Below are 143,866 nucleotides of genomic sequence, written 5' to 3'. Positions count from 1 at the left end.
GATATTTGGAGAAAGGCCTTCTCAATGTCCGCAACCAGAGCAACGCGCCGTATGCGGAACCTCAGCAGCAACGACAGAATGTCGGAGTTCCGATTGGGTCCAGAGTGGAGCACATCATTCAATGACAGAAATCCTGGCGAACTTGAGGAGGCATCGAACACAATACGGACCTTTGTAGTCTCTCTCTCAGGCCGTATCACGGCATGATGCGGCAAATAGTAAACTGGTCCGTTCACAGCATTCTCCGGGTTGGCACGTTCTGCATGATTACTGTCAAAATATTGACGGATGACTTGCTCATACTGGTTTATGGCTTCCTGGTCTCTTAACAGAGTACGAGTGGCACTTCGTAACCGTAGCTCAGCAGTTGTTTGATTAGTTCCAATTTGGGGAATAAGGTCACCGGCATCCTAATACAGAGTCATTGTCGGGTGACTGTCCGTTGTCTGCCGTTATTCCAAGGTGCTCTAAATTCCAGAAGGACTGTAGCACCGTAGACATATCGTTAGAAGGGTTGAAGACCATGACGTGTAAGATGTCGGTGTGGTCTCCGGCTTGCACTCCGGACGGTCCGTGTAGCGTCCAGCCAAAAACCGTTTCCTAAGCAACAAGATTGCCATGGAGTCGATGCTGCCTACCACTGACAACAGATGCGAAGAAGTCTGCGCCGAGTAGGGCACCTATGACTGTCGTAGAGTTGCAGACTGCGGGCACATCAGCTACGCTCATGCCAGCCTTACTAAGTTCTTCAACGGTCTTGGGATCAACCTCGGGGAGATTGCTCATGCATGTTTTTGGGATTTCTAAGGCTTTAATGGTCACCTCTTGTGAACAGTACTGTGAACGAAGGTTAACTCTAACCCTTTGATGTGCAGCAGCTTTGCAAGAGTTCCCCACGGTGTTGATGACAAGATGCTCCTTGCCGACAACCTGTAACTGCATCTTCCTGAACAGACCCTTTTTGATGAAGCTTCTTTGACTTCCTCCATCGCTCAAAACCCGAACTTGCTCCTTTGTACCTTTCGGGGAGTGGATGAAAGCATACGCCGTTTGCAGCAAGATGCATTCTTGAGAAGAGGTTCCCCTATGCCAGGCACCACTGGCATTTACAGTTTCCTGTGATGTCTTCGTACGTTCTTGCCTACATAGGACAGTCAGATGACGGGCACTGCATCGCAAGCACTTAAGACTGCTGGTGGTTTGACAGAACCTGGCAGTGTGGTTCAACTTCGCGCAACGAAAACATCTATGGCTGTCTCGTAGCCTTTCCTGAAGTTCAGTCACATCCGCTTCAAGTCGACACTTGCGTACGTCGTGATCATTCCCGCAGAAGAAGCAAGGCTCCGTCTTCTTCTCTATCTTCCTACCCGAACTCGGAGGTGGCTTCTGGGACCCGGCACCCAAGGCCGCAGCGGAGGTAACAGGACTAAGTGATTTTCTGCTCTGATTCCTGTACCTCGGTTCCGAAGGTTTCGGAGGAACTCTTGTTCCTTCTACCGTTACAGTCTCCCTACACTCCGTTTCGAACGTGATGAAATTGAGCAGTCTTTCCAAGACCTTCGCATGGTGGTCAGCGATTCTGAGGTGACGTCGGTTTCCTTCTGTTGACGCAGCTGCCTTTTGACGTGACCCCACGTGGCGTGACCCCATCGGGTGCGCACGAGCGCAGTAAAACCCAAACCAAAACCATAACAACGATATTGTGGCACTACTCCCATGTCTACGGGTATTACGCATGCTTTTCATTCAAAATACGGGTTCAAAATACGTAATGGGATACTGTGGGACCGTCAACCTTGAGTGCGATATTGTGGGACCACTCCCATGTGTGAGGGTATTACCGATGCTTTTCATAAAATGTGTGGGCTTCTCCTCCGTAATGGGATACTGCGGGACTGTTGATCTAGATTACGAAATACTGGGACTATATGCATGTATAGCGATGTTCCCCTCGCTTTCCATTAAAAACGCGGTTCCTTGCACTGTAATAGGATACTGGGGGTCCGTCAATCTGGATTACGATATTGTGGCACTATTTTCCTGTCCATAGTTATTACCCATGCTTTTTACTCAAAATGCGTAATTCTGCAGTATAGCCGGATACTGTCGGACTTTCTATCTGGTTTAGGATATTGTGGGACTATTCCCATGTGTGCGGGTATTACCCAAGCTTTTCATTAAATATGCTGGGTTTTTCCTGTATTGGGATACAGTGATCCACATAGACAGTCCCACAGTATCCCTTACTGTGCAGAAACCCGTGTTTTGAATGAAAAGCATGGGTAAGACCAGTTGACGTGGAAATACTCCCACACTATCATAATCCAGATTGACAGCCCCGCAATATCCGATTAGAGCGAAAAACCCGCGTTTTTAATGAAAAGCACGGGAATGCCCGTAGACATGCTTATAGTCCCAGGATATCGTAATCAAGATCGACGGTCCCACAGTACCCCATTACAGTGCATAAACCCGCGTATTTAATGAAAAGCATAGGAATAGTCCCACAATATCGTAGTCCAGATACACGGTCCCACAGTTTCCCATTATGTTACAGAAACCCGTGTTTTTAATGAAAAGCATGGGTAATACCCATTGAATGGGAATAGAACCACACTACTGTAATCCAGATTGACAGACCCGCAGTATCCCATCAGAGCGCAAAACCCCGCGTTTTTAATGAAAAGCACAGGGAATACCCGTAGACATGCTTATAGTCCCAGCATATAGTAATCAAGATCGACAGTCCCACAGTACACCGTTACAGTGCAGAAACCCGCATTTTGAATGAAAGGCATGGTTAATACCCGTAGGCATGAAAATAGACCCACAATAACGTAGACCAGATACGCAGCCCCACAGTATCCCATTAGAGTACAGAAACCCGCGTTTTTAATGAGAAGCATGGGTAATACCCATTGACATGGGAATAGTACCACAATATCGTAAATGCGATTGGCAGTCCCACAGTATCTCATTACTGTGCAGAAACCCGCATGTTTGATGAAAAGCATGCGGAATACCCGTAGACGCCCTTATAGACCCAAGATATCGTAGTCAAGATCGACAGTACCACAGTATTCCATGAGAGTGCAGAAACCCGCATTTTGAATGAAAGGCATGGGTAATACCCGCACACATGGAAATAGTCCCACAATACTATAATCCAGATTGGCAGTCCCGGAGTACCCATTACAGCGCAGAGACCCGCGTTTGTAATGAAAATCATGGGTAAAACTCCTGGACATGGGAATAGTCCCACAATACCATAATCCAGATTGACAGTCCCACAGTATCCCATTATGGTGCAGAAATTCACATTAATAATGAAAAACATGTGCAGCACCCGTAGACATGGGAATTGTCCCAAAATACAAAAAAAAGTCACGTAGCTCACACATAGTCACGTGGATTAAATTGCATGAGAAATGGATTAAATTATATGAAATGGGGATTAAAATTAATGAAAGCAGGATTAATTCAGATGGCAAAAGGATTAAATGTCATGGTATAAGGATTGTCCATGAAATATTTCGAAAGGCCCCAGTCTTGTTCTTGAAAAGTTCTTCTAGCTCGTGGCAAACAAATTAAAACCTAACTTATCCTAATCGTGTTTCATGGTCTTCTACCCTAAGCAGAAAAGCAGCACAGATCACAATCTGGAGATCACTTTCTCTGGCAGTAAACTTAATAAGGTAGATTCTGTTAAATTTTTGGGTGCGTACACTCTTAAAAATGAACTTCACCGCATAGCACGCTCTTAGTCAACCATAATCTCGAATGATATCGTTATCTGCCCAGATTTGATGGAAACGGGAGGCGTACGCCTTTTTTGTGACACTCCCCAAGCAGCACAATGTACTGAAAGTCGGGTGCAATAGGGGTGGGCGGGTAGGTGGAAGGCCTTGAACAGGCTCGTGAAACTAAAGAACATTGATAAGACACATACCATCCACCCCTATTGCACTCGACTTTCAGTACATTGTGCTGCTTGGGTCTGCGGGTCATAATTGTCACAGAAAAGGCGTACGCCGCCTTCCGTTTTCAACAAATCAGGTCAGATAACGATATCATTCGTGATGATGGCTGGCTAGGAGCGTGCTATGCGGTGAAGTTCATTTAAGCTCATTTTTAAGAGTGTACTTAGACTCCTCCCTGACCTGAGGTGCTAGACTCGTCAACGCTGAACTAAGTTCAATAGATGATGTCGCGCGGGGAGGAGGTTTGAACTTTGCCAAGTTCAAGAAAATGTTTCCCTTTCTCGGCAACCGAACTTGGGTCTATGCAGACTTGTGCATAACGCGTTACGTGTAATCAATTACTTTTTGAGTAGCTTTTCGAGTAATCAGTTACTTTTCTGAGTAATCGATTACTCAGTAATTGATTGCTTTTCTGGCAGAGATTAACTTATCTTTGAGATGTTCTACCCCAAGTCAAGCCCCTCGTGTGGTCAGCCTTTGTTAGGCCGTTCTACTAAGCGGAGGTCATTGTAATAACGTTCTGGACTTTCAGGGTCTCTCTCTCTAATCTCTTCCTACACCAGTGTGCTAGGCACCTTTGAAGCCCGGTATACCGGCTGTACCTCATGCGTACCGCGTGCTTCGGGCTCATGAGTACGAACGCCTTCTCACAATCGCAATGTGCTGCAAAAATATTTCGCGTGATTCCGAATACCAGTCAATAAATTCCCTTATGCATAAGTGCCGTAATGACTCTGCACTGTCATTCTATCAAAACTGTGCAACAACTGGAACCCGTGATCGTGAGGGATCGCATGTTTGGAAAGAATGCGTTCCCCCCCCCCCCTTCCAACCGCTGGTAAATCAGTTTGTCTTCAAACGTCAGCAAGCGAAGACGAGCCTGCTCAGTCTTTGAAGAAACTCGATCGTCACTTTCATGATTGGTGTCGTTTGAGGTGCGTATTAGATATCTATAAAGTAATTATTCGTTGGCACGACATATTTTCGTTCATCTTCGTTCCGATTGCTAGTTCTCCTGATCACCGGCAGGCTGGACACAACGACTAAGGGATGGAGACAACGAACACTGCGCTACATGCACATGCAAAATGCGGTACGTGCGTTGCATGTACCGCATGTGGGGGCGTGTGTACCTGTCAAATTTAAGAGGTACATTTTCTTAACCGTTACATATGCGTTACCTGGTTTAGAGTGATAGCCGCCTGAGGACAACACCCCTAAAGAGACATCGTTATATTGCAGTCCGAAACGTTAACAAAACTTCAGTTGCTATTCGGTACAGAAACAGACCTATCGTGAAGGATTTGTACGGCAATGATAACGAATGTCTGAGCCCTTCCACGAAGTCAGACGTACGCGTACAAAGTACATTGCAAGAAAAGGAAGATAATATGCATACACAGGGAGATCACGAACGACTGTTTCTGCACACCCATATCCCTTCGTTATTATTTGCAATAAAATATATAACCCCCTCTCTGCACGGCAGAAAGGCAGGGATGAGCTCCAAACAAGTTATTTTCTTTCTTTCTGTTTTTTTTCACCATCCTGTTGGCTCCGTCTCGTTTATGTAATTCAGTCGTGATGGCCGTCACGTCTTGGTATGCGGACTCAGCCCTATAATGTTACACCGTTATCTCGAAATGGATCAAGCACAGTGGCTTCATAGGCGTATCGGAGCGTATCACCAGTAACCTTGAATAGAAAGTGGACCGCTATCAGAAGCACTTTCGGAGGATAGAATGACACAGTTTGCCCTGATTATCTAGAGGTCTCCCGAAAGGCATGATGCCAGGCGTTTGCCTGTGCTTCTTGGATGCCTCTTTGAAGAAAAAAGTGAACAAGAAAGACACCAAATGCTCACATTTGACGTTTGTGATTTTCTGTGCCGCCGTCGACAAGGTGACACGCAAACACAGTCGATGCAATAGACTTTTTTAGTAAAAGTAAATGTTTATTGAGAAAGTAAACAAAGGCCTGAAAGCCAGACAAAAAAAAAAAAAAAACATTGCACAGATACCAAGTACTCGGGCACAAAGACCACACATTGGCAGAATAAGATATAGCAGACAGGCACATACATGCCTCCTGCTTAAAAATCAAGCAACTCTCGGCAAGCGTCACTATACAACAACAAACCTCTACCCGAGAAACGTCATCATGACGTTGGTAGACAAACCGAAACCAAAACAGATCGGAAGGGGAGAGCTGGGTTCCACGAATGGGCAATTGTTCGCTGCCTCCTACTGAAAGAAAAGTAGGACCGCGAAGGTCGCGTGCTTTTCAGAGACCATCGTAATCCCCTCAAGACCGTGGCTTACGGGCGCGACCTCGTTCTCCACTAGCATTGAACGTAGTTCAACTCTACCAAACTCGTGGTGCTGTCGAACATTATGACGTCATTTGTTTACAAACAGGTAGAGGTGTATTAAGTGAGTCTGCCTACTCATGAACAGCACAGCAAAACAGCAAAAAAAGCAGTGAAAAGAGCATAAAGAAAAACACGAAAAAAGTTCCAGAGTCGCAAGCCATGAATACGGGGGAATATGTTTATTGAAAAAAGAAAGAAAGAAAGAAAGGGAAGAAAGGTGGACTCACACTGCGCAGACGCACTAACTGTTGCACAGTTTGGCGAGCGATATCCTATGTGTATTGTTGACTCTATGAGATGAGCCACAGAAGATTGTGTACTCATCTTCCTAAACTTTCCCTAACCATTTATCCCCCTTGTTACCCCACTTGTTATTCGTATCTTGCCTATTTCTATCCTTGAGTCAACTGAGACAAGTTCTAAAACAATGCCACATTGCTATCGCACTGAAGTGCAGCATACCATCGTATACTCTCAAGGAGTGCCAACACCACTGTGCTTCACATTTAAACCACCCCGCATATCTTACCAATAGACCTCTACCTGTTTGTAAACAAATTACGTCATAATGTTCGACAGCGCCACGAGTTTGGTAGAGCTGAACTACGTTCAATGCTAGTGGCGAACAAGGTCGCGCCCGAAAGCCACGGTCTTGAGGGGATTACGATGGTCTCTGAAAAGGACGCGACCTTCGGTCCTAGTTTTCTTTCAATAGGAGGCAGCGAACAATTGCCCATTCGTGGAACCCAGCTTTCCCCTTCCGATCTGTTTTGGTTTCTGTGTGTCCACCAACGTCATGATGACGTTTCTCGGGTAGAGGTTTATTCCCTCCCCTGGAACGCTTTCAAATGCTCGGGAAACATAATTTCATTCATACTTACCAGCTCCGGTGGCGCAGCGGTAACGCGTGCGCTTGGAGACTGGGAGGTCCGCGGTTCGAATCCGCGGGCCGGCTGTGCCGTCTGGGGTTTTTCCTGGGTTCCCTCAGATGTGTAATAGGCGTATGCCGGCACAGTTCCCCCGAAGTCGGCCCATGGACGCAGCTATCCTCCCCCCGAGCGGATTCCGCTCGGTCTTCCACTTCACCCTTTCCTCTCCTCCTCTCCACCACCTTTCCCTTCCCGAGAAACATGCCGCCTAATCAGGCAGGCAGACCTCTCGGGTTCCTCCCAACGACACTCCTCCTCCTCCTCCTCCATTCATACTTACTCACTGAAGTGAAACTTGATGATCCCGTCCACCACCCTGAAGCCTTTGCACTGCCACTGTTTGAAGAAATTTTGCGACCCCAAACGTAACCTTTCCCTCCCAAGCCACATGCGGATATAATAGCTCACAATATTTCTAAATTTCGCCTTGCTCCAACAATCACTTCCATGAACAACCCTACACCTATTAAGCCACACTTGATAGACAATTTCTTTTTAACTACTTGCCCGATATGGATCACCACAGCTTATTCAAAAGTTAGACTACTTAATCCAAAATATTTTTTTAAGCATAACCACAGGTATGCAGGCACTTTGCACTTAAAAATTGCATGTTTTACTGTTTCTGTGCGACTACAAAGTGCGCAATTCCGTCTACTGGGCTTACCCCATAAATAGAATCTGTCTTTCACAGGTAGTACTCCATGCCCTATTCTCCACAACAGCGATTTCCTTTTACTATCCAACCAGAAGCTATTCAGTCTTCTCCATCCCTCTCATGTTATCTGGGAAGAGGAGTTCTCAACTAATTCTTTCCTCAAGTCTCTGTAGATTTCCACGACCTTGCAATCGCCATAGTCCAAGTGTGACGCGACAGACCATTTAGCTCGTGACTGTAAGGCCCTTAGATGCCGGTGGTTTGGCTCCTTCTATGAAGGAGAATGTGGGAAGTGTAAGGCAGGAAAGGAGAGGAAACGGAACACACCTTTGTGTAACCCCGTGGTACAGACATTCAACACGGGTCCCTCTCACCGTCAAAAAGTTGGGAAGTTCCCCTCTAAGCTCCATGAGAACGAAACGCGTACCCGTCTAGCAGTCCTCGTGGTCACCACCGTGTCTTAATTACAACACCGTAGTTCCCCAGTTCCTTCTCTAAGTCTGTGTCAGGATAATCAATCGGGTACCTGAACACCGTGACACTCATCATCGCTGCTCCTAAATAAAACGCATCAACTCCCCTCCCCCCCCCCCCCCCAATCACAACCGATCCCTCCTCCTTAAGCAAACCCACTCCTTCCAAATCATTCATTACAACCTCATAATAACCATACCCTTGATTCTGCGCACCACGAACTTTACCAGGCGCGACACGTTTACAAGCATCCGGCACATCGTTTCCGAAATAACCCTGCGGTGCTCGCACTTTAACACCAAGATATGCGATCATCTTGGTTATCGTACATTTTAGCTTAGCCGGTGTCTCAACCGCTCAAAAAACGTTGCTCCGTCCTCAAGACCCCGCCAACACGGGGACCGTTTGTGGGTCGAATACGAATGGTCCGCGGTGGGATTCCGACCCTCCGCGGACCGGAGAAGACGCACATTTTGATGACGTAGGCTGTGACGTTTACACCATCCGCGGACTTATCCCGGGGATGCGTCCCTCGTGTGAACCCGCCCTTAGTATGCGTCCTGAGCCGACTTGAGAGACCTGGGCCGACACTCGTCTGGAAAGTCTTCGGAAAACCCAGGGAAAATTTCAGACAGCACAACCGCTGGTAGGGTTCGAACCCACTACCTCCCAGCCTTCAGCACGACATTGGCTACCACCAGCGAGCGGGACGCCTCAACCAGCTCGGCCATGCCGCTGGTGACCATCCAATGAATCGTGCAACGCAAATAAACAGGTAGGCAACTAACAAAAGTTCAACCTGCCTTTCATATGGATAAAATTAGTCTCGGAAAAAGTAGAAAATGAGTGCGTCGCAGTTACTAAAAAGTCATGAAGTTAGATATAGTTTCTCTGAGCAAAGAGCGTCTAGTCAGGTTACAGTTACAGTAACTTAGTTACTTCACAGTGACTTTCCGAATTGTGCAGCAAACAACTTTTATTCCAAATTCAGCGCTAGGTGGACATGCACAACAACACATGGTGCACAACCACTGATCTCTATGTATAAAGGCTGGATCGCGCATGGGAGAGGGGCTCGTGGGGGAGAGGCGTGCATTCGGGCCGCCATGTTGGGAGGCCCTAAAAGGCAGTGTGCGCCCATAGAAAACAATGGGAGGCAACGGAGATTGTGAGTATTTATTGCGCTGCAGGCGTTGATCGTTGTTTGTCATCACACAATTTTGTAAGGTGCCAGTATACTGATGTATCCTAACAGTGTTTCACAGGTGTCCTGTCGTTCGATTCTTAATTACGTTATGTTTTGCATTCCGAAAGTAGACCGTCACGGCAGTGCAGCGCTGGGGATTGTACTACAGTACGTTTCCCAGCCAATATTTCAATAAGAAACGATGTGAGGTTAACAACAACCATGTATGTAATATCCCGTGCTGCGTTCTGGACAAAAATTGTTCCATAAAGAACGGTCCGGGATGATATATACTCGCATGGCAGAAAGAGATCGTACTGTAGAATCACAGCCGTTGTCTTAGTCGTGTATGGGTTTAGTATGATTTATATCAAGCATCGCCGCAGAAACAGTCTTTTAGTAAACGACAGCGATGTTTTGCCTCGCAAATATGGACACACCGAAGCAGCCCTAAATACTTCACGCAATTAGATCACGCTCGTTAGGACAGTTAATCAGGTAGTGATGTAAGCTTAATCAATTAAGTTACTTAGAAAGTGGTCACACCTCCTTGAGACACAGGACTTATCTCTTTTTGAAGTTCAGCCCTTCTATGTTTGTTTGCTTCTTCCTTTATTTGTTCTGATTATTTGCAGGCGCGGTTGTGCCAAACTGAATGTCCTTCTCCAGCACTCACATGCTTTTGTTGAATACAACTGCAGCGTGAGAAAAGCTGCTTGGGGACGGGGTCCTGCTATCCAGTGCTGACTTTGTCATGCTTGTTATGTGGAGCATGTTCCAAACAATGCAGCTCCACGTATGGTCTTCAAATTGCAACAGGACTATTTGGAGGTTGAAACAGTTGTGATTTTGTCATTTTGGCCCTCGTGTACCCAGTCTGTGAAACGCAAACAAAAAAGTCTAACACCATATGCTTTTGTAATGAAGATCACTGATGATGAGTAAAGAGAATATACGAGTTCAAGTTTATTCAATATTTTATATCATTCATTATATTATTCAACATTTTATGTCAAGTTTATACAACATCAAGTTTATTCAAGTTCAAGATTTATTTCTTGCACTTATGCGTTTCAGGATACAATGAACGTGCAGGGAGGTCGCAAAAGGCTACATTTATTGTTTTGTGACCTTGCTACAATGGCAATATATATTTTAGGAAAGACAATGGTCAGGTACGCTCTCTAAATTTGTAGCACTCAATTTTAGGTTGGAATGAGCAATGAATAGCAACTTCCCCACTGATATTTTCTCATATATGCTAAATTTTAAATTTAATGTGATCGAATATGTGATAATATAATAATAATATATAAGAATATAATATGTGATAAATGAATGTGATCAACAGTAGATGTAAACAACATGAGTAGCCAGAGAAGTGCATTCTCAATAAATAATTGTCTTCTTATAGCGTATATGTGCATGCCTATTAACTGAAACAATTATCACAGTTCCCTGACAAGTTTTAATTTCTGAGAGTGTACTGTAGAAGCTGCTTAGATCTACAACAGTTCATACAAGGTATTATATACTGTGAATGCCTTTAAAAATCCCATGTGACACATATCCCTTTACTTTCTGGAGATGCTGTGGTAGTCAAAGTTTGCGGGCATTACGCAGGTTCTGCACCCATTTCTTGAGTATGTTGAGGCAGCTGTGAAGTAACCTGCATTGATGATGATTATTCCAACTTTTATGGTGCATCGACAACAAAGGAAATAATACATCAGAACATCGGTTTGGGTGCAACCAGTTAAAAATGAATATGTTGTTTAATAAATGCATTGGACAAATGTTAAAACATCAGTTTAAAACATGGTTTACAATCCCTGTATCTTCTAATAATTAAAAAGATTCAAAACTATTCTAAAAAGAATATGGGGAACTCTTCAAAAAAGAATTATAATCTCTAGTTACAAATGGGTTAAGGATGGGTTAAATTGCTGGGTTAAGGAGCCTAAAGTGTAAGGTGTGTTTCTGATGTGAACATGTAAGAAAATATGCAAAACTGAGAGAGGCTAACCACAGTGCGTGCACTGAGGTTGTTCCTTCCTGTAAAGTAGAAACCAGTGGATGAGGAACGTGATACTTACCTGTACACCCAGCCGTATCACACTGCACAGATTATTCACTGGGCAGCCCTCACGACGAAACCTGTATTGAGAGACCACTTTTGCCTTAAAACTGCTACAAATAGCACGACACGCTACAAATTATTACTATCGTAACAAGCTGACGATACAGCTCAGACACAAAGGCGTTATTCAAGTCGCGCCACACCACACTCTTAAACCCGTACCTTTTATTGTAACTTTTAGAAACATGTAACTTCTATATAGACGTAGATTTCGAGATTTCTTATAGGTTACACCACTGTAACGTATATTTAGAGGTTAAAAGCGACCAAGGTCATGTCTTTACAACACGAATAGAAGTTACATCTCAGAAAAAACAAAAACAGCTTGTTGTAACTTATAAATGTACCCTCTACTCCGACACTGTAACTTCTAAGCGAAATCTCCAACGATAATTTCTTTGTTAGTTTCTTATCGTTTGTTTTCCTTCTGTTTTTCAGCATAATGCCGCGTTTCAACCTCCCATTCGAGACGACAGTTGCGAATCTACGCTGTTATTTTTTATCTGTTTCAGCGTCATCTGTACGTCGACTACATGTTGTCAATGCTGTATGAACACAGATTATAAGTTTGCAGTCTGAAATACTGATAGTATGTTTCTTTCTAAAGGGTGGAAAACCATTGTCAATGCCGCAACGATCAAGATTTCCGATTTCGCTGCATAGCCGAGCCTGGTCTGGGTCTATCCACACTGAGAGCGGTTTCCTTGAAACGCTTAACGCTCGTCGTCCGTCCGTTAACAAGTGTAATCTGTTTTAATCAGTGGTTTTCCTCGCGTTTATCATAGTGCCGTCAGGAACAACGGAAAAGCTAGATGTCGCTAGCAAACAAGGATATTTTCGGTGTTCTCAGGGAAAGTGTAGTGAGTGCGAAGATTGCAAAGAATATATAACCGAAAACGAACGTCACCACCGCAGCCCTAATTCACACACTTCATACACTGGGTAAGTGTACATTTTGTGCTAGGTACGTGCGTTATTTTGATAGCAAGAGCTCTTAGCGCATGTTTGTTGTGATTATGGCAAGCGTTTTGCGGTTCTGCATATGAACGCCACTTACGCTTGCTACTTTTCTGCTCTTACTTGGTCGCCAAGTCAATACACCGGCGTGCATTTTGCGAGCTGCGGATATATGCATCGAGATATATAATTCGCAGCTTCCTACTTGTTGTATTCTTACGATATTCTAAGACTCAATCGCGGAGTGAACGCCTTCCCGCATTTATGCTGCTTTGTACCTTGTGCTTTGTACGGATTTGAATGGTTCCGTAAATGTTACTCTCATTGCCCAAACTTTTGTTCCCAGGATCCCACATGCAGGTTCACATACCGTCACCAGCGCAATGCAGTACCTCAAAAACTCGTCCCAGAGCGCCTCCAACGCTGATAACGCAGTAATGTAGTGTCTCCTGCGTTACTGTACACTCATATTCCTCAAGGTTGTGTGCGTTTTATGTAATACTGTATTGCCATTTGCGCTCGCCTCTGCAACACGAATGTGGAATAAATTTTTTTCTGCTGCAATTCTCCATTTCGTTGGGTCTGTTCAGCTTAGCAAACATAGGTCAGTTGTTTTGACTCGCTGGCTTCCTCGCTCTTTTATGCATTGCTTCTCACTTAGAAGATTATTTTTTCCACATACATGGTAAAGCGACCATGGTTTCTCCTCACAACAGAATCGCACTCGACAGACTTCTGTTTTTGTAATATACATATGTTCAAGATCTCCTTTTCTGCTGGTTCATTTTGGTACGTTGGTGTGTTCTGTAAATGTCTGCCCATATCCCACGCACAAGGTGTTTGTTTTTATTCGCATCACACCAGCGCTCATTTGACAGGTGGGTTATGTTAATTTTCGCAAATTAACCCATCCGTACAAACATTTCCGACATTTCCTGACGCATGTGTTTGTAACTACGGATCGATTAATTAGTAAAAATTCACATAACCCACCTGCCAAATGAGCGCTACTCTGTTGCGAATAAAAATGAACAGCCTGTATAAAAAGCCGCACGTTGGCGTAACCTTTACGGGTAGGTGCTGGATTGAAGGCCGTAACCTCTAATTAGTGGGTTTCCTTGTACCTTTTATAAAAGGTACTGCTCAGAGGGTACCTGGTAGCTTCTGAAATCTGAAATAGAGGGTAAAATATTGCGATTTTTTACCCTTTACTAAAGGGTACCGAGTTAAGAGTGCACCGTTACGTAGGATTCTTTGTCACAAATCAAACCAAGGCACAAAACAATACCAATACATGAAAAAATGTGACAATCGTGGTCTTATGACGTAATACCGAACTTGTGCGCGAAGGTAATTCAAAGAAATGAATGTGGCACTTGCTTCCGCAGAGAACACCGTGTACCATGCTAGCAATGCATGCAAAAAAGCGCTCGAGTGTTCGCACATATATTGATGACAACACTACCTGTGTAGTGTAACATGTTCTTTCAAGCATATTATGCACTCAAACTGTATCTGCCGCCGGGTGAAATGCAAGTGTGCTCGATTGAACGTCGGAAGAGCGATCAAGCAACCTGCATCCAGTGCTCGTTTTGGGCAAAGAAAACACTTCATAATGGTCAAATAAGTGTACAGAATGGACGCCTATTTATTCCTTGATGAAGACTGACTCACCTGTATAAGTTTAGGCCCTGTAACCTTGCCAGTACGGTTGGTACGACCGTAATTGCAAGAAGTTGCCATGATCGCTGCGGCGGCTGTTGTGGGCACCGTAAGATGGCGGCCGGTTTCTTCACGCTCGCGCTCCCTATCCGCGATCCAGCCTTTTACAATCGAGATCAGTGTGCACAACGTATGCGTCATTTTGCCCCCAATATTGTAAAGTTGTCCATACACACGCTGAATGACAGCTTAATTGCTCCAGAGTAACAGACTTAAGCGGTCGGAAAAAAACAAAACAAAGGAAAACGAGTTTTCCTGATGCCCATAAAAGTAGAATTCTCAACCCATCTCGGTAGAGATGCACTGCAACCACATTTCTACCCAAACCAGTTTTACCTTTTTGGGCATAAACTGCAGAGTAGAAACAAACCGATGAGTAGAACCTGTATTTCTACCAGCCAGTTTTTGCTTAGACCAAACGTAAGAGAGAGGAGCACGGGAAAGAGGCGCTTCCGCTTATACCCGCGGAGGAGAAGGCGCGTGTGAATTGGCCCACAATTGTAGAAGTACTGTCGTTCTACCAGCTTGAGTAGGAAATTTTACTTTTCTTAGAGTGCACATTCAAGTTCCAGCCGTCTATGCATAACATCTTTGTTTTCCAGGGCCCTAGCGATAAATAAATAAGCTGTGCTGCGGCTGCTTTGGCTGGTTGAGAAAACAGTTACCACTTTTATATCCTTCAACAGTAACAGAACAAAATTCACACACATTTGCTGCTCTATAGGAAGCGCCTCATCTTGTTTTCGAATCTTTTTTCGTACTCACAATCCGATTTTACGGCTTTGCTACTCTGTTCCTTTCAGTTGTCAGCGCAATTAAGATGTTTCTCAATGCGTTACTTATCATGTGATGAATGAAAAAGAGGGAGACCTGAAGGCACACATGCTTTCGCAGCACACATTTTACCTTTTTCATGTGGCTTTATTCCAACGAAACAGACACATTAAAGCTTTTGTCAGTTGTCTTCTTCGTCCACATGGGCCTGCAGGTTGGCGCCCTTTCCACTGATGGACAAGTTGCACTAGCGCGGCAATTCCATCTGTTTCAGTTTATACTCATGAACAAGAAATGAACTGGCTAAACATGCCATTCATAACATAATTGCTTTCCTGCCCTTTGTCACCATCGAAGATATAAACGACACTGTACTTCACGAGTGCATTTGCAAACTTTGCAAGTACCAATGAGTTTAGTTCTATCAAGTACTAATTTTATGGCGTTGTTTCTTTCACTACGCGCCTATGGTTCTTATACACCCCTGAATGTATCGAGACGGCACCCACTTAGTGCGTGCTCATTTTATTCGTAACAATGATAAGCAGCACCTTGGAAATTTGTTCCGGTGACGTTATATCCAAACAAATTTGGATTGATTGATTGATTATCAAATTGATTTTTCATCGCTGGGACTGCGGTGCTTCTCGTGCTTTTCATGCTGGGACTGCGCTATATACTCATTAGCTTAGTTGCACATAAATCATTTGGGGCATATATATTGGGAGAAATTAGGGGGGATTTCAGTTGGAAACATATTTGCGTATGTTTTCGCACTCGGACTCCAGCAGGCGATGCTTCTGCTGCAGTCCGTTGAGCTTGATCTCCACGGAGCTACGATTAGCCTTTGTGTACTCAGGCCAGGACTGACCATCGACTTGCGGAAGGGACCTGCAACGAGGACGACACATCGGGTAATACTCTTCCTCACAGGAACAACAACTTTAATTTGATGATAATGATGATTGGGATGTTTCATCCCCAGAGGCGATACTCTTCCCTCATCTCTCCTCACAGATACTGTCGTGCATTGTACTCCTGGCCGTATACACGGCATCAAAAATTCAGTACACGGCTTAGACTCCAGTACATGGCATGAAGCACACAAGGTCTGATCGCTGTTCAACGTGACGTAAGCAGTAGGAGTCCTGCCAATCACATCTGTGCTTTTACCGATCATAACTATGGTGACGAGCCTCCATCAATCGCACAGGGAGTCACTCGTAGCCACAGGCCATCTGTGCGAGGATTCGCTGAAGCATATACAGTGCGACTTAGTGAGGCTTAGTGAAGGAGGGGACGGATGTAATGTGTTGGCCTTACGTCATTTAGAGGGCGCTGACACAAGACGAGAAGCAAGGCTACATTCGGGGACGACACAGACACAGAGCCTCTACACGCCTAATGAATCCTGGCTTTCATTGGCTTTCCCGTGAATTACAATGCGTATATCATGTCAGTGTGAGGCTGCCATGTCAATTTCTATGGCGTGCTTAAAGGAGAAAGAGGTGACATTTACCATGGCTCAAAACTCTGTTTCTTCCATTACGTAGCCATCAAGAGCCAGCATGCATAATATTTTAGCTGCGCTGTGAATTTCGCAGTGCGCCATCAATATTTTACAAAACTTCTAGGAGAACGCTACCATCGATCCGGCATGATCTCCTCGCGTGACGTCAGCAAACCTTCGAGCAGCTGTAAGCTCTCATTGGACAGTGAAAATTCGTCTCATACTATTACGGCGTTCCAGCAGCGGTGGCCTACGACAACAGACACGTGACGTCAACTTCCCTCGGTCACTTACACACTCGTTGAAGGAGTGGAGAGTTCCCAAACGGAGTGAAGATCACTAGACCCTCCCTGTGGAAAAGCTACTTCATTTGAATGAGTTTTGCATTATTATTATTATTATTCCTCGTGAATACCACGTGTGTTCTAGAAGGAACGTCTTATAAACGTGTAAACATACCCAGTCTTTGCAAAGTTGCTGAAAAGTTCTATCGTCCTGCGACTGAGGTTCCGTTCATCGGACGTTGAACTCCCGCCAAGTAGGGGTTTGCCGAAGACGAAAGCCAGGTCATCGTATCCCACGGGTCCAAAGCTATCTCGTGCCCAGGGTCCAAAAGATGGTTTGTGAGCCCATACGTACATGTATGCAGTGCTTCCGTGAGACGCCAGATGTTCAGCCAAGTACTGCAGCCAGTAAGTGAACGTGAACTGGGTAGATCCCTTTGTAGCAGTTTCAACAGGAAACCCCTTACTATGGAGCCTAGGAATAGCTAAACTCATGGAAAATAGATCGGTCCCAAGGGGCGGATCTAGGATGATCTGGATGTCCTGATTTCTATCGTCACCGAGTGCATGGTAACGGTAACCAAGCCAGAAAATATATATTACCGAAATGGGAGGTGGTAACGATAACGGAAACGGGTACCACGGTTATCCATAGCGGGAAACAGAGAAAAGATAATGACCTTCTGGTATATAATACGGGTGATGGCCGTTCCTGTTTTGCGATAACATGACATTTGTTTATTATTATTGTTTTTAACACACACCCATTTAATGTAACACGTGCCGTGGGTACCGCACAAGAGCATGGGAAGCGCAATATGGGATTTTCACTATGCATCTGTCGCCTACCCATCCAATCAGTTCGCATAACTCGTGACGCAAGCATATCCAGAGAGACCTATACACAACAGACGCCATGACATATTGCACGGCAACGCGAGTCTACGATTGTTCCGCTTCACCGTGGCTACGGCAGTATTCTTTACTACTGTAGCGGGCCGTGGACAACGACGAAGATGGCCACGCGCCTGGGGCACCTGCCTCAGGCGCGTGGCCATCGCCTCTACACTACAGAGACCGTCCACCTTATGGATGCGACATTGGAAGGATGTCTGGCCATGCTCACACTGTGCAGAGTGAAGGCGCGTCTTCACCGTTCTTTTTTTTTTTTTTTTTCTGGGAGATGTGCTGATCTCCCCGAAGCGAAGTTACTTGTACGGTGTTTACGTGTGACACCGAAGCAGGACTAGCGCAAAACGTGGAGCTGGCAGTGCTGAGAGGGCTGCCTCTCGCAGCTTATAACGGCCATTTCAATACTGGATGCAGTAATCGAAACGAAATCGAAAGGATGGTGGGTAGTTTCATTTATAATCGAATGATGCCCGCCAGTCACATTTTTTATTTCCCTCGAAAAAAATATCCCGAATGTTATCCCACCCACAAAGCGATGCAAAAGGTGCCTGACCGCAGGTCTCTGCGATATTTTCTTCTCCGTCCATGGCGCTTCGAAGCAACCGGCACGATTTCGAGGCTTAAATTTTTTCCAACTTTGTGACCTTGGTATCTCTTGATCGAGATGTGTCATTTGAACGATTTTTTTTGCACGTTCCACCGTGGATTATTAAATTTATGTGGTCAAGAGAAAAGTATACGAAAAAAAAAATCCCGAAAACGCAACAGAGAGCCTTTTTACTGCACGTTTGGAAGGCCGTGGCCGAGGCCCTGGATCTCCGACTGTGATGTTCTTCGCATGAGCAGAAAGATCATTCTTTGCTCTTTCGTTTGACGTTAAATATATTGCTTAATCTTCAGTCATTATCCCGTAACAATGCCGTGAACACGGAAGGGTAGGGGAAAATTCTCATTTTCGCGGCAGTTTTTGTCCAAAAAGGACATCTTGAAATTTTCCGATTCGCTGAGGAAACAAAGAACGCAACTGCTGCAATGTTTGTCGTAATGACAAAGTTGGCTCGTCAGACTCGCTAACTTCGCAGGGAAGGTTTCCGTTACCTGGACAGGGCAGTTGAAGAGAACGTCAGCGTAGATGACCTTCGCGACTTCGTTTCCTTGATCTTCTCTGTTCCACTCTGAGTCATTGGCGTAGAGACGGCGAAGGGAATCGAAGTCACGCACTCCCACAGATTTCATTTCTTCGTTCACGAAGAGGGTGAGCAGAGGATCGGAGACCATGTCCATTACAGTTTTCATCTCTTGCTGGTGTAGTTCCACTTGGTATCTGCCTTCGTCCAATACGTTTCCCAACAGGACCTGTACAGGAAGACAGAGGTAAGTTTTTTTTTTTTGATTGGGTGTTAGCGCCGCGAAACTGCGGCTATGAGCGACGTACAGATGTGGACAGACGGAGAGAGGATAGCAGGAAGGAGTGGGGGACAGTGGGGTTAGTATGCGTCCCGGCCAGACTTCAGGGGGAACTGTGCCGACATTCGTCTTCGGAAAACCCAGGGAAAACCTCAGACAGCACAGCCGGCGGTAGGATTCGAACCCACTACCTCCCAGTCTTCAGCACGACCTTGGTTACCACCAACGAGCGGACGCCTTAGCCCACTCGGCCATGCCGCTGGTACAGTGGTAAGTGATAGTGGATGTTGTCAACACTGTCACCTGCAGTCTGCCTTATCTTTTAGTATGACAGTTCGTAAGATGACACAGGGCTCTGTCTCCCTTGACGTTTAGGCGATGGTTTGAACACAGACATCCAGGTCAGGAAAGACAGGCGCTCGCGAATGTTTGCATTCTCGTGGACATAACGTGTACTATCTGCGTCACAGTACAAGTACGGATGGTGAGCAGAGTGAGCGTATATTCCTTGTCCTCTCTTCTAAATCATTCTCCACTTCTCCACCATCCAGTAGAATCTATTGCGTTCCTCGATTAGTCATTGCCATTGGCGTCACGGAGCATTGAACTATTGTGGGAGTGAAGGAAAGTGTTTTACCCTTTTGGCTCATATGCGAAATGGTTCACAATTTCAGGCGTACTTTATAAGAGAGCACACCTTCTGTATTAAATTTGTTGGGATCTGTCTAACAGCCGAAACACCTAAATGTGTAATCGATATTATGTCACGCAGTACTCGAAGTAAATGTACTGACCTGCTTTCCTCTTAGGGGATGGTTCCGGATCAAGCTACTAAGGTTCTCCGGCAGGTATGGAAACATGAATGATGGCCCGAAGTCCATGTTCTGGTAGATGCTAGGGGACTTGTACATGGCTTCTTTTAAAGTCCGAAGACAGGGCCACCCACCTCGTGCACAACCGAGCAATTCCATTACTTCTGAAGGGTATGCATTTCTCTGCGAGAAAGATTGGCATACGACGTTCAGTCGACGTATGATGAGCTACAAGAACAGGATATGCTGAGTTTTGCGCAGCATTACTGTAATTGGTATGATCGTATGCTGTCGATTCGTTGTGTTATTCGTTAACTTCCATCGGGGGCATCGCATCCAAGTGCAAATCGTGCCCTGCGAATAAAGAGTGCGCAACTTCCACAGGTGATCCTGGAGCTTCAGGGGAGTGAGGAGGAGAATCCAGTACACCGAAGTCCTCCCTACTACCTTCCATATTCCCCTTATATAGAGGCATATCACTGCTAAAACATACGAACGACCTTCAAGTGGAAAACGTTCCTGCATTCATCATAGTTACCTTCGTCGGGCGGTACAGAGAACCGCTTTGCAAAATTAGTCTGGAGAGAGTCTTCACCCAGGTATCCACGGGTGACACCATGTGATAGCCAATAGCCACTGCACCGGCCTCATAGCCATGCAGGACAATAGATGAAGTGTTTCCACCAAAGAACACAATGTTCTGACGCACCCAGTCAAGAGCCAGGAGCTGGTCGTGCAAGGCCACGTTCCCTGGAGCGTCGTCTGAGCCATCTCCTGCAAATACCGCATCATGAAATCTGACGAAGTTCTTACAACAAAGAGGAAAGTATGAAAGTGTACAAATACTATACTGTTGGCTAGCTAGCCACGAGGTACTGATCAGACATTACACGTGCGACATCAGCAACAACGAAGAGCTCAAATGGGTGCACTGCAATCGTCCGCGCTGCAGTAGGGTCGTATACGCAGTACTCGTTGTTGCATTGCCACCACGAAAACCAAACTCTTGGTGTCCCGTGGGTGCCTTCTCTCACAATCGACCTCGTGAACAATACAGCCTTAAGAGGATATGCCATCATAAAGTACCTACTGAAGCGCAAGATCCCACGACAGAACTATCAGGATGTAGGGGAGACAGGGGAGGGTTGTCACAGTTTTTAATTCTGATTTTGCTGTGACGAAAGCAGAGTTGTACGTAACTCGTTACCCAGTAGCCAGTTACTTTTTTTGGTAACGAACGACCTAATTACTTTTCTCAAATTCTCAAAATCGGTAACTTGATACCCACGTTACTCATTCCTTTCCTTCGTTTATCGGCTTCAACATGGACGACATCATCAATTACTATGTGGAAATTCCAGAAATTCTGTACGCTTCTGACATGAGTTGACCTGATCTGGATTTTCAGCTCCTGGGACCCTCTGGTCGACAGGCATTCTTTTGTTGAGTCCTAAGTGACCAGCATGACGAATGCCGCAACGCTTTCCTGTCGTGTCATTGACCATGAAAGCATTCTTGGAAAAAGACCCTAGATTTCTTTTTTTTTTGTGTGTGTGTGTGTGTGTTATCTCCCAGCGATGCCATAACAATGCATTGTTGTTGTAAAGTGTGTTCACCTGATCTGGACGACGAGATCCCGGGTTTATTATATGCAGCTCGTGCGTGTCAATAGCCTACACTCTTAAAAATGAACTTCACCGCATAGCACATTCCTAGCCAACCATCATCTGGAATGATATCGTTATCTGCCCTGATTTATTAAAAACGGGAGGCGTAAGCCTTTGTGTGACACTTATGATGTTCATAATTGTCACAAAAAAAAGGCGTACGCCTCCCGTTTTCAACAAATCAGGGCATATAACGATATCATTCCGGATGATGGTTGGCTAGGAAGGTGCTATGCGGTTAAGTTCATTTTTAAGAGTGTAGCCTCCACACTCGTGGGCTCCAATGAGGAACTCTCGTTGGATTATAAGATGGCACGGATGATAATCATGCCAGTGTGGCCTGGGCTGGATGAGATGTTCAGGGTGAAGGTTGCAAATGGTGACGGGAATGTAGTAGTTTAGTGTCTTCTTTGCCTTCCCAAACCAAAACGACTCAGTACATCCCACACTCTTAGAAATGAACTTCACCGCATAGCACCTCCTAGCCAACCGTCATCTCGAATGATATCGTTATGTGCCCAGATCTGCTGAAAACCGCGGCGTACGCCTTTTTTGTGACAATTATGAACAGCATAACTGTCATAAAAAAGGCGTACGCCTCCTGTTTTCAATCAGCGCAAATCAGGGCAGATAACGATATCGTTTGAGATTATGGTTGGCTAGGAGCGTGCTATGCGGTGAAGTTCATTTTTAACAGTGCACACGCCGCATTCGAATTTGAAGAAGCTTGCTCAGGTAAGCATTTTCACTATTCTTGTTAGCTGTAGCAGTTACCGTATCGAGGATTATAATTTTTTTTTGCTTTTCACTAATCAATCGAATACCTCGTGGAGCCAATGCCATGTAGTGAGCAGGTAGCTCGAGAACTTTGGCTGATTTGATGGTTTACAACGAAGGAGGATATGTTTACTTAAAAAAAGGAAAGGAAAGGTTAGCTACGCACTCTTAAAAATGAACTTCACCGCATAGCACGCTCCTAGCCGACCATCATCTCAAATGATATCGTTATCTGACCTAATTTTGTTGAAAACGGGAGGCGTACGCCTTTTCTGTGACAATTATGACCACCATAAGTGTCACAAAAAAGGCGTGCGCCTCCATTCCTCGTTTCCATGAAATCAGGGCAGATGACGATATTATTCGAGATGGTTGGCTAAGAGCGTGCTATGCGGTGAAGTTTAAGTGTGTGCAAAGAGCCAGCTTATAGTATACAATGGCTTATAGACGACCGGCACCCCTACGTCATTGATTAGGTTTCGCCGCCGCGCAAAGCATGCTGGTGGACACATATCAGCCCTATCAGCTTTTTCGGCCTATCAGACGACGCGTTCTTCGTGCTTCTTGCCCACCACAGCAAAATATAACCTCGAACCGGTCTTCTCGTGACGTCGCATGTTTCTAAACAGAGGGTCGTCTATAGACGGAGTAGCGTTTATCAGTTCAATACAAATCGCGCTGATGTCGTGTAGCCTCTTAACAGTGGTGCAAAAATAAGGTAATAAAAGCAGCTGTTGACCTTGAATTTACAGAAAAAAGCATAATCTAATCAGACGCATCTTATTTCCAATTCATGCATCAAACAAAGGTGGCTGTATTTCAGGCAGCCATGCTTTTCCACAGCAATTTTTCATTCTTGCCACAGCAGGCACCTGGCAGCGCTCTTTTCATCATGTTCGTGTACCAACCTGCCCAGATTTCTTCACTGTTCAAAATCCGTAAAAAAATTTTCGAAAGCTGAATAAACATTACGAACACGTGCCTCCTTTTGAGCTTTAGTGTGCATCGTGCAAAATTTGAAAACTTCAAGGGCGGAAAATTTTACTTACTCGTCACTGAAGCAAGTCCATGACAATGAAAGTTCCTTCAATCAGTGGATTCTCATGCCGCTAACAAACAGCGGGAAAATGGCTCAGCCGCATGCTTCGTTTTCTTTATGTAGCGAGTGTGACAACTGACCCGTGTGACAACTCTCACGGTCTCCCCTACCTTGTGATAGGAAAGGTATCGTCAGTGAGTGCCCACACGATCGACCGCCTGAATAGGAAGCCCTCATGGATGAGTTGCCTCGCGAACGAACCCGTGAAGATCAGCGTCTCATGTGAGAGTCCCAAGCCACTTCAAAAGAAGAAAGCCTTTATGAGAGTTTTCACTGTCGATCTCATGAGGTGTTACCTTCCATGAACGGGAATTCTTTCACCCCACAGCCACCAGAACGAGCTGAGGCGAAGACTAACCCTGAGGCCCCACACGAGTTCATCCAGCCTATGACTCTTGAACAACTGTCTTACCAAGAAATCCGAGAGCGTGCAGCCGATAATTGGGCACAACCACTATGACATCGCCGAGGGCACACAAGGGTGACGCATTGTAGTCCTGATTGGAGCCCCACTTAAATGCGTAACCGTAAAAGAAGACCAAAACAGTCTTTCCCCCTTGGCTCCTTCCAGGCAAAGATGGAGTCCAGAGATTCAAATGAAGGCAATCTTCTGACGTTTCCTTGGGTGTTCGACCTTCCTGCAAACAGCAGGTATACTTCTGAGCACTGTTGTGTTTTACTTATAGAAAAGATCTAGATGATCGTCTGCAGCTATCACTTGTGCAGGTATTGATCAGACATTGCACGTGCAACATCAGCAACAACGAAGAGCTCAAATGGGTGCACTGCAATCGTCCGCGCTGCAGTAGGGTCGTATACGCAGTACTCGTTGTTGCATTGCCACCACGAAAACCAAACTCGTGAGAAAGTACGCAGGCGTACGCCTTTTTGTGACAATTATGAACAGCATAAGTGTCACAGAAAAGGCGTACGCCTCCCGTTTTCAACAAATCAGGGCAGATAACGATATCATTCGAGATCATGGTTGGCTAGGATCGTGCTTTGCGGTGAAGTTCATTTTTAAGAGTGTACACTCTAAGAAAAAAGGGTGTGAAAAGGTGGTAACCTCTACAGTTACCGCCTAGGTCAACATAGCGTCTGATAAAGGGTGCAACAGGGTGGCAAAAGCAATTATCATATACCCAAATTGCTACAAAAAGGCGTACGCCCCCCTTGCTCACCGAATCAGAAGCGGTAACCCTATCATTCGTTGCAGAGAGTGAGGTAGCAGGTAGAACTTTGCAATCTTTTATGCACAACATATGCGACAACTATTACCACCTAAAGGGTGTGACTGCTCCACCCTTTTTTCTGAGAGTGTAGACACGAGCGATGCGCTAAGCAATGCAGCTTCACATGGCATGTCCTATATCTGTTGTCGGTATAACACTGTGAATGTCTCTACAGGTCTTCTGGTAAGACTTGAGATGTACCACGACATCAATTCTGTACCTCAAGCCAAGGCGTCATTGACGCTTGAGTACAAGGCAACTTCTGGTGAGTGGCGTCGGTGGTTGGAACGTCATCTAGGTACTCCACTGCATACGGCCGTTTGAATCGGAGCGACCCTGTTGTGTTCTTGCCAAAGCGAATGCCCAGAAACGTGAATACTGGCAGTCCGTCAAACTCCTCCCTGAATCCGCGGTAGGTGCCCCACTTGGCCTTCACGGTGTGCGCCTCTTTGCCCGTGTCACGCAATAGGTAATATAGGAAAAAAAGTAAGGTCACGATTATCACGAGGGCGATGAGGACGTAATATCTGTAGAAAGAGAAAAGAAACAATGAATGTATTGATGCCGTAAACATCTTTTGGTTCGCCATGAAGTCAGATGCTGTACATGCCCGAGATAGCTGAGTGACCCATCAAAACCAATACATGACATTCTCGGGTAAACATAAACAAGCCCCACGCCACAACCGGAACCAGTCGCCATGCAAGATGACATCTTTCGCTTTCCTGATTTGTTGAAAATGGGAGACTTACGCCTTTTTGTGACAATTTGAATTGTCACAAAAAGGCGTATACGACTCCCCTCTCTCTCTCTCTCACTCCTCAAATCAGAAGCGATAACTGTATCAGTCGGCACAGTGGTTGGCGCAGAGCATGTTTGCTGTGAAACCGGATGTCGTTCTGGCACCACACCTGAAGCCGTGAAAACGGCATGTATACAGAACGTTCTCGGGTAAACATAAACAAGCCCCCGCCACAACTTGCGGTGCCACGAACATTCCGGTCCACTCTCGACTAAGGACGCTCGGAACCAGCCGCCTTGCAGAATTCTGTCTTTCGCTTACCCGATTTGTCGGAAATGGTAGGCGTACGCCTTTTTTGTGACAATTGGAATTGCCACAAAAAAAGGCGTATACGAACCTCTCTCCTGAAGTAAGAAGCGATAACCGTATCTTTCGGCACAGTGGTTGGCGCAGAGCGTGTTTGCTGTGAAACCGGATGTCATTTTGGCACCAAACAGGGAGCGGTGAAAACGGCATGTATAGGTAAAACTACACTTTTAAAAATGAACTTCAGCTATTCAGTGACTCTAAACTCATAGAAATGACCTTCACCGCATAGCACGCTCCTAGCCAACCATCATCTCGAATGATATCGTTATCTGCCCTGATTTGTTGAAAACGGGAGGCGCACGCCATTTTTATGACACTTATGCCGTACATAATTGGTACAGAAAAGGAATACGCTTTCTGTTTTCAACAAATGATAGTTGGCAAGGAGCGTGCTTTGCAGTGAAGGTCATTTCTAAGAGTTTAGAGTCACTGAATAGCTTCGCTCAGAGTACTGCGTTCCGTTTACCCGGCGCTATGCCGACAGGTGTCTGGCAACATTGAGAGCGCCGCTCTCCCATTGGACAAAATCTGCAACTCTGCGGAATTTTGTTGACACGCCAGTGGAACAAAAAAACTGAACTTCACCGCGTAGCACGCTCCTAGACAAGCGACAGCCCTAGTGACATCATTCCCGCGCCTGATTTGTTGAAAACAGGGGGCGTACTCCTCTTTTGTACCAATTATGTTCGGCATAAGCGGTCCAAAAAATGCGTACGGCTCCCGTTTTCAACAAATCAGGGGAGAGACCGATGTCATTCGGGATTCTGGTTGGCTAAGAGCGTACTATGCGGTGAAGTTCATTCTTTCGCACAGGCAAAACGACCCTATGCTGCGGCAAAGTTACTTCACATCGCGAATTGCGGCGCGTTGACTATAACAGCACGTGCGATTTCGTTTAGAGGGCTTTGACCCATTGTCGTCAAGGAAGACGCAAAAGCGTGGTCGAATAAAGAAGAAAGAACGAACGTCTACAGACGGAATCTGTCATTAACATAGCAGACAATATTAACGTAGAGGCTATGGAAGTGAGCTTCATTTTTAAAATGGCGTTTCGCTGTAAGATAATGTGCGTCAACTTTGTTCTCTACAAGATTAACTCTCACGTGGTAAGGGTTGACCAATCCCTGGGAGCCCTGGACCCGAAACCCAAGTTGCTCTTTTTCGCCGTTCGTTGGCAGCACCGTCCATGTTCCGGCAATCTTCAAAATATTTATACGTAGAAAATATGCCGAATTGAGAAGTTATGCTTTCTGTGTTTTATCAAACAATGATGTTGTGCACGACAGTGGGCAAAAATATGGGGGTTATTTTTCACTTTTCGGTCCCTTTAATGCCCCTTATCCTAGCGTGTCTTTGTTTGCGTCCAGGACACAGTTGAAGTCGCCACCCAAAATCACGTGGTGGGGGGCGAGCAGAAACACATCCAGTTCTTTGAAGAAACTGTTGGCATCTCCTTGACGAGCTGGAGCGTACACATTGGTTATGCGCACTTTATCCGAACTAATGACAAACTCAACAGAAATAACGCGGCATTCCGTGTCACTTGTAAAAGTGCACCTCGACACCAACTGATGCCGAAGAACAACGAGTGCAACCCCTTGTGATCTTGGAGTCGCAAGAGAGAAGAAAACTTTCACATTGTGGCAGAGTCTCGAATTCCACAACGTCACTCCACTTTGTGAAGTTCGTTTCTTGAACAAGCACAATGTCACATCCTCGAGCACGGGCTAGCTGTAGGACGGTGTGCTGTTTGGTGTCGCTTTTGAACCCTTGTACATTTAACGTTAGTATTCTTACTGACATAAAAAGGAAAAGAAACCACTGGTTGCCACCGGTGGCATTCACTGACTCCGCTTGGTCTGGGATCCGGGAAGTCCCACAGAACTACCCATCGTATAGAAGATATGCGAGCACCCTCAGCAGTCTTCATTGGGAAGCATTGTATACTACAGCTAGAATCATTGGCAAAGTTAGCAAATTGTACACACAACCCGCACCTAGAGTAAAAGGTTCTTCTGAAACGGTGAGTACCACACGTTTAGAAACTTACAATGAATATGTAATTAGTTCAAGGCGACTAATATACAACAGCACTATTCATCCCTACCGTATTGTGTTTTTTAGTCGAACTGCACTGTCGTTTCCTGCGTCGGCGCCAATAAAACCGATAATTTTTGTGCGTGACGTGAAGTGTGTTACTGGAATAATTTCAAAAATAGCAAAATATGGACCGTACAAATAAGAAATATTTGTTTCCAGAATATCTCGCGGTACCACAAGTTTAATTTTATTAATACTATTCTGTTTTTTTTGTGTGTGTTTTTTTCTCATATATCGCGTTTTGGGAATATTAAAATACAGCCATGTTCAACCCACGATTACCAATGGAGTGCCAATGAAGGTGCATTGGTTGAGAGCTGGCTACATTGGCACTTAGGTTTGATGGCAAACAAATGTAACGCCAATGAGGTGCCATCGTTCATTGAGCAATTCTAGAACGTAGTTATATGGTCGAAATGGCTTCACACTTTAATAAGATTGACATTCTGGTTATTTTCTGACATGATGCACTTTGTTTGTCAGTTTTGTACACTTGCGGTTGAGCCAAGATAACATCAACAGAGCCAATAAACAGCCATTTATCGGCTCTTCATTGGCTTGATTGGGCCTACTTAGGCCCAATGAAACCGGGACAGTGCGAATATCGAACTAATGTTGTGTGCTGCTTGGGAGCTATGAGACGAAATTTTCACACAGCATCCAAAGACATTAGGGAACTAGTATCCCAGCCATATGTCCACCCAATCTCAGAATATGCCAGCCCACTGTGGGACCCTTTTGAAATAGGCTTGACACAAAAAATACAAAGCCAAGCTGCGCGCTTTGTTTTGAAGAACTATTAATCGAACACACAATCTGCTGACTTGAAAGCCGTCCTGTGATGGGGGCCACTTGAAAGATGCAGGAAGGAGGCTCGCCTGAAACTTCTTCGAGATATCCATCTTAAACAATCAAGGATCCCTCGCAATGATTTTTTACTGCCGCCCAACTTTATGTCTCAGCGTTTGAATCACCCTCTAAAGATTAAGGCCTATTCGCGTTTTGCGCGACCTGTAGGTGGCGCATCTAACCTCCAACATGGCGGACGTAACCAGGTTGTGGCTTAGTTTCGATTTTGAGATTTCTGAACTGCAATGTTGATTCTCGATGCGTTGAAGGCGAACGTGTATTAAACGCTGCACATATACTTGTGGCAGGCGTAACCGAGTTGTCCAAAGAGAAGGCTATAGTTGTAGCGTACTATTCGCGAAGTTCCGGCGTGTTTGATCAACACACTTCGTGAAGGTGAATTTCACGTTTACCGGTTGTGAGGCCGAAATAGCGAGCAGCGAGTGTTCTCCGCTGCAGGAATGTCAGAGACATGTAAGCACACGATATCTGTGCTGATGCTGTCTTACAGATAAGATCTGCTAAGTGTGTAGCGTGTGTACGAATGTAGTTTACAATTTACAGGGTAATTGTTGCCACACCCGTGTGTCACTGGTGCGCATGTTTTTGGGAAACCTTAATGAAACGTCGCATTCTTTCTGAATTCTTTCCCCAAGTGATTTGACGCGCTGATTCAAATCCACAGTTACAAAACTGACTTCGTATAAGTTTTCGCGCTATACCCTGCGCTTTCCTGCACATAATGGCTACTCAAGTTTGAGAAAAATTGTTCTGTTTTGTTTAGACAAGGTTTTGCTTCCCTTGCTGACGTGAGTTGCACAGAAGTGTGCTTCAGAAAAAGAAAAATAAGAACGCTCATCAGATATGCAGGCAGTACCGCTCCAGGAGCTCTGCCATACACAAACAACCATTGCTGATGTAACAGGTTTGCTGATTTCGAGTCGCTCAATCCATCTCTTCCGAGGATGAGTCAAAGTAGGCGGTATTCCATGTGTGGAAAGAAAACGCGGAAACCAAACTGCTGTCCCCTTGGCGCGCAGAGTCGCATTGCCGCACAGAACAGAAGTAGTTTGGTTTTATTTGCTGTTCGTTCTCTGCACTGTTCCCTTCATACATGATTTCAAAAGCAAAATACAGGTGCAGGTCAGCGACCCATGCGAAAAGCAGCAACTTCTCCGCAATAGAACGCGGGGTCGGCCGTGTGTACCTGGATCGGCTAGTCCCGAGTTTCACCGCTGTGCGGCGTCGATTTGGCGAAAACCGCGAATACCGGGTATTCACCTAAATCCCCGGGCTAAATAATTCGCGAACGGGTGCACCAATCGACGAACTTTCTTTTTTACAAGCATCTGTCCGATACCAACTGCAAGCTGCACACCATGTGAATGAGTGGGAGGCGTTCAGTATTTTAAAAGAAAATTCAAATGAGTTTCGTAAAAAAAAAAAAAATTCCAAAGGAGGGCGCTGTCGGCATTAAAATGGGTGCTACCCCTTTTGAAACCTTCAATGGGCACCTTTTAGAGAAAAATCTGCCACCGAAGCGTGTCATTTGTTGCAGTAATCATTTGGTTTCGGTTTACATATCTTGTAGCGGCTGGTCGCTGTGAAGCGAAAAAGGACGTAATGCATGCATGCAGGATATTATTAATTGGTGGATAAGGGAGTGGAAGAGCGTTCTTTTGCGCTTGAGCGCGACCAGCCGCGACAAAAATATGTAAACCGAAACCAATTAATTACTGCAACAAATGACCCGCTTCGGTGGCAGATGTTTCTCGAAAAGGTGTCCACTGAAGGGGTAGTACCCATTTTAACGCCGACAGCGCCCTGCTTTAGAAGTTTTTTTTTTTTTTTTACGAAACTCATTTGAATTTTTATTTAAATAATGAGCGCCTATCTACTCATTCACACGGTGCGCTGCTTGCAGTTGGTATCGGACAGATGTTTGTAAAAAAGAAAGTTCGTCGATTGGTGCACCCGCTCGCGAATTAGTTAGCCCGGGGTTAACTGAGACACACTATATATCCCGAACGTCTTTGTTTTGAGAATTCTTTTCTTTTTCTGTTTTGTTGTAAGAACACACGAATGGATGGTCTCCCACGTGACCTCGCTCTTTCCTGCTCTAATAGTTCTTCTGCCAATAGTTTGTTACATTATTTGAATGTACAGTGACATCGTACCTGTACTGATTTGTATCGTTCAATATTTATTTTGTGTGTCACACTTATGTACCCTCTCCTATACATAATGCCACTTGCATGTGGTGCAGTAGAGCAATAACAATAACTAAGTAAATAAATATTCTATTGAAACCTGCTTGTTCATACATCTCTGGCAAAGTTACTGAAGACTGCACTGGGGAATTTCCTCGAACTCCTCAGCTCACACTCTAGTTTCCATTTTACAATATTTGGGTCTGCTTGGTCTGCTTGCAGGAACGTCGAGGAAATTTGTCAGTGCCATCCACAGTAGCTTTACCAAGGCTCTATGAACGAGCAGCTTCGAAGACAGTAGATGTACCTGAAGCACTGCTGAAGCTACGGATGACACCAGTGCGGAATTTCATTGCCGTTCTTGCCAGCGGACGCAGCGGCATCATCCACCCGATGCACTAACGAAGCAGCCGAGTACACCACTGAGGAATTTCCGCAGTGTATTTGCAAGCGGGCCCAGTAACGTGCGCCCGAAGCGCTACCGGAGCTAGTGAGGACACCACTGCAAGCAGGCCCAGATGCAACAGAACGGGAGCGGGATCAATGAGGGGCATCGTATAGAAGTCACCTCAACCAGAGTAGGCCCCTAGCAGCCTTTTTGCTTCAATTGAAAAATCCATCAGAGCCACTCTTAATGGAACCATTAGGCTAATAGATCCTAATTTCGAGCATTTGCAATAGGAGTAAGGATTTAGCGGTCTGATGGGATCATTAGGGCCCATCAACGGTCTAACGACTTCATGTGACCTACACAATACCAAACGCACGTTTTTTGTTTGTAGAAAGTAGTATTTTTCTGCCTTTTTGCCAACCTCTTATCACTACACGTTTTTGTTCCTCTTGCTTCTGTTCTTTTTTGTTTTTGTTTCGCGGGCCTTTCACATTCATATTGAACAATGTGCGCGTCGTTTTGCAAACCAAACAGAGAAAGATGTACAAGCTCTCCAGAACCGAAATCCAAATAGCTCAATTAGAAAGGTAGTGTTCATTTCCTCCCTAAGGCAATAGCGCAGATACTATACTTGTCTTCCTAGCGCAGGCGAATACGGGAGTCGTGTTTGCTACCTCATTTAAATAGAAGATTGAGGTGTCTAAATGCATTTCATTTACTCACGCAAGCAATGCTGAAGTGAAGAATTGCTTGGGGTGTTAAGTCAAGACCAACACAACGTATGTGCTTCTTCTGCTTTTGGTTTATGACATTCTGTAGGTTCATCCAAAATTGAACTTCTGCAGTGCAATCGCGCGTTCCTTTCTCTCTCGTCTAATTTGTTGTTGTTGTTGTTCCAATGGAAACACTAAAGGACAAGACTAGGACAGAACAGAATGCGGCTTCCGCTTAGTCTTTTGTATCCCTGTCCTTCAGTGTTCCTAGCATTGAAGGTCTTAGCGATTTTAAGCTATTCCAAAACTCTGATGTCCCATTAAGGGCACCTGATCAACTATGACGCGTCATCTGTTGGACCGCCCCGCTGACGGATCATTGAGTTCTTCGGTGGGGCCACTACGCCCACCTGATGGACTGCTAGATACCCTTTGTCGGATCGCCAGGGGCCCTGTCTTACGGTCAGGCCTTCTTGTGGGGTCATCAAGCCTACCTGACCGACTGTGGGGCAGCATTTGTCGGATTGCTAAAGTCCTGTCGGACCACTAGGAGTTGCTAATGGGCCGTCAAGCCGGCTTGATGGTCCATCAGAATATTCTGAAGTCCACTAGAATTCCCGATGGGTTCTTGTCGGATTTTTCGATGGGGTTTCCAGGTCACTACTTGCAACCAAACATGTTCCTCTGTGCGTGAGCATTCTTCAAACACAAACGTTCTGCATTCTTGTGGTCTGAATCTCTTACGTCGCATGTCCTGTGGAGTAATCTCTGGGTTGTTGTGTTGTTGGAGAGAGCCTGGACACAGATGCCGGGAGTTCGCACGAAGATAGGTTGCGTGATCGGGAGGTATCCTGGAACGCTGGCCGGTCGACAGACACATATTCCAGCTTCTCTATAATGGAGCCGGAGCTCTCCCATTGGGACAGTCGGTGACCCAAGTACGTGTCCAGAGCAGGGCTGCAGGCGCCGCTCTGCGCAGCAGTCGACCTTTGCCCGTCCTATTGCAAAAAAGAAAGAATGTTTGGTAAGAAGGAATGTTTCGTGGACATCTGCGATGTGCTAATAAGCCCTTAATGGAAGTCGACGACAGAACGAGACGTTTTTATAAATGGTAATGGGTTTGACACTGATACAAGACAGCGGGTTCTGGCTCCTGCTACAATAACATACTACCTGGAAAATTTTCTTGTCAATAAGTGCCTCCCTCAAATGCCTATTTTTCAACATACGCTTTTCTCACAAAACCGCTTAGAACGGCACTTAACCACACTACGCATTCCACTCAAACCATTGCACCGGATGATACCATACCTCTTGATTTGTAGAAAGCACGGGGCGCACGCCTTTTTATGACCATTATCATAACTGCAGTGAAGTTTGCTTATCAACTAAAAGAATCAATTCCAGCGACGGCACCTGATCATTCTGGTTCTATTTTTTCACGAAGTAGACCGACAAGCAGAAAAATGCCTCCTGTTCGAAATAACGGCGGCCTCCGATCTGTGTCTTCTACCCCGCCAAACTGATCAATTACGATGCCACATCTTGGGCCGTTTGCATAAAATAAAATGGAGATGAGAACGATCTCACGGTGAGTTCGTACTCAAATGAGTAAAGTCTCTGATTTGAGGTAGACACGATTGCATAACGATTGAGACCGCTCTCGTCTCATGCTCACGTGACATCGAACTTGAGACCGGCAGCACGGCAACTGGCGAGCGAAAATTACGTCATGGGTTCAACCGTCCAATGCCATGAAGGATAAAGGTGCGCCGTACAGCTCGGATGTCAGAGTGGGGTGCTTTTACCTTTTACGACTCTCGGAGATTGCTTCTCGTCGTCGTGGCCCGCAGTTGTCATATTTTGCCTCCAGTCACAGTCGCGTCAAACTATAGGAGGTAAGGCCAAATATCACGATATCGCGAATCTCTGCAGTGCAATATGTGCAATCGTTTCATCCGCAGAAAGCACATACAGCTCCGGTTTTCAAGGTGGTGACAGATTCCATCGTCTGCTTTTACAGCAACAGCTGTGAAGGGTTTAATTTCCTGCCGATCTTGTCCCATATGTCGCATCGCCGAAACACAGAAGAGAAAAGACGAAGAAGAAACGCATCGTGGCGGTGTCCATGTACATTTCTCCCTACGTGCCCCCTCCCAAGATACATACGTTCCTGGCTGAAACGTTCACCAGTGAACGAACCTATCCTATCACAGTCACCGGCGACTTCAACGTGGACGCCAAGCGCAACGGTGTCTTCCTCCAATGGGTTCGAGAATTTCTCGATTTCTACCTCGTGTCATCTACCCAAGAATCCACCTGCAGAAGTGGGACTTGCCTGAACTACCGTTGCCTTATGGTGGTTGAGCGACGTGCCTCATGGTGTACTCACTTGTACAGTGACCTTAAGGCACACCTTGCGGTCCCTCAACCCCTCAGCAGTGTCGCTGTCGTTGATTTGATGTAACTTGCATCATACCTGCCAGTTTTTTTATTCATTGTGCAAGTTGATACAACAGCGTGAAGGCTTGCACACGGATATTTAAGTAACTTCACCAGATTCTAAGTACTTCTGTTCAATAAAACGAACACGGAGCTCTGTGTGGTCTGTTGTTTTGCATGTTGTAGACGACTCCCTGTATCTCATCAGTGTCCCTCGGACGGAGCCCAAATTAGACAGAAGGACGGTTACAACTGGCACGTGAAGGTGAAAAGGATGTCATTATATCAAATATTTTCAATTTGACAACAAAGGCAGGGAAACAAAAGGAACAGACCAAAGTCACTAACTGCATTCGAGTGACAGTCCGTATCAACTGTCTCAACTAAGCAGAGCATTCTCAAGTTGAGAACGCGTTAGAGCTTGGAAGTTACGTGGCTCAAAATCTGAGAACGCTACTCGAGAGCGTGTTAAGGTGCGACCTCAAATTCGTGCTCCAAATTTGCTTTATGTAGCCGGCTCTGACCACGAGAACGAGATCGAACTCAAGTGTGAGACCGATCTCAAGTAGCTTGATGCAAACGGGCCCATATTTCTGTTATGCAACCATCACGAAACTGTACTAACTGTGGCGAGAAGATGGAATGTGACATCAAAAACAGTAATATACCAGTAGTATATATGACCAGAATTCAGGGACGACACCTGTGGTGCCGGTGTTGCCTGATAGCAGAACGACTTGCAAGAAAGCCCACTTCAAAGACAAGCACAACGTGAGGAGGAAAGCAGATGGAAAGAGCCGCGGCTAGACGAGAAAGGGAATTTAATTGTACATCAGATATCGCTATATATCGAGCGCGCGGCAGCCTATAGCAGACAAACACAGCCTGGGGAGACTGCACGGGCGCAGACGGCGAACCAAGAAGGAAAATGTGATGAATCAGCTCTGAAAACTTTTACCAAACAGCTCCGTTGCTGTACTGCTGTTCAGAAGTCAGCCATTTGAGCTCCAGCTCATAGCGTCTCAAGCAGCACAATGTACTGAAAGTCGAGTGTAATAGGGGTGGGCGGTATGTGTCTTATCAATGTTCTTTAGTTTCAGGAGTCTGTTCAAGGCCTTCCACCTACCCGTCCACCCCTATTGCACTCGACTTTCAGTACATTTTGCTGCTTGGGGTGTGGAACACGGCGATTGGCACGTGTAAAGCAGGGCCTGATCTACGATGACAAAGTGTGGCTTGGTTTCAATAAAGGTCCCCTAAACTTAGGGCTAGTCCGCGACTAGCTTTGTATCGTCTGTTAGCGACATAATGTGAATTCTACAATGTTAGCCAGTGTTGGCAAAGAAGGGTTGAGAATGACCGGCGTCCAGAGTCGTTTGTTATCGGTTCACATATTAGGGAGTTTTAGCAGACTGTTGATAACGTGGCTTGCGTCGAACCGTATCAACCGGATCCAATCAGTGGAGATTCTGAGTCACGCGCGACTACGATTGGTTCCGATAGACACGATAACCTTATCAACGGTATACTAAAACTGACGCCAGGCGTTCTCCGGCTGCGTGATCTCCGAAACGTAGGGTTTGAAGGCAGTCAACGATACGATATCGATTTTTTGGGGACCGCTGACACCACGGGAAGAACGAGTGGTGCAGCCCGAAATTAACTGTGTGTTGTACAGCGATACCCCAGTGCTTCCCGACAGTGTGCAGCCTCTCTGACTGTTTTGACCGCACAGTTGGTTCAGTTGCTAACAGGTGGCGCCACAATACCGCCGTCATCGCTTGCTTTCTGCTACTGTGAGTTCTGAGATTGCACAGAGGCGACGGGTATATTACTCTTGCGATTGCAACCTTATTTTGTCAGGGTGCATATATGCTTTGTTTTTTTAGAAAACGTGATATAAGTCATAAAAGAGAATAGAAGTCATCAAGAAACAGCTAGCAATGTTCGTAGCAGACGGTTTTTCCTAACAACGAATGAGGCGTCTCTCTACCACAAACGTCAGACTAGAGTGGGTGATTTGAGAGAGTGGGTAGGCGATTTTGCAAATTAATTGCGCCGCGGTGAAACAACTTTGGACAAAACTATTTTATGGGAATGCTTTTCACATACTGCTTTACAAGATGACAGCAGTTTTTGGCCATGTTAAACACCACTTTAATGCTCCTCTAAAGTTTATATCTTGACTATTGTTCCTTTCCCAAGTACATCGGAAGGTGGTGAAGTAGGTCGGCATGCAATGGAAAGTGGTCTACTTTTCACACGCTAACCATACAGGCGAGAGGTCATCATTACAGCAATTAAAGCAAAACAGAACAGTAATTGATTACGCCATAGTGCCAGTACGATATTAATAAGCCCTCCAGGAAGAAAATTGTGACGCTCTCGTCTGCTGTTATTCTCGGAGCTCTCTTTGTAAAAGAAAAAAAGTAATCCGAAAACGGAACGGTCTGCGGATCGAACTGGACGGAAAAAACTGACGCTCTTGCGCTTCCATTCCACTTGTACACTATCAAGGAATGTAGTTCGTTACCGGGACCACTGCGTTTTGGTAACCAAAGAAAATAACTAGGTAAATGATATGTTTTTACCTGAAGCAGAAGCAAATTAGGAACGAAATTAAACAGGAATGACCCTCGTATATTGCGTTAAACGTAGAAAAATAAAATTTTATCGCCCGTTTCTAGATGGCGATCCGCCAGCTTGGCTGAGGACCTTCTGACCTAACCGAGGCACAGTCTCGCCCCCCGCACCGCCTACTGCGTGCCGGGGGGGGGGGGGGGGCGCCGCCCCCCAGACCTCCCTACCCCCAATCTGTAGAACCTAACTTAACCTCACTAAAGTGAGGTGATTTAGCCCAATTCTCTTGCAAGTTTCGAATCCGTTAGGCTTAGCATTCCCGTGTTTCTCCTGTGCTAAAAGGGAAGATGGGGTTGTTGAAATGCCTATAAAAAACTTCTAGTTCACGGAATTTTATAATTCTTACAATTTTAGATTCAGTATATGAACTTCTTTCACTTCTATGCAATATTTACCTTTCAAACGCTTTCACAAATTTTTAAAAACGAGTGGTCCCGGTAACGAACTACAGCCCTATCGAGGGACATCTCATAGAAACAACTAAGTGTGGACGCTTCTTTCTAAAACTCGGGGTCAACGGATATTCTAACAAAACTAGGTGGAACGCATTGCCTCAGTGGAGGGCAGGGAGTACGAAGGTCAAGCCATCTTTAAGAGGGGGCTGTCCTGCAATTTTGGGAACGGCAGTAGTAGCTTCAGTAATTGTTTGACGGTTTTGTATCGAGCGCGCGAGCAGACGATTTCTGTATCCAATTACGAGCTTTGTACCGCGACGACGTAGCGGCTATTATTGTTCCCAGCACAGATCGTGATATGATGTGCAGTTTTTATCAACTTAATTCGTTTATTTAATAACCGTGATGATTCTGATCGAGCAAATTCACAGTGTTCCACAATCGAGGTTAGGCAACGTACTTACCATTGTGGTGGTTCCTGAGTGTATGGTTCCTTTAAGTGGATCGTTGCTAGACACCAGCGCAGAGCTGAGAACGAAAAACTGCGCGAGCGATTCTTCTACCTCTTCTTCCTCCGTCTCTTGGCATTCATTGGACCGAAGCGTAAAATAATTATTACCCTCGTTTCGAAAGGTACTATCTTCTTGTACAGGGCATTTTGTGCCACTAGTGAGATTTTGCAGAAGCATGAAGCTCTTGCGAGATCTCCCCTACGCTAACCATGCCATAACCTCCATAACATTGCACTTGTGTGGATCTTCCAGTGTCCCCAGGAAGCGAGACGGCATGAAATATACGATTTGTTTCACAATTTCTGTACTGTGGCTACCACGGGGAAGCGATGTGACGGCCGGTACCCGGGTTCGAATCCCGGTGCCGGCTGTGCTGTTTGGGGTTTTTCCTGGGTTTTCCTCAGACGCTTTCAGACATATGTCGGCGCAGTTCCCTTAGAAGTCGGCCCAGGACGCACATTCCCCCAGGGCGTCAGTCGTGACGTTGCCCACCTACGTGAGGCCGACAACGGCAAGCCCCTTCACCACTCACCACCCACCACGGCCCGTGGACGACGATGAAGACGTGCCTGTGCTGGCGCGCACCACTGCAAGCCGAGACTGTCCATCACTTCTTTCTCGACTGCCCCTCCTACGTCACCATTCGTCGTCGCCTTCTCGTCCCCCCTCTTCTCTCCATCGGTGCTCAGCTCTCCCTGACATCTCTGCTATCCCTTGGAGCCTCCCATAATGGCGTTAGGGACCGCGCTGTTCTCCATAGTATCATGTCATTCATCTCCAGCTCTAACCGATTCTAACTCTTTTGAGTGGATCTAACTCTGAGTGGATCTAACTCTTTTTTAACATCCTGTTGACCGCATCTCAGTAGTCCTGGCCAATCTCCCTAGCGGATAAGCGCCATCCCGCTTGAGGAGCAACAACAACAACAACCACTGCGCTTGCCAGCCAGTTCTCCTGACATTATAGTTCTTCAAGAAACGTGGTTGGCTTCGCATCGGCCATTTTCCTTCCCCGGCTTCCATGTGTATCGCTTGGACAGGCCTGTGGGTAGGGGAGGTGGGCTTTTAACTCTCATCTCTTTAAAATTGGTGCACACTTCTTCCGTCGTTTCTCAGGTCACATCTTCCTCACTTGAGTGCCTTGCAGTTCAGCTTACGCTCCGAGATAACAGATCCGTGGCTGTAGTTAACGTGTACTGCCCGGCGGGCTTCCAGTCCCCCTCTGCCATCAATGGCGTTCTGACTGGTGTTCCTCGTGGACACCTTGTTCTCGGCGACTTCAATTCCCATCATGTCACATGGGGTCTGAGAACTGACTCTAGCGGTCGGGAACTGTGGAATTGGATCTGTCAACCTAACCTCTCAGTTGCGAATGACGGGTCCCCCACGTTCCTTCGTGGTACTTCCCGCTCCGTCCTGGACCTTACCCTGTGCTCCCCATCGATTCGCCTTGCAGCATGGAAAACTCTTGACTTGGGCACTAATAGTGATCATCTTCCCATCTACTTCGAAATTATCACTCCTAGTAAGCTGACTGTGTCCGTGCGCCCCCTCTGTAACTACTCCCTGCAGGCAGAAAGCCTGGCCTGTCTCTTGAAGGAATGCGCAGGCCTCCCTGCCATCGATTGCGCCGCCAAGGCAGCGGCCTCTTTGTCTCGCTCTCTCGTGAAGTCCACGTTCCATATCCAGAAGCACTCGTCGTCGGACTGCGCGCCATGGTGGAACGAAGAATGTACAAGAGCGTTTCGTCGGCGCAAGGCCGCCTGGAAGCAGCTCCTATCGAATTCATGCCATGTAAACTGGAAGAATTTCCAGTTCCTTAAAGCTGTGTTCAAGCGCACCGTCTCGGCTGCGAAACATTCCTTCTATAATGGGCGTAACTCATTCCTCTCTCACCCGAAGCGCAGGAGGGATCTGCACAGGCACGTCTCCTACATCCGCAGATCGTTCTCGGGTGCCGCCTCCCCAGAGTTCTCCGTTGCTGCCGACGATGTCGCCAAAGCCAAGCTCGAAGACATTGCTAGGGGTCTTTCGCTCCGCTTCAGGAATACTGTTCCCCACTGCTACGCAGTTCCCCACGTGTCGCCGTCAGGCTTCTTCAAAGTTACTGAGGAGGAACTGGATTCTGTCGTGCACGCCCTCCCAAAATCAGCTCCTGGCCCGGACGGTATCACTGGCAAGATAGTAAAGTCCCTTTGGTCCTCCCACCCCCAAGAATTTCTCAACATCGTGAACATGTCTCTAGAGCACTCATGGGTTACCGACGAATGTAAGGTGGCACAAGTGGTGGTCATCAAAAAATCCGTCGCCAGGGGTCTTGACCTGGATAACATCCGCCCAACTGCCCTGACCTCAGTCCTCTGCAAGACGGTCGAGCGCATCTTGCATCGCCGCCTCTCTTCTCACATGGAAGCCGCATCTACTCTAAATGATAGCCAGATTGGGTTTCGTCCTCGCTGCTCCATCTGGATGGCTCATGTCAATCTCGAAAGCCAGATCCGTCTTGCCCGTGAAAATGGGAAGCTTTCCGCTGTCGTTACGTTGGACGTCGCCAAGGCCTACGATAGCGTGGAGCACAGTGTCCTCCTGCAAAGAATGGCTTCCTTAAATCTTCCACCGTACATCCTCTCGTGGGTCGAGAATTTCCTCACCGGTAGATCGTTTTACTGCTCTGATGGCCGCTTCACTTCATCGCCGCATGTGCAGCTTCGGGGAGTGCCCCAAGGATCTGTCTTGTCACCCCTGCTCTTCAACATCCTTATGAGCTCTCTGCCCCTGGACCAGGATATCCTCACAATCACCTATGCCGACGACATAGCATTCTTCGCCTCATCGCCCTCATTGCACTCGTTGTACGAGAAGTTGCAAGCGTACCTTGTCACCCTGTCTGCCTGGATGCGATCCGTTCACCTCTCGCTGAACGTGCAGAAATCTGCCGTGCTCCTCTTTCCCCATACCGGACGCTCAATGGGCGTCATGACTCTCGATCTGAAGGTCTCGTCGGAGTCCATCCGCCAGGCAAACACACTCAAGTACCTCGGTGTGTGGTACGACAGCGAGCTTGATTGGTCCCACCACCTTGAAGCCCTGAGCCAAAAAGCTGTGAAGCCCGGCAGCATCATTTATCGTTGCTCCGGCGCCCACATCGGGATGCGTAGGAAAGCTTTACTGTTCCTGTATCAGTGTTACGTACGCCCGATACTGGAGTTTGGCTGCGTCCTCTTTTCCCATCTTCCAGACTACCGCTTGGCTAGACTCTTCACCATCGAGAAGCGGATGCTACGCCTTTGCCTGGGTCTCCCTAAGTATGCCTCGAACCTGGCGCTGTACTCAGAAGCTCAAGTTCCTCCTTTAAAGTCGCGCTTTCGCCTGCTCACAGTAAATACCTTCCTTTCTCTATGCCAAAGCCCTCTCTCTCTAAGACACACGGCTGCCCTCAGGGACATGCCTCAGTGGCTGTCTAGGCGGTGGCGCAAGGCAAACACCCCGCAGCTAGTGTTCACTCAGCGCTTACTGGCGCCGTTAGGGGTACCGCTGACTGATCTCTCCTCACATGGATCTCCCCGGCCGAGTCCTTTGGTGCTGTCCGCTGACGCCTTCCAACCTGGCATCACCTCTGCCAATCCGGACAGGTTGGAAGCCCTCCTCTCCGGCCATATCAACCGTTTTCCTCACCACCTAGCGGTTGCAACCGATGCGTCCGTTTCGGATGAGCGTGCTGGCGTAGGCATAGTCTGCCCTCGTTTTGACGCGCATTTCCCTGTCCGCCTGCCTGACTACACTCCAGCCTTCGAAGGTGAGTTTCTCGCCATTACCCTTGCGGTTAGGATGGTCCCGGGGCCCTTCTGCAAAGTCCTAGTCCTGTCGGACTGTCTGTCCGTTATCTCTTCTCTCTCTAACCCGTCAAGCCCGTTACAGCAGCTCTCGGCCTCCCTTGCTCTGCCTCATGTCTCAGAGATTGTGCTCACCTGGATACCAGGGCACCGTGGTCTCTTGCTCAACGAGGCAGCAGACAGCCTAGCCAAGGCGGCACTCTCTGGCCCGATCATCAATGTTCTCCCCCCTCTGGCTGACGTTACCAAAGCCAGGTATCAGAGGTTCCTGCAGCTCACCGGGTCCTGCCTTGTTCCCCCCAGATACGCCCACCTCTCCTACTCATGGCAGCCTCACTGCTGCGCTTCTCGCCACGTCGAGGTGCTCCTTACACGTCTCCGATGCCTCGCCCTCCCTCTTGACTTTTATCTATACACCGAGCTGGAGTCTCCAATTCTCCCGCGTGCTTGCACTGCGGTCAGGACGAGACTGTAGAGCACTTCCTTCTCCACTGCCACCGCTTCGAGCCCCTTCGTCAAGAATACCTGGCTCGCCCTCTGGCCAGAGCCGGCGCCCCACTCTGCCTGCCGTCCATCCTATCATCTGGGGCTTCTCACTTGGGGAGGTGGAGCTGGGCCGTAGCGTCCAATGTGGCTGCTTTTGTCATCCTATCTGATCGTACCTGATATCTGAGGTCGCTCCGCGCGTTACATCATGACTAGCCCTGGCCAATCGCCCTCAGTGGCTAACGGCCATTGCTCTGAGGTGGAAGAAGAAGTTCTACCGGCACCGTCTTAGCGTGAGGCCGCGACCAGCAGGGACATTCCATCATCGCCGGCCAGGTCTCATCTCCACCACCTCCTCTACATTTGGTGACATTCCATGTCATCGTCACTTCTCCATGTTGTTGTTGTTGTTCTGTATTGCTTACTTGTGAGGTACGCACATGTGTGAAAGAACGCTGGAGAGCAAATCATTTGCTAAGCGTGCAGTGATTAACACGTGAGGAATTCTAGAACAACAATGATGCAAGCCTAAGGATGCTGCACAAGAAATATGCCAAGAAACTGTTCTCAGACTGGTTTGATCACTTCAGTATGATACCTTACACTTTGATGTTTCGAGTACGTCATCACAGAAGTTCATCCAAGTACAGTGTAGGTGCTATAAAAGGTCAGTCACATTTTCGCGCGTGGCGCGACACCTACTTGACAGACAGACTTCCGCTGCCACAGAGTGAAGAAGTTACCACAGGAAACCCTACAACAACAAAAATCGTCATTATCAGGCACTGCGTAACAAAATAAATATGGCCACGCAAACTTTCGTCTTCACGCATTTCCTATGTGCTATACCGATGTAAACACGCCAGCCTGTCGATATTTGTTTGTAGCTTCCACATTGGGCGCTAGTGACGTCGAATCCGAAACAAACTCATGTGGGCACGTATTTCTGTTATGCCCGATACGTACCCTTGGCGTTCTTTGGGGTTTTATTTGACGATTGAGGTTCTCGTCGATATTTGAAAGGCGTTATAAGCATTAAATTGCACAAATTAAATGATAATTATTTTCTTCGCGTTGTTCTTTTCAACATTTTGAGGAAACAAGACGTTGCAATTTACTAAAGTTGGTGAAGGGTTTTTCCGTGACTCTGCCTTTGCGTATGCTTTTGGGTGGCCCTCAAAAGGGCCGTTGTGACCCTGATTTAGTCGTCTAGGCACGTGGCCCCAACATTCAACGTGCCATCCTCTGGATGCGATGCACTGTTGCAGGCGTTTCGGATATGCCGCAAACACCCTCTCCAGCACTTCTGGATCAAGCGCGCGGACAGCGCACTCTATTCTGTCCTTTAATTCTTGTACCGTTGATATGCGGCCTGTGTACACCTTCGCCTTCAGGTATCTCCACAGGAAAAAATCACAAGGCGTGAGGTCCGGCGATCGGGCAGGCCATGTCATTGTGGGTGAGCCTCGCCCCATCCATCGTCCGGGGAACGTTTTTGAGAGCCACTTTTTGACTACTGTGGCGAAGTGAGGAGGTGCACCGTCTTGCATGAAAACGCACACCTCTTTTTGCATATGTAAAGATTCCAACTCCGGGAGAAATTCCCTCTTTAGCATCCTCAAGTAGCTCTTTCCCGTCACGGTGTCATCAAAGAAAAAGGGCCTGACGACACCTTCGCGCCACGGGCCACACCATACTTTGGCGACTGCACTGGCTGCTCTACTAGCCAATGAGGGTTTACTGACGACCAGTGTCGGCAGTTGTGCCTATTAACGTAGCCGCTAGTGTGGAAGGTTTCCTCGCCGCTAAACAAGAGGAACTGCAGGTGCGCCGGGCTTTCTCGTATCCTGGAAAGCTCATCTTTGCAGAATCGAACTCTGCGAGCGTTGTCGCCTTCTGTTAGGGCGTGCACCACCTGCATTTTGTATGCGCGGAACGCATGACTCCTCAGGATCTTGCGAACCGTTGACGTGGAAACGGTGAACAGCCTTGCGGTTCTCCTAATGGACATCCGAGGAGAAGCCTCATACGACCCTATGGTGGCTTGTTCGAGTTCCTCGGTGACCACCATGTTTGTGCGGTCGTGCCTATTATTCTCTACAGCACCGCATCCCACAAAGCGGCTGGCCCATCTTAAAATTGTCCTGTCACTTGGTGGACGGCGACGAAATCGTTGACGAAATTTTATGCGCACTTGCTTCAGGCTTCGCAGTTCTGTGTACCAAACTACCACATGGGTACGCTCCTGAACCGTCAACTGGCGCATAGCAGGGCACAAAGGATACAAAATATGGCAGAAACAAATGGAACACGAACGAATATAATAACGTTAATAATAGAGTCCAGTGAAACTGTATAGAGACACAAAATGAATGAAATAAAAACGTTAGAAGGGCGACTAAAGTGTCGTTCTTACAACAAAGCAATGGCAAACAGATTGTCGTCTGCTAAGAGAAGGAGCAGAAATGTTTCGCTAGGAAGCGCCATACGAACCGCAACATGTGCAGAAAATATCTAAACCAAATCGTATCAAGCTTCGTTAAAAGTAAATCTCAATGAGTGCCACGGGTACGTATCGTGCATAACAGAAATACGCGCCCACATGAGCTTGTTTCGGATTCGACGTCACTAGCGCCCCATGCGGAAGCTGCGTACAAATCGGCAGACTGGCGTGTTTACATCGAAATAGCGCATAGGAAATGCATGAAGACGAAAGTTTGCGTGGCCGTATTTATTTTGTTACGCAGTGCCTGATAACGACGATTTTTTTGTTGGGTTTCCTGGCGTAACTTCTTCACTCTGCGGCAGCGGAAGTCTGTCTGTCAACTGGGTATCGCGCCACGCGCGAAAATGTGACTGACCTTTTATAGCACCCACCCTGTATATAGACATAGCAAAGAGGCAAGTGGACTACCTGTTCTCGTTCGTACCAGCCATGTGGCTATGTAATGCCTCATGTAGCACATGTGCACTCTTAAGAGTTCTCTATGCAGACAGGGAAGATATGAATCAGGGTGACACGAGATTCACTCACACGAGACACGACGAGATTCACGACACGCCAAGCATACCAAGCATAAACATTTCTGAGCATAAACATAAGCTCATCTCTGGGAGTTACAGCACAAACACCTGCATAACAAATGCCACACGCTACATTGGTCAGAATAGCGCAAGTTACTAAACCAAATCGCCACTCTCAGTTGGTTCAAGTCTCACCTGAAAATCTCACTTTGCACCTCAACCAAAGATTGCTATATGACGGGGAATGTCTTGCTCGTTCCGATTGGCAACGGGTCGTCATCCGTCCAGGAAGTAAACAGGTGTAATACAAGACGTCGTCACTGTCAGAAGCAAACATTGTATCCTCCGCACCGCTCATGGCGTTCACCGTATGCTTTGGATGTGCCGATTGTTGTTACGTGTTGCACCGCCTTGAGCACTCGTGACGTCGGGAACAGTCATGATGTCATGGAGAAACCGAAACCGGATACGGATATGGATTACTCATACGATTTAACTTATTTTCTCTAAAACGGGGAAGCTTTAACCCCGTGCTATTTTACATGGGTGATATACGTATGGAGCACAATCCAATGCAGTCGCAACCCGAATACCTTGAACGGGTATGGAATGTCGCTTAAAGATCACCGTGGAGGAAAGACATTCCATACAGATGAAGCCCTCATGAAGCCCAGATGAAGCCAAAGATGTCCTGCAGTGGCTATGACAGCAGGCCACTTCTTTCTTCGCCAAAGGCCTCAAAGAGTCGACACAGCGAGGGCAAAGGTGTCTAGATGCGCAAGGTGAATACCATGAAAGCTGACATAGCGAATTCATGCTTACCTGATGTCATATCGCCACAAGAGTCTTGGCTTGACCCAGTTTCTCTGTCCAGGGGTGCTAGACGTCTAGCACCCCAGGGCTTTCAAGCATTTCCCCTGCATCGTTCTTTTGGCCCAACCCATGTGGTTGGTTTGGTTACGCTCATTCGAAGTTCCCTCTCTGTTCGCTGCGTTGTGTTGCATGTGGAAATGTGGGGGTGCGGGCGAGCAGCCAGCGGATCTGCTCGGTGGTGACAAAAAAAAAAGATCGTGATGGTAGCGCTCCTGGCGGAAACCAGGTGAATGAGGTCCACCATATACTACTTAGATGAGCCACGAAAACAATAAGTTAATCTTTCATAAACTTTTAGTCCACTATTTTCCATAGCCTTAATTTATGAGTTTTCCTTGATTTCCCCAGTAGAGGCAACAACTGAAGCCAGCTTGCCTCATTGCTTTTGCACTTGAGTAACACTGCATCATGTGCTTCAAATCATGCACCCTACATCTCACACCTCATACGTGACCCACACCTCATACATGAATTCAACGGGTAGTAACAGGTACAATCTCTTAATTGTATCCCGCTTGTTCAAACGTTAGCTTCTTAGTGCAAAATGTTTCGTCGCGCTTACTCACGTTCCAGGTGTTGGTTCCCTCTTAAATCTCGGAAGGCAATACCCCAAGCAGCACAATGTACTGGAAGTCGAGTGCATTAGGGGTGGACGGTATGTGTCTTATCAATGTTCTCTAGTTTCATGAATCTGTTCAAGGCCTTTCATCTACCCGTCCACCCCTATTGCACTCGACTTTCAGTGCATTTTGCTGCTTGGGACGTTTCATACAAGACAACCCAGTTACAGCGACGGCCGCTTCACGCGTTCAACGTTGGGCACTAACAGACGCCGCATCGAACATCAGGCTGAATTTTTGAATGGAAATGCAGGCGCCTTAAGCCGTCTGCCCCCCTCCCCCAACTGCAAATTGCATCATCCATCTGTTCCCCAAAACTGCCAATAACATTAGTGAGTCTGCTACGTCAGTGCGACCTACGTTTCCATTTTTTTTTCTTTCTATTTCTATTCTATTCTATTCTGCTAGGTGACCGGTATCAGCCGTTGCAAGCTTGGGCCCAGAGTGACGCGGTGCTTAACGTAGTCCTGTGTTGCGAAAAAAGGTGGCGCAATGAAGAGACCGATGAGCAGCTCTACTGGAACAGGCTAAATGAGTTACGCGATGATGAAGAACTATTCTCTTGGAAAACCGAACTGCCATTCCGACAGTTGCATGAAACTCAGCAGGGCATCGTGGTCATAAAGGGTCTAGCACGATTACTTTTCTGGCGGCCGGAACATGACGAGGGCATTCACAAAACATGTCTATGGCACCGAAAGCAACAATCTGTGTCTCGACTAGAAGTGCGCAAGTGCTGGAAAAGACTAGCCAACGCTGGTCCAATATATCGGAAAATTGTGGTTTGAAGTTATAGCAATATCGATAGGTTGGCGTTACAACAGCGTCTTCGGACAGACCGTATAGAGGAGCTACATGACATTGTTTGTACTGCGAACTGTAGGACAGGACACGTGCAACGCCTGCCCACATCATGCTAAAAATTCCTGGTTTCATTTGTATTGCCAACTGTTGCTCCAGCGCACTGCCTGCACACATCCAATCCCAAAGTTAATACTGCTCTCGCCATGAAAACGAACAGAATGCTTTATTTGTGTTGCTAATTGTTTCATTTTCCTGGTTTCAAAGACATTGTATTGTCAACTGTAGGATGCGACGAGCGCAATGTTAGCCAGCATCACGCTTGAAAAATAGTACTGCCATCGCCCTTAAAAGCGAAGAGCTAGCATGTACAAATTTGTCTCCCTCCAACCCGATCAATAGAAGGGAGACGGCCGTTTTATTGCCAACTGTAGGATGGACAAAGCGCAACGCATGCCCACATCACATCTCAAAAATAATAGTGCCCTCGCCTAAAAAACGAAGAGCAGGCACGCGCAGCTTTGCCTTCCTCCACAGCGGTCAGTAGAACGCTGATCTGAAGGGGACGTTAATTTCGAGCTAGTTGGCTATCATCGGCACAGCGTAGGGGCAATACAATGAAAATGAAGACAGCGTTATTGTCATCAAAAAACAGAAGTACCTGTTGAGGTGGTCCCCTTTACACAGAATAACAACGATCCCAAGGGGAGATTGGATTTTGTATGTGCCATATCATGCGAACAATCCTTTGACTCCGGAAGAGACGCTACGGGCCCGCAGTACAGTCCTAGTGGGCTTACTGGAACTTGGCGTACCGAGAGGCGGACAAGGGGGGGGGGGGGGGGGCCTGGAGCTCCAAGGTCGCTTGTGAAAAAGTGCGCTCTTTACCCATAGGTCGGCACGATTATTCTCAGATGTCATAATAGGAACCTCTAAACACCAGCACAGTCTGCAACGTCCGCTTCCAGAAAAAGAGGTGGTAAGGGGGGGTTGCACGCTTGCGCCCTCTGGAAGCACTTTGGCTCACCCACATTGGAAAAAATCCTGGGAACGCCCATGCCACTCACCTCCATGATGCAAGAGTCAAGCCGAGGAAAGCCAGCGGCGACAGCACTCAACAGGCCCAAACAATGACTGCTCACGGTTGATATGTGCACGCAGCCCGGCTTTGGAATAGCAAGCCGACCTCTGTCTGGCTGACCTTTCCTTTTTTTTTCTTAATAAACACACACTCCCACCCCCACAACGGCTCTCACGGCCCGGAAAATAGCTATGCATCCAACATCTGAGCCACCGAAGGTCAGCCGACAAGGACGAATCCAAATTTGAAAGTTTATTTATTTATTTATTTATTTACAATACCCCAAAGGCTCTTGCGAGCATTGCATGGGGGAGTGGGGTTGTACAGATATTAGGCATAACAATAAATGCACTTCACAAATAGCGGTGCGAAAAGAAAGGAATCAACTGATTATTAGTGAATGGTTAAGTGGTAGATGATATCTTCCTATGAAACGTGGTGTGATCAGTGAGCTCCGCAATATTCAAGGGAAGATCATTCCAGTTAATAGTAGTCTTACAAAAAAATGATTTAGCAAAGATATCAGTGTGGCAGGCGAAACGAGTTACCTTGTACAAATGGTCGAAGCGGGGAAAGATTGTGGAAGAACGAGTGACAGGGGAAATGCTAGGCGGAATGGTATGAATGAACTTGTGATACAGAGACAACCTTGCAATGTATCGACGTCTTTTTAGGTTAGGGAGTTGAAGTTGTTGTTTAATTACCGAGACTGAAGAATGACGTGAGTAATCACCAACGATGAAACGGGCTGCTCTATTCTGAATGGCTTCAAGAGCGGAGGATAAGTATTGTTGAGGGGGGGTCCCACAAAGCTGAGGCATACTCCAGTTTTGAACGTACTAGTGATAAGTATGCTAGTTTTCTAATTTCCTGGGGTGCGAGTTTCAGGTTACGTCGAATATAGCCAAGAGTCCGGTTAGCATTGCCAGCAATGAATTCAATGTGCTTGTTCCAAGTTAGGTCTTGGGAGAGATGAATGCCAAGATACTTGTAAGAGCTTACTTTAGTAAGAGCAATGTCGTTTAATGAGTATGGATATGGAGAAAAACGGCCGTAATTGCGACGGGCAAAAGCAATAACATTACATTTGTTAAGGTTAAGAGGCATCTGCCAGGTTAAACACCACGAATGAACTAGTGAGAGGTCATGTTGTAGTGCAACCTGATCAGAAAAGGAAGAAATCTTGCGATAGATAACACAGTCATCGGCAAATAGCCGTGTGGTGGAAGAAATATTATTAGGGAGGTCGTTAATATAAATAAGAAAGAGAAGGGGACCAAGCACCGATCCCTGAGGGATACCAGATGTTACAGCAAAAAAATCGGAACGATGATCATTGCATATTACGAAGGAAGAGCGATTCGTGAGGAAGTCTTGTATCCAATAATAGGTTTTACAGTCAATATTAGTAGCACGAAGTTTCTGTAAAAGGTAATAATAATAATTGGGTGTTTACGTCGCGAGACAACTGAGATCATGAGCGACGCCACAGCTGTCGGTCTGTGGATTGCCCACCTGAGGGTTCTTTAACGTGCGATGAAAGCTCATCACACGGCACCCCGTATTTAACGTCCCTCGCGGAAGACGGCGTGTCTAAGCAACTTGTACTGTTGCGACTCCGGGTGTGGTAGCAGGCCGAAGGAGACTCAGCGAGGGAAGATAGGGACGTAGCAGTTTATTCACATGATGTCAGAGTAGGAATGAGAGAGATGGGCTGTAGTGCCCAATGCTATATAAAGTCTTTGGCGCGCAAAGTCGACGTGGTTCTCACGCACCGCACAGTTCGGTTCCTTTCATCTTCAACTGGCGGCAAACAATTGATCTTTGACGGCGAAGGTACTGGTGGATCTCAAGTGGATCTCTGGTTTCGCCGCAGCGTGTTTTCGCGTATGCAGCTGATCTGGTGTCGTCCGGTATGGCGCCAGTCGCCAAGTCATAACAGCACCCCCCCGCTGGGTAGATCATCAAAAGGGGGAGCAATCCCTGAAGTTGCTCTGCTGAATTGATGAGTCAGGATTTCAGGAGCACATTTCCTTCGAAGATGACCATGCTTCAAGAAGTCGAGCTGTGAAGCTGAAGATCTGAAGCTCTCTTGTGCGAAAAGCTCTGCCGTGCTGCGCCTGGTCTGCAGTAATACCCTCGCTGGTGTTGATGAGACCTCTGCTAGGCAAATGGCCCTGTCTTCCAATCTGTGGCTCAACGTGATAACAAAGGAAGCACAGTGACAGAACAAACAACCCTGAGACACAACCCCGGCACAGACAAGTGCTGGCTCTCCCATATAGTGTGCCAGACTTCCATTCTATAGGGCAATTCTTGTTCTCGCCCAAGCTATCCCAAAATCAACAATTAGCCCCTTTTGTATGAGTTCTAGCCAACTCTTCAAGTGAGGTATTTCACCTTCGTGGTTGCTCGAGCCAGGCCTTTCTACAACAAAACAAACATAACTAAAGAAATCAAGCAATTGATTACAGTACTGCTACTTACAAGTATAGAAGCATCTGAGGAGCTCATTTATGCAACTAGAAACAACGGCTGAGCCCATCAGCATTCCCATTTTCGCTTCCCTTTTTATACCTGATTTCAAAGTTATAGGGCTGTAATGCTAGGCTCCAACGGAGCAGACGTCCGTTTTTTGATGACATGTTTTGCAGCCAAGTTAATGGGCAGTGGTCGGTTTCAATTACGAATCTTGATCCCGAAAGGTAACACGACAGCTTCTGCACTGCCCAAATCAAACATGCACATTCTTTTTCGGACGCGCAACAAGCCTCTTCCCGGCCAGTAAGTTTTCGACTTATGTACAAGATCGGCCGTTCTCGTCCTCCTTCGTCTAGTTGACAAAGAACTGCTCCGATACCCCGGTCGCTGGCGTCGCACTGGACAATGAATGTACGATTATAGTCAGGTGCCTTTAGCACGGGCTTATGAGTAAGCGCGTCTTTGAGTGTTCTGAAGGCTTTTTCTTTCGAATCATCCCAATTGACTACACTCGGTTCTGTCTTTCGGAGTGCATCGGTGAGAGGACTGGCTATGTTCGAGTAGTTCTTAATGTAGTGGTGATAATATCCAGCGAGACCCAGAAACGCTCTTACCTCCGTTTTTGTGGTGGGTAGTGGATAATCTGCTACTGCAGCAATCTTTACATCAGCCGGGCGGCGATACCCTTGCCCAACTATGTGCCCCAGGTAGCCCACTTCAGCCTTCCCTATTTGGCATTTTTCGGCTCGCACTGTCAGCCCTGCTTCACGAAGCCTTTTTAGAACGACCCGCAAATGGCGAATGTGATCTTCCCAACCGTCTGAGAAAATGGCGATGTCGTCCAAGTATGGGAGTGCGAATTCTCCCAGTCCGTTTAGGACGCGATCCATGAGACTCGAAAAACAAAACGGGGCGTTCTTGAGCCCAAAACTGAGCATTCGTGGGCGAAATGTCCCCACTGGGGAAACGAAAGCGGCGAACCGACTAGCGCGCTCCGTTAGAGGCACCTGCCAGTAGCCTCGAACTAGATCCAAAGTTGAAATAAACTTTGCTTCACTTATACTCTCCACCCTTTCTTCGATGTTCGGTATAGGATACATCTGATCGCGAGTAATAGCGTTCAGCTTCCTATAATCTATGCAGGGTCTAGGGTCCTTCCCTGGCACTTCTACCAGTATTAGTGGCGAAGTATAGTCACTCTCTCCAGGTTCGATTATCCCGAGATCTAACATGCGTTTGATTTCCGCCTCCATGATTTGTCTTTGTCGGGGGGATACCCTGTATGGTTTGGAACGGATCGGCTCGTCACTAATGAGCTCGATGTCATGCTCCACCAATGTAGTTTTACCCGGTGTGCTCGAGAAAACATCCCGAAATTCCGCAAGCGCCTCCTTCACATCGGACAACTGATGTTGGGGTAACGAGTTAAAATCTCCCATCTTGGTGAGCAGTTCGTCAATTGTGAACTCTGGGTTATCCCCCACAGTAGGTATATCCTGGGACATCTCTTCCGGTACGTTTAGGGTTAGGTTCACGATAGCCTCTCGTTCTCTGTAAGGTTTCATGAGATTGCAATGATATATCGTAACCTCTTTGCGCCTACCTTCCATTTTGACGGCATAGTTTGTTTCCGAAAACGTATGTACAACTCGCGCGGGACCTTCCCAACGCACATCTAGCTTGTTCTGCTTGGACGACTTTAAGAGCATGACTCTATCACCTGCTTTAAATGTCCTTGTTTTTGCCGTTTTGTCGTAGTAGGATTTACCTTTCTCTTGGGTGGCCTTCATGTTACTTTCCACTATTTCCCTAGCGTTATGTAGACGGTTAAGGAGATCCAGGACGTATTGCACCACAGTGGGATCCTCTCCTTGCCCTTCCCAAGATTCTTTTAACATGCGCAAGGGTGTACGCAACGTACGCCCATACACTAGTTCGGCGGGACTAAAACCTGTAGTCTCGTGGGCAACCGAACGAAGAGCAAACATCGCGGCTGGGAGACAAGACTCCCAATTGGTCTTGTGTTCAAAGCACAAAGCTCTTAGTATCCGCTTTAGGACTGAGTGCATTCTTTCCACACTGTTTGACTGAGGGTGGTGGATAGAGCTGCGAATTATTTTCATCCCACACTTTTCTAGAAAAGTAGTTGTAAGATTGCTTGTGAACACGCTGCCGTTGTCACTCTGTATTTCCGAGGGAAAACCCACCCTGGCAAAGATCGAAAGTAGTGCGTCGACTACTTGAGCTGAACTGAGTTCCTTGAGTGGCACCGCTTCTGGGAATTTTGTTGCCGGGCACAGCGCTGTTAACACATAACGATGTCCTTGCTCTGTCGCGGGTAACGGCCCAACAATATCTATCACCAGCCTTCGAAAGGGCTCAGTGATGATTGGTACTAGACACATCGGTGCTTTGAGCTTGTCATTCGGCTTCCCTACACGCTGGCAAGTGTCGCAAGACATCACCCAATTTTTGACGTCTTTCCAGCAACCCGGCCAGTAGTACTCGGTCGTCAAACGAGCTTTCGTTTTTCGAACCCCGAGGTGTCCTGACCACGAGCTACCGTGTGACAAATGCAAAAGGTCCTCTCTGTACCTTTTTGGAACAACAAGCTGCGTATGCACGCTACCCTTCTTGTCCCTGTACTGCCGATACAACAAACCCGACTTTTCATAGAACGTGACATTATCCTTGGAGATGCCCTCTCTAATACTGTCGCAGAGATTTATCAGTGACGGATCCCTTCTCTGCTCCGCTATGAGTGTTGGGCGATCAACGTTTGCTAAAGTTTGGAAGCTGCTCGATACCGGCGTTAAAATCGCACAACCCTCGTCCGGATCATCAGCACTTCCTGTGCCTGACCACGATGCGGTATCATCATCAGCACGGTTACTTTCTTCTCTTTCGCTCTGATCACTTGTACCCTTTTGATCTTCTAATCCGCCTGACGCCATAGAATCGCTATCTGGCTCAGCGGTATTTTCCTTACGGTCAAGCCTCACCTGTACAGCAAGTTCGCGCGCCTTCGAGCGTGTCAGCGCCTGAACCGTTTCTACTGAAAAACATTGCCCCCTTTCACGCAGAAGCTGATCCGATTTATTCGAAAACAGATATGGATAGTGTAACGGAAGATTCGCGGAAACCGCTGCTTCTGTAATGAGTATGCCGAAAGGTCCTTCTATTGACACTTTGGCCACTGGAAGACAAACACTGTTTTCTTCTACGACTTGCCTAATCCAGGCACAGTCACCTGTGAGGTCTCCAGGCCTAACGTACGAGGGGTGAACTACGTCCATCGTCGCTGCCGAGTCACGGAGTACCCTACACTCTTTTCCATTCACTTTTAGGTTTGTCATGTATGGCTCCAAGAGCTTCCGGTTATCTTCACTTTCACTAACGTAGGAAAACACCACCTTCTTGCCGCATTGTGCCGCAATGTGACCTGGCTTATTGCAATTGTAGCAAACCGTTGGCTTTTTAGCCTCGAATGCCCTAGCGTTCGCCCTGCTTGGCACGTCCGCACTTTCCTTTTTCGGGGTCGTCACCCCATCTGCCAACCCTTCTTTGCTTGATGCCCTTCGTGGCTCTTCTTTACCTCGTTCTGCTTTCGTTACAAATTCTGCCCGGGTGTCCCTGCTAGTTTTTGGCCTACCGGCTTGGTCTTCTCTTAGACCTCTCCGTGTTGAGTACTCTTCTGCTAACTCTGCCGCCTTTTGAATATCAGGTTTCTCTAACCTGTCCTGAATCCAAAATTTGGCCTGTTCGGGAATGCATCGGTAAAACTGTTCTACCGCGAAGCATTCAATGACCTTTCCGCGATCCTCGTAAGCTCCGGCGCTTTTAAGCCACTCAACTAAGTTAGCTTTCAGCTGGTACGCAAACTCAGGATGCGACTCGTTTGCTTTTTTCGATGCGCTACGGAATCTTTGTCTGAAAGCTTCCGTAGACAAGCGATACTTCTTTAAGAGTGCAGACTTGGCCTTGTCATAATCCTCTGCGTCCTCCTTGTTCAGCCTGGCAATTACATCAGCTGCCTCACAAGGGAGAAGTGTCAACAACTTTTGTGACCAAGATTCTTTCGAAAATCCGACCTTCTCACATGTCCTTTCAAAATTCACTAGAAAGAGACCTATGTCCTCTCCTATCTTAAAAGGCTGCATAAGATCCTTCATTTTGAAAGTTTCAGTCCCCCTCTCATTAGGCGGGACGGAAGCACGATTGGAACGTTCAACCTCTAGTCGTTTTATCTCTAACTCTAGCCTTTTGACTTCCAATTCATGTGCTTTCTGTTTTTCCTCACGTTCAATCAACTGTCTCTCTTCCCGTTCCTTCTTCTCTGCATCACGCTTTTCCACAATCAGTTCCCAGCATTCTAGTAGCTCACTATCTTCCGTGTCTGTTTCACGAATGAGCTCTATGATATGTGGCTTTCTTTTCGCCTTTCCTACGCTGATCCCCAATTCCTCACACAGAGCAAAAAGATCTGGCACGCGCAACTTACTTAGATCCATGACGCTCATTTAGTGCCGGCTATACTCCAAACTGTACTGTTTTTCCTGAAGTTGACACTTATACGCTTCAAAGAAATCAACAGGTCTCCAACTATCGCTACAGTTTCACTAAGCGCTGTGAAGCTAATAGTCTGGCAAACCAATGGAGAAAACCAAACACTCACCCGCACCAAAAGTCATGACCCGACGAAGTTCATCCCGACGCTGCCAACCAGTTGTTGCGACTCCGGGTGTGGTAGCAGGCCGAAGGAGACTCAGCGAGGGAAGATAGAGACGTAGCAGTTTATTCACATGATGTCAGAGTAGGAATGAGAGAGATGGGCTGTAGTGCCCAATGCTATATAAAGTATTTGGCGCGCAAAGTCGACGTGGTTCTCACGCACCGCACAGTTCGGTTCCTTTCATCTTCAACTGGCGGCAAACAATTGATCTTTGACGGCGAAGGTACTGGTGGATCTCAAGTGGATCTCTGGTTTCGCCGCAGCGTGTTTTCGCGTATGCAGCTGATCTGGTGTCGTCCGGTATGGCGCCAGTCGCCAAGTCATAACAGTACCCTGCCACCAAGTTGCTGGCGTCCTCGGCCGGGTTCGAACCCGCGACCTCGGGATCAGAAGGCGAACACGCTACCGACTGAGCCACCGAGGCCGGTGTAAAAGGTAATTATGAGGCACTTTGTCGAAAGCCTTACGGAAATCTAGAAATTCGGCGTCAGTTTGTGCAGATACGTCAGCCTTAGAAAAGAGGTCATGAAGAAAAGATGCAAGCTGAGTTTCGCAGGAACGGTCCCTACGGAAACCGTGTTGAAGTGGATAGAAGAAGTCATTCTTCTCAAGAAATCTCGCAACATGTGAATAAATAATGTGTTCTAGTAGTTTACAGCAGATACTTGTTAGCGATATGGGTCGGTAATTATTAGCTAATTGGGTGTCGCCAGACTTAAACACTGGGATGATATTCCCTACTTTCTAATCATACGGTAGCATTGAATTATGCAAGGACTGCGAAAAGATGCATGCCAGAATCACATGGCCAGAATCATACTAGAGGTTTGCCTGGTCATGATTAGTACTTTGGTATTGATATCATCTGGCCCGGAGGATGTGGATAATTTGAGTGACTCGATTAGATTGCAGATGCCTTGGGAAGTGATACATTCCAATGGCACGCATCCTTCTTGAGGTATGTGCGTAGTATGGTCCTTATGGCTTATAGTGAAGACAGAGGAAAAATGTGCAGCAAATAATGAAGCACACTCGTTCGGGGGTATTGGATTCCCACCGGAGTCGGACAGACGGATGGCGTTGTCCTTAACAGGAGATATCTCATTCCAGAATCTCCTTGGGTTGTGAATAAGGAGCGAAGGTAAATCCTGGCGGAAGTATTTGTTTTTGGCTTTTTTTAGTGCACATTTAGTGCACATTTGAGAGATCAGCAATTACAACTGCTTCCGCTCTGCGTGCACGACCGGCAGCGGCTCCAGGTACCTTACTGCGGCCCAATCGACTGCTGGGAGCCCAAGTATTTGCGTATGATGCGCTAATTTGCGCCACTCTACTAAACAGTAAAAGCGGAATATGACACCGCCAAAAACAATGTTCTGCAGTCCATGACATGCCGCTAGACGGACAGCTTTCCGTACGACATACCCGAAAACATATTCAGAAAAGTTCAAAGTATCGTCAAACAGTATCGTCATCAAGTAAGAGAACTGCCTATGTGTTGTCATTAAGCAATAAGATCTACCTATGGTACCTATGGTACCTAGAGGTAGCCCCTTTTGCACGGACACTAACTTTGCCGTATAATCCTACATGCTTGATAACAACGCTCTCTAGGAGAGTTTGCTTTTCGTACTGGCCATACCAAGTAAACAATACAAAACACGGGAGAGCCGCTGTGAGGGGCAGTACAGTCCTAGCGAGCTGGCTAGAACATGATTTGCCACTCACCCGGAACGGGGCTGAAAAGACGAGTAGACGTCAGCCAGAGGCTAGAGCACTCCACCACGCCGTATAGCACTTCTTCACGGGCGATGTGGCTACGAAGTCCTTCCCTGACAGCCTGAAATATAGCTGCGTCGACGAAATCTGAGCCCCGAAGGCTAGCCCGCAACGGCCGATGCAAATATGAAATTTTATCTCCGTAAATCAACAAAGCCAATTGTTTACGCTCAGCGCGCGGAACGGCCAACGGCTTTAAGAACCGCACGGTGGCCCAGGCGACATTCGAGAGCCACAGCGGAAGAGGGACGTGACACACGGCCGTTTCACACATCCCGCAAGCAGGGGCGGATTTAGGGAGGTCCGGATGTCCTGACCCCCCCCCCCCCCTCAATTTCAATCGTCCCATAGAGTTTCAATTGACCTTGGTGGTGTAATAGCATGCTGTCCAAGGCCCCCTAGAAAAATCTTGGATCCGCATCTGTCCACAAGACGGGTAATCACCAGAGCGAGAGATATGAAATTGGCGCAATCGCTCGCGGAGTGGAAGAACATCGTGGGCAAGCTTTCATTGAAGACTGGCGCGGCGGGCATCCAGCCATCCCGCTGTGATTCGACGCCAAGACAGTTTTGTCGGCAGTGAGGGGTCTGCGGGACCGTAGGTCAAAAAGTAATGCCTTCTCAGTCACAATAACTGCAAACAAAACTTACGTATATATTAGCCTATGCTATATAAGCCTAGGCTATAATATATACGTAAGTTTTGTTTGCAGTTATAAACCTAAAGTTAAAACCTATAGCCTAGGCTATAATATATACGTAAGTTTTGTTTGCAGTTATTGTGACTGAGAAGGCATTACTTTTTGACCTACGGTCCCGCAGACCCTTCACTGCCGACAAAACTGTCTTGGCGTCGAATCGCAGCGGGATGGCTGGATGCCCGCCGCGCCAGTCTTCAATGAAAGCTTGCCCTTCTTCTCCTGTACACAAATCTACTGTTCAACGTAATCACCGTTACTCTCAATGCGTTACTTAAGCGTGAGTTTGTCTGGTAGAAGCAACGCTATACCACTGTACACGAATCCCTCCAAACACTGCAGTACAGGAAAGTACAGGCATGACTTTGTGATCCTCCACCGTAGATTATGAATTGGCACCAGTGCGGAAGAAAATATTGAAATATGCGTCTGCATATCAAGTAAGGAGCCTGCCTATGAAGGCAATATGCGTGTGTGTTCGTGTTGCTAACTGTAGGATGGGACAAGCGCAAGTCTTTCCCATAACACGCCTCAAAAACAGTATACATACTGCCCTCGTATTGCCATCTGTAGGATGGGACAAGCGAGACCTTTTCCTCGCCGCAAAAGCGAAGGGCGAATGTGTATTACGCGTGTATTAGTGTCGGGCAGACTTGTGCCCGTTACTCGAAAAAAGTAGTTGATTGCCGTTACCTTTACTTCTGCGGAAAAAGTAATTGATTACCGTTACCAATTACTCGACTCCAAATGTAATTGAGTAACGAGTAGAAAAGTAACGTTACTCCAGCCGTTACTCTGCATTCACGCAAATTAACAGTCTTTGTGTGCCTCAGAAAACAAAACAAACAAACAAACAAAAAAGGTTCAACAGCGGAACAGCTGAAACAACAACAAACCCAAAAACGCCTATGGACAAGGAGACCTGTACGTCTAATGTATTTATCACCTGGGAAGACGTTGACCCGACTGTGGAAGAGGATTGCCTGGAACTTCCCCATGACTCACTGAACCTCCAAAGCTTCAGGTACCATCACACTAGAGTCACTAAATAATACCCCTTCCACACGGGCCAGTTTAGTGTCATTCTCAACGAGTGACACTAGCACTTAGTGTCATTCGTGTAACGTCACACGACATATTTTAGTGACACTCAGCGGAAAGTGCACTAAAGGCAACGTGAGTTCTTTGGCAGGGCAGACTCGCTTGAGTGAGCAGACTACGTAGCCTCGTCGGCAGCGCTTAATGTGCGCATTAAAAGAATTGAAAAAAGAAAGAGCTGACGTAGCTGAAAATATTAGTTTGTAGTATTACTTTTGGACTTAGATCCACACAGTTATCCGCTGTGTAAAATATTGCTGAAAAGAATGTAGCTACTCTTGTTCGCAGCATGTTGTAGTGCAGACCTAGACCTGTCCGCTGCTTATCACACCGCGCCATAATTGAAAATTTCATCGTCAGCGATTGCCGGCCGAACGAAAATATCGACTGAGATATGATGTCCGATGCTGTGACCGCTGTGACAACAGAATCCTCAAAAGACAGGACCTCCTCGTCAGAACAAGAAACGTTGATTAGAACCTCGGAGGACCACTTACCAGATTTACGGCGAACCAAACGAAATGCAAGCGTATATGGAAAAACTGCAGAGGTGCTGCAAGCGCAAGATGTGCATAAAACTGTCAAGGAGGAAAAAAAAAAGATAGAAAATCTTGGGAACAAGTACAGGTGAGTAAAGTCTTACATTTCGCTCAGCCGCACGCGTGCATTTCCAAAGAGTTTTAATTTCTGGTATGTGTGTTGTAGTAACTCTTGGAATTTGGAATCGACGGTTCCAAGCATCGGAAGACGTCCGTCATCTCGTCATTCACTGCAGTGCTTTACTACTTCTATACTTCACTTCACTTCACTTCTGACTAGCGTGTGGTAAAATTTTTCTGTTTAGCGAGTCTGTCTAGAATATCGTTATTATACACGATAGCAAGTGGGACGCTTTTAGTAATCTGTAATCTCTTGTAGGTCCATTTGCCGGAATAAGAAGACAGGATCTGGGTCCATCACATGGACATTTTATTGGAACCTTCACAGGTTTCTGGGCACCCTACCCACCCTTACAAAAATGTTTAATGATTTTTTGTTGAAAAGCCAATGAAACAAGGGAAAGGGTGCAGGCTAGCTGGTCAATGAGCAAGTCAATGAGTTTTGACATCAGAGCCATCAGAATTTCTCCTGAATCTTGTGATGAGTTTCTGATGAATTTATGTTTAAAATTGGCCGGTCTTTTCTGATGCATACTTGATGAGCGAGTTTCTCATTGGTTTATGGTGCTTTTCTGGTAAGTGTTCAGTGCTTTCCTAATTAGTATATGATAGGTTTCTGTTTATATCCCTTACAACAAACTTTAATGATTTTTTGTTGAAAAGTCAATGACTTTTGACATCAGAGCCATCAGAATTTCTGATGAATTTTGTGAAAATTTTCTGATGAATTTATGTTTAAAATTGGCCGGTCTTTTCTGATGCATACTTGACGAGTGAGTTTCTCATGGGTTTATGATACCTTTCTGGTAAGTTTTCAGTGCTCTCTTAATTAGTACATGATAGGTTTCTGATTAGTCTACGTGCATTTCTGATGACTTTATGTTGTGTGGCGAGGATGAGCACTTCGATGGTGCGAAGTTGACAGAGGAGTCTGTCTCCGTTGAGTTTTCCCCATGCAGAGCACGTGAGCTTGGCCTCTGCCACCGATATTGTTTGTGATCCTGGTATGATATTTTACACTGTCATTTGAGATTCTTTCTGCATGGATGTCCAGTCTCTATCTCAGTGACCCTAAGTTGTGGATGTGCTTTAGACAATTGATTGCACAATTTATATATATATTGATTTAAAGAGTCGAGATGATTCAGGCTGGCACACTGATGCAGAGACGGCAGCAGGAGTGGCACCGAAAGTGTGATATCTTCTATCACAGCAGTGTCATGTGGCAGGAAGAAATAGCGGCAGCTGTTTCGGTCAAATTCATTAGGGTATTTAGTAAAAGGTGAGCACACGCAAGGAAGCAGGATGTCATACAGCACTTCCATTTCACATTCTGTAGCAGTATCTTCATGTTAAACATTCCATCCGTCTTTTCCCCACTTTCCACTTCGCTACGCTGTGACACCTACACTGGCTAGATTATTGGTTTTCACTACGTCATCTACAGTTTTTACACAAGAATGTCGCATGACACTGATGAGGAGGATATGCACACTTTTTGCACTACTTCAGAGCTGTTCAAGCTCTGGTTTCGGTGTCACTTAGATGAAATTTAAAAAAGATAGGGCTTCCTAGTCACAACAAGATCACGTCTAGTATAGACATAGCACAGTTAAAAGTTTTTCTCTACACCCTGGTGAAACAATATGCCCCACATCTACTGGCACATTCTGCTTTTTTCCGCAAGTGTCTCATTTTGATGAGTGCATGCAACTTCAGCTCTTCTTGGACGTGGTGGGAACACCAGGAAAGAAAGATGGCCAGCACGAGGAGGAGGAAGATGACATGCCAATGCCAGCGACCCCCACTATGCACCTTCAGGATCCATCACAGAGCCCCATTTCCTCAACAGTGGTGGCACCAGCTCATCAATGGATTTGCCGCCACCTTCACAGCCAAAGATAAAGGCACAAAAGAAGCGCCAAGCAGCACATGACGCTCTACTGGCACAGCTTCTTGAAGAGCAACGCCAGCTGAGACACACACTCGAAACGACGAGGAACCAAGAGCACCAACTGAGGAAGCGACAGCTACACCTCCACGAGCGTGCTGCTGAAAGGGAGGATAAGCTTCTCGATGTCTTAATGGGATTATTACAAAAATAGATTATTAAAAGAAATGAAACCCTTCCGGCATGTCCGAATCATTCATCTGCTAAAGACTAGTGTACGAACAGTATCCAAAACAGTTTTATTCACATTTATTCACATCAGGCAATTTGGTATAGACTCATGGTAGGGGACCGAGAGACACTGAACAAGAAGGACGGAAGACAAATTCTCAGACTCAGCAAAAGATTTATTACAGACACCCAACTATATACCCAAGAGGCGACTCAGAGGAGCGAGAAGACACAACGACGGATTACTAATCACATTGCCACGTGTGGCTATCTCAACAGACTCTCACAGTAACCACCGTCTTTTATCCCTTTCAACCACAAGTACACTGGTCTCATGAAACAACGGGTCATACCCACTGCATTCTTTGAGATGAACGGCCAACTGAGAGAACATATTCTTCTTTTTGACATTACAAGAGTGTTCTCGGAGTTGGCCGTTCATCTGCCCGTGTGCCCGTTGTTTCATGACACCAGTTTACATGCGGTTGAAAGGGATAAACGATGGAGGTTACTGAGAGAGTATGTTGAGGTAGCCGCACGTCTTCTCCCCCCACCGTCGCCTGTTGGGTATATAGCTGGGTCTCTGCAATGAACCTTTTTGCTGAGTCTGAGAATTTTTCGTCCGTCCTTCTTGTTCCGTGTCTCACGGTCCCCTACCATGAGTGAAAAATCGTGAGATTTGTTCGATGGAACTGGTACCTATGACTGGTACATTTTCCAAAAGTATGTGGCAAGCGCATTTCTTACTGCTTGCCCACCACTGCGGCACACATCGGTACTACGAGATAGCTGAGCGTACAGCATATCGAGTGCGTGTGCATCTTGTTCCCACTGAATTTGAACTGTGTCACTTAATGTCTCACAGATGTTGTGCAGCGTACAAGCAGTTGTGATGGAACGCTTTGCTAGTGTTGTGTTGCACTCCATCCTCTTCATCACATGCCTGAACCGGGCCTTGACCCTCCCAAAAGCATTTTCTAGGATTCTCCTTGTTTTTGATAGGTTATAATTGAAAGATGCTTGCGGAGTTCCTTTTGGTGGATTGGCAAATGGCTTCAGCAACCCACCTTCGCACGGCTTCCTGACCTCCAGGTCCGCAGAGCTCAGGTTCCCCCTCAAGTCCTTCGAGACCATTTTTATGCTCTCGTAGACGCGCAGTTTTCCACCTCTACCGATGGACTTACACCGATGGCGCATCTCGAAATGGCAAGTCCGCGTCAGCGTATGTCATCAACCAACGAAGGCGTAGTTCAAGGACGTCGCCTTTGGCCCTACATCATCCACAGCTGCGGAACTCTACGGCATACTTTTCTTTTTGCAGCACATCGTTCCTCCCCCCCCCCCCCGGAATTGGGTGGTCTCTACTGCCTCAACATCTGCGCTGCAATCAATTGCAAATTTTGGCATACGAGGATCCTCCGCACCGTTGGTTATAGATGTGTTAATCGCTGTCTACGAAGCAGGACATAGGCTCGCTCTCCAATGGGTTCCCGCCCATTGCGGTGTCGAAGGCAATGAACGGGCGGACAGCGCCGCCGAAGCAGCTCTCTCATCTCGGACACGGACGCGTATTGCAGTGCTGAGAGGCGACCGGCGATCCATACTTCGACGCCTCGTGACTCCTCTGGCTATGCGCCAACGGACTGCTGACATTCTTGCCATGCTGAGCAGAGTTAATCCAGCGCTCACTTTCCGCATGCCTGCACATATCTCTCGTCAAGATGCTGCATTAGTTCATCGAATGCTCCTCCACGTGGCCTTCACAGCACAGTGGCGCTACCGCTTGAGAGAAGTTAACTCTCCCCACTGCAGTCACTGCGGTGCTGTTGAAGACCTCGAGCACATTCTTCTCCATTGCCCACATTACCACCCTTCCCGCTCCGTACTCTCCGCCTCCCTCAACGAGCTAGACTCCCGCCCCCTCTCCCTCACAAAATTTTTTGGCCCCTCGCCGCATTCATCTCACCAACGCTCTGCCCTCAAGGCTCTCTTCGCCTTTTTGGACGCCACAGGACTTCGACCCTTATTGTAACGGGGCCAATAACTTCATTCCCCGCTTCACCTCCAGCACTGGGGTAGAGCATCGCCCCCGGCGATGAAATTCCCCACCCGCCATCCTGAAATGAAGTTGTTTTTGTTTGGCTTCAGCAAGTTTGACGTGAGGGGGAACGCCTGGTCACACAATATAATTGGCGGAATGAAGGTTCCCTCTATGGTGGCGACAGGTGGCTGGAAGTGATCACTATCGACCAATGAACGAAGTCTTGATCTCCCATAAACATGGGCGTCATGGCATCTTCCAGGAACGTTGATGTACCTCAATTTGTACTGATGGTCTGCGAGCGCCAGAAGTAAGATACTATACCTGCATCGAGAAAAATAATGGCATTATAATGTACATTGGCCAACAACGCATTGAGCTGCCGGCATAACGCAAATCCAACTGTTCTTTGCCTCCCTATCTCATTCAATGCATACCCAGCATATACCTGTGCAGCATGTAAAGCATGATGCAACGCCAGTCAGAACAGCTGCAGGTTAGTAACAAAACGAAATAAACTTACCATCCTCTATAGTTATAGTAGTCTGTGGCGTGGAGCTTTGGTGGAGAGACAGGGAAGTGGCAGCCATCAAGAGCTCCGATAGCTTGGGGGAAGCCAGTGACGGCGTGGAACTCTCGCATGTGTGATTCCATTTCGTTACGGCGCACCATGCAGATCCATTGCTGCTCAAGGTGGAGGATGACAGCATCACAGAAGTCCTTAAAAATCGCGTTCACAGTTGAACGGCCTATTGCAAACAGATGTGCGATAGTCCTCTCCTCTGCACTTGAACAGAAACGGTACAGTCCGACTGCCACACGCTTTTCAAGCGAAATAGCATTTCGCATGTTCGTGTCTTGGCGCTCGAGACTTTGAAGCGACTCCAAGGGGTACCTGAATTTTGCCGGGGAAACGCCAAAAGCCTGCTTGAAGTGCCTGTCTCCTAAATATGGCAGTGTTTCTTCAAACCATCGCTCGTTTCGCTCGAATGCCCATTGCTGTCGCCGAAATCTGGGTACACCGTGGAACATTACGGAAGCCACCGTGAACATATTTGCAAGCAGCTGTCCCTCGGTCTGTCTCGCAAAGTCCGCCGCCGCTTCGATACCCATTTCTAGCATTCGCTCTTCAGACATCCGCTTGGGACGCGCGCATACCAACGCTAACAGCATATTCTTTACCGAGACAGAATCATCAGGCGTGCACGACGCCATGTTTTTCTCGCGAGTATCACGGAGGATCTTGGATTTGATTCTAGCTATTTTGTCAAAACAGCACCGTATATTCGCGAAAGATTAGTAATGAAATGAGTCTTAAAACAATTAGGTATCTATAAAAAAAAAGTAAAACTGGAAGAAATTACTTCTAAATATGTAATGTTTCGGAACATAAAGTTTCAGCTAGCGCCATTGCCATCATTACAGAGTGTCACTAATTTAACCCGTGTAGCAGGCGCATAGTGTAAGTGATATCCCCTGAGCCGTAGTGCACTTAATGTAAATGACACTAAACTAGCCCGTGTGGAAGGGGTCTAAGCTTCGCTTCAGAGTATCGACACTGAGGTCCAAGAGAGAGCAGGAGCGCCATCTTGTTTCCGCACCACACCGGTACCATCCACAGTTGCGGATAAAAGACGACTAACATAATGCTCGCTGTGGGATAGAGAAGCGTGTATGATTGTTTTGTGATAATCCATGTATTGTCCACCAGAGCGTCCCGAAGATGTCAAGATGAGCTCAAGGCCGTCAACTGCTGCTTGTAAACGAAAGGAACATAGTGATAGTGATAGTGGCACCTAATCCCTTTTGATGCAGGGCAGACTTCCAGGATGGAGTCTCAGGTGTAAAAAAATAAAAATAAAGTAAAATAGTTCTCTATGAGTTCAATCCGTTTTCGTTTGTCACTTCTGTGGTTGTCTCGTGAGTGTGTGCTTGATTTTCTCTCAGTGCACCAGGTGGCTCTGTCACCCGCGAACGATAGATGGCATCGCGCGCTAACGTGCGCAATGCGCGTGCGCGTGGGTAGCGTGGCGCGGAAATACGATGGCGCATGCTCGCTCTTGGAACTCATTGTCGATATTCTGAAGCGTAGCTTATTTAGTGACTCTACATCACACTGGTGTAGGAAGGGACTAGCGAGAGACACCCTGAAATTCCAGAACGTTATTACAATGACCTGCGCTTGCTATAGAAGAACAGCCCAACAGAGGCTGACGGCACCTGCACTCTTAAAAATGAACTTCACCGCATAGCACGCTCCTATAGCCAACCATCATCTCGAATGATATCGTTATCTGCCCTGATTTGTTGAAAGCGGGAGGCGTACGCCTTTTCTGTGACACTTATGCTGTTCATAATTGTCACAGAAAAGGCATACGCCTCCCGTTTTCAACAAATCAGGGCAGATAACGATATCATTCGAGATTATGGCTAGGAACGTGCTATGAGGTGAAGTTCATTTTTAAGAGTGTGGGGCTTGACTTGGGGCAAAACATCTGAAAGATAAGGTAATCGCTGCCGGATAAGTAATCGATTACTGAGTAATCGATTACTCAGAAAAGTCATTGATTATTCGAAAAATTACTTTGAGAGTAAAGTAACTGAAAACTTACTCAGAAAAATAACTGATTACAAGTAACGCGATTACAAGTAACGCGTTACGCACAAGTCTGGTATCGGGCAAGTATTGCCAACTGTAGGGTGGGCAAGCGAAAGAATAAAATTTTTTTCCCGGAACTACTGCCCCGTCGACCTTTTTATCGGCCGTACCAGTCAAAGACACGGCCCATCCAGGGGCGGACCGCGTTATCAAGGGCCCTTCTCCGTATATGAAGGACCGGCTCCCTTTCGCCTCCCTCCTCCGCGAAAGATCGATACGCGGATTTGAAGGGAGACAAGACTATTTCGTATTGCCAACTGTAGGATGGGACAAGCGTAAGAGCAGAGAGTGTATTGGCATCAAATGTAAGAGCATTTCAAAAATGTTTAATGCATCACCGGAAAACGAACAGCACGCACGCATTTCGGCTAACTGCCTGTGTCCTCCTTCTGCGCTCAATATTCCTGGTGAGAACAGCAGACGTTGAAATGAAGCAATGACCTGCTTTGCTTATTGTGAAATGGTGACTCCACCTGGTGGCCCAGCTGGAAAGAGAAAGTTGAATCCCAAGTGGGGATAGTGGAACCACTTGATCAGCAAAGTGGGTTAAAATGGAACCGTTTGTAATGCAAAGTGGTTTGAAATGGAACCATTTTGTCGTCAAAGTGCGTCCACTTAGACGTCCAAGTGGGTTAAGTCACCACAACCTTTGTGGGTTAAACTGGAACCACTTTGAGTCTTAATGCGCTGAAGTGTGATCCATTTGAAAGTTAGAATTGGTTAGACGGGCCCACTCGGACTATGACAAGAGGAACACTGTAACCACTTGGAAATCACAGCTGGACATCCTTGGTGAAAGTGGGAGCTGGGGGCATTGCTGGCGACAGCAGCAAAAGGGAAGCAGTGTAAAGAACTTATACAGAGTGTCCCAGAAAACGTGTCATTGAATTATAATAAATAAACGACACCACTTAGAGTCATGCGGTCAACGGCATTTGTTCTTGCTGCATTTTTGCCACTTCCTGATGTCAATGTTGTGTAACGTAAGTTTAATTATGTAAATTTTTGATAGGTTAAAGTGACAATCCGGTCGAAAACATGGGTCTGGGAAACACCGTTTTATGATATATAGTACTCCTCACAACCACCGTGCAAAATATTTCAGAAGAAATCGTATCGCGCGATTTGTAATCCATTTTTTTCTACGCCGCAGTTGATCCTGACGGCCGCACCCAGCTCTCGCGTGACGTGCATAAGAGCAAAGCCGCACGTGACTTGGGCATGCCTGTTTGCGTGATAGTTGGTTGTTGAGTGCTAGCATTTGCCCATTATGATGATTTTGAGTAACAATCACATGTTATGCAGAGTAAAATGCAAAGTAGCGTCGATGTAAACACAGGTATCACGACGAATCCTACGGCTCAGTACACTCACAGAAAAAAAAAACACCTCTCTGCATTCCCAGCAACGGCGCAGTCCTGCGCTCCACTGTGTCCATAGGGGACGTCATGCTCACGTGACGGACGACGTACATAGAGAATATGCTCTGGTCTCCCTTCAAATCCGCGTATTGATCTTTCGATCTATCGCGGTGGAGGGAGGCGAAAGGGAGCCGGTCCTTCATATTTCGAGAAGGGCCCCTTGATAACGCGGTCCGCCCCCGGGTGGGCCGTGTCTTGGAATGCGCGACCCGTAAAACGGTCGTCGGGGCAGCATCGCTTGCGGTGTTGTTGCCGGGAAGATTTTTACTAAAGATCTTTGGGGCAAGGAGTATGCGAGGGAGAAAAACGAAAACGGATGTCTTCAGAGGAGTAGTTTAGGTACTAGTAGGCACTAGTAGGAGTGTTTCGAAGACCACGCCATTTTGTGAGCTGAAACTTACCACACAGCATGTTAGCCTCCGTGGCAGTTGGACAACATCCAACTTCTGGTCACTTTTTTACCACACTAATGTGAAGAGCGTGTCTACTTTACTCAAATTAATGATAATTGACAGGGATATTCAGGAGCTGTCCCACCGGAAAAAATAGCCGAACATCATGCTTTACGGAGCGCCCACAGGATAGCGCACGATGAATTTTTCAGCGCAGTCTTTGTCAGTCCGACGAAAGGGGGTTGGAAACCCAGCCCACCCCGGCATCGCAGAAAGAGATAACGCAGGCATGGCTTATCACATCCGACTTTCGCTGGGATAATGCTTTCCCTCTCCCAATTTTAGGAACTGTTACTTTTTCTACTATCACTCTGTGGGCTGGCTTTGGAGCCTCCTTTCGTCGGCCCGATTGTGCTCAAAAAGTCATCGCGCGTTATGGTCCAGTGCTCCGAAAAGCATAATGTTCGGCTATTTTTTCTGATACGATATAGCTCCTCAATATTCCTGTCAATTATCATTAATTTGAGTAAATTCGGCATGCTCTTCACGTTGGTGGGGTAAAAAAATGACCTTTACTTGGCAAATTTCCGAGTTCAGTTCGCAAAAATTTACATAATTAAACTTAGGTTACATGCCATGCACATCAGGAGGTGGCAAAAACCTAGTAAGAACAAATGCCATTGACCACTTCAATCTATGTGGCGTAGTTTTTTCATTAAAATTCAATGACACGTTTTCTGGGACACCCTGTATAAAAGAACTTAAAGGAGGTAAGAACTCCTATCTGCATGTATTTAGTTACGGGTTGAATACTTGTAATATTGTTCTTCTGCGCTTCGTAATTCTATTTACAATTTACTGTTCAATTCTTCTCCTTCATAACTTGTGCAGCGTTAATACAAAAGCGCACTCTCTTTCGTGTTCGGGCGAGTAGACGCACTGCCGTCCAGATACCTCTATCCATCGTTACGTCATCTGAAGAACTGTAGCACCCAATCAGACGCCAACGCGGAGGTACACATAACGTTCTGCTTTACCCTCTTCAATATGAGGGGGGGGGGGGGGTTGTCGAGGTAGCTTGCCGTTGTTGGCCGCACTCAAGTGGGCATCATCACGACTATAGCAAAAAAAAAAAGGAAAGTGGGAGAGGGGAGTTGAGGACTTCAAAGTGATAGGCAGGATGACCGATACTGATGGGACGGAAGCACACTGTAGGTGAGAGGTGCACTAGAGTGGTCTCTCCGCTAGGCCCGTTTCTTGAAGAAAGCGCACGAGGCCGCGGGTTTTTCAAAGTCGTTCCGCACAAGAACCTTCGGGGAAGAGCACGCCCGTCAGTATGCCAGGCCTGGCGTGGGGAAGATGGGTTTCCCGCATAGTATGGTATGCACGGCATTCTGTCAGGATATGCGCAATTGTCTCCGGATGATTACAGTGTCCGCAACTGGAGTCCTCCCTAGAGCCGATCTTGAACAGTTGCGAGTTCGTGAACGCAGATCCTGTGCGTAATCGACGGAGCATTGTCTGCATACCACGGGGAAGATCTTTCGTGGGAAGAGAGGGTCGGTGATTCTGCTTCTGATTCTGATTCGGTGGTTTGCTTTTTTAGCACGAGGGTCGCCATGATACCTTACAGCCACCCAAAATGGCGACGAAAACAAACATGGTGAAGCGGGAATTTCGTGACCAAAAATTTCACAGACTACACTGATTATCCATCGTCGTAGCTTTATCTATGTGTGTGTGTGTAAGGGGGGGGGGGGGGTATGAGATTGCGGAAGAGGAGATATTGCGCGTCAAAGTGGGCGACAAACACGCGACAATCTGGCGTTCTTGCTTTTACAGTCTTTATTTTATATCTTGCGAACCCCACCGTTCCGAAAAGCCGGACCACCACCAATGTTCATGCCGAAGATGTGGCTATCTCATAAAAATAACTAGGGAAATCATTCCACGAGGAGATTTTCTTTTTACTTTAGTGCCTCTTTATGATACCCTACATTTCAGTATGCCATTACAAACAGCAGCATTTGTATAATAACAGGATCACCCATTTATTTTGATTCATTATTGTCGCGTTGTACAAAATTCACATTGTTCCGACTAGCTGCAGGTTGGTTCATTGCTGACGTGAAAGTAACCGGGCAGTCATGCCTGCCGGGAGACGCTGTTCAGTGACTTCATTCTGCAAAATAATAAAGTGAAACATTTTTAATATAACTCATTGCTTATCCACAGCGTGCACGTTAATAGTGGTGCTTGTTAATTGGTACCAATTAACAAGCACCACTATCTTGAAAAAAAAAACAAAAGGCGGCTTTTGGTTTCTTCAGCCTGAGAAGAAAGTCACACAAAGTGTACTTTGTACAGAAGGCCTCGATCGCGTGTTTCTCAGATCGTTCTACAACTTTCGTGTTGGCACCATGGCTCTCAAGCCAAGAGTTTAAAGTTTAACTAATTAATCACATCCAGTTAACTAATGAGACACAATGTAAATATACTGGGGACTACGATACGCACGAGTGCTAACATTCAGTGGATTTCTATGGGCTGGAGCGCTCTTTTTTTATGGAGGTACATGCAAGTGATTCAGACGCCTTGTCTCAATCATCATTCAAGCATCATTTATATAGTCAACTGCGTCTTGTTACGCGGATCATGATGATGAGCCTCCGTAAAACTTATGCCGAGGAGGAAGTACTGTAGCGATACGTTAACCGTGATTTTGTCAACATATGTAAGCGTCCCGCTTTTTTCTTGTCTGTAAACGTTAAGCCCACACGTTACCCTGTGTTCGTGATGTAGCTTCACAAAGGATTCTTGAATTTTTCCTATTGGGAGCAAAATAATATTTTCAGCTCAAAATAAATTTGACTTCTCGTTTCCATAACTATAGTGCCGCTGGAAACACGTCGAGATTGGGAGATCTTAATGGTTGCGTCACATCATTTAGGTGACCAAGTTTTCACACATGCTGTTTCGGTATGAATGGCTATGATGCGCTGTCTGTGGCGGTTGCAATACTATAATGTTGTTAATATTATGTCGCAATATATATTCTATATATAATGTTGCAATACTATAATATAAAGTAATACTTACACTATATATATATATATATATATATACACACTCCTATATATAACTCCACTATAATATATACACTCCTGAAGAATTCAGTAAAAACGAGTACAAAAAATCGTTCTTCCAGAGTTGTTCGTAGTGTAAGAACCTTTCTCTTAACCTTTCTTGTCTTCGAGAACGAAATAATGGCTAAAGATCTGCTGGTGTCCTACTTTTCATGAACCTTTTAAGCATGAAACTACCGCCACGCCGAAGAACTTTGAAAAGTTCTTTCTGGAACGGATATTTGTCTTTGCGTAGACGGCACCACGACATGTACACTTCCGTAAGGAAGAGTAAACGTTACGCTACGTAAAAGAGTGATCTCAATGACAAGATTTTACACCGACGAAAGAGTTCAGTATATTCTATTTTCCACTAGAACGCGCGAACCCCCCCCCCCCCCTTTCCGGCTGTGGCGCTGCACGTGACCAACGGTGCCCCTGTTCCTTGAACAGGCAGCTCGTTTAAAAGAGATTGCGCGGTGGTGCCGGTAATGGTGGCGCATTCCGTGTGGTCTACTTACTGAAGTAACCCAGTGCGACTGGCAGGGCATGTGCTACAGGGTGGTACTGGTGATGGTAGGTGAAGGACACCGCTGCTGGAGCTGCTACGTACGCAGGAGAAGCAACAACAGCAGCTGGAGCAGCCGCCACCACGGGGGCATGAACGACTCCAGCTTCGACCATACCGCATAACAGCACGACAGCCATAAGAGCTAGTACCATTTTCTGCGCATTCAAAATGTCGAAAAATCTATGTTACAAGCAAAACGAAGAAATCACACACACACTTCCACTACCTGACATGAAAGGATGGATACTCTTAACTTTTTGGGTAGTGCATGTCGTGATTGCATGTTTCATTTTTTCACTGCCTATCAAATTGGTCTGTTAACCGGCTTTCTAGCACTTTCGTTAAAGGGACTATCGCATCCGTCCCGGTCGGTTCCGAAACTGTAGTGCTTTTTTACTCCGCGTTCATCACTGATAATAACGCCGAAAACCCGACGCGAATTGGCAGCGTTGTTCCTGTGTAGTTTGATATAAAACTTGGCAAGAGCAGACGACGCATTCCTGGATTCCCTCTCTGGAAACGTCACACGGACGAGGCCAATCACTGCGCGCCCTTTGACATGGAGAATACCAATCACGGAGCGGCCGGAGGGACCTTGGTAGCCTTGGCAACCGAACGACAGGCGGGCGGGCGGGCGGGCGAGGCGGAATGCTAGGGGACGGCGTCTTCTCTGTTACCGGCTCGCGGAATGTTGTTTCTGGTTAACGTTGAACGTGTTCGTACAGCCAGGAGCGTAACGCCGTGTTTCACGTAACATGGTTACGTCTGCACTCATACTGGTAAGCGAAAGTCAGCGTATTTACCGAGGACTTTTCACTCAGTATATTGCGATGCGAACGACAAGCAGACGATCTCGGAGACAATCGCCTGCGCTGCGCTCCAATTCGTGCGCCTGGCTTACGTCATCATCGTCGTGGCTGCAGATGGAATGCGGATCTTTAAAACTCGTTTACTTAATATGTAAGCTGTTTTCGGAAGAGAAATTTGGCAAAGTTGACTCTGAAGTGGTGAAGAACATTACCCTTTCGGTATCGTACATACGTTCCCGGATGCGATAGTCCCTTTAATGTGCTCAGGGGAAGGCGAAGGCCGTCCCGCATTGCGTGTTTCTGTCAATATCGCGCTGCGTAAAACTCTGCAAGGGCCATTTTTTTAAGGGCCATTGTTAAAAAGGAAGTAGGATGCTGGACCGGAACCAGAAGTCACTTGCTGAGCCGTGATTGGTTGCTATGGACGCCCGTGAACTGACTGCTGCGTGAAATATCAAACCTACTCTGATGCAGTGAATCACGCGCTACGAGCAGCTGCGACGTACAAAATTTCGCGCTGGGCGTGAAAATTCAGCTTTTACGCAAGAAAAACGCTCCACGCGAGCCAGCCTTTAGAACCAGAGCAACCAATGTTTCGAACACAAAGCTGTTACTGAGTAAATGTTCATTGATGATTTTTTTGTTACAGCAAACCTTCGTAATTATGAAGGGAGTTGCCTCAGGACGAGTGCCGCCGATATTTCGAACAGAGGCTGTTCTTCTTCTGTGAAGAACAGCTCCCAGAATAAGGACAGTCTCTGCTCGAAATATCGGCGGCTCTCGTCCTGAGGCAATTCCCTTCATCTTTCCTTACCGGTTCGCTAGATTTCTACCCGTCTACCTTCGTAATTATGATTCCTTACATTGTACACATATTGAAATGTAATTCTACGTGTCATAGGCGGCGAGATGCTCAAAAAATATAATGAACATAGTATTGTGTAAGGTATTATTCGTTGAAGGAGCACGTAAGGTGCAAAAATATTTCCTCGCGGAATCGAAAGATGGCGTTACCTTGACAGCAACGCAAAGAACGGGATTCAAGGTTGCGTCGTCCGTGATTTATAAGCGATCGAAAAAAAAAACGCAATGAACACTTTCCATCTCCCTCGCCCTCTCAAGAAGCCTGACTACTGCGGAGAGGCCTCTGATTGGTCTCCTCACGCGCTCTCCCACATCTGACAAATCGTGTGAGGAGACCAACGAGAGAGCGTTCCGCATTGTCGGCCTTCTTGAGAAGGAGAGAGAGAGCGGAGGGGGAAGGAGTAAATTGCGTCTTTTCTATCGATCATGAATCACGAATGACACAACGGGTAAATCCCGTTCCTTTTATGTTGTAGTAAAGGTAACAATTTTTTCCCTCCAGTGCCCCTTCCAACAGTTGTCGTGACATCCAAATACTTACTGACTGCATGTTGCCTCGATAAGGGATGGGTGCCTGACTTGACTTCAAACGTAGTACGAGAAGGCGATGCTGTCCTTCTCCTCAGGTACCCCTGCTTTTATACGCTGAAAAACGAAAGATGCAAATGGTGTTAAAATGTATTCCTTTCGAAACTGTACCATTTTCTCTCTGCACGTGGACGTCGCAATCATATTGGGCGGGTAAAACGCTGTTGAAAGTGGCGATGTATATTTCCGGTTGCTGGCGTGGTCGCTTTCTTCCGCCTTTAGGGCAACTCAAGCATGGCGCGTTACATGTACATACATGAGAGAAGGATCTTGCTGTTTTCATCGTGGAATTTTAACGACTGATGTTGTAACAAACAACGACTTTATTGCAAGATGATGAATGGGGAGTTTCGTCGCCAGTGGCGATACTCTACCCACTGCTGGTGGTGATTCGGGGAATGAAATAATGAGCCCCTTCAGAATAAGGATCGAAGTCCTGTGGTGTCCAGAAAGGTGAAGAGAGCTTCGAGGGCAGAGCGTTGGTGGGTTGGACGTGGCCAAAGACCAAGCAATTTTCTGAGAGAGAGGGAGCGAGAGTCCAGCTCGGAGAGTCCAGTCCGGAGAGTACGACTCGGGAAGGTTGGTAGTGTGGCCAATGGAGAAAAATGTGCTCTAGATCTTCTACAGCACACGAAATTGATATTGGATTGACATTATAGATTGACGTGTTTCCCTATAGTTCCTTATGGTCTCGAGTAATGTTGGAAATTAAAGCGGAGGATGATCCTCTTGAGGACGTTATGAAGTCTCGAGGTAGGAAGACGAAAAGGGAAGGGAAGAGAGGCCACGACACGATAACCCCTTTGTACCCAAGCTTTTATCTAACCCGCGTGTTATTGTCTAAAGAGGGCGCTGTGTACCTTATGGACATACAGGCTGAAATGCAGTGCTCTCACGGCCTGACTGTCACTGGTCGCGCCTAGGTTTCCTTTGTCTTTTTCTGTTTTCTACCTCTATATATCCCTACAGAAAGATATATCCTATATTTTCGACTGCTGCCTTCCTATACTACCAAGCACTTGGTAGTCGATACCGTTTCAGTGATTTTCCCACAGACGCCATCCAGACACCATAAGAGCATACCCAGCGTCTTTGCCGGTACTAAAATTTTGTCGCTGAAGCAGTTCTCGTGCACTCTAAATCGTTTTACACCTCAAAGGGTGTAAATCAAAATGTTCATGGCGCACACCTTTTAAGGTGTATTTTAACACCCTCATGGCAATTGGGGTGTAAAGTGTGTAACGCCGAATAAAACTGCTGGGTTTGTGGCACTATGCTGGTAACTGGGTATTCACAATTACCAGCATATTGCGTATAATCACATTGAGGTCCATATATGTATGCACATCAAGGTGATTAAATATGTGTGTAAACATGCACAGCCGACATACAGACAGTATGGCGTGGCAGCTGTGCATGGCAGTGAAGCATGGCAGCTGTATATAGCTTTTCGTGAAACTGTAGACCTTCTCATGAGCAGGCACCTCCTTCGTATGCATGTTCATTACTTAGAACGCTGCATTTATTCGTTTCTTCAAGGCTTTGCAGTGTTGTGCCCACAAATATCTAACCCCTGTAAAATGCATGACGTTGTTCATTATCCGCGACTCACCAGGATGTTTGGTCCTTTCCTATCTGTATGGTTGTACGCGTTTCGAAGGGAAACACCAACATTTTAAAGATGTTGCTAGAAAAACTCGACATTTTAAGAACATAACCGTTTCATTAGCAAGAAGACATCAATTTTATCAAATGTATGTGTGGTCGCAGCCCTTCATCAGAAATGCCACATCTACTGATGGTTCCAAGGAGATACTACTTCAACATGCCCCAGAAGCAATTCAGAGTTACATTCATGACCGTGATATTCACGCAGACGAATCTATAGTCTATGTGAAAAGTGCAGTTGATATGATAACACATTTGCTGTTGGCTACGTGTTGTTGTTGTGAATCTTCCGAGGATACCCGTGTTCATTGAGATTGCAGGCATACATGTTATTAACTCTGATACCATTTTTCTTATACAAACATTAACTACAGTTGAGTATGATGAGCACTATCATGTATTTGTTCTGTCTTGCAATGAGGAGCAACGTGTTTTAAGAAATTGAAGCAACTATCTCAACAGATCTTCTAAATCTGCATGCATTACCAGATGGTAGACGTGTTGTAAATCCAGGCCATGCACTTTTGTAATGTAACTTCCTGTTTCCTGTTGTTGTATATATTTACTTTTGTTCATGTGAACGAAAACAAACATACTCCCTTTCTACACCCAGGCGACACGCTATCACCATATTTTACCTGAGAGTGTAGTACACCGTTGTTACACCCTCAGGAACTTCCAAAACAAAGTTGTAGGGTGTGAAAGGGGTGTGATCTTTGTTAATACACCTATTTTACACCTTTAAAGGTGTGAAACGATTTAGAGTGTGTAGTGTAACGTTGCTCATTTTTATGTGTCACGGCGTTGTGTCTCTGCGCCTGAGATGAGGTGAACAGAAGACTTGGCACGTGACTGACCAAATAAGAGGCAAGTCGTGAAAGATGTGGTTATTGTTTGGGTATGCCGCCTCGTTGACTTCGCCTCCTTTTCTCGCCTTTTGAAGTGGACCATGTGCATTCCCGGGCGATCTCAGCATTGCTTGTAGCTTGCAGTTCCGCGGCCCGGGTTAAAAAACTCGACTATGGGTGGATCGACTAAATATACTATCGGTTTTGTTGTGCGCAGATCAACTGTATGCTATAGCAGTCTTTCGAGACAGATGCCGCAGCTGCCCCGTTTTTTACTTCTTCGTGCATCTGCCTGTACATCAATAATAGCCCTATTTCGTTCGCTGTGCTGCACACAAAAACGGAACGCAGTGCAGAATTCCAAAGGTGATCCACACTAAGACCTTCCTTTCTTCTTAGAGAGCGCTCACCAAGCTAGTTTCCACCCCGCTCCTTATGTGCAGTCAAGGCCCAGGGCTCATGAATATTGTTGTGCAGCGTGTTGTTGTGCTATGCGTACTCGCATAGAATGGATTCGCATCGAAGGCGCGATCAGGCTCTTACATATGCGCTCGAAAGAATAACGGATACATCATATTTACAACAAATCACGAGATAAAACGCTATCATTCAGAGTAATGGCTGGCCGTGTAGGGATGTCACGAACTTTTTTTGAACCACAAAGTTTGAAGCCGAACCTGGGAGTTCGAATGGTTCGGCGAATCTTCCAATCTTTTGTGAGGTTCGAGCAGGTTCGAACAGTTCGGTGTCATTTCAGAGGGAAAAGGGTTAAAGACGTGCGGAGCTACACGATGTAATGATCCATATTCCATCCATGTATTGTAATGATTCATGTGGGACAGAAAGCACTATTTCGCGTGTCTTAGATGTCAATCCTTTTATCATTCGAATTGTAACAATGCAGTGAGCGACCAAAAACAATCAGTGCCCTACAGCGACACCTATAGGGGCAAACAAAGCATTCCTCTTTCTGCGTGGGTACTTTGTTGGAAATGGAATCTGAATCGGATGAAGTGATTGGAGTGTGGAGAACGCTCCCTATATGGGTAAAGATTTGTAGGCTTTCTTCTTTCTCACTCACCCTCCTTTTCCTTGATTTGTTTTATGCAGTGTTGTATGTGACGCCGTTACCGTAATCGTTACCTTTTTCCGTATCGAAGTGCTGATAGCGGTACTTTTCTGAATCGGTATCGGAAAAGTATTCCCGTTACAAATTCATGGTAACGCGATCTCCACATCGTTACCGATACCGATACCTTTATAGTGTCCCCACCCTCTCATCACTGGTCGTATTTCTTACTTTGATTCATTGTCACTGGTCCGCCTACCGCGGACAGCGACAAGGACAGTTTCCGAACGTTCACCGTCCCTTCAAGAAAGTGAAGACAGCGGTTCCCTCTATAGGGCTCCATCGAAACGTCTGCTCGGTGTCTTTGCAGACACGCTTAGCACAGGGTGACAGGCGAAAGCTTTTAGTGTCAGCTTTCCTTTTTTTCCTTTTTTTTTTACCAACCAAGGTGTCCAGTTGCATGATAAATACTCTGCTTTTTTGTTGCAAAAGTGTCTTCCCCCAATTCGCTATTATCCAAAAGGAGTGTTCACGTAAGCGAGATTTCGATGTTATAGATTTCATGAAACTTTTTGGATTTTCAACAAAAGTATCGGGTAAAGTATCGCATTACTTTTGTCAGTAACGGTAGTGGTACTTGGTTACCTTAAGAAAGAAATATCAATCAATCAATCGAATAGAGTTTACTGTTAATCAAACAGATTATATACAGTGCATATACAGATGGAAGTCGTATAGCTTATCGATATCGGTATTGTGTTCATTTTTACTTAAGTAACGAGTATCGGTATCGCGATACCATGTTTCGGTATCGGATAACACTGGTTTTATGTTATAACTAGCCCTCATTAACGCGTCCTTTTGAGACTAACATATCCACTTCTTGTCGTTTTCTTTTTCTTTTCTTTTTCTTTTTTTGTCAATCAGAGACTCCTTCGATTGATGAAAACAGAGTTTGGTTTATGTGGCGTTGGGCGTCTGCGTGCTTTTCTCCATACGACTATGTTGAAAGTATGCATATTGGAAATGAATAAACATTTTTCTTCTTTTTTATATATATAAAAAAAAGAAAAGGCATTAGGGCGTTTATTCACGGGGTGTATCAGTGTCAGTGGTGTGTCGAAACTCTTGGAATTTTTCCGACGAACTTTTGGGGAAAAAAAAGTTTTTCTTCGAACCCCGCGAACTTGAACCGCGACTGGTTCGCGACATCGCTAGGAGGAACACCGCTTTTCGGTAAATTTAAACGGAACACCGTTTCAACTATAAACCTCTCGATTACCGAAAAGTTTTTGGACATATATTCCAGATTCACGGCCTGACGACAGTTACTGTATAGCATACAGCAAGATGGCAGCAAGTAACAAATCTTTATGGTAGTCACCTTGTAAAATGTGGTACCAAAACGCTGCAGCATACTCAATATGTAATGTGCAAACAACATTCACACTATACTGCCCTAGAATGTCCTTTCTACGACAGGTATTTCGTATCCTGTCACCAGCACGACATTCCAGCTTAAATGCTTTTGACCGCAACATCGAGTATATTTTTCGATTGATAACCGCCAATTTCTGACGTTCGTCTTTAGCATCACAATTCCACTGAGTGGAGGTACGCCGCTGTACATAGCAGCGTGCACTACCTCTAACCGCTGTTTGTGCTGTGTCCCTACACCGCGTGGTGCCTGTCAAGCGAAAAAGTAAGCGCACCGGCTTCGAAGCGACACCTGTCACAATGTTACATATGGTAACCTTCATATTATTCCGAAGGACTGCTGGCGGTTGGCGGTATAGATATAGAGTCCTGCGTAGTTTATCCATAAAGACATGTCCCACGTATAAACTTCGCCCGTGCATACCCCATGGCCACTACAGTTTTCATTATGGGTTCGTCTGCGCGCCTGATATATTTCTTCTAAACCGCGCGTGCGTGTACCCGTTCAATAAGTTAGGACATACTACTAGAGTTTTTTTTTTCTTCTTCTTTTCTTCTTTATTTTCAAATGACATTTTGATCAGTGTGATGGCCGTTGGTTCAATCTCGATGGTGTTGTCATTCATTGTCCCTGTCGGAGCTGCAGAGTTCCTGAAATGATGAAACGAGACATTAAGTTGAAGTAGTTTGTAAGGAGGACCCCCTAGGGAATCCAGACACGGAACAGTTCACAGTTTTACTGTGAGTCCTCAAAATGATGCACGATATGATGGTGATGGATAGAAGAAAAAAATGGGGAGGTAAGTCAAGACTAAATCGGACTAGCTATACCCCAGTAAACCTACGCAGAGCAAAAAAGAAAAAAATATATGCGCGTGATATGTATGAAAGCTGATTGTTTGATTGATTGATTGATTGATTGAGATATAAAAAATCTGAAGACGTGAGACCCGACAAAGTCGGGTCAGGCTACTCCACTACTCGTGAATAGAAAAGAAAATAGAAAAACCAACCTCAAGATGACCAAGTGGCGTTAAAAAAATATAAACACACACCAAAAAAAAAAACAAAAAAACAAGCAGGGTCCAGAAAGACGATGAACGAGTCCAGTAAATGAAATAAGAGTCCAAATGAACGTAGACTAAATATACAAAAGGCCCTCATCACACCTGTACGACACACGGAGACATCAGAGGGGGTCGAGAAGGTCACATGATTCCAAAATACCATAACCGCGATATGTACGAAAACCCTTTTTGCCTGCTCATACGGTTATTGCAAATTGCACTCGCGATAGCAGTGTTTCAGAAGCACATAAAGTCGGCCAGCACAGGAACGACTCGTGCTTTGGATCTTCTATGGAGCTGTAACGGTGACGCTTTTCCTGCCTCGTTCCTGCCTCGGGAAAAATGTTCCCACACGTATTTTGCATCGGACGACTGGGAGACCTCGAAGCAAGTGATTGCTCCCCTCTATACGATTTTGGGGCAGAGAACGCGCGTGAGCATGAGCAATGTAGAGATGCTCCTAGGCAGGTCTTAGCTGTGCTGCGGCACTCTGACTCACGTCGTCCTGATAGAGCCAATGAGCTTGCGAACTTAAGCCTGGTATGCATCTGTGGATGCATCTCTAGGGAATGGCGCAAATTTTGTCACCAGACGGAACGTCGAGCGTAGGTGCAGTGAGGCATAGTGCTCGCGCATAACCGAACTTAGGTGAGAAGACAGCTCTCTTCTCACCGACACAGATTTGGGGGGGGGGGGGGGGGGCACAGAGCAATGCCCAACTACTGTGCGGCCCTTTTGATCCTTGCAAACAATTTATAATGCTTTATAATGCCCTTTATAGATTAACTTATCAGCTTATCATTCACTTCTCTCGTACAGTTAGCGATACCATCTTTATAATGCAAGCTGACTCATCTAATAAGTCAAAGAAAGAGGTATCGTGTGCTGGGCCACCTGCAATTTTCCATAGAAATGTTACTGCACTATCGGTAAAGACTCACAGTGGAACTTGACGACAGGGGCGGCAGCGTAAACTGGAGCAGCGTGGAACTTGTGGACCAGGGGAGCAGCAGCGACCACTGGTGCTGCGGCGAAGACTGGAGCTGCAGCATAACGGTGCACAACGGGAGCAAGGGCGGGTGCTGCCACCACAGCTGGACCGGCAACCACAGCAGGGCCACCGAAGTAACCAGCGTGGGCAACGCACGCAAGTGCAAGAACAACGACGGCAACAATCTGGAGAGAAAGCGATTTATATACTGTCTCCGTACTGTGTATTCGTAACTGAGCGTCTACGTATGCGTATTTTGTAGAAAGAGGCACAGTATGGCTATAGGTCAGAATGAATGGCGGGCGAAGGTTGCGTTTTACAAATGCACATTTTGTAGAAAAAAGTACAGCACGGTTGGGCAGAAACCAATGCTAGGCAGGGTTTGTGGGCTCGATCCTGGCGAAGACGTAATTATTTTGGTGGCACTGGTAGAACGTGCGTAGACGCCTCGTCATTCTCCGAGGGACGCTAGATACAGGACGCTGCGTACTGTGTTACCAAGTGGATAAAAATTGAGCAATGTATCACCGTTGCGTCTCTCGTGATCATAGGTGTCTTGTGACAGAATTATCATTACAAGGCCCAGTTTCACCAACGCCGATTAACATTTGAACCGAGATCAACGGTCCCTTAACTTGAATTTAACGCGTAACTCTGCTTCACTAAGTGCAGTTATTTTCACTGAAATTCGTCACGTTCATCCGTCACAAACTTACGTTTGCATAAAAGAATTGAGTGTTAACTTCAAGTTTCAGCAACCATTGATCTCGATTCAAAGTTAACCAGCGTTGATGAAACGGGGCCTATGGGGCAAAAGCAGAGGCGGAGTAGAGGTGGTTGATATTAGATGGTGAGTAATGTTATACAAGTAAATGTTCTTTTTAAGGTTCAAGTATTTTACTCAGTATACATCCATCGAGATATCATTCCACGACGAGACGTCTCACTTCCTTCGAACTACATTTCTGAGCCGCTATACTTTGCGATAATAGTCAGTGAATATACCCACTGCGCTTCACTAAAGCTGTGGGCTGATATTAGAATCGGTAAATGCGACCGCCATTGTTATCACCGCAATACGGAAAATAAAGGTACGCTCCATCCAATAAAGGTACTCGGTACTCACAGTTTTCATGATGGGTGCGTATGCAAGATCCTTGTGCTCAATGGACAGGACTGTTATTCGTCTCCCGGCCACAGGTCTTATATAGTCAAACAAGATTCCACGATGACCTCAAGCGGCAGTTGTGGACGGACTTCGACCCACCCATCCCGAGGTCATTGAAAGAGAGGTGAGGGATACTTGACTTAGAAGTTGGCATCTTGACTTGAAGGACACGTCAGAGGTTCAATATGCAGAACGCAATCAAACACTTGTTGCTATGAGGGCCACATCAGTGGGAAAAGAATGAATATGAATATGCATTGCAAACGTGTCTGTTAATGATACATTGACGTGTGAGGTTATTCGTACTGCGCACGTGCTTGTTTATGTCTGTGCTGAGGTTTTATAGCGTTGTTTCATTTCTTCGTGTAGACACCGTGGAATACTTAAATGAGCCTGTCGAGATGGATTGCGATCGTATGGAGATATGGAAATATTATTTTTGATTATTGCTTCTCCTTCATAAACTTTGAATTTGCACACAACCATTTAGATCCAGTGAGGAATTTACAGCTGGAATCAACGATTCAGGTGACCTTGAAATACCGTTTGTCGAGATGGACGTGAAAATACATTTATTAAAAGTCAAAATAAGTCAGGAAAAGTCCAGAATACATCACACCGCGGCTGCATATGAAGGATAGTTTAACGTTGCTATACGTTTATTTAATTGGCGAGATAAACAATGAACTGTGATTTTTCATTTCGCAATTTGGTGCTTAGAGAACTACTTATGTGTAACACTTACAAAATACTTATTACATGTAACGCTTATAAGATTAATTCGATAATGAAGTAACGTTTGTGGGAGAGGTGTACCTGCACGAGTTATTATGTCTCGTTCTGCAGTGTTAACAACAATAGTACGCCGCGAGACAACCATGTTCATGAGCGACGCCGCAGTGGTCGGGTCCCCACCTGAGGGTACTATAAGGTGCACTGAAATCCCAACACACAGCACATCGCGGAAGAGGGCGTGTCAAAGCCTGCCACCAAATTGCTGGCGTCCTCGGTCGGATTCGAACCCGCAACGTCAGTTAGCGCTGCCAACTAAGCCACCGACAGCGGTCTGTACCGTTACAAACAGGTCCTTATATATGGCCCGATTAATGTGTTTAATTTGATGAGTAGCGTCTGTTACAGATTAATTTCGAGAAACATGTTGATTTCGTGTTTCAAATTTCCAGTTAGTAACGCCAATGGTTTTCGCGATATGCGCATTTAGCGCGTTCAATTCGGCAATTAATTATGGAAATATTGGCAAAAGAAAAAGTGCAGGATTTACGTCTGAATCAGAAGTATATACGTTGTAACGGGTCGCGTTTCGATATCGATGTTGCGTTTCTTTAGTTTATTTAGTTCTCGGGTTGCGCTATTCCCAGGTGAATCCACTTAACTTTCGGAACGTATACGCATATAGCAGTAAACGGAATTTCGCACCGAACATGGGTTACTGATTACTCGATGTAAGACTGCAAGAACGATGGAAGAAGAAATTGAAATGAAGAAGGAAGAAGATAACGAACGACATGAGAATCCTGTGGCTCACGGCCATTAGCTCATTGGTAGAAGAAGAAGAAGAATCATCGCGCGGGCTATCATACTATTGCTTGTTTCCATCCATACTTGTTTTGATCAGCTTGTTGTTTGTTTCGCAGCGTCATAGCTGGAGCATTGCATAGTGGCATTATTCGACCCGGTGCTTGCAGTGCAGCGCTTACAAAATGCCTACGAGCTTCGTGGAAACAGAAGATGAAGAGGACCAACATAAAAAGCACGTTGTTGCTGGTGAGGCTCATCTCTATATATGACTACATGTGTATCAGGTGTATACACCTGTTACGACCACCGCGACTTTGCATTTACGAATTCGTTCGAAATTCTCGGCAAATCCGAAGAGATAATGCAATGAGTGTGAGTCATGTACCGTTGTTGCAGGCTGTTCATAATCATGTCATTGCAAATTGAGTATCAATGTACAGCTTGGACGAAGTACCGATGTATCGTATCCAGTGGCGTCGCTAGGCTACGCGTCACCCGGTGCGGGGGCTCTTTGCGTCACCCCCAACCCCATGCCTCCGCTAACGGATCCCTTTCCGTACCAGGGGATTCACGATAAATAAACATATTACATCACACTGAGAAAAAAAAGAATGTGCCTCGTAGAGGGCTCCTCATGTTGTTTTTGGCGTCATCGTGCCGCAGAGAACGGGAGGAAGCGGCAGTATTGGTGCGGCGCTTCACCCCTTCCGTCGCTTCACCCGGTCCGGACCGCATCCCCTGCACCCCTCTAGTGACGCCACTGATCGTATATACGGGCTCCAGTCTAAATTGGTGCACAGCTTATGTGTCCCGCTCATAGCCAGAGTTGCTCGGCAGAGCAAACACGGAAAACTTCTGTGTCAACGTGCTCTGTGTAGACTGGTGGTGATGGTGATAAAACCGTTTGCCGTAGTCGGCCACGCGCAGGTGGGCAACGTCACGACTATCGCAAGGGAGGGGGGGGGGGGATTGTGCGCCCAGGGCGGATTTCGCAGGGAACTGTACCGACATTTGTCTTAAAGGCGGTGTCCGTGAGGAATGCGGAATTTTAAAGTTCAAGTGATATCCATTTGGAGTTTCCTTCCAAGAAGAAAACACCAAAACAGTTTCGTAAAATTCGTTCGTGTCTTTCAACAAGCACCACAACATCCCTGTACCCAAGAGCTCAATGTTTTTTTTCTTGTTTTTTTTTTTTTCGGATCCGCGATATCGCAAGCTCTCTTGCAAGCGCCCTGCACTCGTACACTGTTAAAACAGAACTTCACCACATAGCACGCTCCTAGCCAACCATCATTCCGAGTAATATCATTGTGTTTTCTGATTTGTTAAAAACAGGGGGAAGGCGCCTATCTGGGACAAGATAATCTGTCCCAGATAGAATGAAATAATAATGATACACAGAATGATATCATTCGGAATTATGGTTCGCTATGAGCGTGCTATGTGGTGAAGTTCTGTTTTAACAGTATACCTTTTGTGCGAACATGTACCGTTGTGCTTGCAATCCTACACTCCTAAAACTCCTAAAACAGAGCTTCAGCGCAAAGCACGCTGTGCGCCAACCATTTTCACGAATGATAGTGTTTTCGCTTCTGATTCGAAAACAGAGAGGGGCGTACGCCCCCCTCTGTCTTTCAATCACCAGCGAAACACTTTAACATCCCTGCACCTACACTGTTAAAACAGAACTTCACCACATAGCACGCTCCTAGCCATCATTCCGAATGATATCATTCTGTGCATTGAGTTGGTGAAAATGGGAGGAGGCGCCTATCTGGGACAGATTATCTTGTCCCAGATAGGCGCCTCCCCCCTGTTTTGAACATATCATGACACAGAATGATATCATTCGGCATGATGGTTGGCTAGAAGCGTGCAATGTGGTGAAGTTCTGTTTTAACAGTGTAGGACCTCAATGTACGCGTTTACGGACTGCGAGATTGCAAGCTATCTTTGCAAGCGCCCTGCTGGTTTTCCTTCTCGTTGTCACCTTTGTGTTCACGTTAATACCACGTCACATTAAATTTTCCTCCGAGACATATGTACCCTAGAACGTGTAATCCAAGTCTAAAACTCCCCATCATCGTAGGCTGTAGGTCACGGCACTGTATAGCTGCCGATCTCACACTAACTGTATAGTGAAGCCCTTGAATGCAAGCAATATATAGCTTGCAGATATCCGGCACTAATGACGATGGAGTTCCGCTCTTTCGTGATATTACAATGGGAATAGCAGTAGAGGGTTACATAATTAATGATGTTTATGTATCTTATGATTGCAGCTGTGTATGCAGGCGTCCCTTTGTTTCCAAATTCAGATACAGGTATGTCACTATTTCCTAACGAAACTATTATGATGGAAACTGTGTTTCACTTGTTATTACATCACGCAAATTTATTGAACTGGGTGTGAAGGTCCAGTAAGAACACGTGTCGGTCATTTTTCTTTTTCTTTTCTCCTCTTCTTCTTTTCTGTCTTTTTTCTTTTTTGTGCTACAGCGATAGACTGGACAGGTCGAATAAGTAGCGGAGGATGCTGCGTTCGTTGCGTCAATCAATATCCTTGCGTACGCAAACGCGATAGCGTACGATATACTAAAACTCGATTCAGCGTGTCTTTATGCGATTCACACACATCTAGGCTGACTCACCTTCAGTGTACTCTTAATCTTAATTACAGAAAAATACTCCTACAGAAAGTTTTCCTTCTTCCTTTTAAAGGGACTATGAAATTTCCCGAACCCCCATACTTTTTTTCGATGGAAACTGTTCTTCCCGCAGAGAAACTGATATGCCACAAATTTTTCCGGATGAAATCGCTCCACTCTGCGAGGAGCGCGCGCTGGAAATGTCTCTTCCGCGTTCCTCCTCTCCCGCGCATATTTCCCTGCCGATGGTGTAACTGTACGGACCGCTCTTCGGTTCCCCGTTACGTCACCGGTGTTGCACAATGGCAAGTAATGCCGCGAGCTCGCGCTGTGGCTGCCGCCACTGCCGAAATCTGCCGATCGCGCGAAAGCTGCTGTCATGGAGATTTCCACTCCCGATGAACGCATACGCGGGATCCTACGGCGCATGCTCCTGGCGGGATTCCTCGGCTCGGCAACACGTCACGATGACGTGTTGCTGAGCCGGCTGTGGTCGCGTCAAGTTACCCGTTGTGTCTCCGCTCGGCAGCTCGTCACGGCGCGGCGCCAGGTGTCCTCCCTTCGCCGCTCCGTTTAAATTCGCTCCCGAGAAATCCGCTCGCGCGACGAAAGTAAAATTTCGGTTCTAGACTCAGAAAAATGTCTTCTTTCGAACCAAACTAAGAAAAAAATCGTTTCATAGTCCCTTTAACGCAACCAACCGAAACCCAAGAAAAGACAAACGCGTCTTTTCTATCTCGCTGGCGGCGAGAGGAGTATGGAAGGAAGGTGCTTGCTAGTGCAAAATGAAGATAGGTTGATGTCGATATTGGATAAGTTGGAAGTGCGCTAATAAAGAGCGTTGTCCAAGCAACATTACTATGATACAGCGCAGCGCCTTGCCAATGCTAAAGAACGTTGTTCTACTTCGCATCAACAGAGGAAATAAAATGTAACCATTCGCAATTGGTTTTTGGCACCGTTTCAAATCCGGTCACACCCAATCCGTATAGCTGGCTAGTTTCGCACAGGCTCTATTGTTCAAATTATGCATTTAAGTAACATAAGTGTAATCGCCTAATTCGCATCTGTAGGCTAACGAAATGCACAAACGGCGCTGATTGAAAATGTGCTTAAAAATAGATGATGCTTGATGTTAATATACTTCCGTGAATATAGTCTCTGGGTTCTTGAAGCACCGCATAGCAGGCTCCTATAGCCAAGAATGATATCGCTATCGGTTCTGACCTGTTGAAAACCGGAGGCGTACACCTATTTTGTGAAACTATGAATAGCATAAGTGTCACAAAAAAGGCGTAGGCCTCCCGTTTTCAACAAATCAGGGCAGATAACGATATCATTTGAGATGATGGTTGGCTACGAGCGTGTTATGCGGGGAAGTTCATTTCTACGAGAGTAGTTGTGAACCCTTCAACGAAACTATAACGTATACGCTCTTAAAAATGAACTTCGCCGCATAGCACGATCCTAGCCAACCATCATCTCCAACAATGTCGTTATCTGCCCTGATTTGTTGCAAACGATATCGTTCGAGACGATGGTTGGCTAGGATCGTGCTATGCGGTGAAGTTCATTTTTAAGCGTGTAACTTAATACATTCCGCGAACAGAAGTTTTAAGAGGAAGTCTGCAAATTATGGGATATATTTTTAATAACAAATTTCCGACACTGTACTCAAGCTTGGAAATTAAACTGTTCGTACTTTTCGCCCTTCAGAAACACCCCAGGAATCAAGCTCTCCTCGTAAGTGGTCGCCATTTAACGGTGTCGGAACACGCTATTTTAACTTCATTTGCAATGCGTTTATTCAGAAAGGTAGAGAAAGTGGCGTACCTACTCAATACTACTTCATTTTTCGCAAAAATGTAGCTGTTACGCCCGGTAAGTTGCCGCGCAAGAGTTCCTGCTTAAATTCCCTTGAGCTTTGCACTGTTTATTATCGCTGTCTAGTTTTTTCCTCACGGCCCTGTCGGCCTGAGGGTATCACGAATAAAGAAATAAAATAATATACCTGTCAGTTTGAGACGTATTGATTGCCTTTCTGTTGTCGCGTCCCGCAGAACCCGGCCGGCGTGGGCTCGTCATGGATCCATGTGAGTGATGTAATAACATTTCCTAAATATAACTAAAATAATATAATAAAATAAAAATCAACGTGAAACGTAATTAAACACGAAGTGTGCTACACACTTGCCACAAGGAACGCGCAGGGTGTCCGAAGAGCGGTTTGTAATACAGGGCTCTCTTTATTTTATTTTTTCAATTTCAATACATTATTCTAAGTCAAGTAAGTCACCTTCTGGCCACTATAGCAGCCTCCTGGGGCATTATCATAATTTATCAAGACAAATAACTTTTTCAACTATAGCGGCAGGAAATCTCCCGCGAAGATAACGACAGACATGGTGGTGATTTCTATCGCCACAAGCGTCTTTCTGTCCCCCTGCCCTTAAATCTGCGGGAGACGAAGAAGTAGCCCTTGTTTTCCCTCGCATTAATGGGCAAAGGAATAAAATGTGGGCGTCGTTTTCACGTTATGATGGTTTCTCAACGGTTCTCGTGTCCGTGTCTTCTCAAGCTCAAGGTCATGTTAACAACTTCCTCCATACACCGGCCTGCTTGTTTGCCCCCTTCTTGTTGCAATTATGACGCTGCATATGATTCGGGTACTACCTTGTTAAAGGGACGGTCGCATCTGTTTAATACCCTAGTCAGACGGTAAGCCTAAGGCCGTTAGCGGAACGGCTCTTACCTCACCTGTTGTCCTACCATCGTTTCGAATGACATCGTTCTCTGCCCTAATTCGTTGAAAATGGAAGGCGTACACCTGTTTTGTGACAGTTATGCAGTTCATAATTGCCACAAAAAAATACGTGCGCCTCCTGTTTTCAACAAGTCAGGACAGAGAATGATGTTATTCGAAATGATGGTAGGACAACAGGTGAAGTAAGAGCCGTTCCGCTAACGGCCTTTTAGGCTTGCCGTCTGACTACACTCTTAAAAATGCACTTCACCGCATAGCACGCTCCTAGCCAACCATTATCTCGAATGATATCCTTATCTGCCCTGATTTGTTGAAAACAGGGGGCGTACGCCTTTTCTGCGACAATTATGAACAGCATAAGTGTCACAGAAATGGCGTACGCCCCCCGTTTTCAACAAATCAGGGCAAATAACGATATCATTCGAGATAATGGTTGGCTAGGAGCGTGCTATGCGGTGAAGTTCATTTTTAAGAGTGTAGGGTACAAGTCGATTCCGAAGCTAGGTCATTCAATATTCGGTGGTGCGCAGCTATAGTAAGAGTTCATGCGAACCTCTCGGGTACACGCGTTGAAGGAGTTACTCGTTGCACAATATTGTGCTTAGCTTAGAACGGTGGAGATATCGAGCAAGAAGGCAATTCGAGAACAATCATATTCCTTCCGAAGCACGTCAAAGTCGATGCGGAGGGCAAGTCCTGGGTGGAATGCGCTTTCATAAGAAAACATCAGGTCCACAGCCCAGAGTTCATGCATCTGCCCAGGCAGCACGCCAATATTGGACCCACATTGGACCAATATTGGCAATTATTGACGCCAATATTGGTCCAATTTTGCAAATGCAACCCGGCCCAATATTGGTCCAATATTGGCATGCCAATATTGGTTTCTTCTGTGTCGTTTTCCTTTCGAATTTTCTCTCGCCGCCTGTACACTTCTGCATCTATTTCAGTTGCCTCACCAGACGTCAATGTGAGTGGTAAGCTCATGATTTGTATCCTGTTTTGCATTTATGATCATATTTGAATACATAAATATCCACGGGCACAGGATAATTAAGTGACCTTCCGGTAACTAATTTGGTATCTAAGTTCTTTTCTTTCATTTTTTTTTTCTTTTTCTTTTTGTATGATAAGTGTCTTTTGGTACTCGTGTTACATACCCACATGATGCATGAAATGTGGTTTGAAATTGAAAATTATGTTGGATTAAACATGAAAATATGTGGTATGAAAGGTTGAATTGAATTACGTTAGCCACGGCTACACTTCACTACTGGAAGGGTGGACGTGAGGAGACTTATCAGACAACATGGCAACACTCAGACCATGTACGCGATCACTCGATCTACATTACTGTGTTCCTGACTAGGCTATATCTTCGGCTGTACAGGCAATATGGTTTTCCTCAGGTCCCATACTTGTATCGTAAGTATGCTTATTTGCCAGTGTTGTACCCGTTACCGAAATACGGTATCGCGATACCGATACTCGTTAAGAAAAAAGTAACGCGATACTTTGGGCGATACTTTTGTTTGAAATACGGAGATGACGAAGCATAGAAATATCGCTTACGTAAACAGTTCTGCAGTGAAAAGACAGCATATTTCATATGTAGCTCAGAAACGTTATGCTTGACTTTTGTCAATAGCTGGTTCTTGAAATCCTCTTCTGCCATCCTTGCAAGCCGTGGTCTCTCCGGCAATTGACAGAGGCCAGTGAGATAATTACGTTAGTGTCAGGCTTATGCATACCATGGAGTCCAGTGACCACGAAATCCTATCCGAAGTTAGCAATGCCACAGCATATGTGAGCGTGACTCAGTGCGACACCCGACACGGCAGCCTAGCAGTGGAATCCAGAGCGCACTGTCAATGTCTTGACCCTGTTCGTTGACCTCAACTGTTTTGCTGAACACAGCGTGATTATTTCCTTCAGTTTTAAAGAAAAACGGTTCCATAATTCCGGTTACGGTGCACGTATGCGTGTCCACAAGCTTCTTGTCGAGGGCAAGGCGGACCATTGTCAATGAATAAGAGTGAGAAATATGGTCGGTGAAGAAAGGGTGGGGCATTAAAAAGTATCAGTATCGGTAACGATACAGAGATCGCGTTACCGTAAATTTGTAACCTTTCCGATACCGACTTAAAGGAGCTATATGAACTGTATCAAGCGAGTCCGCCGACTGTGTCGGCTCCAAACGGCGATTTCAATGTGTTGTCTGTGACATCTTTTGTATAGATGAATTTGATAGGCGATTATCTTCAGCCCATAGCACGCTGCTAGCCAACCATCATCCCGAATGACAACGTTCTCGCCCATGATTTGTTGATAACGAGAGGCGGAGCCTATTATGGATCTATTATGAGCGGCTACAAAATGGGCTACGCCTCCTGTTTAAAACAAATCAGAGACGAGAACGTTGTCATTCTGGATGATGGTTCGCTAGGAGCGTGCCATGTAGTGAAGTTCATCTTGAAGAGGGTAAAGCAGAACGTTATGTGTACCTCCGCGTTGGCGTCTGATTGGGTGCTACAATTCTTCAGGTGATGTAACGATGGATAGAGGTATCTGGACGGCGGTGCGTCTACTCGCCCGAATACGAAAGAGAGTGCGTTTTTGTATTAACGCTGCGCAAGTTATGAAGGAGAAGAATTGAACAATAAATTGTAAATAGAATTACGAAGCGTAGAAGAAGAGTATTACAACTATTAAACCCGTATCTAAAGACATGCAGATAGGAGTTCTTACCTCCTTTAAGAAAGTAGCGCGATACGCACTCCGATCCCGAAAAAGTATCGATTATTGTAACGGCGTTACTTGTAAGGGCGATACGAACAACACTGTTATTTGCAGACTTATCTTTTGGCTTTCGCGTTTCACGCTGGCACTGCATCGTCATAATATGTCAAGTATATCGTGTGTTTCAGTTAAATCAACGGGCTAAATAATTCGCGAATGGGGCACCAATCGACGAACTGTAGGTGATATGATGTAGGCGACGAATTGTAGGTGGTATCTGCCGATACCACCTACAAGCTGGCGCACCGTGTGAATGGATGGGAGGCGCTCATTATTTAAATAAAAATTCAAATGAGTTTCGTAAAAAAAACCTAACTTCTAGAGCAGGGCACTGTCGGCATTAAAATGGGTGCTACCCCCTTTTCGGACCTTCGGTAGACACCTATAGGGAAACATCTGCCAGCGAAGCGGGTCATTTGTTACAGTAATTAATTGGTTTCGGTTTACATATTTTTGTCGCGGCTGGTCGCAGTGAAGCGCAAAAGGACGTTCTTCAACTCCCTTATCCATCAATGAATTATGTCCTTACACCAATGAATTACGTCCTTTTGCGCTTCACCGCGACCAGCCGCTATAAAACATGTAAACCGAAACCAATTAATTACAGCAACAAATGACCCCCGTCAGTGGTAGATTTTTCTCTAAAAGGTGTCCACTGAAGGTCCCAAAAGGGTTAGTGCCCATTTTGATGCAGACAGCGCCCTGCTTTAGAAGTTTCAGTGTTTAGAAGTTAGAAGCTAATTTTGACCAGGACTCCGCAAAACTTCAAATTGAAGGGATCATCTTAATAAAGCGGTTTCGTTATAACGAGGGTGTACTGTATATCATATGCTTTTTTTTTTTTTTTTTTTTGTCCACACGTTATCTCTAGCAACATATAAGTATCCAACAACAAATAGATCGGAGCATAACGAAACTGCCTTTCTCCAATGTAAAACGCATTGCACATAGTATGTATTCTCAAACTTCCAGGGAAAATGAGGAACCACTCTCGCTGGCTGTCATTGTTGCCATGTGTCTGATCCCATTCCTAATCCTCGTCCTCAGTGCTGCTCTGCTCACTTACCTAAAATGTAGGTAGCGTTCATTGGATGCTTTCCCTATGACGCTCTTCTCATAATAAATGCATACGCGTGGTGGCTACCGATGGATTTGCTGAAAGACAGCATGCGACTGTAATCGCCTTTCTTTTTTTTTTTTTTTTTCGTCCGTCTGTTTGGGGCCTTTCTACTAGAAGATCGTGTGTCTCTGTGTCGCGTAGCTCACTGAAGAACTTTGACAATGCTGGACAAACGTTTACAGTACACGCAGCAGCCAGTGTCATTGAAGACCCCTGTGTCACTCTCAATATACTTGTGTCTCTGGGATGGGGTAAGATAATCATTTAAGCCCCCTGTTACTTTCACCGGCATACCCTTCGCGGCTGACTTGCATTCATCTTTCTGGGTGTCTGGGATAGGATATGACCATTGAAGCACCCAGTTACTTTCACCGGTTCACCCCTTTTGACCAGGATACTCTCATCGCCCCTGATCTCTGGGATGAGTTAAGATCACCATGAAAGTCCCCAATTACTTTCACCGGTTCACCCGTCTGAAATCGGTTACTCCCATCTCTCTGGCATGGGGTAAGATCAGCGCCAGTTACTGTCACCGGTCTACCTCTTTGGACTGGGCTGCTTTCATCTCTTAGGGTTCCCGGGATGGGGCAGGATCATCATTTAAACCACCAGTTACTTTCACCGGTTCGCCCTCTGGACTGAGTTACTCTCATCCCTCTGGTTCTCTGGCATGTGGTAAGATCACCACTTAAGCCCCAGTTACTTTCACTGGTTCACGTCTCTGGACGGGTGTCTGTGCCCGCTACCGACCACCAACAGAATGTCATCCAGGGATTGAATGACGATGACGATGCCACGTTGCGAAAACTTTTTTCAGCACTACCAGCAGACATTGCTTACCGTGTTGATCGCAAAATAGGAGGAGGTTGGCCACACACATTAAACACATAATCAATCAATCAATCCTCTACACGCCCCACCGCGCCCCGGGCGTCATGTCATGTGCCCAATGGTGACTGAGTGGTTTCTTTATTTGCTTCTTACATTCACAGCACGCGAACATGTGCAGGGTAAGTATAGGATGTATTACCATAAAGCTATAGTTTTGTAATACCAAGTAAGATAACGTGTGCTCACATACACAAAGCAATTACAGAACTGATGTTCTGTTGTGGGTTGTGGGCCGGTTTTCAATCTCACACCCCATGAGTGCCAATCTGGCGTGATGTATGTACTTAACAACGCTAATGTGACAGCGACAGGGAAAACAGAGAGAAAACGTAGAGTACCAACTGCCAGTGCGTGCCACATGGAAAAATGAGAGGCAAGGTAGAGTGTGGAAGTGCTTTGTTCATCTGTAAAAGGCTTTGAGGACACTACATTCATTCACCGGATACGACTCAATGTGGCTTTTACAGCTCAGTGACGTTACCGCTTGCGACAAGTTGACTCTCCCAGATGCCGTCACTGCGGTGATCTGGAAGCTCTAGAGCACATCTTTCTCCGTTGGCCGCACTATCAACCGTTCATAACCGCACTTTCAGTGTCTCTAGATCAGCTGGGCTCACGCCCTCTCACTACGTCAAATTCATAATTGCAGGATATTGGGTGGGCTCCGGCTGACGAAGTCAAGAGCACGCCTGACATTGCTAAACCTTTTTGACGATGACCTGCAACAAAGCACATTCGAAGAACGCAACAAGGTACATGATGGGCTACCTGGAAACGGTGTCACGGAACGCTGTCTCCGTGTGGTTCATCTTGTTGCGTTCTTTAAATATGCACGTGTATAACCACCACGCCCTTCTTGTCTTATCTGTGCTTGCAACGAGTACGGAACACCTGACTCGTTACCGAAAAATGGGATAAGATAGGGACAGCGTACTGATAATGGTCGCAGCACTGTGCCTGGTGTAGATTGCGACCTTGAAGTGTCCCTACAGACCAGCCCCCCTCGTGTCCTCAGGTTCTCACCGAACTTATGCCACTGCAATACGCGCGTCCCACACCGTATTTTCCCAAAATATTGTTTCTCTATAGACCTTGTCGCGTTACCCTCAAACCACCAGTCTCCGTGCGCTCCTTAGCCTCGCTTTCAGCGAAGACACAAGAGTGGTTGTGTCTTCAACACTGCCGAAATCGCTCGTCCCATTGGGATGAATACTGGTGGCCGCCGTCTTTAATGGGTATGCCTCACGATAACGTAACATTCCATATAACTAGTCATCTGGTAAACATCTGGCTACCTCCTACCACCGGCAGTGCTGTCTGAGGTTTTCCCTGGGTTTTCCGAAGACTTTCTAGACGAATGTCGGCACTGTTCCCCTTGAAGTCGGCCCAGGACGCATTCTACCCCCTCTTTCCTCCACTCCTTCCCGCTTACCTCTCTCAATCTGTCCACGTCTGTACGCCGCTTATAGCCACAGTTGCTTCGCGGCGCTAACACGGAATTTAAAAAAAATCTTAGTAGCCTATCAATGTTCGAAAGATGAAGGGAAAAGAAGATTGCTTGCTTCCGCGAGCGATATGCACAGTTGCTCACCATTCACAGTTGTTGTTTCTACACCGGTTCCCGAGCGGGAGGAAATAATGTGCGTTGTGAGAGATCGAAACTACGATTTACACAGCTGATTATGAGCCATGTTGCCAAACAAATTCGAAACTGAAACTGAACAAAACAAAACTGCAACCCCAAGTGCACCGCGTACTTCCTCCTCCCAGCTAGTGCGTTCATTCACTTGTGTTAGTGTCGAGGTCGTCCTTTTGGCAGTTGCAGGCTTCCTTGAACGGGATTTTCGTCGTCCAGCAACCCCAAGTTTTCATTTTGGGCTGTGAAAATAACGGGGACTCCCTGAGCAGGATATAACAGGTTGTATACGATGAGTGAACATAGAGAGTACAGTATGTTACCGTAACGTTCGCGCTCCATATGGTCCCCAAAAAAGACCCAGGGGGCTGACGCCCATGCGGGGACTATCGCGCTCTCCACGTTGCGACCATTCCCGACCGATACCCATTGCCACATATTCATGACTTCGCCGTCCGCCTTCATGGAGCCACCACCTTCTCCAAAATTGATCTCCTAAAGGCATGCCATCAAATTCCTGTGGAGCCCGTTGACATCCTAAAAACTGCCATCACGACCCCGTTCGGATTATTCGAATACATCCGGATGCCTTTCGGCTTGCGCAATGAGGCGCAGACGTTTCAATGATTTATTGACGGAGTCACGCGCGGCCTCCAGTTTTGCTTCTGCTACCTCCACGACATTCTGGTGGCCAGCTCCGGCCTCACCGAGCACGAAGGTCACCTCCGGCAGCTCTTCCAGCGTTTACGAGAGTATGGCGTCGTCGTCAACCCTGAAAAATGTGAACTGGGCGTCTCTATCATCGAGTTTCTTGGCCATCGCATCGACGCCGCAGGTATCACCCCACTCCGCCGGAAGGTAGAAGCCATCGACACTTTTCCGCGTCCTGCCACCTGCCGCAAGCTCAGATAATTTTTAGGACTCATAAATTTTTACCGCCGTTTCGTCCCCCATTGTGCCCAGCTAATCCACCCGCTCTGCTCCCTACTTTCTGGGCCCGGTGGACCTTCCAAACCGCTCGAGTGGACTGCTGCCGCCGAGACAGCCTTCCTCAGCATCAAGCGTGCCCTCGCCGCGGCTACGCTCGCCGCTCACCCGATTTCCGACGCCCCTATCATCCTTACCGTCAACGCGTCCTCGGAAGCTGTTGGTGGTGCCCTCCATCAAGTCACCCCTGACCAGCCCCAGACCCGTCGCAGCGTACGCTCTCTCACGGGCACGGATTTCCGCCATCTCGTTCCCGACCACTGTCGACTACGCTTCAATTGCGCAGGATCAAGACCACGATGCCGCCATCCAAGACCTCATTCCCTGCCCTCAATCTCTGTCCATCCACAAAATTCCCTTCCCTGGAACGCCTTACCATTTGGTATGCGACTTTCCACCGGCAGCCCACGCCCCCTCATTCCGCAAGATTTTCGACAACACCTCTTCGACGTCTTTCACTCCCTGCACCACCCAGGAATCAAGGCCACTCGAAAGCTCATTGCGACTCGCTTTGTCTGGCCCTCGATTACGCGCGGCGTCCGCGATTGGGCCCGCCAATATTTAGCCTGTCAACGCTCAAGAATTCAGCGCCACACACTCTAGCCTCCATCACCGTTTCCTACACCCGATGCTCGTTCCCGTCATGTTCATCTGGACCTGGTGGGTTCCTTTCCCCATCTGCCGGCAAAGACTACCTTTTCACCTGCATTGACCGTTTCACCCGCTGGCCGGAGGCCATTCCCATCGCCGACATAACTGCTGACACGGTGGTGCGCGTCTTCCTCGACACTTAGGTGGCCCGCTTCGGCGCGCCCGCTATAATTACCACCAACAGAGGCCGCCAGTTCACCTCCCGTCTGTTCGCAGAGATGTGCCGTTTTCTCGGTTCCCAACATCGACAGACGACGGCTAATCACCCTTGCGCCAACGGCCTCGTGGAACGACTCCACCGCACTCTGAAGACCGCCCTGCGCGCACATGACGACCCCAGCCACTGGGTGGAACGTCTACCCCTAATTCTCCTTGGCGTCAGGGCTGCCATCAAGACAGACGCGCCTGTCTCACCTGCTGAGCTCGTACATGGCGCGACGTTACGACTACCGGGAGAATTCTTTGATCATGCAACTCTCGCCCAACCCGCTCCTGACCTTCTTGACTACGCCACACGCCTGCAGTCGTACTGTGCTGGCCTGCGACCACTGCCCACGCGGCCCTCTTCGTTCCGTCCCGTCTTCATTCATCCGGCTGTTCATTCCGCAATACATGTGTTTCTGCGGCACGACGCGGTTCGTAAACCGCTCCAACCCCCGTATGACGGCCCTTTTTCCGTCCACTCTCGTCAAGCGAAGACCATCAACCTTAGGCTTCCGCATCGGCTCGAAGTGGTCTCGGTGGACCGTGTGAAGCCTGCCTGTTTGCCTGCCATCACTCCGGTGCCCGAACTTTCTCACGCCTCGCACTGCCCGCCTGCACCGGTCCATCCGCCACGTTCGGTACATTGGGCACCCGGCCCGCCTTCTGTCCGTCTCATTCCTCGCCGGCTCACGGTCCAGGGGGGGGGGGGTACTTGTAGCTGACTACGATCGCTAGGCCACGCCCCTCGTGACCAGCCACGCTCATCGGGCACGCGTCATCATTCTTCCACCCGCATATGTTCAAGTCGCGCTCTTGCCCAGGAAACTGGTTATTCTTCCTGCTGCCTGATCTCGACTCCTCTCCTCAGATAAAATTATTGACAAAAGTGGGACTTTCGCCTAAGGAAATTAAAGCGCGACTGGACAACGTGTACAGGGAAGCCTCTCCTTCGTACGCAACGATAAAAGACTGGGCTAAGCAGTTTCGACTGGGGCGAGAGTCCACTGAAGATGATCCACGTGATGGTCGTCCAGTGGAAGTGGTGACACAAGAAAATTTGTCTCTTGTCGAGGAGCAAGTGCTGAGCGACAGGCGTCTGAAGGTGAAGGAAATCTCAGAAAGGCTGGGGCTTTCCAAATCAACCGTTTTTCGCATCATCGGCGAGGGCCTTCACATGAAAAAGGTCAGTGCCAGATGGGTGCCACGACTTCTCTCGTCAGTTCAAAAGCAACAGCGCGTCTTCTGTGCCAGAGAGTTTTGGAGCTCGAAGAGAACGAAGAAGAAATATTGATGTCAATTGTCACAGGGGGTGAGACTATGGTGCTCAATTATGATCCCCTTGCGAAAAAATGAGTCGATGGAATGGCGCAAACCAGGAGAAGCACCCCCAAGAAAAGCCAAGGTCACACAATCCACGAAGAAGATCATGGCAACAATATTTTGGGGTTGTCAATGGATCCTCCTCATCGGCTTCAAAGAGAGGAACACCACAGTGAATGCGACTTATTATGCTTCACTCCTGCACCGACTGCGAGACGCCATCAAGGAAAAAAGGCGCGGCACGTTGAGTCGAGGTGTCCGATTGCTCCAGGACAATGCCCCTGTCCACACGGCTTCTGTTGCCAAGGCTGCACTGAAGGAGTGCGGCTTCGAAGAAATCCACCACCCACCCTACAGTGCAGTCTTGGCACCGAGTGACTACTTCCTGGTCTCAAACTTGAAGAGGGATCTCAAAGGACGGAGATTTCAAAACGATAGTGAGGTGCAAGAGGCAGTTTTCCAGCATTTTGCCGACAAAACTTCGGACTATTTTTTCAAGGGTATAAGAATGCTGGTTGAAAGGTGTCAAAAGTGCATCGAAGTTAAGGGTGACTATGTCGAAAAGTAATACACTTGTTTCGTCTCTATATGACAATTAAAAGTTGGTCGGGCAGGAAACTTATGGAACCACCCTCGTCGTGCAGCGAACGGAGGGGCTGCACCTTGGAATGGCTGTCAGAGCAAGTGGCGAAAGTTGTGGCGGCGCTGCTATCGCGAACTACACAGTGCGCGGTGTGGTCCGGGCATGCTTTGCAAAGCATGCCGTCTGCGTCTAAACATTTCTGCGAATCGAGATTTTGTTCTGTTCTATTCTGTTGAGAGCAATTAATTATAGTGGTAATTAATTGCAATTATAATTGTATTCGTATTCCGCGCTTCCTCCTTACCAGTGCCGCGCATGCCAAAGGGAACCTGGACGTGGCCATTAGGAGGAGCCTAAAAAGAGGCTCGACCTGTCAATCAAATTGAGCGCTTTTCATTGGCTGCTGTTTCCTATCAGGCTGCCATGACACCAAAATTTTCCCGAAAATGGCGGCGTAGCTTGGAACGGCGAAACGAGGATTTCATGACAAAATGTTTTCATTGTTACTTAAATGTTATTCCGTAAGTGCACATTTTGTTGCAGTTATGCAGTTAGAATTTTTTTATCATGTTATGTGAAACACCCTGTATAGCTTGGATAGCCTGGGATTAATAGCGAACTGTATTTTGGCTCGTTATTCGAAAGAGAGCTCGAAAAGTAGGTGGAGCTCCAGGTTTAGGTGGGTCCCATTAATGGCCAGACTCCCTTTGGCATACACGGCACTGCTCCTTACTACACCCTAAAACAGAACTTCACCGCATGGCACGTTGTGCGCCAATCATTGCCACGAACGATAGGGTTATCGCTTTTGATTCGAGGAGAGAGGGAGGCGTACGCCTTTTTGTGGCAACTACCATATATCCTAATTGCCACAAAAAGGTGTACGCCCCCTCTCTCCTCGAATCAGAAGCGATAACTCTATCATTCGTGGCAATGGTTGGCGCACAGCGTGCTATGCGGTGAAGCTCTGTTTTTAGAGTGTAGCTCTCCATAGTCGTCTATTGCAGCGCCGCCGCCGGCTGTCGACGCCGCGATAGTCGCGCGGCGAGTGCGGTCGTGCCACTGTACCCTTCTATAGTTCACTGTACCACAGCTGCTAGCAGACGACGTCACTCAATGACGTCATCTACCCTTGGAGAATCCGAAACTATAAAGCTTTGCGGCTTCTTTCCAAAATTCGTGGAACTCCGTATTGTTCACGGACGCCGTTTATATTTGTGGACTGAGTCATTGAGCGAGGTTTATTTATTTGATCGGGAATAAAATAATTTTAAGAAACGTACTTTCTGGTTCGTCGTGGTACCTTAAGCTTTCGCTACAGCGCTGTGAATCTTAACTTGGATCACAATTTCCTGCTCTCCCTTTCTCTCCTTTAGATCCAGTCAGCAAATCGTCATCTCCAGGTGAACTTATGATCTATGACGCCGGCTTGATTGTCCAAGGTAGTCTACCTTTTCCTGGCGCTGAAATTAGACATTAGAACGGGCTCTCAAGGCACAATTCGCACTGCTACGAAAGAAGTGTCCTGTGCGATGGAAACAGGATAAATTTATCAACTAAACCCAAAAGCTTGCTTGTAACCAATATCGGCCATAGTTACGGTGCTATAACGACAGTGTTGCTTCGATATCTCGAAATTGAAACATTCGGTCGATTACGGATCCACACGTCGAAGTTGTCTGAAACTCCATGGAAAGACGACATTTTAGTGAGCTTTGCAAGGTTATTCTGCCGTTAAATTACTATCAGAAGGGAGCATCGAGAGCTGAAAAGCCGTCGTGTGTTATCCCGTTATCCGTTGCGTCGCCTATTATTGATAGCACATGTTTGTAGCTCCGTTATGGCAGAGTGATGCCGTCGCAGCTGCCAGAGGGATCATGTTGTAAATAATGTCTGAGAACAGATAAGTCAGTCCCTGGACGTTTGGTTGAGCGATGACACACAGACAAAAACAGAGAACTGAGGACTACCCTCATAAATAGCGCTTGGAGGTAGTTGGTAACTACTTGGTTTGAAACAAATGTAAGACCCCGACCCTTACCCCAAATCGCTACTATCTCCACTCACTACGGATTGAGGCATCTAGGTCTTAACGTAGAATCATAAAATCATGCCCTCTGATCCTTGAAGACGCGAATAGTGTTTCCAGGTACTCCTCAAACGCGCGCAACTTCGTTAACGGTAAGCGTATAAGTGTAATAAATGGAAGCTATAGGAGTAAACGTTGTGACATATCAATTTTTCCCCATGGCTTATGATAGCGTCGGATTATCACAAAGATTAATCATGTTCTTCAACTGTTCCGTGCAATAAAAGTCGAACGACGGTGATACACGATGCATATTGAAAACAGATCACTGCGGTGTGTGAGATGTCGTAACCGAGCGGAAATCTTAGAGCTCGCATCACAGCCAGGCATCCTCTTAACCTTGCATAATGAGCAGGAAAAAGGTAGGACACCGAGGCGCTTTATGCATGCAGTCATATTAAACTATAATATACCGTAATTATATTTGAATGTCTCTCCAACCTTTAGCTCCGCGCACAACCACTAGCAACGACCCACCGGGTTAGTATATTTGCACTTCTATTTCAACTCCCGTTGTAGTACACCCGCGATAATCGCTATGACAAATAATAAGCCGCCCAAAGTTGCCAAGCTCGCTAAATTCTATAATTGTTTGCGACTTACAGACTAACGCAAGCTTGAGCGAGTATACATCCCTCTCCCATATTGTGTCAAAAGCTTGTGGTGTAAGACAACTGTTTCCACAACTACGTAAAGCAAATTTTTGCACAGTTGCATGTGAACGACCTTGGTTCTGAAAAGGAGGAATCACTCTCCTTGTCAGCTTAAAGGGGCTATGAACTCTACCAAGCTAGCCCGCCGACTGTGTCGGCTCCAAACGGCGATTTTAACTTGCTAACTGTGACACCTTTTGTATATATGAATTTGATAGGTCCGTCTCTTCAATACATATAGTACACTGCTAGCCAACCATCTCCCCAATGACAACGTTCTCACTCCTGCTTTGTTGATAACGGGAGGCGAAGACCATTATGTAGAGCCATTATGTACCGCATTATGGCTGCAAATTAGGCTCCGCCTCCCGTTTTCAACAAATCAGAGACGAGAACGTTGTCATTCGAGATGATGGTTGGCGAAGAGCGTGCCACGTGGTGAACTCATTTTTAAGAGTGTAAAGCAGAACGTTATGTGTACCTCCGCGTTGGCGTCTGATTGGATGCTACAGTTCTTCAAATGACGTAACAATGGATAGAGGTATCTGGATGGCAGTGCGTCTAGTCGCCCGTATCCGAAAAAAAAGTGCATTTTTGTATTAACGCTGCACACGTTATGAAGAAGAAGAATTGAGCAATAAATCGTAAATAGAATTACGAAGCGTAGGAGAACAATATTACATCTGGCCGGTTTCACGTCAGTTCAGGCACGGAGGCAGGATTTTATTATTCATTTTACGCTGTTGGACATCATGTACGATGAGCTTCTAAATATAAAAAAATAATAAAAATCCAGGACGTCGATGGGACCTCCCTGCCTGAACTGACGTCAGGGATGGGCAGTATTTAAATACATCGTAATTAAAATACTATTTAAAATATAAATACATGTATCTATATTTTGTATTTAAATACAGACTCGAAAAATGTATTTATAATTATATTTAAATACCAATTTTCGGGTATTTATTCTTGTAAATACTTTATAAATACTCATAAATACAGAATATACTGACTCATATCTTAAAGTTGCCCTGCATTTCACCTTTCGTGAAGAAGGGCGAGTTTGGGGCGCAATTATGCCGGGTTAGCGCTAGCATGCGCAATCGACAAACCATTTTAGATAGGCGAGTTTTTCACTGTTGTTGCGGACAACGGTCGTGACTACCCGATTACATTGTTCTACGAAGCATCTTCGTCAAATTTAATACAAGCATTTGTTCATCGGCACCTGTGGAGATGCTGTTCTCCTTTGCGAATCTGATTGTACGGCCGAACAGAAGACGCCTAAAAGAAGCAGTCTTCGGGAAATTTCTAATATTAATTTTTCTATTATTTCTATTTCTCTTATTATACTATATCATTCTAATTTCTATTTCTATTATATCTGTGCTGTCTGGGGTTTTTCCTGGGTTTTCCTCAGACGCTTTCAGACATATGTCGGCACAGTTCCCTTAGAAGTCGGCCTAGGACGCACATTCCCCCAGGGCGTCAGTCGTGACGTTGCCCACATACGTGAGGCCGACAACGGCAAGCCCTATCACCACCCACCACCACCACCACCATCTAATATTAAAATCGCCATGATAATCTAACAAATAAATGCTATTCTTCCTTGCTGATTTGTCCGATGTATGATCATCGTTATTTCTGTAATTCCAGATAACATCTTCCTCACAGTATTTATGGTAGTAGTTACGGCATTTAAATACCGTATTTATATTTTGTATTTAAATACTCAAGTTGAAAACCCCCTCCCGCATTTACGGTTGGGTCGCCGCGGGAGGGAGACCTCCACGCCTAGCTGTGCGTGGCTCTCCCGTGTCTGGGGAAAAGGGGACCCTGGCGGTTGAGTGGCCCCGGAGGATGTTTAGGACCCTTAAGGCCCCTCCGGGAAAGCAACACACCGCTTTGGCCCCAGCTTCCCATAGTCGGGTGGTCCTGGAAGGCCCGGCCAGGGCTATCCAGCTTAGTCGCTGCGGCGGCAAGGGTCAACCTCGTGCAGAGCTACGCGCCTGCGCCTGGGTATAGTGTGAGGGCACGTACGTGCCACCGTGCGGAGCACGGTCCCCTGGTTGGGCTCGGTGGTGGGCGGCACGGCCTCCGCACTGAATCACACACACAACACATATGGCAAACAAACCCCTTAAAAACCCCCATGATCGGCGCCTGAAGAGGCGCTGCACCGAAGATAATCCAGCAACCGAGTTTTTCTACCAGAAACAGCCAGCATGGTTCCCTAGAGTCCTTGTCATACACGCAGATGAATCGATCAAGTCACAGTCAAAGCTGTCTCTATTTGCAACTGCTAAAGTTCTGGAACAGACGATAGGCAAAAATTACTCTGCTCGAAAGCTCCGCTCTGGTGACATCCAGGTGGAGGTCCAAGAAAAGGAACAGAGCGTATCCCTCTAGTCCCTGAAGGCAATTGCCGACATACCTGTCACGGTCACTCCGCACAAGACACTCAACATCGTAAAAGAGAGGAAGAGCTCCTGATGTGCTCTGACTCTGAAATTGAGGAGTATCTCAGAGAGCATGGAGTGGTCAGTGCACGGAGAATAATTATGCGTAGAGACGGCAACGAAATACCAACAAAACATGTCGTACTATCATTCCAACTTCACACTCTTCCATCTACAATACATGGTGGCTACCTCAACTGTAATGTACGGCACTACGTTCCAAACCCAAGGCGCTGTTTTAAATGCCAGCGCTTTGGGCATGGCTCACAGACATGCCGTGGACAAACAACATGTGCAAAGTGTGCGGGGAAGACCATGAGTCGCCAACATGTGAAAATGCCGTGAAATGCATCAACTGTAGTGGCAGCCACCCAGCATACTCCAGGTCCTGCCCACAGTGGAAGGACGAAAAGGAAACCCTGAAAGTTAAAGTTGAGCAGAATCTTTCTTATACTGCAGCGAAGGCACAGGTGGCATTTTCTAGAAAGGGCTCGTACTCCGAGGTTATGCGCAGGGAAGTGGCGCCACCTCGGAAATCTGTGGAGACTCAGACTGAGTCCCCACATAACACTCCCAACACAAACGTTGGGGACACAGCTCATGTGTCTCCCAAGGGAAACGTGGCCTGCCCAAAGGCTGGCCACAAGGAGGTCGCCAGCCCCAATCAGGCTGGCAATACCTCTTCCGAAGGGAATGGGGGCGGTGAGGGCTCGGTCCAAACCGTACCCCAGTCGATGGATGTCGATGACTGCTGCACGCCGCAGAGGTCATCGCCAACCCCTCAGAATTCCCCAGATCAACAGAAGGGGAAACAGCCGGGTCGAGGTAGAGGACATTTGCAGAAGGTGTCACCGAAGGCACCTCCAGCCAGGGTGCAAGCGCCCAAAGTACACCAAACATGCTGAATACGCAAAAGATTTTCATGCAGTGGAACTGCAGGGGAGTGCTTCCAAATGTTGATGATGTGCATGACCTCCTGGAGGCGCACAGGCCAATTGGCGTCTGCCTCCAACAGACATATTTGAACTCTGGACACACAAATCCGTCCCAACAATACCAAATGTTTAGGAGGGATCGCCCGGTGGTTACGCGATCCTCAGGTGGAGTGGCGATTCTAGCATCCCGGTCTGTTGCTGCAGTTGAGGTGCCGTTGACAACAACATTGGAAGCTGTGGCTGTTCGATTGAATCTCTCTACACCACTTACGCTCTGCTCAATATATCTTCCTCCTGCAGCAGATGTGCAGCGACAGGATATCGAAGATCTCTTAGACCAGCTGGCAGCCCCATGCCTCATTATGGGGGATTTTAATGCACACAGCCGTTTGTGGGGATGTTCAGATTTGGATTCGAGGGGCAGACTTCTTGAGGATTTACTCCTCCGCCACTCCATCACACTCCTGAACACAACACAACCAACATACTGCAGCACATCAACACGGACATTCTCTGCATTGGACCTTTCCATCCGTAGTGCGACCATTGCACAAGATCTGCAGTGGCACGTGATCCAAAACCTCTATGGCAGTGACCATTTTCCAACTTGGGTCGAGTATCAGTGTGATGATGCTGTGCTGTGTACGCGAAAACCCCGCTGGAGGCTGCAGAATGCGAACTGGGCGGTGTTCAGCGTGCTGGCTGACCTGACCCTACACAACACTGACAACGTGAGTATCGACGAGGCCAACGAATTCATAACAAACACGATAATACATGCTGCTACACAATCCATATCCAAGACGTCGTACTCTCTGCCCAAGCGTTCAAAGCCTTGGTGGAACGACGACTGTAAACGGACGCGCAAGGAACAACAAAAGGCGTGGGCTCGTTTGCGTCGATACCCGACAGTTGACAACATGATCCAATACAAAAGGAAGCGTGCTGCAGCCAAACGCACAAGGGAGGAGGCCAAGCGCAACTCGTGGAAGGAGTTTGTGGGTACATTGAACTCGCGAACTCCAGCCAAGGTTGTGTGGGACCGTATCAATAAGATCTCCGGGAAATACAAAGGGTTTACAGTGCCTTGTCTTTCACAGAATGGCGTTCCCTGTACGTCATTGGAGGAACAGGCTAACATACTTGGCGGACACTTTGAACACGTGTCTAGCTCCTCGCATTACAGTCAGCGTTTCCTGTCACACAAAACTGCTGCTGAAAAACGCATCATTAAACAACCTAAACAAGATACAGCTCCTTACAATGTACCCTTCAACGCACATGAACTTCAGAGAGCCTTACAGGCAAGAAAGAACACTGCACCTGGCCCTGACGGCATACACTATGACATGTTGCGGCATTTAACACCCCAGTCGCAACAAATCTTACTCTACTCTTTTAACCGTGTGTGGAGAGAAGGAACTCTTCCGTTGTCCTGGAAGCTAGCCGAAGTGGTTCCGGTTCTCTAGCCAGGGAAAGACCCGTCTGCTGCTATTAGTTATCGCCCCATCGCATTAACCAGCTGCCTTGAGAAGACTTTCGAGCGCATGGTAAATGCAAGGCTCGTATATGTTTTGGAAGAGGCAGGCATCTTTGACAAACACCAAAGTGGTTTTCGTTCGGGCCGAAGCACCCAGAACAACCTACTCCACCTAGAATCACAAATCAGAGAGGCTTTTGTTCGAGGGCAGTTCTGCGTACTCGTGTTTTCTGATCTCGAAAAGGCGTACGATACCACATGGCGTTTCGGGATTCTGCAAGATCTACACGCATGTGGTATCACAGGGTGCATGTACAGGTGCATCGATAATTTCCTCAGAGATAGAAAGTTTCGTGTCCGTCTGGGCTCAACTTTGTCTGACATCTTTGTACAAGAGAACGGGGTTCCACAGGGGTCTGTGCTGAGCGTTACGCTATTCGTTGTGAAAATGAACACGATAGCGAGAGCCATCCCACCTGGCGTCCAGTACTCCCTTTACGTAGACGATGTCCAGGTTTCCTACTCGGCATCAAGTATTTCAACAGCTGAGAGACAGGTGCAGCTCACGATCAACCGTCTATCTAAGTGGGCTGATGAAAACGGCTTCAGGTTTTCCGCGCAAAAGACAGCGTGTTCACCGCAGAGCTTTACGCGATTTTCCTGGCTCTGCGGCACATTCAACAAAACGACCTTCAAAATTCAGTAATTTATTCCGATTCGCTAAGCTCTGTGCGTGCGCTGCTTTCATGCTATGACAGCAAGAATCACCTCGTCAAGCGAGTACGAGCGCTTGCGACTCAACTTTGTTCCCGAGGCTTTTCAATCTGTCTCAGCTGGGTCCCCAGCCACACTGGGATCCCGAGGAATGAACGAGCCGACCGTGAGGCTCGGCGAGCGTTGGCACAAGAGGAGTCAGCTCTAGGACTACCCTACCAAGACATCCTGCCAGTGTTAAAGAGAGCTGTCTGCACACTGGCAGCAGGAGTGGGACATGGAAGAAAATAACAAGCTACACCTCACACAGCCAGACGTTTCCCCCCCCCGCATCGGACTGAACACATCAACAGATCATCCGAAGTTCTGTACGCGAGATTGAGGATTGGACACACATGGCTCACGCATCACCACCTACTCAGAGGTCAGGATCCGCCAGCCTGTGCGCACTGCGGTGACAGCTTGACTGTCTTGCACGTACTGGCATCCTGCCCTCACTTCGAACACCAACGCCAACAGTATTTCACCGCATTCTACAGATACCATGTCCCACTCCACCCAGCCCTTCTACTGGGTGACACCCCTCTTGTGCCCTTTGATAACGTCATTAAATTTTTGACCACGTGTGGGTTTCTTAGTCAGATGTAGATGATAAGCATTGCTCCGCTTTTATCCAATATCACCGAACTCCTCATGTAAATATCTCACTGTCACACTTGTAGATAGCTTTTAACTGCCATGCTCGCTTGCTATCGTCATCCTCCTCTCTCTCTTATCCTGGTCAATCTCATCGCTCATACCTGTAGATAGGTTTTAACTACCACACACTCTCTCTCACATCATCTTTCCCATAATCATCTTCGACACACTCACCATAGTTTTGGCGCTCTATGGCCTTTGTTGCCTTTGTGCCATTAAACACATAATCAATCAATCAAGTTGAAAACTATTTATGAAGAGTATTTAAATACCCCTGCCAACAAAGTATTTTGTATTTATATTTAAATACTCAAAAAATGTATTTATGCCCATCCCTGACTGACGTGAAACCGGCAATCTATTAAACCCGTAACTAAATACATGCGGATTATAGTTCATCAAATACATCAGATTGTAGTTCTCCTTTAATTGATGTGTTTTATGCTTAGATGCCCCTCGCCCGCGAAAACTGTACTCTTCATACTGTGAGTTACATTCTGCAGCATGTATGCGCAAAGGCATTTCGTCTCCACACAGGGAAGAGGGTAAAGCTTGCAGTAACCAAGGCAGCAATTAGGGGATATTCGTAGATCGATATGCGTGCACTGAAGATGCCAAGTACGCTTCTCCTTGAAATGTTGCCCCTTGATGTGTTGAAATTTGGGAGAGTGCCGCTAAGGACAGTCCACGCGGAAAACAGGGGAGGCCGTTACTTCACCTGTATTCCAACCATCGTTTCAAATGGCATCGTTCCCTGCCCTGAGTTGTTGAAAATGGGAGGCGACACCTTTTTTGTGACAATTATGCACTTCATAATTGTCACAGAAAAGGCGTACGCCTCCTGCTTTCAACAAATCAGGGCAGAGAACGTAGTCATTCGAAATTATGGTCGGACTACACGCAGAACCGTAGCGACGGGGGTACGAGAGGACGCCGAACGGCAATCCCTGGCAGGTTGGTTGGACCGCGACAGCTCTGACTTACATGTCATTTGGCGGCCCTTCCGCTAACGGCCTCAGGTTTGCAGTCTGACTATAGGGTACTACATGCATAGGGCATTGCGTGTCGAATGTATAGGATCCCGCGAGGAAGAGCAGTTATAGTCGAGGCTACTTTAAACCACAGACGACTTCGCGCCTGCGTGGAGCCGGCCATTTTGGTGCGCTTACATCCGGAACCAGAAAGTTACAGAGTATTCGGTTCGTCATGTGCCTCGGCAATACTGCAGCGCTTTCGTCTATGGCTTCGTGCAACTTCAAAGTCCTGGACAGCTGGAGGATGTTACGCCCTATAAAGGTAAACTACGTAGGATTTAACAGAAAGCGCTCTCGCCATATGAGAGCAAAACGAGGGTAGTGATATGTCTGTGGTACTGCTTTGTCTCAATACTGTGAAAGCGGTTAATTTCGCAGTATTAAAGTAACGATTTTTTGTTTGTTTGTTTGTTTGTTTCTTTCTTTTTTCTGGCGCTAGTGTTCCGCCCACATGCGCGTTTAGGAGTAGCCAGTGCTGACTGGGTTGGGACTAACGTCTCCATATTTTTCATTAATTTCCAATTCTAATAGACCTTTTCCTGTTTGTGAAGAAATGACGTTAATGTGTTCGACAGCGCCACCAGTTTGGTAGAGTTGAACTACGCTCGAATCGAGGGGCAGCAAAGTCGCGTTCGAAAGCCACGGTCTTGATGGGATTACGATGGTCCCCGAAAGGGACGCGACCTTCGGTCCTACTTTTCTTTCAGTAGGAGGCAGCGAACAAGTGCCCATTCGTGAAACCCAGCCTTCCCCTTCCGATTTGTTTCGATTTCAGTCTGTCTACCAACGCCATGATGACGTTTCTCGGGTAGAGGTCTATTCCCAAGATACACGTGTTTGTTTTCGTTGCAGCACAGAACGGTCTGAAAGGTGACCTTGGCGGCAGTGTGATGAAGCCTCGAGTCACCAAATAAGCTTTGCCTGAGAGTAGCGACACTGAGTTCCAGGGGCGAGCAGGAGAGGCAAGGCCATTTTGTTTCCGCGCCACGCTAGAGCCACTTCACAGCCCTCACGATGTCATCTGTCCAGTGCGCTCCGAAATTATGTTCCTGCTACGAGCAGCTCTCCGCGGTGGGTGCCTTGATAGCTTTGAGCTCACCTTGATCACCTCTGGACGGTCCCTTGGACAATACATAGATAATACAGCACAACAATCACACAAGCTTCCCTAACCCACGGCCTCCACGGCGAGCATTGTTATATGTTAGCTGTTTCTGCTCCTCAATTAGGGATGGCACTGGTGCGGAGCGGAAACAAGATGGCTTCCCTGCTCGCCTGTGGAGCTCAGTGCCGCTACTCTGACTAATAAAGGCCATGCATGTCGGCTGGCTCAGAGAGACCTCCGCAGAACTCCGAGCCTGAGACAGTGGCATATACGTGCTGGGTTCGGAAGAGCTGGCATCCCCTGTGTCATTGTGCAGGGAGGTGAAGAAAAGTGTGTTATTAAAAGTTAGTGATCCAAACATTTGCGACACTGAGACACTTCGAATTGGTGAATTTTATTTATTGCAATTTCTAGTGTCGGTAATATTTCCGCCATCGCTACCAATGTTCGGCTTCAAAAATTGCGACAAAATAGCAGTCGCTATTCATGAAGAATACTTGTGTTCAAGTATTCTTGGTAGTTGTAACTTTTGCAATACGTAGAAGCGGCATGACATCAGTTCATGGGTTTTTGTTTCATTTAGTTCGAAAATGGTGTGCCTCATACGATAGCTTGAATTGAAGTGAAATCGCTATACTATTGAACTTGCGATCAACTAAAGTTGCTGTTCTTCGGCGCAGGGTGAAGCAAAAGTAACTGCACATTAAGCTATTTGAAAAACATCCACTCTTAAATTATCCTCTTACTCTCCCTCTGCACACAACGTTACAATGTTACCATGTTTGTCACAGAATTATTCTTGAAGTTACCTGACTACTCAAGCAGATACAGCGTTGATTCGTAACAATTCGTCTTCTAAGTCCTATGTACTGTGCCAGAATAATGTATCCCCAATAATGACAGCACTAATACTGCTACATCATACTGGCGTGTATATATTAATAGACTTTGGAAACCAGTACCTCGCGTGATACTAAATACGGTACAGACCATCGCTGCACATGGTACAGTCATGTACAAAAGTTTGCGGAACACAGAAGCGTTGTCTTTCTCTCCCTCAGCTACATCCTCATGCCGGAAGAAAGCGGGCATGTGCACCCATTCAGAGGGGTGGACCAGTTGAAGCCCCAGGGACTTGAAAAGATGTCGCTTCGAGTTCCGTAAACTCTTGTACACCACTGTAGTTGGCGGTGCGCTGTTTGAGACAGAGCGTCTCCGAAAAGTGGAGGTCTTACTGACAATCCATGACAAATCAAAAGGTGACGTGACCTTGCTGAAAAATACTGCGAAGATCAATAAAGGACAGTCCCGTCCCGTGTACCTGGCTGTGGGCGGCCCTTCAGCAACGGACCATATCAAAGACACGGTGAAGGTAGACAAACACCGGGACACATTCTGCGTTGGGCTTCTGGACGCTCTCAAGCAGTATAACCTGGACGGAGCAGTCATCCATTTCGAAGCCACCCTTCTCGACAATAATTTGATATCTGCTGCCTTCGCCAGCGTAAGCCAGCGTTCTTTAAGACACCAGACGCGGCGGCAGTCCGCACGAATTGATCTAGTTCGTCTCAGTTGTAATCACCCTCCTGCTGCCTTACGTCTTTCAGCAAAACGGAAAAAAGTAGAGAACTCCGACTTAACATAAGAAAATAACAAGGTTTACTCAGATGTTTCGTCCGTCATGCGACGGACATCATCAGTGCTAACTGAATGAGAAAGTCCTTGGCCTACGAACAAAGGGGGGGGGGGGGGGACCCAGAAAGCTTCTAGAGTCTTGGCACATATGTGGTGACCTCTCGATTTGTAACCAAAAACGTGGCCCCCTTCCCGAACGATACTCACATCGCCTCAAATAGTGACTGTTGGTGGATTCTCTCATTCAGTTTGGCACTGATGATTTCCATCTAAAGACGGACGAAACGTCCGAGTAAACCGTATTAGTTTGTTATGTTAAGTCAGAGTTCTCTATCTTTTTCGTTATGTCGCATCCCGGCTTTTGGAGTACTTTTGCATCTTTCAGCACATCAGCACTTGCTTCTCTGCCCATGGTAAAACGCTGGTTCTCGTCGTCCCATCACAATCGGCAAAACGACAACAGTATTTCCCATTTATCGACGCAAGGTGGGTTGTATATGCAGGAATGAGGCTTCTGCGGCGACGTCACGTTTGGTCACGTGACATGGGAAAACACATAGCCGCACCGGAGTCACAGTAGGAGGGCATGCCTTGAGTTGCTGCAGTATTGTTGTGTTGTGTATATGCAGTATTGCAGGTATGACGTCTGTGGTGCACCCCCCTCCCCCATGTTTCCCCGTGTCACGTGACTCAAAGGCGCTCGAAGGCTGCGCGTGACGTCATGTGCAGGTGCCTTATTGAAACAATATAGAGGTACGTACACACCATGACGCGTACACAAGCATTATGGCTGCCATGTTACCACACACGCATGGCTTCTGTCCACGTGTTATCCACATAGAAGTTTTACTTCCTCTAGTTCCGTATAATACGCCTTATTTTTACTGATTTGCTAAACAACTAAGATTTTAAATTTCGTCTCGGTAACCGCTAGTACAGCTCGAAGCAGAATTAACTTGAACGCGCCTCCGACCTGCGGAGCGCGAAGGGAGCCCCCCTATCGTCGCTAAAGAAAAATAAAGGGAAAGGGTGTTTCGCCTGTACCAGTTCTGCCGCAGGGGTGTCCATGCCATGCCATGAGCTGTTGACTCGGCATCGCATTACCCTCAGCTATCATCGCGACGTTTGTTTCGTGTTGCGGCGATTATGTAAAGGTGTATGCTGGCCGATATCGCAAGGATTCAATGGTAGTGCAATGCCCGAATCAACAGCTCATAGCAAGGCGGACACCCCCGCAGCACAAGTGGGACAGTCGAAACAACCTATCGTTTCGTTTCGCCTAAGTGCCGCTATAGGGTGGCTATAGGGGGCTCTCCGCAGGTCGGAGGCGCGTACAAGTTAACTGTGCTTCGAGCTGTACCACGACTAATCACATAGGCACAACTCTGCCTTGATTGCTGCCTATTGATTCTTGAGTAATTTACACTGCTTTGCAGTTACAACGTTTCTGTGATATTTTGGACTCATCATATTGTTGATCCAGCTGACACGGTATCTCAGTGCCCTGTGGACCTCAAGATGATAGTGAGTAGCTTACGTTCATAAGACCTACTACCAAATTGTCTAGAAAAATTTCATGTAGGGCTTGTAGATCGGTATTGGGACCTACCATATAGAGATAACGAAATATTTAGGTATGAGCCTATGTTAACTGTGACGTAAACTTGGGGGAGCTCATTGGGTTTCACATAGGTTAACTTAACTTTTCTAGAAAACCATTCAACATGATATCACGGTGGGTCTTGCTCACCTCCCTTCACGACACACATCAAAGCCATTATCGGCATCACAACTGTTCAACTTGAAAGCCATTCGACTTCAACTTCAACTCACCATTCAACAGACATCCAACCGCGATTCCATCATACAACCTAAACCGGAGCGCAATGCGCAACATGCACACCTCGTTAGCTTTCGAAGGGACCTGGGCACCCTCGGTAGCCTATTTTGGAGTATCGGATGGATCATATACTGAAATACAATTTGTTGAGGCACGTTCGTTAAGTGTATAGTGGGGCGGAAAACGTTTGTAACGGTAACGGGAATGTGTTTTTGCAATTAACACGTATGCCTACAACGAGTCGAAGATACCAGCTAAATTCCTAACATTCTTCCGTGTCAAATACTGTATTTTTAACTCAGGTTATCACGTATAATGTGATTACTTGCTGAGCGGAGCTGTGAAACCAGCATAATTTTTCTTTCACGAATTAAAACACCATTTGTAACACCATACTCCCCGTCCAAGCTGGGTGTAAACAGGTGTATTGGACGTAAACACTTCTTTCAACACATCACTTTGCACCCTTAATGCTCGACATTGGATAAAATGTGGTGTATGTCAATATTACGCTTTTAGTAATGCTCTTCTTGCACCCTTTGCTTCAGTCTGCGGGATAGAAAAGGGTGTTTTTATAAGAATACACCTGTTTTGAGCGAATAAAGGTGTAAAATTATTGACTGTGTGATGTTAATAGAACAATGATACACATTCTGAACACAGAACATGTCGGTTTGTGTATGCCACTGCATGCAGCTATCACGAATAGTAAAAATTTGGAACACGTCACACTTCATCAATTTATTTTTCCTTCGTTCTCTGTCTCTCCAATATGCAAGGACGACTTCGAAAAGCACTCAATGCCGCAACCGTCTGGACATTCCAAGCCGACGCCGCAGTACCTGATAACGCTGTCACTCTCGGCTGGACGATTTAGATTGAGCAATTCCAACAACCCTGGAAGTCTGCAGGCCGTCGTTGCGGGGTCTCCGGAAACTGTCCGCTACACTGAGGCACGTGCTTTATTCCGCTATTCTTATAATGACTAGGCCTGATCATCACAGCGGTCCACAAAGTCAAATTTCTACCTGCTTCTTTGAATTGTTCTGCAGGTAGAGTGCTGGACAAACGTTTACGGAACACGTTCCGGCGCGTTCCTTCCTCAGAGTGACACGCTAGCAGCGAATGGTACCGTACGGACTTGCAAACAGGTGACTCGGTTGCGTATAGGCACGTGTATATAAGTGCGTACGCTCCCATTTGCTGCTTGCGTGTCACTTTGGGGAAAGGATGCGCTGGAACGTGCTCCATAAACTATTAGGGTCAGTTCTCACTTGGCGACGCACGACGAGACGTTGTGAGCTGTCGGCGGAAATAGACGCGCATTTCCGGCGTTGGAAGAGGAGAGAGGTCGAGCCAAAAAAATTCCCATACCTACGAGGGTGGATCCATAAGTTTCCGGCCCAAGGTAGAAAATTCGCGCGAATTGGAAAATGCCATTAAGGACGCGTGGCGCCATCTGTTGGAGGGCCAGAGCACCACCCTCAACCCTCTCCATGCTTTTGTCGGTTGGAGAGCGCCATTCCAAACAGCCAGGGTGCACTCTTCAGTTAAAATGGAAAAAATCGAGTACCGCGCTGTGATAAAATTCTTGACAAAAGAGGGCTTTCGCCTAAAGAAATTAGAGCGCGACTGGACAACGTGTACAGGGAAGCCTCTCCGTCGTACACAACGGTAAAAGACTGGGCTAAGCAGTTTCGACTGGGGCGAGAGTCCATTAAAGATGATCCACGCGATGGTCGTCCAGTGGAAGTGGTGACACAAGAAAATTTGTCTCTTGTCGAGGATGAAGTGCTGAGCGACAGGCGTCTGAAGGTGAAGGAAATCTCAGAAAGGCTGGGGCTTTCCAAAACAACCGTTTTTCGCATCATCGGCGGGGGCCTTCACATGAAAAAGGTCAGTGCGAGATGGGTGCCACGACTTCTCTCGTCAGTTCAAAACCAACAGCGCGTCGTCTGTGCCAAAGAGTTTTTGGAGCTCTGTCAAGAGAACGAAGAAGAAATATTGAAGTCAAATATATTACAAAGGATGACACTATGGTGCTGTACTATGATCCCCTTTCAAAAAATAAGTCGATGGAATGGCGCAAACCAGGAGAAGCACCCCCAAGAAAAGCCAAGGTCACACAATCCACAAAGAAGATCATGGCAACAATATTTTGGGATTGTCACGGGATCCTCCTCATCGACTTCAAAGAGAGGAACACCACAGTGAATGCGACTTATTATGCTTCACTCCTGCACCGACTGCGAGACGCCACCAAGGAAAAGAGGCGCGGCAGGTTGACTCGAGGTGTCCGGTTGCTCCAGGACAATGCCCCTGTCCACACGGCTTCTGTTGCCAAGGCTGCACTGAAGGAGCGCGGCTTCGAAGAAATCCACAACCCACCCTACAGTCCAGACTTGGCACCAAGTGACTACTTCCTGTTCTCAAACTTGAAGAGGGATCTCAGAGGACAGAGATTTCAAAACGATAGTGAGGTGCAAGAGTGAGTTTTTCAGCACTTCGCGGACAAAACTTCGGACTGTTTTTTCAAGGGTATAAGAATGCTGGTTGAAAGGTATTAAAAGTGCATCGAAGTTAAGGGTGACTATGTCGAAAAGTGATACTTGTTTCGTCTCTATGACTTAAAAGTTGGTCGGGCCGGAAACTTATGGAACCACCCTCGTATCTCTTTCACGGCGTTTGCAGAGAACGGTCACGTCTCCTGAGCTTTCGTCTGCTTTGGACGACGAAATGCCACTGTGGTGGAAACATGAAAATCGTGCGCTCTGACGGGGCGGCGGAAGTAGAGGCGCATTTCCGCCGCCCCGTCAGTGCGCACGATTTTCATGTTCCCACCACAGTCGCATTCAGTCGTCCAAAGCAGACGAAAAAATCAGGAGGCGTGGCCTTTCTGCGTCACCTAATTGGTCGCCAGCTGTCGTTCTCGGCAGCTCTCGCCGACGCCGTGTAAGAAGGTCGGCATGGCAGTTTTTTTTGTTTTTTTTTTGGCTTGACGCCTTTCCTCTCCTGACTCCGGAAATGCGCGCCAATTTCCGCCGCCCACTCACGACGCCGCGTCGGGCGCCGCCAAGTGAGAACTGGCCCTTAGACCACAACTGTACAATCGCCGATGATGAGAATAAGATGATCACTATCTCGATCGTGTTTCTGGAAAAGTGCCACGGGATCTATATTAATGGAACGATGCTTAAAACCGACCCTAGGAGCCAGAGTCTGAGGGGCTGACTTAGGCTTGCTTTGGCCGACGGAAAGAGAGACAGCCTGTACCATTTGTCAAGTCGATTCGGAGTAGCCTTTATTTTTTTTTATTAGTTCCGGCTCGAGTTCAGTTCCAGAATGGCGGAAAAAATTCGCTTCGGTTCCGATTCGTTTCGACGTCCTGGTCATTACTCGTACGTGGCCAACACAAATCGCTATTTCACCAGGGTTGAAAAAAATCCGGGTATTTTTAAAAATATCCTCTTCAGTGGGCTTTCTTGGATAAAACCCGGATATTTCTGGGTATTTTTGGAGAATATATATACAATGAAAAAATGGCTAGGAAGCAAGCGAGCTGGTGAAGATGATGCATAACGTAAAACCTCGAGACTAGGCAACACGAAGGGACATATATAGACAAGCCTAGAAATGTGACACAGAGTAAAAAACAAATGTGTTTTGCTGTTCTTCTTGATTTCGGTTGATCTGTTGTAGTTTCGGTATATGAAACTGCCTGTCCCAGTAACATTGAATGAGTTTCCGTTGTTTTCTGAAAGGTATAGAGTCCCGTGCACGCGTGGGTGAATGGCGCAAACTCTACACGCCTGTAACTATTAGCTGTCTTACTTCAGTTACAATGCCTCCAGGAAGCAGAAGAAAGCCTCTTCCTGAGTGGGCAGAAGTAAAAGAAAACGGGAAACAAGTTAAATCTGAAAAGTTCAAAAAGTCAAGCTAAAAAGTTAAAAAAGTTAAACGTTCATGTTGCACGTACCAGGGCTTTTGTAAACAGTCAACACTACAATAAAATAGAGCGCGAGTTTTCCGTGTGACGTTGAATTAAGATTGTCTTTCACATCACATCTGGACAGAACCTATAAAAAATCCGGATTAAATTGTGTGGATAAAATCAAAAAAAATCCACCGGATAAAATCCATGTGGATTAAATCCAAACAACCCTGTATTTCAGTGATTGGTTGTGTCATAAAAGACATCTCCACATCTCCACCCTCTATAGGTATGCAGGGGAGAAAAGTTGCAATGGCAGAGAAAGCTGAACAGTGATACAGGTTGCATTGAGATATGGAAAGGCGACGTTTGGATGTCTTCACTGGACGGCGCCAGTGACAAAGCAATCGTAAGACTCAGTCAGCTTTGTGCCTGTAATTGCGAACGCTCGATTTTTAGTTACTCGTGATTCGTGAGCGGATATTGACTTTATGCGAAGTTGCTCTCAAATGAAGTTGCTAGTTGAAGTTGAAGAAAAATTGCACAAGCGATCTACTTCTCGTTCGTTCCCGTTTTGCTAGCATACAATACGAGTTCAGCCGTGCTTTTTTTTTTTTTACCCGCACAGCGATTTTCTGGAGATAAATGTGAAGGAACGTTGCAGCTGAGATTTCTATAGTGTGGTTGCGTTGTCCTCTTAACCCCTTTATATGCAGGCAGGCTTAGTATGCAGCCGTTGCCTTGGCAGTAGTGGCTAGGGATTCTCGGAGAACCCCATCACACCAACTAGCATACTCCAAAGATATTACAGAACCCTCCCCTCCCGCAAAGATACCTGCAAAAAAGTCCAAAATGCCTTCAAACGAGGACAAGAATGTCCAGAAAGCCCCCTGATACGGATGCCGCACACTCCTACGGAATACCAACCATGATGGAAATCCTCTCCAGATCCCTAATAGCCACAGTAATAGATCGTGTGTCGTGCTACTACATCCAGGCCAACTGATTTGTGCCGAGCATAAAGTAGTATGTTTATGTGCGTGGGCGACGGTTGAGAACGCGCGTAAAGACGCCTTTCTTCAGGATTTATGCCCCCGAGAGAACATGTGCTACAAATTACTAGCATTACAGCTGCGCCAGAGACATATTTTAATTTCGTGAGTTGCACCAGATGTGCATGTCTACCCGAACTAAGTCCCTCATATACTAATGAGAACACGATGTTCGTGCCATGTCAAGCATACAGGGCGGCGAAACCCTCACTAGGGACGCCTCTGTGCCTCCTTTTCGTGGGGATCCTCGTTTCGGTTTCGTTTCTCTTGCTTACAGAAAAAAGTGTAATTTTGGGTGCGTTTTCTTATTGAACTCTGGCAACTCCCAGTTACTTTGAGCCGGCGAAAACTAGCCAGAGTAGCCATGGAGAGACAACTGTTCTCTACTCTGCTCTGAAGAAGGGTAGCCGTCGTTATGACGTCACACACAAGCTAGCAGACGACGATGCGTCGTCTGCTACCAATCGTCCTGTTGACAGACAATTTGAGTGGTGTTCAATTTGGGAATGTAGGACTGGTTATAAACTGTCGAACATTTTCAAACTCTGCCAGAGTGCACGCATCTGTGGTAAGTTCTTAAACAGACAGTATGCCACCACTTCCATATCGTCTCGCCCGTTAGGCCAGCCCGCCATTTTGAGCGCAGAGTAACTCTAGCCATTCGAAAATTACGGTCAAAGGTGGCTAATCTGGAGTCACGTGATGATAAAGTCCCTGACGTCGTTACCCAATTCCATGGCTGCTCGGGTTGAATAAGAAAACGCGCCCATTGGAATGAAAATGCGACTTACTTGAAGCACATATGTCGCATTCACAGTGCATTATCAGGAAAGATCATCGCTGGTAAGCCTTTTACGCGTACAATGCCTTGATGCGCAATCTGCGTCTCTTGATATGCAATCTGCGAATACTGCTCGGAAATATCCCCACGGCACGGTTCGTTCAGTGAACACCAGGAGGCGACTCCCAACCTTCCTGGCGCCAATATTAAGTTTTTTTTTTAAGCGGCGCGCACATGCTCAGTCCTTCAGACTTCCCTTAACGCATGTGACAATGATAATTATCATAATCGTCTTCATGTGTACAATTTTTTTTAAATATTCACGATGATTATGGACTATAGTGGAAACTTCCTGGTGCAAAAAGAGAGCGTCGAGAGAGTTGAACTACGCTTGAAGCTAAGGGCGAATAAGGTCGCGCCTGAAAGCCACGATTCTGAGAGGATTATACGATGGTCCCTGAAAGGGACGCGACCTTTGGTCCTACTTTTCTTTCAATAGGAGGCAGCGAACAAGTGCCCATTCGTGGGTCCCAGCTCTCCCCTTCAGATTTGTTTCGGTTTCAGTCTGTCTACCAACGTCATGATGACGTTTCTCGGGTAGAGGTCTATTCCGTGAGAACTTCGCTCGTGTGAATATGCTATAAAAGAAATATTCCCTTCTTCATGGCTGCAGAAACTTCCATCAATTATTCTACGTTCTTCATGCTTGTAAGGTTCCTGTACATGTACCGCTCAACATATAGTAAGAGTGGAGACAAGAGCAGCAATTCCTTCAGCGTTCCTTTTTGTCCGATAGTGCCATACCTTGTCGACCGGCATCGCCATCTTCGACATGGAGTACGACGACTTTCTCGGGACATGCGACGGGAACAAGCATCCACTCATGAGGGCTGTCGCTAGGGGTGTGGCCATGGTGGAGTCCGCAGGCAAACCGTGTGATCCTCCTCGATTGCACAGACTCTTCGACCGATGACACCTCCTTTATTTGCTTTGATTCAAATCACACTACTGTCTTTATTTTCTCTCTATCATCGTGGCCGTGATGTATTATATATAAACAAGAATGTTGTATATGCTGCAACATTTAAACAGCTCAAAGAGTGTTCGTAGCAAAATAATTAATTTACAGTTGCCACCTTGAATGTAACAAACACGAATAAATCTTCTGTTTTTCGAAGAAACAATTCGTCGTGAAATATTCGTTCCGTTTTATGGTTTGCTACAAGCTTAGCTATTCTCGCAAGGTTACATCCACTTTAAAGGAGCAAGGAAGGCACTTCGAATATGTACTTCTTTTTTATTCCATGAAAAACATACTATTTTCGGAAGCTGTCACGCAAAGCATTTCCATAGGCAAGCGCGCATTTCCTGAGAAAGTTAACAAGGGTGCGCGCAGCGGCGGCGACCTGTCTCAGGTCCTTGCAGTGCCGTGTGACGTCAGATCATCCGATCACTTTTATTGGCTACCGATAATCGTCTGCTACAGTTGTCTGCTACTGCTCTGCTACTGCCTAGCAAGGCGATCAGTCGGCTGCTTTGATTGTGTCGGACGCGGGACGAGCAAATACTGCAAAAAAGATAGGAGAGAAAAGAAGGCGCGCGCCTCATTATTGGTCGGTTGACGTGACGTCACAGATCCCCGAGATTGAAAGCCCTCTTGCGCGCACCAGGACCGCTCGCCGCACTCGTACTTTTTCCGCGAATATGTACCCTGTGGCTTGTAACCCCGATTTGTGTTTCTCCTTGCACATTTTATTTCGGTCCCTTCCATGCTCCTTTATCAAGACGTCAAATAACTTATGCGCAACGTGTGGCACTCAGCACAAGGGGTCCCATCTGAGCTTCTTGTAATACGTTTAGAATTTGCTGGTCTACAAACGGCGGGATTCTTGACCACCGGTCACGGGTCAGCAGGATCAAATTGCGCACCCCATCTGTAAAGATGCACAGAAAACATGATGGATCTGTGTTATTCAGGCGAACATGTAAGAAGGTGGTTGACTAATACGGTTGTGCCTGGTTACTATGGAAATGGGCGATCCCCTGCTGAGGCCGTCTCAGAAACGATCCGTCTGTTGTAACGGAAAACATTTAGTCAACAAGAAGCAGAGCGGCCTTGGACACTCATGTACGAGGTGTGTTCAAGTCAAACCGGGACTTTTCGCTTTTCGCAAAAGTAAAATTAACTTACAGGCGAGAAATAAGTTTTTGTTTTTCAACGTAATCTCCACCTGCACTAATGCACTTGTCCCAGCGTTTCACGAGGGCTTGGATGCCAGCAGCGTAGAAATCTTTACCGGCGCGTAGCAGCCATGATCGGACCGCATTCTTGACCTCGTCGTCGCAGCTGAAGTGGAGGCCACCAAGCAACGCCTTCAGTGGCTCGAAGCGATGGAAATCGCTAAGGGCGATGTCTGGACTGTAAGGGGGATGTGGCAGCAACGCCTAGCCACGTTCCTGTAAGGTGCGTGTCGTGAGATGCGCAGTATGCGAGCGTGCATTGTCTTGTAGGAGGAGGACTCCTTTGGTGATGAGCCACGGCTGCTTTTGCTTCAGCGCCTTATGCATATCCCTGAGAACCTGGTAGTAATATGCACTATTGATGGTGGTACCACTGGGCAGAAAATCAACATCAACAACGCCAGTCTTGTCCCAGAAAACCGTGGCCATGACTTTACCCGCAGACGGGGTGCTTCGGAACTTATTGGGAGCTGGCGAGCCCGGTTGCTTCCAATCGTCCTGCACTGATGTACGGCTGTCTCGGAACCGTTTGCACCACTCAAACGCTTTGCTGGGCCTAAGTGTATCGTGACCATACTGAGCCTGAAGTCTTCTATGAATTGCAGACGAGTTTACGCCCTCATTCACGAGAAACTTCATGACAATTCGCTGTTCGATGTGCGCGCTCACCTCGTTGTCGGCCATCTTGTCCAGCACGAGTCTTCTGTTTTGCACAAACTTTGGACCACCACGTGGTGAATGCGGAGGCCTGTCGTGTGTGAAAATGACGAAAAAGGAGTAGCGCGAGCCATTTGTACACTCAGGAGACAGAAAGTCCCGGTTTGACTTGAACACCCCTCGTGTATGCAGCACGTCTTATACGTATATGTACGCGTGTATGCACTCACTGATATCATGGTCCTGATATCATTCCCTTATCATGCAGAAACGACGTCATCCATCTGCCCCTGTAGCCCTACCTGGCAGTGAAAGGGATAATATACACTCTTAAAAATGATGGTGGTGGTGGTGATGTTGAAAGGGCTTGCCGTTGAAAATGAACTTCACCACATAGCACGCTCCTAGCCAACCATAATCTCAAATGATATCGTTATCTGCCCTGGTGCGTTGAAAACGGGAGGCGTACGCCTTTTTTGTGACAATTATGAACCGCATAAGTGTCACAAAAAAGGCGTACCCCTCCCGTTTTTAACAAATCAGGACAGATAACGATATCATTCAAGATAGTGGTTGGCTAGGATCGTGTTCATTTTTGAGAGTGTACACTCTAAAAACAGAACTTCACCGCAGAGCACGTAGTGCGCCAATCATTGCCGCGGATGATAGGGTTATCGCTTTTGATTCGCGGAGAGACAGAGGCGTACGCCTTTTTGTGGCAATTACCATATATCCAAATTGCCACAAAAAAGGCGTTCGCCCCCCTCTCTCCTCGAATCAGAAGCGATAACCCTATCATTCGTATGGCGTGCTATGCGGCGAAGCTCTGTTTTAGAGTGTACGTGGCACTGCCTGTATTCTACGCCACTTTTGCCATTTATGGCAAGACACTCGTCTACCATCATAAACAAGACAAAATTACGCGACGGATCCAATACAATTCAATACGCAACAAATATTCCCTGAGAGAAAGGAAACAGAAACAAGGGAAAGTTTTCTCATATACCAAAGAGGCCCATGCGAGAAAAAAAATCGTCTGAAATATGTAAACATTCAGCAGCATTTACCTCCTTCCCAGCAGACATGTATGAAAGCCCATGTGGAGTTGTCAGTCGCTAAAACCTGTTGGTACATCGAACCTGCACGGGTATACGAACATCCAAATATACGTCAACTGAATCATCTTTGCATCATCCTGGTGCGGCATTCAAGACCATAGCTCCTTCGCGACTTAAAGCCACGACATATCGTATGTCATCGTTCTCGGGAACAAACATTACGAAATGGTGGCGCTGACGACGGTCCAGACGATGGTCCACACAATGGTTCTTCACTCTAAAAAAAAAGAGCTTCACCAAGAGCACGGCGCGCGCTAACCATTGCCACGAGTGATAGGGCTATCCCTTCTGATTCGAAGAGAGGGGGTGGCGTACACTCCTAGAAATGAACTTCACCGCATAGCACGCTTCTAGCCAACCATCATCTCGAATGATATCGTTATCTGCCTTGGTTTGTTCAAAACGGGTGGCGTACGCCTTTTTTGTGACGATTATGAACAGCATAAGTGTCACAAAAAGAAAAGGCGTACGCCTCCCGTTTTCAACAAACGTTTTCAACAAACAACAGGGCAGATAACGATATCATCATCGAGATTATGGTTGGCTAGGAGTGTGCGATGCGGTAAAGTTCATTTTTAAGAGTGTACGCCTTTTGTGTCAGTTATCATACATCCAATTTCACAATTTTATCATTTATCCAATTTCACCCAAAAAGGCGTACGCCCCCTCTCTCTTCAAATCAGAAGCGATAACCCTACCATCCATGACAATGAGTGGCTCCGCTCTATGCGGTGAAGTTCTGTTTTTAGATTGTAGGAACAAAATTCATGTTACATGCTTATCGACCTTTTTGCTCTTTATGCATAGCTGCTTAATGTACCATTGACAGCTATGAGCAGTTATAATGAGGGTATGAATTAACTCGTCAAGAACGTTCCAACTACTTTAGTATGAGGTTATTCCGCTATGTGCCGTCCGTTAGCGGTTGGCATAAATGATGTACGTCGAAGGTGTCAGCAAGCCGTCGCAAAGCACAACGGATCAAAACACAGGACAAAGAAGAGAGGATATAACACAAGCGCCCCTTCCTTACTTGACAAAAACAGGCCCTGTTCGAAATATTGGCGCGTTAGTTACTTAGCACCAAAACACGTGTTTTTGTGCGCTGTGCTTATACGAATGAGCCCTAATGACTACGCTTGTCAAGTAGCTAACTCGCCAATATTTCGTACAGAGACTGTTCTGGTAGTGTAGATCTTGTAAAAGAACCTGCTCTCTACAGAATGTCAGCGACTCCCGGTCTTATATGCTTTTACTTTTGATTTACTTCGGTAAGTTATACGTGTTTCGACTGTTGCTCAACTATTGTTCAGGACTCATTCAAGATGATGCTTCATTACTGGGGAGGAAAATCGTGGAACTCCTTGCCTTTTCATTTGAGGGAAGATGCTCGTTCTAACAATGTCAGGCGCCTACTTATGATGTACTTATTAAACAATCGTGAAAATTTCATGATGAGTTGTTAGCTGAGTGCTAGTCGTTCAGTGTTTATAGAATATGTGCGTCAGCAGAACAGACTGTTAACTGTCAGATTATCAGTCGTGACATGCTTTGAGCCTTGAGCGTTTATTAATCGTCGGTTATTTCACCCAGGAAGTTGTGCAACAGTTACGCGCACCGCTCACTTCACTTTTAATTTCTTCCTTATGTTCTCAATCATTACTTGTCGTATTTTATATGTGCGTGCGTATGTATGTTGGTGCGTACGTTTATGCACGTACCTGTGCATATATGCTTAACTGTAACATATACAAGCATATAATTACTGATCCTCTGTTATATGTAACTTGTATGGTTTGCGGACTGCATCACAGGCCTTTGCCTCGCAGTCCACAATGGTAGCAGATTGTTCAATGTAATTTGGAAACAATAAAGTCAAAGTCAAAGTCACGGCAAAAAGATTCCGTGCAGGAGGCATGTATTGTGTAGACATTGTACGCATACTTCAAACAAATGAATGCTCACCATCACGGCTTAAGTACTGTACGTTGTCTTGAATAATGAAGGGCAGAGTTTCTCTCTTGGAAGTAAAGCCAAATATTCTGCAAGAGATTCGCGAATGTACATTACGCTCGCGAATGCAGACCGTGAGGAACGTGGTCCTTTCATGAATACGGATTGACAGCGGTATACGTATAGTAGCCGCTTGTGATCCTCACGGGTGCAGAAACACAATATCTGGCACTGCAATCACTGCAATCTGGGCTAACTCTAAATTAACGAGTTACAACCATGCTACCCTGCCCTGGCTGGCATCAATATGAATTCACCTGCCTGTCTAATTTTCGAAAAAACGCATCGTAAATGTACATATTGTTCTGATTTCCGGTTTTAAATCGCGTCGTTGGCAAGGCATAAAAATAACGAAATGAAAGTAATATACAGCACTTGATGTAACACAGATTCCTTTCAAAGCAACCTTCGTGCAATATATATCTTTACTCATCTCGCGCCAGCAAAAAGCAGCGACTGGGGCTTACTTGTGTTTCTCTTTCCGCAGCATCGTTTGTTTCTTGAGGTCGTAGGATCGAATTACGCAACGTCCGTCTCCTTCAGGATACGTCCACGATTCGTACCATGGAGCTTCACTCAGCTTCAACAAGATCGAAATTTGTTATCAGCTGCTGCTGAGGAAGGACGTCAACCAATATGACCATGTTACACCAAAGTGTCCTTAAACTTAAACATAGTGTCAAAGTAATACTATTAATTAATGAATGACATAACAATACTAATGAAAGTACTACGGGTTGGGCTAGTACGGGACAAAATCACCGTGAAGGGCGAGGGAGTTGAGACCCTCGTCTATACAACAAACCCCGCATATAACTTCGTACGACGACCAGAATTGACCTGTGGGTTACACCGATTTTCTTCAGCTTTTGTGCACAACTTGCTGTTAGAATTGTGAAGAAAACCATGAGAAGATTGAGACTCAAATTAAACTTATCCAGGCTGTACTCTAAAAACATGTTTTAAACTTGTTTGAAAAACAGGGCTCTCTGGGGCGCGTCATTATTTATTCACCAAATTCCAGCAGCAAATCACCCATGGGGGAGAGTGTCGCCCTTCGCGATAAGGCATCTCAATCATCATCGTCATCATCATAATCGAAATGCAGTCGATTGCCGTTGTCGCTCTCAGAAATCCACAGCGGTCATATTTCGCATGTATTTTTGTGTTCATTTTCCAATGCATACCATTCATTGCAGTACAGTAACAGAGAATAAGCATAAAGTTGTTTTTGTTGTTTGTTGTTAAGCATAAACTGCAGCCCTAATACCCAGTGTTATAATATATGTCGTTGACCGTACTATATAATGTTACGCCATCCCTGATTATCTCCAACGCGCCTTACCTTTTCGAAACTGACACTGTTGCTCGCTGGCATGGCTTCGCATGACTTCTTCCTTTGAGCCAGCGCTTGGCTTCCCCAGAGCAGGAACGTCAAAGGGAGGACCTTAGTTAACATGTCTCCAGTTTGAGCAGCGTGTCTGAAAATGCGCATTATTCGAGAACATGAAGAGTATGCTGTGCAGGAAAAAGTTCGCCACGCCAACTATAGTACATAATGACTTTCGACATAAAGACTAAGACGCGCAGTTAATCTCACAGCCGTATATGACATGCATTGAAGGGTGTGCATGGAATATGGTGGTAACCAAGAACAAAATTAAGAGAATTAAAACTAACAAAATTAAAACTAAGAAGGGAGCACCGCCGTTTGTTTCAGAATCACGAAAGTGTAGCGGAAGTGACGACATATAGCGCACGTCATATAGATCAGGTGACCGGAGCCGACCAATGTGCGATGAGACGTCGCCACAACTGGGACAAACAATTCAGCCCCCTGCGTAGATCGCGTAGACCGGCATAGATACTGGCAACGGACAAGTGAGACAATAAATTTCGCAGCAGTGTCGCTGCACGCTGTGAACTTATTTTTCTAGAAATAATTACGCTTCAATTAAGATACAATTAAGCTAAACGATCGGCCCGATTTCACCAACGCAGATTAACATTTGAACCCAGATCAACGGTGCTTTTACTTGAATTTAACGCTTAACTCTGCTTCACCAAAGGGAGTTATTGTCACTGAAACATTCATTATGTCACCAACTAACGTTTGCAAAAAATAATTCAGTGTTAAGTTCAAGTTATAGCATTTTAGCTACCCTTGGTCTCGATTCAGGAATCAGCGTTGGTGAAACCGAGCTGGAAGAGGAGAATTGTTTGTCCCAGTTGTTTCTCTTCACCCAAACTTCCGGAATCGCCTGGAATGACGTCACACTCACTCCTTATTTTCTTTACTCCTTGGATCATCATCACTTCCGTCTCCTTCGTCAAAAAAAAGAAAATGTACCCCGCAGCGCCCCTGAGCTTCTTCTGCTTCTTCGTCCTCACAGATACTGGCCTGATCCTGAACTGTCCCGCAGCAAACGCCTTCCCATAATCCTCCTTTTGTTTCCGATGCGCATCTTCTGTGTACATGCGCTCTTTCACTGCACATCTACCATGTTGATCCACGTCTGTCTGGCGGATTGAATGCGATGCGTTTTTATGAGCGCATTCAGTGTGACATGTCAAGTTCATGCGCTTCTGTCGCATTCATGTAAATGCGGATGTCTCGTGAACACACTGATATGATATACACCCATCCCAAGTTCAAACAGAGCACCCTCTCTTCAGAGAAAGACTGAATTACCCCCGAACATGAGGCAACCAAAATCCACGTATCACCTGTTATTATGGCTGAAATGCATTATGCACACTAAACAAACCAGAGGTAGGGGTGCCATAGACAAACCACCGCTACATAGTCCCGGAATGTGAGTAACACTTTTGGGGAATAGGGGTGGCCACAAGCATTGTTTATTTAGGCAGGCAAAAGATGGCGAGATGCACGGGGACCCACATTATGCATTGGACGTATCTTCATGAGGTAGACGGAGCCACCGCTGGAACTGAGACAATGGTTTTAGCTTTCCCTCGCATTTCTCTTGCTTTCACGAGACTGCTCTGTGTATCTAACTTGTTTTATATATTAATCACCTTACATCCTTAGCACCTTTTACTTCTTAAAATGCAAGGGGAAAATAATCCGAAGCTGCCCGACTCTCCACTACCTCCTTACTTTCTGCCTTAATTTGCACTGCGGACTGACTCGGCGAGCGCTGGCAGCACCGCGGAACACTACTGTCACGGACACAACTGTTTGCGTCCAGATTGAGGCATGCCATTTCGCAGTAAGTAATGAAGAACGCCAGTTGGGGCAAAACTGCTGCCGCAGCTGGTATAACAGAATATGGTACTCAGGCTTCGGGGTCCTAGAAAAGATATATTCCTCGCCGCGTATTTCACTGGGCATGCATAGTGACGGCCCCTTATTTGTTTGGGGTCCGCGCTTGGATACTTCGTTCGATAAGCAAGCATAATGAAGGAGACAGTACATACCAAGCACTTGATTTCGAAAAGAGTAAGTAAGGAAAAGTGACCAACTAAAGCAGAGTACCTTGAGCAGACTACTCAAGATACTCTCTGGAAGTTAGTCATGTTTACTGTAAAAATATGCCTGTCATACGACATTCCAATCATGATTGAATAAAATCGCGAAGATCGGACCTGCTGATAAAGATCGATGGAGGTGTTGTAAAATAAGTACAGATTCGATAGACACTAACGACGGCGCTAAGTCGTTCTACACTCTAAAAACAGAACTTCACCTCATAGCACACTGTGCTCCAACCATTGCCACGAATGATAGGGTTATCGCTTGTGATTGGAAGACAGAGGGAGGCGTACGCCTTTTTGTGGCAATTTTCATATATCCAAATTGCCACAAAAAGGCGTACGCCCCCAGTCTCTTTGAATCACAAGGGATAATCCTATCATTCGTGGCAACGGTTGGTGTACAGTGTGCTATGCAGTGAAGTTCTGTTTTTAGGGTGTATGACGCAAAAAAACACCATTCGTCCTCTCGAACAGCGCGTCGCAGCTCGACACATACAACCGCACAACTCAATAATGCTCGACTCACGTCCGTCCTGATTGCCTTGAGGAAACAAAAGATGGCTCGACGAAGCATAAAGCACCTTTACCAATCTTCTCGGTACCTCGCGTATACCCCAGACACACTTGTTGCACTGTAAGTTACAGGTGTCCCAAGCAAGGAACAAACACCTGGCCTCACATGGGACCCAGCCACGCTGCGCAAGGTGGAACTCTAATGAGATCCACGATCAGGATTGCGACTGTGTTCAGAGACAGATGCAAATTAAAATTTACGACAAACGACGTGGAAGCTACCGCCACAGCTGCATGTCGCATCTAGCTTAGGGACTGTCTGCAGGTTAGAGGAAGATACGTTGTGGATGCCGTACCTGTCCACTTCCTAGGTATTGATGGCGTCAGTGGGGTCTTACGCACCTGCTGTTACTGCCGCTTCGCCGACACATTCTGCGTTTACGATGTTTGTGCCATGAATTAGAGGCTGCGGGTTTCTTGGAGGCTACATATTTCAAAGCGAATAACAACAGAGGGGATTCTGCTGACGTCGAACTGAAACTTGAGTTATTTACCTCGTAAAATGTGTACATATAAGCATAACGGACACAGATAATCGGCATATTCATTGTAATGGCGATATTTTAGAAAGGTAAGGGTTACCAAGACACATGCGTATACAATATTCTACTATTAAACACTCTGAAAATTATCGAACAGTAGGAAAGACATACACTCTTGAAAATGAACTTCACCGCAGAGCAACCATCATCCCGAATGACATCGTCCTCGCCACCATAATTTGTTGAGAACTGGAAGCGTACGCCTTTTGCGTAAAATCTTCGGAGGTAACAATACGGGATTATGGTTTGCTGGGAGTGTGCTGTGCAGTGAAGTTAATTTTTAAGAGATAGAGTGCGGCCGAATTCCGTCTCGATGGTTATCTTTTTTTCAACATATCGATCCATCCATCCGTCTAGGAACACGAAGGCACACAGGAATGTCTCACTCTATGTAAATAGATGGTGGCGGTGGTGGTGAAGGAACTGCTTGCCTAAAAATAGAACGGGACCACTACACTCTGAAAGCTGAACTTCACCGCATAGCACGCTGTCCGGCAACCATTGCCACGAACGATAGGGTTATCGCTCCTGATTCGAAGAGAGAGTGCGGCGTACGCCTTTTTTTTGTGTAAATTTGGATACATGATAATTGACACAAAAAGGCGTACGCTCCCATCTCCCCACGAATCGGAAGCGATAACCCTATCGTTCGCGGCAATGATAGGCGCAGAGCGTGCTATGCGGTGAAGTTCAGTTTTGAGAGTGTAGACAGCCTATTTTTAAGCACTAACAGGGGGCGCTCCTGACCGCATAGCACCAGTGCATGGCACTAGCCGTAGGCCAATCATCTTCGCGGATGATATCGCTCTGTCTCCGGATAAGCTGAGAAAGGGGGCGTGCACCTCCTTATGTATCAACTTTGCTTCCAATCCGAAGTTGAAGAATGTAGAGGGTTGGGTCAAGATCCACTTGTCAAAAGTAACAACAAAAGTATAAAACACTGAAGCTTTCTTCAGTGTTGTTTTTGGTGTTACTTTTTTCCAATTCGAAGGAAAAACGATACCATTCTGAAGGTTGGCTGGACTAGAACGATTTATGCGACGAAGAGCGCTACGTTCTCTGTATTACCTTCGCTGGATTGTGCCGCTTTTCGAAAAACACAAGACAACTTGCTTGTATACGAGGGGCGTTCAAGTCAAACCGGGACTTTTGATTTTTCGCAAAAGTAAAATGAACTTACAGGCGAGAAATTAGTTTTATTTTTCAACGTAATCTCCAGCTGCACTAATGCAGTTGTCCCAGCGCTTCACGAGGGCTTGGACGCCAGCAGCGTAGAAATCCTTACCGACGCGTAGCACCCATGATCGGACCGCATTCGTGACCTCGTCGTCGCAGCTGAACTGGCGGCCCCCAAGGAACGCCTTCAGTGGCCCGAAGAGATGGAAATCGCTGGGGCCGAGGTCTGGACTGTAAGGGGGATGTGTCAGCAACTCCCAGCGAAGTTCCTGTAAGGTGCGTGTCGTGAGATGCGCGGTATGCGGGCGTGCATTGTCCTGTAGGAGGAGGACTCCTTTGGTGATGAGGCCCGGCTTTGCGAAACTGGAGGCGTTCATGAATGATAGTGTTCAACGTTCCCATAAAAAGGTCCGTCTTTCGAGCTAGTTCGAGACATGTTATCGGTCGGTCCTTGAGGATCAAGCGCTCCACAAGTTGGATGTTCTCAGGAACTCTGACACTGGGCTCTGAGCCGCCCGGGCCGGGATCGTCCTGCACGGATGTACGACCGTCTCGGAACCATTTGCACCACTCAAACGCTTTGGTGCGACTAAGTGTATCGTGGCCATACTGGGCCGGAAGTCTTCTGTGAATTTCAGGTGACATTACGCCTCCATTCACGAGAAACTTCATGACAATTCACTGTTCGATGTGCGCGCTCACCTCGTTGTCGGCCATCTTGTCTAGCGCGTGTCTTCTGTTTTGCACAAACTTCAGACCACTACGTGGTGAACGCGGAGGCCTGTCGCGTGTGAAAATTATGAAAAAGAAGTAGCGGGAGCCATTTGTACACTCAGGAGACAGAAAGTCCCGGTTTTACTTGAACGCCCCTCGTACATGCCGTTTTCACCGCTTCCGGTTTGTTGCCAAAACGACATCCGGTTTCACAGCAAACACGCTCTGCGCCAACCAGTGTGCCGATTGATACAGCTATCGCTTCTGATTTGAGGAGAGAGAGGGTCGTTTTCAACGAATCAGGAAAGCGAAAGATATAATTCTGAATGGCAGCTGCTTCCGAACGTCCTTAGTTGCGGAAGGACCGGAAGTCCCCGTGGCACCGGAAGTTGTGTCGGGGCTTGTGTATTTATTTATTTATTTTTTTTTGCTTTCGTGCTAGCGCCGCGAAGCAACTGTGGCTACGAGCGGCGTACAGATGAGGACAGATGGAGAGAGGACAGCAGGAAGGAATGGGGCAGGGGGGATTAGTATGCGTCCTGGGCCGACTTCAGGGGGAACCGTGCCGACATTCGTCTGGAAAGTCTTCGGAAAACCCAGAGAAAACCTCCGATAGCACAACCGGTGGTAGGATTCGAACCCACCACCTCCCAGTCAGCACGACACCAACGAGCGAGACGCCTTAACCCACACAGCCATGCAGGTGGTGGGGGGTTGTTTATGTTTACCCGAGAATGTCGTGTATTGCTTGTATGACAACCACATCTCCAGCAGCCGAAGACATAGGACAATTACGTTGGTTTGAAAGCCTACATTGGGTGTTGCTTGAGAGGCTAAAAGAATTATGTTTCTTTTCTTCCATTTCTCGCTGTGTTTCCAATGCTGTCCTGCTGAGACACGTCACGCTATGATGCACATGAAGCCTGCATTCACTGCATTAAAGATGTGATTATCGCTCAGTTTTACTTTGTACATGTGCACATAATGTAGATAGGTTTAAACAGAAAAATCTGAAATTCATAATTATTCTTACTCGATTGATAATTACAATCATTGTTGTCTTAAGGTAAAAAATCTAAAGAGAAAAATTGAAGCCAAAATTTTTTGTTAGAATCTAAGCATCATCATGCATCATCCCCAAATGTAAACATGAACATGTTTAGTAACCTGAGCTCAGGCTCGATTTTTTTCCTCCCTACGGACAAGACTAAATTGTCGACACGGTTCGAGGATTCCGAAACAGTAAAAGACCCGATATCGACGGTGTTTCGATTATTCTTGTTAGATATGTAATTGGACTACCATTACCATAGTTAGACATATTTTAATATGACATTATGCACTGGCATTCTCCCCAGTAGGATGAAAACAGCTAAAGTGACAGTGTTGTATAAAGGAGGTGACAGAAATGATTTGTCAAATTATAGGCCCATTACCATCTTGCCTGTTTTCACGAAAATACTCGAAAAAATAATGCACAATAAGTTGTAGGCTTTTCCTGCGAAACACGACAATATTGTGGACAAGCAATTTGCGTTTAGAGCTAGACGATCCACAGAAATTGCATTTCTTCATACAAAAGAAAAAAAAAATCATATCTTATTATCCTGTCCACGGTATCAGCAGCACAGACAATCTCTACAAGCTTCCTTAGCTCGGCTGGATGGCAGACCATTTGATGTCGTTAAGGTTCTGGGCCCTTGGACACCCGACCATCAGTTTCACGCCATGCAAGCGTTTGTGCGATTTTGCGCAGACTCCAAGTTTGTGGACACAGTGTGACTGACAGTGTGCGTGGACAGCGTGTGTGGACAGTGTGTGTGAGTGACTGACTGAGAGTCTTTGTGACTCATTGGTTTTATTGTAGATAGCCATTTGTGCTTTCCTAAGTGATCTGGAATAGCCGGCTCTCGTAATGAGTGTCTATTTCTCAATTTTTTTCTTTTCTAATCAACTCAACTCAACTCCAAAAACATAAGCAACATGGGAAATAAATTGCTAACATAGCAAACAAATTTTATTATTCTAAAGCTTTTGGTCTAACTAACCATATTGATCTCTCACTACAGTTTTATTATTATTATTAATATTAGTGGCTAACCTCACACTCTTAAAAATCAACTTCACCGCATAGCGTGCTCCTAGTCAGCCATCGTCTCTAATGATATCGTTATCTGCCTTGACTTGTTGAAAACGGGAGTGTACGCCTCCCGTTTTCGACAAATCAGTGCAGATAACGATATCATTCTAGGTGACGGTTGGCTAGGAGCATGCTATGCGGTGAAGTTGATTTCTAAGAGTGCACATTAGAGGCGAAGCCTTATTGTGTTAGGAACCAGATGCAATGGTCCCACCCAAGCGTGAGGACTTCAATTGGCACACAAAATATAACTTTTCAGATGTCGTGGTTACTAAATGAATTTGGCCTTTTTGCAGATACTTATATGTACATCGTCAAACAGGAATTTGAAAATTTTATTTTGGTGAACACTAGGGTGCAGGTATGATATGAGAGGTATGATATGGGAGAACGATATGAACGAGCGAATGAATTGATATATGAATGAAATGTTTATATGGTGTGTGAAAATGCTGTTATGTCTTGAATATGGATATGGAAAGTGGAGATATGTGTTACGCTGTCCGTACTGCAAGTGCCAGGGGCCTTTGTCAAGCTCGGTAGACCTTCTTGTCCCTGGTTCCGCTACAATGTGTGAAAACTAAAATTATATTATTCTGATTAAGGTGTCATTACTGAATAATAATTATTGGTTGTTTTACGTCGCGAGACCTCCGCGATCTTGAGCGACGCCACAGAGGTCGATCCATCGAATTATAGGGTTGCTGCCCTTTGTATTGTGCTTCCAAATCACTGCTGTTCCGTTCCGGGCTCGAACCGGTAACCTTAGGATCCGCAAGTGTCACAACTGAACATGGCACAGTGGTTACTAAGCGTGACAAAACGATATTACTCCTTTCGAGCGTACAGGCGTTTTGTTCAACTACTATATGACTGTGCAAATAGTCACTTTACAACCGAAGCGAGTAGCAATGTAAGCAAAGCGAATACGATGTGAACAGTTATACATAGAGGAACGGCACACACACACAAGGGGCATATGTACGTGATGCCTACTGCTTGCGACTCGCTTGTTTGTGGTTTATCCCATCTGATATCTCCATGCGTTGCAAGACCATTTATTCTGAGTAACAAACACGTGTTGCATATGGTCTTTCTTGAAATACAATATAGGAACAACATTTCCGAGGGTAACCAAGGAATTATGAGCTGCAGAGCTATACTGACACGCGATTCAAGACTATACCGTGTCGCAAGCAGGATACATACAGATATTCGTATGTACCAGCACACTCACCCCAGGTCATAGTCACGATTTATTTGTTGTTGTTGTTCGTTGTCCTCGTGTGCTGTCCTGTGGCGTTTTTGCGATTTCGAGCTCAGCTGCAGAACTACTCGGGGGGGATACACTTATTAGAAGGTAAAAGAGAATGAATAAAATTAGAAGAATATGTGAGCCAAGCGAAGTATATCGGCTTGCTATTCCGCAAGTAAATCATTAGACCATGCATTAAGAAACAGAAAAGAAAGGCGAAGGGAGAATGACAGAGACGGAAGAAAAAAAACTGGTGATGGTGATGTGCGCGAAGGTGGAATGTGAGGGTGGAGGCACTGCCAACCGAGATGACACGAGGCTTGGGGCCACAGGCTGTGCACGAGAACTGTGAACTATTCTGATACAACTATTCGCTTTGGGAGAGACGTTATCTCGAACCGAAATTCGTTTACAAAATTCTATGTTCGATTTGAAATTCCATTCGAATATACTGTAATTCGCTTCACATTCGAGAAATTCAAACATTCGCACGGTGCTACTACGTTTCTAGGAGGTAGCGCACGAAACATATGAGCTGTTCTTTTTCTTTATTGTTTAGCCTATAAACTACACGCCCTCTCTTCAAAAATGGAAAGCCCCAGCTTGAACGACGCATGAATGAACAAGAACCCCATAATTTCGTACGCAGTCGCTGCATTCATCATACTTAGGGGTCTCAATAAAAATGTCTCCCCACACAATGGTCATGTCCAGATGTCAAACTACCCGTAGCATCAATAGGTCTCGTGCTCCTTCGCGCGTATAGAGTACGTTGTTTACATAGCCCTTCGTGTGCCGCATCGTTATAAGGCTGCCTTGAAACGCAAAAACCGAGCAAAACGTTGGTTCACTATAAAAGCAAACCCGAGTTTGTGGCCAGTTGCTGACGCTGACACCATGGCTCTGGTACGTACCTGATTTATTTATGTGTCTGACAGGACTCGATCTGTTGTCCAACCGCTCCTGTTCGGTGTCAATAGATGCATTGAATTGTTCATACCTTGTGTTGGTGCGGGCTGATTTATACTTTTTTTTTACTTGTACTGTACTTTACGTCTTATTCCCAAAGGGGAGAGCTGTCTTCGTGATAGTAAACGAAAGAATGGATTGGTGAGCCACAACAGGTGGTTGATGAGCTTTTTAGCTCAGGTTACTCATAGACTAGTAAAGAAAGAACCATTGCGCTATATAATTCTTTCGCGTATTTTCTTGCTCAGGCGCTTGACCTTCAATGTCCAGATGCAAGCTTTACTTTTACTCCAACTGCAAATGTGGTGTCGTGCAGCATCTAAATCGGCAGTCAGTCACGGAACGTCGTTTATTCTCTCTTTGCTTCGCTCAACTTTTAATTTACAAGGACTGGTTTATGATTCCTTTCCAGCAAAATGGGAAGACATATATTAGGTCGGTACCTATGAAGTCTATTAAGGTATAGTGCATACAGTCCTGTATACACTTTCCATGACATAGAGATCCATATCAAGAAGCAACAATTCACTATGTTACATACACCCAAGTCTGTCTTCACTGTGCCTATAACCCAGCCCACGCGAAAACGGCTGGGTTAATTAGGTTACTGAAAGAGCTGTCCATATGAGACATCCAATCTACCAAAGATGCAGTTAATAAAATCATTCAATTTGATCTTCCGGGATGTGCCGTGTTACGCATGCATCGTGAATTTAACGAAGCACACTCCACGCAGCCAGCAGCCGACCCCGGTATTGACCATAAAGAAACTGAAGCACAACAGTTGACAAAAAGTTGGCGAGTGCCGGTGCCGGGTCTCGAATCTATACCACTCTGATTTCCCGTCGTGTGTACTACCACTACACTACGCCGACATGGTAATTGTAGCATATGGTTGTTGCTTGGGCGTTGATGTTGATGTAGGAGTGGGCGTTGCTTGTCTTTGTCTTAATCGCTTACTGAGCATGCACAACAACAACAACACTATTGTGGGATGATGAATGGGGAGTTTCATCGCCAGGGGCGATACTCTACCCCATTGCTGGTGGTGATGTGGGGAATGAAAGCCCCTTCACAATAAGGATCAACGTCCTATGGTGTCCAAAAAGCTCAAAAGAGCTTTGAGGGCAGAGCGTTGGTGGGCTGGATTTGGCCAGGGACCAATCACTTTTGAGAGCGAGGGAGAGAAAGAATGGGGGGGGGGCGAGAGTTCAGTTGATTAAGAGACCCGGAGGGTGCGGTTCGGGAAGGTTGGTAGTTTGGGCAATGATAAAGAATGTGCTCTAGATCTTCTAGAACACCGCAGTGACAGCGTCTGGGAGAGTCAACTTGTCTCAAGCGGTAACGGAAATGAGCTGTAAAAACCACATCGAATCGCATCCGATGAATTAATTCAGCATCTTGACGAGAGGTGTTTCGTGCCATGCGGAAAGCGAGCGCTGAATCAACTCTTCTCAGCATTGATGAGGGGAGAACGTCAGTTGAGACTTCTCAGCCTCCACAATTTACGTTGCGGCCATAAAGGAACCTTCCCAATGTCTCTTTTCCAGATACTGTTCACCAGCATGCTCATCTTGGTCGTATTCCTCACTACGGTTGCGCAAGGGTTCCCCTACGCCAACCGGATGCACGACCCTCATTTTCAAGACCACGGCGCTTACGGGCATGGCATCGTTACACACGAACACAGTTCCACCCGCGAGAGCCACGCTTTGCCCCACGGGGACCTGGACAGTCCGTCCACCACTGTCGTGTCGTCCAGCCACAAGAGGGTGGTCGTTCCGGGCGGCGGTGATGCTCATCGTAGTGGCTACTTTGCCCTGGTACCCGTCAATCGCATTTTCTTCAAGCCGTGGGGGACCGTTCGATAGCCTCTTAGCATTTCACTGAGCAATACCGTAAGAGTGTAGAAATGCTATGCAGTTTCGCGTCCTGTCGCGCATTGTTACTACATGAAACGGTTAAAGTGCCACTAAATCTCGTGTCTTCAGAATGCTACCAAAGTTATGTGACTGAAATCTTCTTGTCTCACTTTGCATTCCTGCAAAATATTTTGGCTCTATACGTGACGCGAAAGCTAGAGAAAATTATTCTTTATCTTTGAGAACTGTGACGTCATGTAGGCTCCAACGGAGCGCGCGTCTCTCATTTTGCAACGTTGTTGTCCTTCGCCGTCTGCCGGGGTGCTCACTTTTTGCACTCCGTTAGCAGAAGCCCACGCTACGTATCGTCCGACCACTCCGACTAGAGCCCTGCGCGGATGAGGTTTTTGGCATCCGCATCCGACCCGCATCCGCGCACACGTTACCGCATCCGATCCCCATCCGCACCATACACAACAGTTTACATCCGCATCCGATCCGCTGAGCAAAACGCACCATCCGCATCCGATCCGCAAAAATCCGCACGCTTCGAAATACGCGTAAAGACCGCCGGAAGCATGTTGGTATAATTTCGGATGCCTCCATGCTGTCACGGAAGGACTCAGTCATGACGACAAGCAAAGGTAAACCTTTCAACAAACGCGATATAGACTTCAGGAACGCGTCGAACGCTACCTCGTCGGCGCTCGCGCGGTTCGAGACGCCTGAATGCCTCCTCTCCCGTGTTGGCGCCGTGCATGGTCAAAGGTAAACCAGAGCATGCGCTCGCTGTCGGCTGTCGGCGCGCAATACAAATAAATTGCGGGTGGAAAAATGACAGCACGCGGTATATCCGCATCCGATCCGCTACCGCTCCGCTGCCTTCGTATCCGCATCCGATCCGCATCCGACCTCGAGCCATCCGCATCCGATCCGCACACCGCAGCAAGTGCTAAATTTTCATCCGAATCCGCAAGTATATTGCGGATATCCGCGGATATCCGCTTCCATCCGCGGATGGTGCAGGGCTCTAACTCCGACCATCGAGAAAACACCAAGGAGGGAGAAGTCATCTCTCCCATTTCCCCTCTTTCGATCAGCGTCACGTGACTTTTCCACCACGTGACCCTCCCCGGACGCCGGCGTCCTTGCTGGGAGACGAGTGCCCTCTCCAGAACATGACATCATTGCAATTTGTAGGCTTATGATTACGTCACCCGCTCCTGGCGTCATCGAAACTTGTGGAGGCTCAGCAGATCTTCAAAAATTGACAGAAATGCACAGTGTTCGTAAACAGGATTGAAATTTCGCGCATAGAATTTTCGAGGCACCTTCCTTTCGTGGACTAAATAAAATAAACGCTGTTTGCCGAATGCGGAGTGGCACTTTAAGCAGTACAGAAAAGATACGGACACTACCTGAAAGTGCGAACCCCGCAAGGTTCATTCGAGCACGATTTCTTGTACAGTAGCGGTGTACTATGAGAGGGCTATTTATGTGTTTTCTTCTTCGCTGCTTGGCTAGTAGGTTCGCTGTACTGGACTGCTAATCGCTTGAAAAGTGTCGCTCCTCGCATAAGTTTGACCAGATCAAAATTTAGGAAGAGTAAGCGTAGGAGCAGAAGAATACGATACATACTGGAACTTGTTTTTATAGCGCTCTATATTCTACTCGACTTACTGACTGTACTTTACTCTCTTTTTTGCGTGGTTTTTTGCGTGTTTGAAAGCTTCATTACTGGTCTGTACAGAAATGAGAACTTCATGTAGTCTCTGCACGAAAGAATTTTCAGGGGGTCACAATTTAGTTATGGTCACAATTTATTTAAATTCACAATCCAGACGGCTTGTGCTGCACTGTATAGCCACGCGAAGTAAGGGAGTCAATTAGAGGACCATCCTTTAGGTACCACGCTGCCCAATGCACTCAGGCTGAGTAATTCCACCATATGCACAACCTCTACTTCATATGGAGGGCAAGTCGCCGCCGAAAATATTCGTCATTCAGGCAAGACGTGCACGTTCCTTAAGGAGGGGCTCGTGAAATGACACTGTTGCACAAAGCGCCACACTGCGTATCGAAGTCTTCCGCTATACAACATATTAGCACGCATTTCTCCACACCTACTTGGCGCGCCATCTTTGTTTGCATGACATATAGGAGAGGGGAAAGTGTGTCAGTTTGTACGATGGGAACATTTCGATCCGGCTCTAAGTGTCGCGCATTGAACATAATATTTGCGCCAAAAATTTACTCTATAGAAAATTCTTTTCCTGCACCTACAGTCCTACACTTATATCTACGTCGTTAGGTAAGAATGTGTCTGTGCGCACAGTTGAAACCTATAGGCATAAGATGATTCTAGACATAGACATCTTGTTTTTCACGTTGTTGACAACCCTCATTGCCAAACAAATCCTAATCTAGAGGCTCGGCCTCTATAATATGCTTAACCGATGGGCGTTTCCCGATTGTTGTAACCAGGCGTGATGTTGTGACTACTACTGTACTGTGAATATTTGTCACGCTGTATATTTTTTACGCACTACTTACACTCGAAAATAAATGAAACAGTGAGTTTGTGCGCTCTGTGTCTTCTTCCCTTCTACTTTCGTGCTGCGTGAAGAGTTTACACTTTGTAGAGTAAACGAGGCCTCATCGTTACGCGAACGTGACGTAATCTTTGGGATCCAATCAGAACACCGCTTGCGGGGGCCGCAGCCGTGGAGGCAACCACACAGCCTTAATTCGCACGGAAAGTCACCGCAGCAACCGGCTGTCTGTGTTTAATGTCCTCTGCGGCGATGGGGCCAAGAGTGCAAGACCGTCACTCTATCTGTTTATTCCCTATCCTATTACCCCATTATTAGCCTATCCTATTATCCTACCCTATTACTTATTCGACATGGGCGTAGGAAGCTGGGGGCAGAGGGGGCGGTCGCCCCCCCCCCCCCCCCAGTTTTCGCACCGGGGCCCAGCCCCTCCTGACCTTGCGCTCTGAGGGTCTCGTCAGTCACGCCATTTTTCATCTGCACGTGTCGTCCGAGGCAGACTCGCTTTCAGCTCTGTTATCGCGAAGAGTGAAAACGAAGCCTGTTTAAAAAGTAGAAGACTAAATTCACCCGCATAGGTACTATCCACCCAATTACCCTTGTATCGCCAACTGTAGGATGTGACAAGCGTTAGCATGCCCACATCACGCTTCAAAAATACCCAATTACCCTACGTGATACTGTATGTGCGGACCTGCTGCGCGAAGAGTAGCGACACGCCATTCAGTGGCCTTCCTTAGGCGATACAGGAAGGCGCAGATTTCGTGAAGACGCGAGGAGTCAGTTCGCTGGTGTGCTTGATTGCACGTGTAGCATATCAGCTGTATTTGCCTCAGCAAGGCCAGCACGCTCTACAGAGCCTTTTTAGCGCAGCAATGAAACCCTTTGCAGACGAAACCAGTGCACTTTTGACGAGACCAAAAATGAAAAACAAAGAGACACGCCACCGCTCGCTTACTTCTATAGATTTGTCGTGCCACATATAATGAAATCATCAATACGTATTTCAGATTGTGCTGTTCTAATGCCCCCAATTCCCTTTTCGCCTCAACGTAAAAAAGAATGAAAGATGGCCTTCCCCATCCGCATTGCAACCTCCACAGTCATCGCATTGCTTGGACGCAGTGGCGGATCCAGACCCCCGGTTTGGGGGGGGGGGGGGGTTCTTTGGCGGAGCGCGTAGTGGGGTGGGGATAAAGGGAAATCCAATGTATAAACTGATGTTTTTTGGTGGCGGTGGGCGATCGTCCAACCGCCTCTTCCCCGCCTTCCTGGATTCGCCACTGCTTGGACAAGTCATTTCTTTTATGGGCATTAATGGCTCCCGTTTTTGCATTTGCCTCACTTCTCAACCTAGAACCATGCACCGTAGGGCTCTCCTCTTCTTGGGTTGGGTTCGGTTAGGTTAGGGCTCGCACCCCCTTGCCGTGAGGGACTTCGACGCCCCAGAGCAGAAGGTTCGAACAGGTGGTTACTCGCGTGCACTAGACTGCTGCCGCCATCTAGGTATAAAGAGAGCAACGTATTTCAGCGCAACGTTTACAGATTCGTAACTTGGTGGCGCTTACAGCGAGTTTGAGTTGGAACCAGTTTGAACGTAAATAATCTGGTAGAAATTGAATTTCTCACCTGACGAATTCCGGTACTCCCATCAAGAACCCCTAAATGGCTCAAACCCATTGCCTTGTAAATTGAAAGCAGAGAAAGAGGACATAGGAAATGAAACGGTGCATATCGCAAAAG

At 46.5% G+C, this 143,866-nt stretch overlaps 6 protein-coding genes across 15 annotated transcripts; 3 read left to right on the top strand and 3 right to left on the bottom strand.

The window, feature by feature from the left end:
• Positions 1-15,894: 15,894 nt before the first annotated feature.
• LOC135389230 (acetylcholinesterase-1-like) lies at positions 15,895-39,543 on the bottom strand. Its single transcript, XM_064619296.1, has 10 exons — positions 39,386-39,543; positions 38,207-38,408; positions 33,010-33,263; positions 25,112-25,418; positions 24,072-24,297; positions 20,655-20,890; positions 20,099-20,299; positions 18,996-19,253; positions 17,161-17,384; positions 15,895-16,082 (listed from the first exon to the last, which is right to left on the bottom strand). The coding sequence occupies exons 1-10, from the start codon at positions 39,541-39,543 to the stop codon at positions 15,935-15,937; spliced, it is 2,214 nt and encodes a 737-aa protein (XP_064475366.1). The 3' UTR covers positions 15,895-15,934.
• An 82-nt stretch (positions 39,544-39,625) lies between these two features.
• LOC135389229 (uncharacterized) lies at positions 39,626-42,561 on the top strand. The gene is made up of 2 exons (XM_064619295.1): positions 39,626-39,778; positions 39,826-42,561. Exons 1-2 carry the CDS (start codon positions 39,626-39,628, stop codon positions 42,559-42,561), a joined length of 2,889 nt encoding a protein of 962 aa, XP_064475365.1.
• A 28,524-nt stretch (positions 42,562-71,085) lies between these two features.
• Positions 71,086-120,997, bottom strand: LOC135388317 (cuticle protein 65-like). Its single transcript, XM_064617793.1, has 5 exons — positions 120,824-120,997; positions 83,217-83,417; positions 82,118-82,275; positions 72,700-72,839; positions 71,086-71,235 (listed from the first exon to the last, which is right to left on the bottom strand). The coding sequence occupies exons 2-5, from the start codon at positions 83,223-83,225 to the stop codon at positions 71,231-71,233; spliced, it is 312 nt and encodes a 103-aa protein (XP_064473863.1). The 5' UTR covers positions 83,226-83,417; positions 120,824-120,997; the 3' UTR covers positions 71,086-71,230.
• Positions 84,841-121,991, top strand: LOC135388314 (uncharacterized). 7 transcript variants are annotated; one of them, XM_064617785.1, is made up of 16 exons: positions 84,841-85,043; positions 87,080-87,121; positions 89,506-89,538; positions 91,160-91,186; positions 91,619-91,634; positions 93,981-94,081; positions 95,121-95,138; positions 101,777-101,803; positions 102,937-102,969; positions 110,561-110,731; positions 112,834-113,078; positions 113,595-113,695; positions 114,646-114,733; positions 115,829-116,002; positions 119,270-119,389; positions 121,610-121,991. In XM_064617785.1, the coding sequence occupies exons 1-16, from the start codon at positions 84,980-84,982 to the stop codon at positions 121,784-121,786; spliced, it is 1,437 nt and encodes a 478-aa protein (XP_064473855.1). In that variant the 5' UTR covers positions 84,841-84,979; the 3' UTR covers positions 121,787-121,991. The 7 variants fall into 7 exon arrangements, with proteins under 7 accessions (XP_064473855.1, XP_064473852.1, XP_064473856.1 ...); XM_064617782.1 differs by having other exon boundaries at positions 101,777-101,842; XM_064617786.1 differs by lacking the exon at positions 91,619-91,634 and having other exon boundaries at positions 91,160-91,179; positions 101,777-101,842.
• On the bottom strand, positions 121,779-131,288 carry LOC135388315 (uncharacterized). Of its 4 annotated transcripts, XM_064617790.1 has the most exons (7): positions 131,210-131,226; positions 130,867-131,080; positions 128,188-128,323; positions 127,310-127,422; positions 126,795-126,871; positions 124,779-124,850; positions 121,779-122,747 (listed from the first exon to the last, which is right to left on the bottom strand). In XM_064617790.1, exons 3-7 carry the CDS (start codon positions 128,299-128,301, stop codon positions 122,611-122,613), a joined length of 513 nt encoding a protein of 170 aa, XP_064473860.1. In that variant the 5' UTR covers positions 128,302-128,323; positions 130,867-131,080; positions 131,210-131,226; the 3' UTR covers positions 121,779-122,610. The 4 variants fall into 4 exon arrangements, with proteins under 4 accessions (XP_064473860.1, XP_064473861.1, XP_064473859.1 ...); XM_064617791.1 differs by lacking the exon at positions 130,867-131,080 and having other exon boundaries at positions 131,210-131,288; XM_064617789.1 differs by lacking the exon at positions 131,210-131,226 and having other exon boundaries at positions 130,867-131,188.
• A 6,197-nt stretch (positions 131,289-137,485) lies between these two features.
• Positions 137,486-142,149, top strand: LOC135390077 (uncharacterized). The gene is made up of 2 exons (XM_064620087.1): positions 137,486-137,646; positions 139,260-142,149. Exons 1-2 carry the CDS (start codon positions 137,638-137,640, stop codon positions 139,578-139,580), a joined length of 330 nt encoding a protein of 109 aa, XP_064476157.1. The 5' UTR covers positions 137,486-137,637; the 3' UTR covers positions 139,581-142,149.
• Positions 142,150-143,866: the final 1,717 nt, after the last annotated feature.

This window comes from Ornithodoros turicata, chromosome 3 (genome assembly GCF_037126465.1).
Source record: "Ornithodoros turicata isolate Travis chromosome 3, ASM3712646v1, whole genome shotgun sequence".
Classification (NCBI taxonomy): Eukaryota; Metazoa; Arthropoda; class Arachnida; order Ixodida; family Argasidae; genus Ornithodoros; species Ornithodoros turicata.
This window is presented reverse-complemented; position numbering and strand designations above follow the sequence as displayed.

What these genes read in the sequence shown, in the direction of transcription:
- LOC135388315 (XM_064617791.1), bottom strand. Translation starts at nt 128,301, where the DNA reads ATGTTAACTAAGGTCCTCCCTTTGACGTTCCTGCTCTGGGGAAGCCAA. An exon ending in ACAGTACTTAAGCCGTGATG is followed by an intron (nt 124,851 to 126,794) that starts GTGAGCATTCAT and finishes ATACCCGTGCAG; the next exon opens with GTTCGATGTACCAACAGGTT. An exon ending in ACATGTCTGCTGGGAAGGAG is followed by an intron (nt 122,748 to 124,778) that starts GTAAATGCTGCT and finishes GCATCTTTACAG; the next exon opens with ATGGGGTGCGCAATTTGATC.
- LOC135389229 (XM_064619295.1), top strand. Translation starts at nt 39,626, where the DNA reads ATGACGGGTCCCCCACGTTCCTTCGTGGTACTTCCCGCTCCGTCCTGG. An exon ending in CTTCGAAATTATCACTCCTA is followed by an intron (nt 39,779 to 39,825) that starts GTAAGCTGACTG and finishes TACTCCCTGCAG; the next exon opens with GCAGAAAGCCTGGCCTGTCT.
- LOC135388317 (XM_064617793.1), bottom strand. An exon ending in GTCTTCGCCGCAGCACCAGT is followed by an intron (nt 72,840 to 82,117) that starts GGTCGCTGCTGC and finishes TGGAGTCGTTCA; the next exon opens with TGCCCCCGTGGTGGCGGCTG.
- LOC135388314 (XM_064617782.1), top strand. Translation starts at nt 84,980, where the DNA reads ATGCCTACGAGCTTCGTGGAAACAGAAGATGAAGAGGACCAACATAAA. An exon ending in TATCTGCTGCCTTCGCCAGC is followed by an intron (nt 113,079 to 113,594) that starts GTAAGCCAGCGT and finishes TGCATCTTTCAG; the next exon opens with CACATCAGCACTTGCTTCTC. An exon ending in GCGCCAGTGACAAAGCAATC is followed by an intron (nt 119,390 to 121,609) that starts GTAAGACTCAGT and finishes TTTGTCCGATAG; the next exon opens with TGCCATACCTTGTCGACCGG.
- LOC135389230 (XM_064619296.1), bottom strand. Translation starts at nt 39,543, where the DNA reads ATGGGAATTGAAGTCGCCGAGAACAAGGTGTCCACGAGGAACACCAGT. An exon ending in ACTCAGGAACCACCACAATG is followed by an intron (nt 33,264 to 38,206) that starts GTAAGTACGTTG and finishes TTTTTGCAATAG; the next exon opens with GACGGGCAAAGGTCGACTGC. An exon ending in AGCAACTTTGCAAAGACTGG is followed by an intron (nt 16,083 to 17,160) that starts GTATGTTTACAC and finishes TCCTCGTTGCAG; the next exon opens with GTCCCTTCCGCAAGTCGATG.